At 41.3% G+C, this 119,929-nt stretch overlaps 9 protein-coding genes and 9 long non-coding RNA genes across 38 annotated transcripts; 6 read left to right on the top strand and 12 right to left on the bottom strand.

The window, feature by feature from the left end:
* Positions 1-3,475: 3,475 nt before the first annotated feature.
* LOC135347838 (uncharacterized) lies at positions 3,476-19,418 on the bottom strand. 3 transcript variants are annotated; one of them, XM_064545932.1, is made up of 16 exons: positions 19,267-19,418; positions 18,729-19,042; positions 18,280-18,381; positions 17,466-17,567; positions 17,115-17,219; positions 14,633-14,701; positions 11,262-11,347; positions 10,894-11,005; positions 10,702-10,793; positions 10,317-10,443; positions 9,812-9,973; positions 5,157-7,426; positions 4,638-4,875; positions 4,349-4,396; positions 3,903-4,238; positions 3,476-3,644 (listed from the first exon to the last, which is right to left on the bottom strand). In XM_064545932.1, the coding sequence occupies exons 1-16, from the start codon at positions 19,284-19,286 to the stop codon at positions 3,628-3,630; spliced, it is 4,200 nt and encodes a 1,399-aa protein (XP_064402002.1). In that variant the 5' UTR covers positions 19,287-19,418; the 3' UTR covers positions 3,476-3,627. The 3 variants fall into 3 exon arrangements, with proteins under 3 accessions (XP_064402002.1, XP_064402010.1, XP_064402018.1); XM_064545940.1 differs by lacking the exon at positions 14,633-14,701; XM_064545948.1 differs by lacking the exons at positions 14,633-14,701; positions 17,115-17,219; positions 17,466-17,567; ... (1 more) ...; positions 18,729-19,042; positions 19,267-19,418 and adding an exon at positions 11,950-11,971.
* Positions 19,419-21,763: 2,345 nt separating this feature from the next.
* LOC135350501 (uncharacterized) lies at positions 21,764-23,268 on the bottom strand. The gene is made up of 4 exons (XR_010399171.1): positions 23,145-23,268; positions 22,919-23,094; positions 22,528-22,676; positions 21,764-22,074 (listed from the first exon to the last, which is right to left on the bottom strand). It is a non-coding gene; the product is annotated as an uncharacterized LOC135350501 (long non-coding RNA).
* A 62-nt stretch (positions 23,269-23,330) lies between these two features.
* LOC135350633 (uncharacterized) lies at positions 23,331-98,542 on the top strand. Its single transcript, XR_010399216.1, has 8 exons — positions 23,331-23,473; positions 23,651-23,794; positions 24,194-24,283; positions 42,326-42,904; positions 43,734-44,058; positions 47,981-48,155; positions 48,272-48,376; positions 98,471-98,542. It is a non-coding gene; the product is annotated as an uncharacterized LOC135350633 (long non-coding RNA).
* Positions 46,434-47,259, bottom strand: LOC135350799 (uncharacterized). The gene is made up of 3 exons (XR_010399275.1): positions 46,957-47,259; positions 46,620-46,898; positions 46,434-46,573 (listed from the first exon to the last, which is right to left on the bottom strand). It is a non-coding gene; the product is annotated as an uncharacterized LOC135350799 (long non-coding RNA).
* Positions 48,860-50,865, top strand: LOC135348074 (uncharacterized). Its single transcript, XM_064546231.1, has one exon. The coding sequence runs from the start codon at positions 48,887-48,889 to the stop codon at positions 50,855-50,857; it is 1,971 nt and encodes a 656-aa protein (XP_064402301.1). The 5' UTR covers positions 48,860-48,886; the 3' UTR covers positions 50,858-50,865.
* On the top strand, positions 50,995-55,742 carry LOC135342968 (uncharacterized). The gene is made up of 2 exons (XM_064539866.1): positions 50,995-55,590; positions 55,710-55,742. The coding sequence occupies exons 1-2, from the start codon at positions 50,995-50,997 to the stop codon at positions 55,740-55,742; spliced, it is 4,629 nt and encodes a 1,542-aa protein (XP_064395936.1).
* LOC135350811 (uncharacterized) lies at positions 61,992-64,067 on the top strand. Of its 2 annotated transcripts, none has more exons than XR_010399280.1 (3): positions 61,992-62,103; positions 62,248-62,542; positions 62,593-64,067. It is a non-coding gene; the product is annotated as an uncharacterized LOC135350811 (long non-coding RNA). The 2 variants fall into 2 exon arrangements; XR_010399278.1 differs by having other exon boundaries at positions 62,240-62,542; positions 62,593-64,066.
* On the bottom strand, positions 64,415-65,545 carry LOC135342959 (uncharacterized). The gene is made up of 4 exons (XM_064539855.1): positions 65,338-65,545; positions 64,957-65,271; positions 64,710-64,913; positions 64,415-64,648 (listed from the first exon to the last, which is right to left on the bottom strand). The coding sequence occupies exons 1-4, from the start codon at positions 65,543-65,545 to the stop codon at positions 64,425-64,427; spliced, it is 951 nt and encodes a 316-aa protein (XP_064395925.1). The 3' UTR covers positions 64,415-64,424.
* LOC135350343 (uncharacterized) lies at positions 66,097-86,988 on the top strand. Of its 16 annotated transcripts, none has more exons than XR_010399134.1 (14): positions 66,097-66,428; positions 66,486-66,700; positions 66,850-66,885; positions 68,148-71,049; positions 72,754-72,930; positions 73,184-73,245; positions 73,494-73,578; positions 73,717-73,819; positions 76,474-76,514; positions 77,469-77,584; positions 85,285-85,437; positions 85,762-85,943; positions 86,324-86,590; positions 86,837-86,988. It is a non-coding gene; the product is annotated as an uncharacterized LOC135350343 (long non-coding RNA). The 16 variants fall into 16 exon arrangements; XR_010399137.1 differs by having other exon boundaries at positions 66,104-66,428; positions 68,978-71,049; XR_010399117.1 differs by lacking the exon at positions 68,148-71,049 and adding an exon at positions 85,644-85,685 and having other exon boundaries at positions 66,147-66,428.
* LOC135349121 (uncharacterized) lies at positions 67,812-71,234 on the bottom strand. The gene is made up of 5 exons (XM_064547614.1): positions 71,088-71,234; positions 70,727-71,026; positions 70,384-70,662; positions 70,133-70,342; positions 67,812-68,230 (listed from the first exon to the last, which is right to left on the bottom strand). Exons 1-5 carry the CDS (start codon positions 71,149-71,151, stop codon positions 67,947-67,949), a joined length of 1,137 nt encoding a protein of 378 aa, XP_064403684.1. The 5' UTR covers positions 71,152-71,234; the 3' UTR covers positions 67,812-67,946.
* LOC135349127 (uncharacterized) lies at positions 74,354-76,414 on the bottom strand. Its single transcript, XM_064547621.1, has 5 exons — positions 75,884-76,414; positions 75,535-75,825; positions 75,203-75,481; positions 74,941-75,144; positions 74,354-74,843 (listed from the first exon to the last, which is right to left on the bottom strand). Exons 1-5 carry the CDS (start codon positions 75,951-75,953, stop codon positions 74,557-74,559), a joined length of 1,131 nt encoding a protein of 376 aa, XP_064403691.1. The 5' UTR covers positions 75,954-76,414; the 3' UTR covers positions 74,354-74,556.
* LOC135348499 (complement receptor type 1-like) lies at positions 78,627-81,556 on the bottom strand. Its single transcript, XM_064546729.1, has 7 exons — positions 81,448-81,556; positions 81,087-81,392; positions 80,756-81,034; positions 80,494-80,682; positions 80,235-80,438; positions 79,925-80,113; positions 78,627-79,026 (listed from the first exon to the last, which is right to left on the bottom strand). The coding sequence occupies exons 1-7, from the start codon at positions 81,515-81,517 to the stop codon at positions 78,713-78,715; spliced, it is 1,551 nt and encodes a 516-aa protein (XP_064402799.1). The 5' UTR covers positions 81,518-81,556; the 3' UTR covers positions 78,627-78,712.
* On the bottom strand, positions 82,961-84,479 carry LOC135350817 (uncharacterized). Of its 2 annotated transcripts, XR_010399286.1 has the most exons (5): positions 84,345-84,479; positions 83,983-84,285; positions 83,648-83,927; positions 83,403-83,572; positions 82,961-83,354 (listed from the first exon to the last, which is right to left on the bottom strand). It is a non-coding gene; the product is annotated as an uncharacterized LOC135350817 (long non-coding RNA). The 2 variants fall into 2 exon arrangements; XR_010399285.1 differs by having other exon boundaries at positions 83,648-84,285.
* Positions 88,770-90,023, bottom strand: LOC135350967 (uncharacterized). The gene is made up of 3 exons (XR_010399346.1): positions 89,951-90,023; positions 89,531-89,871; positions 88,770-89,033 (listed from the first exon to the last, which is right to left on the bottom strand). It is a non-coding gene; the product is annotated as an uncharacterized LOC135350967 (long non-coding RNA).
* On the bottom strand, positions 93,333-95,495 carry LOC135349007 (uncharacterized). The gene is made up of 6 exons (XM_064547452.1): positions 95,113-95,495; positions 94,769-95,062; positions 94,441-94,719; positions 94,170-94,364; positions 93,894-94,094; positions 93,333-93,834 (listed from the first exon to the last, which is right to left on the bottom strand). The coding sequence occupies exons 1-6, from the start codon at positions 95,162-95,164 to the stop codon at positions 93,560-93,562; spliced, it is 1,296 nt and encodes a 431-aa protein (XP_064403522.1). The 5' UTR covers positions 95,165-95,495; the 3' UTR covers positions 93,333-93,559.
* Positions 98,543-101,193: 2,651 nt separating the features above from the next.
* Positions 101,194-102,200, bottom strand: LOC135350465 (uncharacterized). Its single transcript, XR_010399157.1, has 2 exons — positions 101,469-102,200; positions 101,194-101,388 (listed from the first exon to the last, which is right to left on the bottom strand). It is a non-coding gene; the product is annotated as an uncharacterized LOC135350465 (long non-coding RNA).
* Positions 102,201-102,780: 580 nt separating this feature from the next.
* LOC135350590 (uncharacterized) lies at positions 102,781-105,097 on the bottom strand. 2 transcript variants are annotated; one of them, XR_010399200.1, is made up of 4 exons: positions 104,977-105,097; positions 104,525-104,918; positions 103,527-103,887; positions 102,781-103,209 (listed from the first exon to the last, which is right to left on the bottom strand). It is a non-coding gene; the product is annotated as an uncharacterized LOC135350590 (long non-coding RNA). The 2 variants fall into 2 exon arrangements; XR_010399199.1 differs by having other exon boundaries at positions 102,783-103,209; positions 103,570-103,887.
* Positions 105,098-105,160: 63 nt separating this feature from the next.
* Positions 105,161-113,143, top strand: LOC135350007 (uncharacterized). The gene is made up of 9 exons (XM_064548693.1): positions 105,161-105,484; positions 105,581-105,762; positions 105,815-106,094; positions 106,298-106,362; positions 106,411-106,481; positions 106,546-106,597; positions 106,658-106,701; positions 107,008-107,131; positions 108,049-113,143. Exons 3-8 carry the CDS (start codon positions 105,991-105,993, stop codon positions 107,080-107,082), a joined length of 411 nt encoding a protein of 136 aa, XP_064404763.1. The 5' UTR covers positions 105,161-105,484; positions 105,581-105,762; positions 105,815-105,990; the 3' UTR covers positions 107,083-107,131; positions 108,049-113,143.
* Positions 113,144-119,929: the final 6,786 nt, after the last annotated feature.

Genomic DNA, 119,929 nt, shown 5'->3' with positions numbered 1-119,929 from the left:
CCTGGACGCATCCAGCTCGAGCCCGTCACAGCCCACTAGGAGCCTGATTCTGAAATTTGAGGGGCCATGCATAGAACGATCCAGCTGACAGCATGACCATAGCATCGAAGGGCAACCTAGAAGGGCGGGGAGGGATGAGATAGGGAGATTTGTGCATGTGTCCGTCATCTTGACGTATTGTGTGACTAGTGCAGATTTCTTTGCAGCAGTCTTAAAAGACCCTTTGTTTTTCCCGTTTGAGATCATAGACGAGAGTGAAGGGTAGCAACGAGATAAGACTAGTGTGGACCATGTTTTTAAGAGACCTGATGGAGAGTCGGCGAGAAGTCTTTCTACCATAATCTTTTTCGGGAGATCTTCTGAAGACATGCATCCGATAGAGTTAATAAAACAGAGCTGTCTGCAGTCCACCAATGCCGAGATCTCCAACGAGCCAATAAGGCTGGTGAGGGCGAGTGACGGATATCTTGTAGGCAGGCCTTGAATTGTGCGAAGCAGTTTCCTGTGAGTTCTCTCCAACATGTTGAGATCGCTCTTTGTTAGGGACCAGAGTTCTGATCCATAGAGCATAATTGGAAGGCAGAGTGAGGAATAAAGCTTGTTCACGTGACAGGTACTTCCGCTCTCGACATTAGAACTCCTCAAATCCCTGTATCATAATAAAAATGTATGCTCATTATGCCTCGAGGCGTAGCCCCACTAGGGCCGTAAAGCTGCTGACTGTGTGTTCATAGATAGTAGAGTAGAGGGATTGGAAACACAGTCATTTCACGCGGCCCATGCATGTCGCACCGGAAATAGACAGGAAGTTAATTTAATTGGGGCCAAAAGAGATAGCTAGCTAGCTATCTCTGGCCCATATAGTAGCTACTAGCTACTACATACATAGATGTGAACTAGTTTCTTTGGTTGCTGTACATCAGAATGAGACTTTCCTCTGTTGCATTGAAGAATTACACATCCTATTAAAGACCTTCAAACCTTCAAAGAACAAGACATGCACTCACAAAAAAAGCTATAACACTAGGCACAGCTCATGATCATACAGACTGCATATTTATTTCTTAACATTATGATACACACAATCACAAAGGATGCATGGAGAAATGATGATGTTCACAAACATAAAACATAATTATTTTTTGTAAGTTTGATAACGATTAGGTAGTGGTGTATTTCCGTCATCAGGTCACTACACAGCTTTTGCACGACCAATCGTAATGAATAACAGTGTCCCTTCCCTCTGTCATTGGCATGCCAAACTTTTCTAAAGGGTCTTGGCAGATCCTCAGATGTTCTGAGTACCCTGGGAAAGCAATTTACGGGTAAGTTTGAATTAGCATATTTCCAAAACTATACAGGTTAGCAAGGAAAAACTTTTCTCAAGGCACATCGGGATCATTAGGCAATATGTAGACCTAAACAATAGTGATGTACAATGTATTGTTAATCAGCAACTCCCCCGCAAACAAATGTACTTACAAATTCTTCTTTTCACACTTTTATGTTAATATTCAAAAATAAACAGCATAATTCTCAACTTAGCTATGCCTAAGGCATATTTCAATGCTATGGATAATGTACATACATACTAGCTCTGCCAGTGCTTACTGCAGTTTTCTTCAGTTTCTTCTCTTTTGTCTTTGCATCTGGCTCGCAATCAATCGCAATCAATACTTGCGGAATGCAACATGCATGGTGTCAGAATTCTCTAGGGCAATACATTGGTCACCTGAGATGTTTCCAATCCCTCCCCTCTACTATCTATGGTCTGTTCCAGCTGTAACTGCTCAACGGTTGCAATACGACGAAAGCTAACAGCTTGTATAGGCTTCTAGCCACGTTCTCTTGGATTTTGATTCGTGGATTAGCAAACTAAAGCTTCTTTCTCCAGTTAAGTTATGGCTAGTTCGACTCACATTGAAGGCTGTTGCAGTCTTTTTCATAGCATCATCTGTCCCCACAAACTTTCTATTCAACATGAGTTAGCCTTGCACTAAAGCTCTAGCTTTTTGTTAGCTACAATACTCAGAAAATATATGTTAAAACAGCTAGCTAGCTAGCAGTAGCCATTATTTTTGTGAAATTGATCTCTTTGGACACACCCTTTAATTATTCTTGTGGATGTAATGCGCATGCGCGCTCATTCCCCACATGTGAGAAAATAATATCCAAGATCCAGATCCTCCAGTTTGTCTCGAGATAACAATATGCATGTACACAAGTCTTTTTTCTCAATAGATATTATAATACACTGAACTGATCTTGGAAGAATCAATTTTCTTCTTTCTTGAGGTCCTGAACAACAATAGATGCATGTAAATAAATCTTTTCTTCTCAGTGACTTTATATAGATAAGCTAACTTTAATATAAATTCATTATAGAAACTACTATAACACTAATATTTTTTGAGCAAAAGCATAACATGGCGAAAGGCATTAGCAAGCGCACGCTTGCAACACTCGTTTATTATAGGCTTAACATATTATGCGTAAAGCTGGCTACATTTCACTAGTGGCTACATTTCACTAGGATGTGTGCGTGTGGGTGTGGTCTCACCTCTCAAGTTGTGCAGGTCTTGTGTGTAAGGAGAGTCTTCAGGAATGCTGTACTGAGCACTGACTATGGCTAGAGGGTTGTCACCAAATGGAGTATCCATGAAGCACAGCTTGAACAGTAGTACGCCCAGTGCCTGTGTGTGGGCGTATAGTCGCCTTTAGGGGTAGGCAGTAGAGTGGTCCCAAGCTGGCAGTCCATCCACCAATATCACGTTGATACTGCCCTTGTCATCAGTCACATTGAACACCTCTTCCCCCAGCGTAACATAGAGGCTGTGAGGACCATATAGATGAGAGGAGGGAAGTTAGCTGTATAGGTTAAAGTTGACGGTTAGCAATAAGCATACGCAAGTGGACTATTAGTAGAGAGCAAGTGGTGGTCTTAATTACATTAGAGGGGGCGGTACCTTGACCTTGTATAAGCCCAGGCTATAGTTATTATACACGTACTTGTATTATAGCCGACAATAACACACATGATTATACGTATCTTCACAGCCCAACACTGCGTATACACTCTACGTATATGGAACACATAACGAACATGCAAGCCTCTTATCAAACTTTATATTATTTCTCACAAGTTATGATGCAGGATGATGCTGCCCACCCCCTCACTCAGGGGTACCTGAGTAGGGCTGAGGAATTATGGAGACAATAATTATAGAGTATCTGGGTCCACTCAATAAGACCTGACACTACTCACCCTAGTATTGTCCAGCTCCCTCTGCAGACTAGCCATCATATCCACTAATACTGGACTGCGTGCTCCTCCAGCTCATGCCTGCAGACACTAGCTATTAAACTCTAGCTCTAGCACTCTCTCTGATCATGAGGAGGCCACGTGGTTAACAAGAAGCTGCAACTGAAGTGATCCTGTACCCAACAACAATGATAAGGGTCACTAAACTAGAAAGCTGGAAATGAAATTTTATAAAAATAGAAGGTGGTATAATCAAACACAGAACACAGAGCATTATAATAGTCAGTACTTATAGTCAACACAGAGTTAGTTCTTTACTTGACATTCTTGCATGCTTCTTTACTTGACATCTTTATTCGTCCCTTTCAAGCAACTCCAGTATCTATATGAAAGCATGAGTACATTAGACTAGAGCCTTATAAGCAAAATATTGTGTGCAATGAAAATAGGGATCAGATTTATAATTATTCCAGTAATATTTGTAGGAAAACATGAGTGCATGATACATGATTTAGGAGCCCTCAGGGCTAGTAGAACCCTCAAGTACTTAGAATGCTGTATACTATTATTGCATGGCACTACTGACGAGCAAGCTCACACAGGTATAATGGTCAAAGTGATGATTCACTAGGTAACTCACTGGTATGCTCCACACAGGCCTTGTGAATGATGCGAACTGCCTCTCCATCCTCAATCTCTGAGGCAATCTCCACTAATCGACCGTAAGTAGCTGACGATTTCGATGGATACATTTCAACAATACTTTTACTCTTCCATTTCTTCAGAGCAGTGTAAAATCTCCCTGAGATATTATCAATCATGGAAGGACTCTGATCGATAGCGTATATCTCAGCATCACTGAGGCCCAGCCTGTGCTTGTATTTATGGTAGCCAGCAATCTCGGTAGACAACTGGAGAAGAGCTTCATCCGAGCACTCTTGACTCAACTGAGCTGCAGTCGCTGTCGTCTCATGAGCTGTACAGATGAAACATACATTGTTAAGTGACATCACTTCCTATTAGAACTGTATACAGATGTAATGTTGACCTAATTCACAATACAAACCAATGCACAGTATCTGCTACCTGACTGAGTGGTTGTGTGTGGAGTGGCTAGTGGAGTCACTGCATTACCTGTGAGGAGGATATGACAATATAACAGTCATGCACTAGATAATGATCAAGCTACTCAAATAATAAAAAGCTACACACTAGGTAAATGAAAGGCAGTTGTAAGAGTTCTGTTGTGATTGTGGGGCAGAGGAAGTAAACACTGTGTACACTGGTTATGTAATAAGTAGAAAATCACAGAACTTAATAGTATGTGATAAATGGGATCAAGGACAACGGGGATACTTGAGGTTAGATAACTGACTTGTGTCCTCTTTGTAGAGAGCTGTGTAGAGAGTGAGGAGCACTTTCCCAGCATCCTTCACCTCACACTGGTAGTGACCAAAGTCCTCTTCTCTCACACTCGGGAAGCTCAGAGTGTTGGGCTGATCATCAGTTGTCTTGATCTGACGTCTGGAGCCCTCTTTGCTCCAGTGGAAGGAGAAACCATCCTCAGCAAACTTTAGCACCTCTAGTTCCGTCCTGCTTCCTAGACACACGTGCTGTACATGTATGTATGCATGGGCGAACCAACAATTAATTTAAGCAAATTTCTCCACAGAACACACATGATAATGCATACACAGTACTAGTTTAGTGCTACTATTTTACTTGCACACGAGAGTAAGTACATGTACACATACACACAAATTATCAGCCATTATATTTAAACGGTCTCTTTTCCCCAAATGCTGTCTTGTCTTAGCATATACATGTATCTTCTGAGGCTCAGTGACATAATTATTAGCTTAGACACTAGCCAACATACAGGAGAATAACTCACCTTCCCCAACCACACTTGTTGTGCTTCACTGAGGGTGACGGGACTTCTACCACACAGGAAGTGGATCTGTCGGCCTTGAACAAGGGTGCAAAGGTTGTTGAGGCTCTTGCTTGCTGCGTGTTTGGGACAGGAGCATTGAAATGCAACACTGAGGATCAACTTTGGGAACAGGATCTTGAGAGAATACAGGATTGCTGACAGAGCGTGGGAGCAAAGATCGTGAAGAGGGAAATCCATCTGTTCTGCATTGCGTTCAACTCGTATCTCGTAGCTTCTGTCGTGAGAGAGCAGTGTCACTTTATGTACGTAGTCAACATAAAAGGAGACGCAGTTTCGTTTGACGCCATTTTCCACCAATTCCCACCTCAATCCGAGAATTCCATGAGGGCCTTGGGAAACTAGTCGAGTGATGAGCCCACAGAAGACTCCTGTTGGTACGTAACCAAAGCTGAATGTGATGTGGAGTGGTTCTGGGTTGTTGGTGTCTGGTTGAGGTGGGTTGGTCAGCTCCTTTTGTGAAGCACACTTCAAGATAGCCGGCATGAGGTACGTGATTCGTTCACCATCTTTGTGTGTGATCTCAGAGAGAAGGTTGAGGTACTTGAGAAGTTTCACAAGCGGTCCAGACGGTATCAGTAAATTGTTTTTCAGTTTTTTGGAAACTTCAACATCTAATTTGCAATGTCTCTCGATGGCCTCTAGTGAGAACTGACCTTTCCTGATCAATTCTGCTCTCACAAATTCAGTGTCGAGGCCTCCATCATGAACAACCTGCATAGAAACGATTATCAGTTGGCTTATGCTATCGAAGATCACTTGAGGTAAGCAGATGACGTGACCTTTGAGGAGCCAGCGTGGATCATCATCATCGGGAACCTCCGTATAGTACAGGATCGATCCTATACTATGAAGGTAGAGGAGGCAGATTGTGGTTTCTTCTTCATCCATCTCCAACCTTTTGCCTATTTCGATACAATCTGCTACTGTGGCAATTTGATATTCCTTTCGGAGAATAATTCCTAGTACAAGCCAATTTTTGGGTATTGGAAGAGAGGTCTTGCCGAAGCGAGAGTAAAATAGTTTATTCATTAAGCCACGTAATGGAGAAATTTCAGCATTCTCTGTGCCTTTATCGTTATCGAGGGCAAAAAAGGACATCCTGCCAGAAGAGCACTTTGCATCTTTATCAGATGTGTCATCAGAAACCTCATTTTCTTGCTTAGGAAAAACTAAAATGTTCTCGAAAGTTTTGGTGATGGGCTTCAATGCTGCGTTTATCTCCATCATTTTGTCTCTGGTCAATCGTTCTTTTTCTGGACCATCTGTTGAGTCTCCACCAAGCTTATCTTTGTGGGTGCCTATTAGGGCTGCCACTGGAGGGACAGTGAGAAACGCTTCAAATTTTTCTTTCAACTGAGGACTTTTTAAGAGAGGCTTTGAAATTTCCGACATGTGACGCACACTAGCAATGGATGAGAGGATTTGAGAGACTGCGGTTTTCACTGTGTGCATTGATTTATAAGGAGTGATGACTGTGTTGTCACGATTGAAGGGAATATCGTAGGGCTTGTCAAGTTCCTTGCTCAGATCCAAGAACACTAGATACATGGCAGGACCATTGCTCAGGGCTGGTAGCATTTCTAGGAATTCTGGTTGGCCTCCGACATCGTTGATGTTTAGCAAGGTGTTCCCAAGACATTTGGCCACTTTGGAGTAGTTTCCGCTCTTTATCAGTTTTTGTAGTCGAAGAATTACTTGTGCTAGTTTGTTTTGGTGGGCTACAGCAGCTTTATCCTCAGAGTCAGTAGGTGTGGCATCTTGTACGGTTTGTGTGTTGACTTCTGTTTCTTCACTCCGGCTGATGATGGGGGCGGTGTGTTCATCACTAGAATGTGCTACCAATCTTTGACCACTTCCTGCTTTTGTCGTTTCCTCCTTGGGTATATCTAATTCATCAAGAGTTAAATTGCCACATAGATAACCAAATATCATCTTGGCTTCTTCATCGACATCCTTGGAAGATATCCACTCATCTTCATTAATCAACGCCATAACCTGGATGCAGTTAGCTAGTAGAGTGCTTGCATATTTCGCCTTGTCTCCAGCTGATTGAATGTTTTCGTACACTTGCAGTAGACGATTGAGTGTGGTTGTTTTCCCAACGTGAGGCGGACCAACGAGACACAGTTTCAGAGTGCATATATCGATTGTTTCTTTTTCGACCATTAGAGTCATGAGTCTATTGAGGTATCGTCGCTGCCATTTGATAACTGCAGGGAAACAGCATTTACTATTTATATAGGTGACACAATTTAAACAGAAAATTAATATGCTGTAAATAATAAAGGCGCCACCTTAGAGACAAACTAAACAGTGTGACTTGGGTTCTTGGTTCTACGAAAAAAATCTCTAAACTACATAATAGCCGTCAGAATGATTTATCTGTTGCGTTTCAAAACAGTCGTTAAACCACTGGCGTAAAAATGGAACAGCAATGCATGGAAGCTCATTTAAAAACGATAAAAAGCATCATTATTCATTATTGTAGTAATTGTATCCCAACGTGCAACATCTCAATGCAAGCACAGTATATGATAATTGTGTATTAAGTCCACAACAATTGTTCTTTAATTAGAATTACAGTAGACTCTCGCTATTCCGACCCTCTGAAGTATGGCCACCTCGATATACCGGCCATTTGGCTTGGCACGGAATACTAGCTATATGTTTTCTGCACAAAACTCACCCTGAAGTACAGCCACTCTCGCTATTCCGTTTACCAGCCAGTGCTGGCTGTCCCAAACTAGGTTTTCAATGTAATTTTATATGTGTATCATGGCCGGATATGACGTTTTGGGTGTGGTTTAGCAAATAAATTACACTTAAATAGAGAACATCATTATCCTTAATTATCCTCGAGACAAGAACCGCAAAATTAGTCATTAGATTCGAGGTAAAGGTAATTTTTAAGCAGCGGCTATTTCCCGAATACAGCCACTTCGATATTCCGGCCAAGCTGCAAGGTCACGAGTGTCTACTGTATCTGTTATAACGTGTAAATATTATTTTAAAGGTGTGGCTTCCGGTAAGCAGTCATTCCACGAACATTGTACAACAAAATGCTTTTAGAGGTGAAAATTTCGCGCTACGCCTTCTGGCAGACACGATATTTCCACATAACGTGTGATACCTATAAAATGATATCATAATTTAATTATGGTATCAACTATTATGTTTGATCAGAGGCCGCGGTAGCCTCGATTCAAGGCCGATTAAAATACGGCCTGGTACCTATATTGCAGGGGTGATAGTGCACATGCGCTTCAAATTACCCAGAATATGGGTAATCGTACTACGAACGTAAACCTTAGTAAATTACACAGGAAATTAGTCCGTTTACTAAAAATATGTTCTGTAATACTTTATCTCTATGACTGAGTTCTGTAAAGCTGTGGCTTATGCCGTCTATTGCGTTGGTCTAAAAGGCTAGTTTTAAGACAGAAGAGGCTCTCATCTACGTCTAGGATGGTCCTATAGCCGGGTTGTCTTCGCAAGTAGCAGTTTGAGGCACCATACACTTCCCATAGCCTATACAGATCCAAGGTAAGACATCCTGACCATACAACCGTCATAGAGGTAGATGAGAGCTAGCCTCTTCTGGCTTCAGACTAGTGTGAAAGCCTTCTGGAACAACGCAATAGAGAGCTAAGCTGATGTACAAAGATAGAAAATAGATGAGAGAAAGAAAAAGGGGATTCCCCAGATTCTGGAGAATAAACTAACGCATGCGCTATCACCCCTGCAATAGGTACCAGGCCGTATTTTAATCGGCCAGGAATCGAGGCTAAGGCCGCGGCTACTAAATGTTTATTTTGCTAGTAGAGCTACAATTCGAGACAGGCCGTTCTTCAAGATAGGCGTTTATTATGTCATCAAAAGTTATTTTCACCTGCATAAACTCGAACCCTGCTGCTGCCATGAGAAAGTTTGTGACAAGCTGCTACCTAGGTACATGTAGCTAGCTGCTAGTATTAATACTTATGGCTGCCACGTGCATGCAGAAATAGAGGTAAAGTTCACTGAGGCTACTATTTGAGAACGGCTACTAAATATGTCATTTTGCTAGCAAAGGAGGAGGCTACTATTTGAGAGAAGATACAAGAGTGGACTCCGATCAAGCATAATTATAATTCGAAATAGCAATTAGCCTCTGCAATAACGTTGAGCGATGGCAGATAATGCTCAACGTTTTGCAGAGCTAAATCGAGGTATGCGTGTTGTACTCTGATACTGTACATGCACACACATGGTCGACAGTGTTCACCTAATACACCACCCAGCAACCTATTAACTACTGCATCCAGATACTGCAACATAATTATTATTGTGGTTATTTGTGGTATCAAATTAGTTATGTCATTACATGTGGTTTTCTAAGGAACACAAAAGAATGACTAGCACGGCTATAAGTCCAGTATGCCCTTGTGTTATTCAACTCTAATTATTAATTAATTTTGATCAACACAAAAGTTATGGCTGTTGGAAGTTCCTCCCTTTCATCTTGAGTGGCTTCATGCAATGCAATATTCAACACAGGTGAGTCAATACAGCAACGCACCTACTACTACCCACAGCTCTTACTAACTACTACCCACCTTTGTCCAGGTTTGCTCTCAGGTTGTCGGCGAGTTCCGCGTGCCCAAGCTCACGGAGGTGGTGGACTACTGTCTTATATGTCCTGTCACCAGTTAAAGAGATGTTGTTGTCTAGGAGCAGCTTTTCTAGAGCATCAGAGTCTTCCTCAGTAAATGGAGTGCCTGCAAACACAACCAGCAATGTTGACAGTTGACACAGCTGACAATAATTAAGAAACATAAAATAAATACATACTGGCATATGTGCCCTCGGAAAAGTTCTGGTGCTCTCAGCTGAGCCCTTTGCATACTCGACCAGTCATACAGCTATGCAATAAATATATTTATTGCGGGGAAGAGCTTACGACCTATCGGAAGCTCCTCTGTGCGCACTATTATTATGAAGGTGAATGACATAAAGTAATCCAATAATATCAGGAGGATATTGACTTGGGCACTACAAATGATACAGAAAACCACTCATAGTACAGTGTGTGTGCGTGTGCGTGCGATGTCAAGTTCTGACCTGGTTCTGGTAGAGGCTCGGCTGGTACTGGGCTGGATTCTATAAAGATACTTGGGAAGACCCCCTCCTTATTGTTGAGCCTCCCTCTAAACCATCCCTCCTCCTCTTCTGCTATCACCTCCACAATCTACACAACAAAGCAGAATACTCATTATATCATCAAATGTACAATTCATTAATTTTTACTTAATAATAAATGTAAAACCTTGGACTTCCTAATAAGATGAGCAGTTACTCTGCCTAACAATTTATGATGGTACAGTGCACATAACAAAGGAAAGCACATGACTCTAGTGTATAAGAGAATAATCTGCATGACAATAGACTGGTTTACACAGTTAATAAACACCAACAGCCCTGCACAAAACAGTACATTTTTAATTACCTGTCCAGCTTCAAGAGAAAGCTCGTCAGGACTTTCTGCAACAAAGCTGTATACCACCTTAGCACGTCGGCTCTTTATAGCTCCTCCACCATCTGAAATCACGCAGACACGCACATGTAACGTTAGCATAGTTTACAAACATCAGGATATTTTCCTTGTAGCTCTAACTAACTAACAAAGTCTGTTAAGTACCTCGCACAACCGGTGGCTGTGATGGTGGTTGTGCTGGTCTCATTTTGACAAAATTGACAGGGAAGAGCCCTCTTTCTCCATTCAGAGTTCCTTCACACCAGCCTTCATCAACCTGTGTATGTAAGTGGGTGGGCTTGTATTGATCCTGTAATGTTAATTTATGGGTGAAAACAGAAAAACGAAAGTCTAGGTGCACAGAGCTCCCTCTGAAACTAGAACCAACACCCTTTCAGAGGAGGTTATTGCTCCAAATACAGACACCCCCACACAGGGAGATACCAGCCTGACCACTACATACAAAACTAAACACTGTCACAATAGAGAAAAAGCCTGGATCCCTAAATAGTGAAGCAACACACATAACTCACTGTCACAACATCTTGAATGATATCCCCTACCATCAAAGACAGCTCACCATCTTGAGTTTTCGGAAACGCAAAAAGAACTTCTGCCGCTGTTTGGAAAAACAACACTTAATGTGTATCAGGAAGAACAACATAATTATACAACACAAACAAATTCAATGATTTTCTGATTTTTTTGAGAGGCTTATAGAAGGAGCTCTTTCAGATCGCTTGCTCAAATCTCAAATTTAAAACGGGCCATAATTTCTCTTTCAGAAAAATACCATGGGCTACTGTATAGCGGGTATATTTCGAGGGTATAAATGTTCGCAGTTTTCGCCTGTACCGGGAAATTTTATACCCATGAAAATTTATGAATAGTACTATTAGTAGGCGTGTTCAGTATTATTGACCACACCTATCGACAGTAAGAGGAAAGAAAAAAGGAATCAAGAGACAAGGACGCCGGTATAGGCCTGATTGTTTTGTACTGGTGCATGCATGCATGGTATCCCCTGATCATGGCCTGCACAGCAAACGTTCTGCTAGAGGTGGGAGACATAGTGCCTCACCGATTCTATTATTTTATACAGGCATATGAGGCTACAGTAGACTCTCGCTATTCCGGCTCTCTGAAGTACGGCCACCTCAATATACCGGCCATTTGGCTTGGCACGGAATGCTAGCTATATGTTTACTGCACAAAACTCACCATGAAGTATGGCCACTCGCTATTCCGTTTACCGGCCAGTGCTGGCTGTCCCAAACTAGGTTTTCAATGTAATTTTATATGTGTATTACGGCCGGATATGACGTTTTGGGTGTGGTTTAGCAAATAAATAAAATTGGATTACACTTAAATAGAGAACAGAATGATTCATTATCCTACATTATCCTTGAGACAAGAACCGCAAAAGTAGTCATTAGATTCGAGGTAAGGTCGTTTTTGAGCCGCGGCTATTTCCTGAGCTGCAGCCACCTCGCTATTCCGGCCAAGCTGCATAGTCCCAAGGGTGACCGGATTAACGAGAGTCTACTGTATTACCGCTAAGGGTGTGGAGGTACAGCTGCATGTTGATGTGCGCAAGCGCCAGAAGGCTGGAACTCAGACCACGAAAATAAAATGCGCGAAATCCTTCGTAGAGGTCCACCCGCGAAAATTTATATCCTCGAAATAATACCTGCTATACGGTACATAGCTTTGAAAAAAAACGTTTGCTACTGCCTAATGAAAGGCAGTAGGGCTGCTACCTAATGAAAGGCAGTATAGGGCAGGGATGGAGGAGATGCTCAAGTGATACTGGGATATACTCAGAGGAATGCAAGCAGGTACTAGGTGAGGGATGGAGGAGATACTCAAGTGATACTAGGAGACCCAGAGGAGAGCATGACTGCAAGCAGGTACTAGGTGAGGGGTGGAGGAGATGCTGAAGTGATACTGGGAGACCCAGAGGAGAGCATGACTGCAAGCAGGTACTATAGGTGAGGGGTGGAGGAGATGCTCAAGTGATACTGGGAGACTGCCACCATCACAATAGGAGAGAGGAAGAGATCGCACATGCACTGGATACTTTTCAATAATAATTATAATTATTTCCATTTCACTTGTTATAATACATGATGATATCAAGTGATGAATGAAATGGTTCACAGTCAATAAAGTGATCATGTGCTGTAATACTCAATTTCTTGATTTAGCCTGACAATGACATGATATTAAAATGAAATTAAGAATAACGAAGTGAGCATTCCATGATAGTAATAAACTATCTGCATATGATACTACAATGACAAGGTTAGCTGCCAAGTTGCTTCATTCTCAGATTCTTTGTGTCCAGTTAATTGTTGCTGACTCATCAACACTTTCACCCGTTTTAAAATTGTACAACAATCGTAATCACGGTGCGTATACGAATAAAACATGTGCGTTCAATTCCAGTTGACAAGACATTTTCTGTTTGCGTAAAAACGACAACGTGACGTGCCATGCAAATGGTACAGGAACTTTATTCTGACGGCTACTGTATGTTATTACTCATGCACGAGGGATGTACTGCTAATACAACTAGAGCACGAGAGCAAGAGTTGTATTAGCAGTACATCACAAGGGCATCACCTTATAATCAACTTAATGCTGATAGTGCGTAATAGTCTTGCATGCGTCATAATTATACTGGGTTCCTAGTAGCAACCAATGACATTTGAGCATCTATGCGGCATAACAGGCTGCCACGAAGCAACAAATTCACAACAGAGGCAGCACTAACCCTCAGGAATTCATACCACAAAATACCACAAATAAGTCAAATGTGAGAGCAATGCCATCAATAGGGAGGTGGGTGGTGCTTTAAAGTTACGCTAAAATACCACTACTTACTACCCGACAGCACTGCTATTCACAACGGAGGCAGCACTAACTCACAAAACAGGTAAAAGTAAATTCATGCAATGCAATCAATAGGGAGGTGGGTGGTGCTTTAGCTATCCTCGTCCCCACGTCCACTTCACCTCCAAGGAAGAGGGTATGGTATTAGTATAATGGACTGAAAAGCTGACACTAGCCTCCATCGATGGACGGACCACGCCCATATAACACTAACGTAGGCTCTATTAAGAGAGCTGTGAAGAGCAGCTGTAACAAACCTAACCTCTGTCTCAAGCTAGCTAGCTATATAATTATAGCGTATAAAGAGAAGTGGGCTATATGTACTGGGCAACATCTAAACAAGAGGCCGTATCAAATAAATTGCTATGGCCTCGGGGTAGGAAATGATTGACTTGCTAAAAGGATTCTAAAAGTTCAAAGTTAAAAACAACAACACGTGGTAGACAGACGTGGTAGACAGTACATTTGATGCAATTGTTGCTGGTGGCAGCTCTTTTATCACCCTGGCTACTAAAAATATCTTCGCTCTATTGCAGGGACACTATTGCGTCTAAACTGAGACTAAAGATTCTACTCCAAGGAGGCAAAAAAACTAGCCATAAACTCGAATATTTGCACTAGTTAAAATCTAATTAACAAAAAGTGGTTAAGAGCCATAGTAAGCATCGAGGCATGAAGAATAAGCACAATAAAATAATGTATTCGTAAACCCTAACTCCATATATGGGCGTACATGCAGTAAACCCTTTCAATCACAGGGTCATGAGTATTATTATAGTGTTTACGTGTTTTCAGCATTACACAAAGCGTGTGTGTATAAAGAGAAGAGAGCATGCAACTCACTATGTATACTAGGGAACGTTTAAAAGTGTGAGGCTGTATCAATTTACACATGAACGGCAGCTCTAAAAAATAGCTACAGTATGATTTTGACTGAGTCTGAGCAGCACGCCCACTTCTCTTCATTTAAATGTACCACTGATTGATACTTCATAATATTATTACTCACTTGATGAGGTTAGGTTAGGATCATCCTTTGAAGTAGTGGAAGGAAGTTGTTCGGAACCATTTGGAGTATCTGAGGTGTACAGTAATAATGAAAGCACAGCGGGTGCTGATGCCTCGGTGGAGGTGTCAAACAACATAACAAATAAAGCTACTAGCAATAGCTTATACACACATTTATCATTTTTGCAATTTTACTGCAGGCAGAATATAGGGAAGCTCAAAGAGTGGGTAATGATCGACCATGATTGTTGTTAAAAACGATCGATGCTATATAAAATTATAGTGGCAGCATCAGCAGAGCCTTGCAGCTCTCTTCTCACTCTTGCAGCTGCTAGCGTTCTAGTGCAGAGCTAACTACTAAGTAGAGTAGCAACACTCCATGGACAAATTTGGCTACATGCTCTTCTGAAAAGGCATTCCAAGTAAGGCATAACTCGAGAACCAAGCATTATTTTTAAAATCCACGAATTAAAATCCAAGTAAACATGACTAGAAGCCTATAGAAACTCTTACTTGCACTTCATTGATCCTAGAGCAGCTGTAGCGGTCTACACACACACACACACACACACACACACACACACACCCACAAACACACACACCCACAAACACACACCCACACACCCACAAACAAACACACCCACACACACACACACCCACCCACCCACACACACACCCACACACACACACACACACACACACACACACACACCCACAAACACACACACCCACAAACACACACCCACACACCCACACACACCCACAAACACACACACCCACACACCCACAAACACACCCACAAACACACACACACACACATACACACACACACACACACCCACACACACCCACACACACACACACACTACTATCTATTTATTTTGACTAATACCTTGTGCTAATTTCTAAGAACCAAAATTAGAGGTTAATGATTGTTTTGTGCTTGCCACCTATAGAAAAACCACATAGACCCATCCCCATTATCAGTTACTACCACCACAAAACCTGGCCCAGACAATACAGGCCTGTTCCTAGGCCTTATAAATTAAGCCTCCCTCAAGGTCAGATTTAGCTGACACAAGCCATGCACAAGCTAAGTTGAAGTATTACAGCAGCCAATATCAAGTCTAAGACAAGTTCTATACTTTATGTCAGCCTTATACCTAAAATGTGAATATAGCTTACAATCAGCATGGCCCCAAGTCAATATTACAATAATTATTCAGTATACTAGTTGTTCTGAATGCAACAGATGAATGGGGAGGGTTGGTGCACCGTTAAAGACTCTTTAACCCATCATTCTCGACTCTCAAGGTCGGGCATCTGTTTGCTTTTTCTATCTGTATGCATAGTTTTGTGCTGTTTGCTCTTTTGTTCTCTTTTCCTTTTTTTGTTTTTGCTTTTTGCTTGCCTAACTATAGATAGGATAATACAAGGTCTCAAAGATCCACCACTAACTTTACTATACCTAAATATTAGGACATCAGATGCCAACCTTTTTAAAGATTAATTTAAGTGAGCATTCCGTTTGAATACCCTCAAACACAAACACACACACACACACTCACACACACTCACACACACACACACACACACACACACACACACACACACACACCCCACACACACACACACACACACACACACACACACACACACACACACACACACACACACACACACACACACACACAGAGGATGTGGTTTTTGCTAACAGTTTACACAGCTTGGTTGGTCTATTCCACATTCTACCACAGGTATTATTGGGGTCTACAAAACGTGTAATTGTACCACAACCATTTGTCTTACGAAAACATTGAAGGTATCAATGGAACCGGCATAGCTTGCTCTATTGATGTGCAAAATTTGACCTTGATACACCATATGAACTCGAATATATGCACTAGCAAACAAGTTTGGCTACGTGCTCTTCTGAAAAGGCATTCCAAGTAAGCAAAACTAGGCATAACTCGAGAACCAAGCATTATTTTGCAAATTCACAGATTAAAATCCAAGAAAACATGACTAGACGCCTATAGAAACTCTTACTTGCACACCTAGAGCAGCTGTAGCGATCCACACACACACACACACACACACACACACACACTACCGCATACCTCGCTTGCGCATGCGCACCGAGGCATAATAATTATGTCATGTAACACATAAAGTACATTATAATATATTGCAATAGTGATTCAGAAAACTCTCCGATTTATATAACAGTAGACGCACCCACACAAGTGCTAGTGATCGATGTATTTATAGGCCAAGAAGGAATGGAATGTGCGTGGGAGCTACTAACATTCCAGGTATTATTGGGGTCTACAAAACGTGTAATTGTACCACAACCAATTGTCCCACAAAAACATTGAAGGTATCAATGGAACCGGCATGGCTTGCTCTATTGGTGTGCCAAGTTTGAACTTGCTATACCAATATTTGTGGAAATTAGGTATGGGATTTCTAGTGACACATACCTGGTTCAGGAGTGGAGACTACAGACTTGAGATAGTCAGCAACTTCAGTGCGACCATACCATACTGCCTTGTCAAGAGGAGTCTTGCCTATAACATCAGTCACATCTAGACAGGTGAGGGATAGAGATCTTGTAGTAGTACTGACAGCATTGACCATTACCATTACCATGCAGGATGACTACATTATTTTATTATCATGTACCAACAGTGTATTGTATCACAGTTGCCATGACGATACAACGGCAGGTACACTGATTGTTTCATTACATGCACATTGAACCACATTAATATATTCACGGGTTGTCTATCAGAGGATCTAATGAAACAGTACCCACTACGGAAATCACTCACCAACATCCCACTTTAGTTCCTCAACTAGGTATTTCACTAGTTGTATATGTCCCATCCCACAAGGCATGTGCAGTGGTGTTTGGCCCCACTTGTCCCTCACATCTGTGTGTGGTGACACCTCAATATACTCAATAATTAAGTGAGATATGTTATTATAGACTATAGACTCAAAATTGCGGAAAAATAAAACAAGCCTATACAAATAGAAATAGTTGGTCTTATTAATAATTATTGGTATACAAAGTTTGAACGTGATACACGACTGTGTGCGGAAGTTAGGTATGGGATTTCTAGTGACGAGTTTAACTTCAGCCATGTACGTAAGTGTATAGTGGTCAAGATGGACCAAACATGTCATTGTACCACAACCGCTTGTCGTACAGAGAAAGTAAAGGTAGCATAGGAAAGGGCATGCCTTGTTCTATTGGTGCGCCAAATTTAAGCTTGATATACCACTGTTTGTGGAAATTAGGTATGGGATTTCTAAAGAGCATACAGAAATGCCCGGCTTAATTAAGTATCATACAGTGTTAGTCATGCTGGTCCATTATCCCTGGGTATGTTGTTATTAGTGTACACAGTTATAGACATTGTCACTGTCTAGGATTGGGGGAAATGAGAAGCCAATGACAATATACGTAGAGTGGTTTGCAGTATTCCATATGAAGCCTACCATTCGACAATATAGAAACAAGCATCTTAAATGGTCAGTAATTACACCAGCTGGGTGAGATAATTATGTTAGTAGACTCTTTGTTTTAGAGAAGCATGGGAACGAAATACAGAGATATCCAAAGATCACACTAAATCTCACCAATATCCATCTTCAGCTCCTCCACCAGATACTGTACCAGGTCTTTACTTCCTCCAAAACAAGCATAGTGAAGAGGAGTCCTGTTATCATTATCCCTCACATCTGTTGTGGAACAAAGTTCAACTATCACATACATTTTTAACAGATATTACTATGGCAACCGTATAGCAAATGTTTATGTATTTCAAACAAGTGTACGTACATTGCAAATAATTATTCGAAATTGAAATGTAACAATATTAAACTTTCCGCTGTATGCATGGTATGAAAACTTCACATACACAACGACTACTTACCAGTGCTACGACTACTACATCGCAAATAATTATTATACTACGCGAAATTACTGACACAATTGATATTGCTACACAGTACATGTATATAATTCAGATACCATAATGATATGGAGAAACAATTACAATACACAAATAATTATAATGACTACTTACCAGTGCTACACCCGACCTCCTCGATCAAGTACTGCACCACCTCTTTATGACCTCCCAGGCATGCCCAGTGAAGTGGAGTCATGTTTTCACTCCCACCACCTTTATAAGTACGAGCTCCATGAGTAACAAGTGTCTTCACAATCTCAAGGTAGCCCTTATAGCAAGCCCTGTGTAATGGAGGCAGCGTATCCGCCCACTCACTCCAGTAGAGCTGGTGGTTGGGGTCTGCCCCCTGTCCCAACAGGGACCTAACTTTGGTGACGTCATTATTGTCTACAGCCTGCCATAAGTCCTTGGCTAGCTTCTTTTGAGCACTGTACAAAATAGATGGTTGGGGGGTCAGTCATACAGAGAATTACTTGATATGTGTATATAGTTTATACAAGTGACACCATGCACATATCCAGCTGTCACTTTGCTGTACAGTGTTCCACCTCTGATCATAGCCTGCTCTGACTCTACTAATGGAATGAGCCTCCCTCCATGCAATCACAAGGTGCTACCATGAGTAGTAATTATAGTCTACATGTTCACTCACCCTGAATCTTGTTCAGCCATTAGTGAAGCTTTGTTCAAACTCTGTCAAATTCACCCCTTGTTTCTCGAACTGACACACAACGTATTGCTCAACCCTCTGGCTCTGTCACTAATTTCGCCCCTTGCCTATAAACATAATCATTGCTCAGATCCTCCCCTTTTTCAGAGGTGTCACATTCCGGCCTCCCCTTTCTCAGTAAACAAAGCAAAGCTAATTAATCAAATCCATTTATTTTTGATCTACAACATATTGCAATTGCACATGAAGTAAAAGCACTGAACATAAAAATCCATTTATAATAATTATATGCACACAGTCAATAGTCGAGTCATGTGATCCTACTACACACAAAACACACGGAAAAATTAATATTAAAATTCAGCTAAAAGGAACTGCTCCAAATTGATCTACAGTTGTCATTGTCGTCGCAACCTTTGAACCCTCTCCAAAGGGAGGTGCTCCAAACAAATCTCGTTTTGCATTGTCAGCAGTATTATGAGTGGGTGGGGTAGAGGAAAGTCCGTCAAATAAAGTGCTACCAAAGTCATCCGTAGGAAATGGACTGCCAGTCTGTGAGGTGTACGTGTGTTTGTGTGTGTGTGTGTGTGTGTGTGTGTGTGTGTGTGGGGGGGCAGGTTGTGATGTGTGTGTGTCTGTGTGTGTGTGTGGTGTGTGTGTGTGTGTGAGGGTGTGGGTGTGTGAGGGGTGGGAGGTTGAATAAGCAGTATATAGAGTGGAGTCTGTCTATTGTGGTCACCCTCTATAATACAGCCAGATTTAATAAGGGACCCAGAGTCAGCCTCTGCTCAGCCTAGGGGCAAGTATCGTATTACTAGAATATTTGCTATTGGTGAAAAACCTTTGCAAAGGAACAGAAAATTAATTTATCTTTTACGATCTAACTATTGCGTGGCAAGGATCGTGTGTTTTTACTAGCAATAATTTTAGGTTTTGTAATTTTTATTGTAGCAAATTGATCAACCATCACAAAACAGAATATCATAGCACCTGTAGCTAGTGTGTGTTCTCAAAGTTAGCTCTGAAAACAGGTTCATTTCACAAACTCACTATCAATAGTCTTTATAATTATAGGCTTAAAGTTAACATAATTATGCGTAAAGCTGGCTACATTTCACTAGGGTGTGTGCGTGTGGGCGTGGTCTCACCTCTCAAGTTGTGCAGGTCTTGTGTGTAGGGAGAATCTTCAGGAATGCTGTACTGAGCACTGACTATGGCTAGAGGGTTGTCACCAAATGGAGTATCCATGAAGCACAGCTTGAACAGTAGTACGCCCAGTGACTGTGTGTGGGCGGGTGTGGGTTGTGTGAGGGTGTGATGATATGGGTATTATTAGATTCGTCTCATTGAGAGCTTAAGCCTACCACCATTCATCCCCCACATTCCACAGTCTTGATGACTAGACAGCCCACATTCACTTCAATTAAAATGCAAACCTTATTAGAGAAAACATAATTCAACCACTAGCTACAGTGTACACAGTGGGACCACACATAAAGAGGAAATTCGCCCCTTTCAGCCTTGTTTTTCAGTAAACATAATCATTGCTCAGATCCTCCCCCTTTTCAGAGAGGTGTCACATTCCACCCCTTTCACACTAAACAAAGCAATTTGGTAGAATGTCATTGAAAGGTCATAATTAGTGAAAGGTCACCTCCAATAGTACTGCCACATGTCCATACATGCATGGATAAACAATTACACCATACTGTAGTTTAAAATACCATGACAAATGAAATCTCTGAGCCCATGCCAACTCAGCTAGCGTATGGTTGCTCAATATTGACCTCCATCCACCAATAAGGTCTAACACATGGGCAGCAATACTATCGGGAAATATGAACAAAACAATGAACCTCGTGATTATTATCTGTAGCCTACAACAGGTGCCGTCTCTACAAAGCATCTCCCCTCACCTCCATCCTTTCATGCAATCATCCATTCTTATCCTATAGCACAGCCACTGGACTGGCACATACTGGCAGCAGATCACATTCACGCTGAGTAGGTAATGGCATATGCTAGGCCTCGTCATAGATAGTGGTATGGCCTCATCAACCTCATCTTCAGTGCGGCCTGAGATCGAGGCTAAAAGATCCAACGTTTGTGACTTGTTGCAGTTCACCCACGTAGCGTGTCGTGCACAGAGTCATGGAGTATGTTCTCAATCTGAATCAAAATCAGTGGAAATAATTATAATCATGTGAGCTTAAATGCTTGGTAATATTGAATAACCGTGATTTCAATGGATTGTACAGGCCTTGAAATACAAAAATACGCTCGCAAAAGTAGCATTAATTTATTTCTAGCTCTACGGTATCATCAACTATTGGATAGAGCTATTGGATGATACTTTATACTCTAAAATAGGATGCTTTGTACAATAAAGTATGTAACTAGTGAAATGCTTCCTCACAACACACACACACACACACACACACACACACACACACACACACACACACAACACACAAACACACACACACACACACACACACACACACACACACACACACACAGAGCTATATAGTGGAGCCACTCTTAATGACCTCATCTGAAGAAAGGTCAACTGATATAAAGACCAGGTCCTAAATGAACAGTTTGTGTACAGTCAAGATATTGCTCCCCTAATGTGTATGTTATAGAGAGATTCCACTGTACTGACCTTGAGGTCACGATGTATGGTGGGTTTTGTCACGATGTATGGTCCGATGGTGTAGCCTAGCAACGGCCTTAGGATGTTGTCTCAGTCGAGTGATCACTGAGTCAGCAACTCCATCACCACACTACCTAATTAAACAGGAACAAAGAATAATAATTACAAGGAAAAAATTGGTTGCCATTTGGCAGGTATTACATGCAAAATAGCCGATTTGGCATTTTTTTATTTGGCGTCTTAGGCGTAATCTCGTGGACCAGCCGATATATCATATTTCAGGGTCAGGGTCCGCATCTTAGGCGTGGCTACTATACAGCAAAGATACCATACCGCCATTTTTAAAAATACTCGCCAAAATAATTATTATTAAGTACAGTGTTGCCTAAGTTATTGACCATCAAAGATATTATAGCACCTCCACACACACACACACACACACACACACACGCACACGCACACGCACACACACACACACACCCACACACACGCACACGCACACACACGCACACGCACACACCCACCCACACACACGCACACGCACACACACACACACACACGCGCACACACCCTCCACACACACTCACTTTAGGCACACAACAGAAGGTGATCTTTATCTCATCACAAACAAGAGATGAGAATGGAAGTCAGTGAGGCGGTCCTCATCCGTGGGAAACTTTTGTTCCCTTGTGAAGACATTATTCTGACACAGCTCCTCTACACGTGTGTGTTGAAACTGTGTGTGGGGGAGCATGTTTATAAGATGCTCAACAATGGGAGATATTAATATTGAGTTGAATCAAAAGCTTGTAATAAGCATTCTGTAGCTATTGGAGAGGACTATATATCACACGCCTGACAACCACACCATCACTATAATTATTATAGCATCATACTGTAAAGCAATCCCTAATTTGATAGGCTTTCAAGGAGCTACAAAATGGACAATCTCTACTGTGATTATTATTTATAATGCACCTATCAATGTGATGCCCCCCAGGAGGGGTCGGGCTAACATGAGGGAGTTGACCATACCCCAGGTCAAGCTTCCCCATGGTGGGGGAGGATTCTGTCTTCAAATCCCCCATTCCCCCAGTCAACACTGGCCAGGGTTTGAGCCTCAAGCAGTTGCATACACAATCTCCTATACAGTTCTTAATAAGTCATCAATTATTATTGTCTATAGTAATAAGGTAGCGCTCACCTTTCCCCTGAGTCAGAGTGTTGGTCCATTGTGTCCAGTGCACCGTGCTAGCTAGTAGGACCACTCCAATGGATGTGCTCTCAGAGTATTAGAATGAAGCACATGAACAGTGGCTAAAGGATCATCACACTATTAGACAAAATATGTTTCATTTTGTAGATTTGATGACAACACGCTCACACACAAGATGGAGACTGTTGGGGAGGAAAAGCGTTCACCTGTCCTTCCCTCTAGGAACTTCCACAAGGCTGGATATCTGGTGAATACTCCTCCAAAAGACCAGCAGCATGCAATGGATCACAAGGCAAAGAGCAGAGCAGCGAGTACAAGTGAGTGGCTAGTCATGATCAAAAGTGGACCACCTAGTATAGTGTATAGGCTGCTTTAGATGACTGGCATTCAATATCTGCTAATAGATATCATTACTAGTGATCAAACTATACAGCCTCTGTGTCAAATGCATCCATTGCTACACATTTGTTGACCCGTTACTTCATTGCGTACAGTGATGGAGAGCACGAGTGGGGCGGAGTCAGTGACAAGTTACTATGACAACACATGATGGAGGAGTTACAAGGTGACACTGTGGAGTTTGCGGACGACCCATTGGACGTCTTGCACTGCAAATAAAGGAACACAATTAAGAAATAGTGAGTACTGCCGCGTGCAGAGTGTGACTCTTTCCCCCACCAGAACTGTGATCTGAGCATGTCATGTGATAGGCCTTGTCTAGAGCTACAGAATGCATCTCTTAGTTTTGATATTGATTGCTTTTTAGTGAAGTTCTGATCTCCTGAAAGTTGCTTAAATTATACATTTTATGGGGAAAGCGTTGTGTTAATTAAATCAGACCTAAGTTTGAGAGCCCCATAACTTGTGTCAGTCTCCAAGATAATGTGTGTATTTAGTAGTGCTACAAGACTGTACATACACTATCAATTATTGCAGCTCAAGTTGATTTGAAGAAATAAAAATGTTTAAGATAATAATTGTTATGGTGGAATTATCTACTAGTGATTGAGTGGTCTGATTGTTCTCTCACTTGTTAGATTCGTGAGGGTCAGTTGTTCACTCTGTTGGATGCTGATGATGATCCACCCATTGGACGTCAGATAAAAATACAATCGACCTAAGAAACAGTGAGTACTGCCACGTGCAGAGTGTGACTCTTTCCCTGACCAAACTTTGATCTCTCTTTCCCTGACCAAACTTTGATCTGAGCATATTCATGTGATAGGCCTTATCTAACAGTGCTTGGAATAGTTATTCGCTGTACTCCCCCCTAGTGTTTACGTTCCCGTGGGTGGGTTCAATTCACTAGCAATAGTTTTGCGTTCCCGTGAGTGGGTTCAATTCACTAGCAATAGTTTTGCGTTCCCGTGAGTGGGTTCAATTCACTAGCAATAGTTTTGCGTTCCTGTGGGTGGGTTCAATTCACTAGCAATAGTTTTGCGTTCCCGTGGGTGGGTTTAATTCACCAGCAATAGTTTTGCGTTCCCGTGGGTGGGTTCAATTCACTAGCAATAGTTTTGCGTTCCCGTGGGTGGGTTCAATTCACTAGCAATAGTTTTAAGTTCCCGTGAGTGGTCACTAGCAATAGTTTTGCGTTCCCGTGGGTGGGTTCAATTCACTAGCAATAGTTTTGCGTTCTCGTAAGTGGGTTCAATTCACTAGCAATAGTTTTGCATTCCCTTGAGTGGGTTCAATTCACTAGCAATAGTTTTACGTTCCCGTGAGTGGGTTCAATTCACTACCAATAGTTTTGCGTTCCCGTGAGTGGGTTCAATTCACTAGCAATAGTTTTGTGTTCCCGTGAGTGGGTTCAATTCACTAGCAATAGTTTTGCGTTCCCGTGGGTGGGTTCAATTCACTAGCAATAGTTTTGCATTCCCGTGGGTGGGTTCAATTCACTAGCAATAGTTTTGCGTTCCCGTGAGTGGGTTCAATTCACTAGCAATAGTTTTGCGTTCCCGTGAGTGGGTTCAATTCACTAGCAATAGTTTTGCGTTCCCGTGAGTGGGTTCAATTCACTAGCAATAGTTTTGCGTTCTCGTGAGTGGGTTCAATTCACTAGCAATAGTTTTGCATTCCCTTGAGTGGGTTCAATTCACTAGCAATAGTTTTACGTTCCTGTGAGTGGGTTCAATTCACTAGCAATAGTTTTAAGTTCCCGTGAGTGGGTTCAATTCACTAGCAATAGTTTTGCGTTCCCGTGAGTGGGTTCAATTCACTAGCAATAGTTTTGCGTTCCCGTGAGTGGGTTCAATTCACTAGCAATAGTTTTGCATTCCCTTGAGTGGGTTCAATTCACTAGCAATAGTTTTACGTTCCTGTGAGTGGGTTCAATTCACTAGCAATAGTTTTAAGTTCCCGTGAGTGGGTTCAATTCACTAGCTATAGTTTTGCGTCCCCGTGGGTGGGTTCAATTCACTAGCAATAGTTTTGCGTTCCCGTGGGTGGGTTCAATTCACTAGCAATAGTTTTGCGTTCCCGTGGGTGGGTTCAATTCACTAGCAATAGTTTTGCGTTCCCGTGGGTGGGTTCAATTCACCAGCAATAGTTTTACGTTCCCGTGGGTGGGTTCAATTCACTAGCAATAGTTTTGCGTTCCCGTGGGTGGGTTCAATTCACCAGCAATAGTTTTGCGTTCTCGTGGGTGGGTTCAATTCACTAGCAATAGTTTTAAGTTCCCGTGAGTGGTCACTAGCAATAGTTTTGCGTTCCCGTGAGTGGGTTCAATTCACTAGCAATAGTTTTGCGTTCCCGTGAGTGGGTTCAATTCACTAGCAATAGTTTTGCGTTCCCGTGGGTGGGTTCAATTCACTAGCAATAGTTTAAGTTCCCGTGAGTGGTCACTAGCAATAGTTTTGCGTTCCCGTGGGTGGGTTCAATTCACTAGCAATAGTTTTGCGTTCTCGTAAGTGGGTTCAATTCACTAGCAATAGTTTTGCATTCCCTTGAGTGGGTTCAATTCACTACCAATAGTTTTGCGTTCCCGTGAGTGGGTTCAATTCACTAGCAATAGTTTTGCGTTCCCGTGAGTGGGTTCAATTCACTAGCAATAGTTTTGCGTTCCCGTGAGTGGGTTCAATTCACTAGCAATAGTTTTGCGTTCCCGTGAGTGGTCACTAGCAATAGTTTTGCGTTCCCGTGAGTGGGTTCAATTAATTCACTAGCAATAGTTTTACGTTCCCGTGAGTGGGTTCAATTCACTAGCAATAGTTTTGCGTTCCCGTGAGTGGGTTCAATTCACCAGCAATAGTTTTGCGTTCCCGTGGGTGGGTTCAATTCACTAGCAATAGTTTTGCGTTCCCGTGGGTGGGTTCAATTCACTAGCAATAGTTTTGCGTTCCCGTGGGTGGGTTCAATTCACTAGCAATAGTTTTAAGTTCCCGTGAGTGGTCACTAGCAATAGTTTTGCGTTCCCGTGGGTGGGTTCAATTCACTAGCAATAGTTTTGCGTTCTCGTAAGTGGGTTCAATTCACTAGCAATAGTTTTGCATTCCCTTGAGTGGGTTCAATTCACTAGCAATAGTTTTACGTTCCCGTGAGTGGGTTCAATTCACTACCAATAGTTTTGCGTTCCCGTGAGTGGGTTCAATTCACTAGCAATAGTTTTGTGTTCCCGTGAGTGGGTTCAATTCACTAGCAATAGTTTTGCGTTCCCGTGGGTGGGTTCAATTCACTAGCAATAGTTTTTCATTCCCGTGGGTGGGTTCAATTCACTAGCAATAGTTTTGCGTTCCCGTGAGTGGGTTCAATTCACTAGCAATAGTTTTGCGTTCCCGTGAGTGGGTTCAATTCACTAGCAATAGTTTTGCGTTCCCGTGAGTGGGTTCAATTCACTAGCAATAGTTTTGCGTTCCCGTGGGTGGGTTCAATTCACTAGCAATAGTTTTGCGTTCCCGTGGGTGGGTTCAATTCACTAGCAATAGTTTTAAGTTCCCGTGAGTGGTCACTAACAATAGTTTTGCGTTCCCGTGGGTGGGTTCAATTCACTAGCAATAGTTTTGCGTTCTCGTGAGTGGGTTCAATTCACTAGCAATAGTTTTGCATTCCCTTGAGTGGGTTCAATTCACTAGCAATAGTTTTACGTTCCCGTGAGTGGGTTCAATTCACTAGCAATAGTTTTAAGTTCCCGTGAGTGGGTTCAATTCACTAGCAATAGTTTTGCGTTCCCGTGAGTGGGTTCAATTCACTAGCAATAGTTTTGCGTTCCCGTGAGTGGGTTCAATTCACTAGCTATAGTTTTGCGTCCCCGTGGGTGGGTTCAATTCACTAGCAATAGTTTTGCGTTCCCGTGGGTGGGTTCAATTCACTAGCAATAGTTTTGCGTTCCCGTGGGTGGGTTCAATTCACTAGCAATAGTTTTGCGTTCCCGTGGGTGGGTTCAATTCACCAGCAATAGTTTTGCGTTCTCGTGGGTGGGTTCAACTCACCAGCAATAGTTTTGCGTTCCCGTGGGTGGGTTCAATTCACCAGCAATAGTTTTGCGTTCCCGTGAGTGGGTTCAATTCACTAGCAATAGTTTTGCGTTCCCGTGAGTGGGTTCAATTCACTAGCAATAGTTTTGCGTTCCCGTGAGTGGGTTCAATTCACTAGCAATAGTTTTGCGTTCCCGTGAGTGGGTTCAATTCACTAGCAATAGTTTTGCGTTCCCGTGGGTGGGTTCAATTCACTAGCAATAGTTTTAAGTTCCCGTGAGTGGTCACTAGCAATAGTTTTGCATTCCCTTGAGTGGGTTCAATTCACTACCAATAGTTTTGCGTTCCCGTGAGTGGGTTCAATTCACTAGCAATAGTTTTGCGTTCCCGTGAGTGGGTTCAATTCACTAGCAATAGTTTTGCGTTCCCGTGAGTGGGTTCAATTCACTAGCAATAGTTTTGCGTTCCCGTGAGTGGTCACTAGCAATAGTTTTGCGTTCCCGTGAGTGGGTTCAATTAATTCACTAGCAATAGTTTTACGTTCCCGTGAGTGGGTTCAATTCACTAGCAATAGTTTTGCGTTCCCGTGAGTGGGTTCAATTCACCAGCAATAGTTTTGCGTTCCCGTGGGTGGGTTCAATTCACTAGCAATAGTTTTGCGTTCCCGTGGGTGGGTTCAATTCACTAGCAATAGTTTTACGTTCCTGTGAGTGGGTTCAATTCACTAGCAATAGTTTTAAGTTCCCGTGAGTGGGTTCAATTCACTAGCAATAGTTTTGCGTTCCCGTGAGTGGGTTCAATTCACTAGCAATAGTTTTGCGTTCCCGTGAGTGGGTTCAATTCACTAGCAATAGTTTTGCATTCCCTTGAGTGGGTTCAATTCACTAGCAATAGTTTTACGTTCCTGTGAGTGGGTTCAATTCACTAGCAATAGTTTTAAGTTCCCGTGAGTGGGTTCAATTCACTAGCTATAGTTTTGCGTCCCCGTGGGTGGGTTCAATTCACTAGCAATAGTTTTGCGTTCCCGTGGGTGGGTTCAATTCACTAGCAATAGTTTTGCGTTCCCGTGGGTGGGTTCAATTCACTAGCAATAGTTTTGCGTTCCCGTGGGTGGGTTCAATTCACCAGCAATAGTTTTACGTTCCCGTGGGTGGGTTCAATTCACTAGCAATAGTTTTGCGTTCCCGTGGGTGGGTTCAATTCACCAGCAATAGTTTTGCGTTCTCGTGGGTGGGTTCAATTCACTAGCAATAGTTTTAAGTTCCCGTGAGTGGTCACTAGCAATAGTTTTGCGTTCCCGTGAGTGGGTTCAATTCACTAGCAATAGTTTTGCGTTCCCGTGAGTGGGTTCAATTCACTAGCAATAGTTTTGCGTTCCCGTGGGTGGGTTCAATTCACTAGCAATAGTTTAAGTTCCCGTGAGTGGTCACTAGCAATAGTTTTGCGTTCCCGTGGGTGGGTTCAATTCACTAGCAATAGTTTTGCGTTCTCGTAAGTGGGTTCAATTCACTAGCAATAGTTTTGCATTCCCTTGAGTGGGTTCAATTCACTACCAATAGTTTTGCGTTCCCGTGAGTGGGTTCAATTCACTAGCAATAGTTTTGCGTTCCCGTGAGTGGGTTCAATTCACTAGCAATAGTTTTGCGTTCCCGTGAGTGGGTTCAATTCACTAGCAATAGTTTTGCGTTCCCGTGAGTGGTCACTAGCAATAGTTTTGCGTTCCCGTGAGTGGGTTCAATTAATTCACTAGCAATAGTTTTACGTTCCCGTGAGTGGGTTCAATTCACTAGCAATAGTTTTGCGTTCCCGTGAGTGGGTTCAATTCACCAGCAATAGTTTTGCGTTCCCGTGGGTGGGTTCAATTCACTAGCAATAGTTTTGCGTTCCCGTGGGTGGGTTCAATTCACTAGCAATAGTTTTGCGTTCCCGTGGGTGGGTTCAATTCACTAGCAATAGTTTTAAGTTCCCGTGAGTGGTCACTAGCAATAGTTTTGCGTTCCCGTGGGTGGGTTCAATTCACTAGCAATAGTTTTGCGTTCTCGTAAGTGGGTTCAATTCACTAGCAATAGTTTTGCATTCCCTTGAGTGGGTTCAATTCACTAGCAATAGTTTTACGTTCCCGTGAGTGGGTTCAATTCACTACCAATAGTTTTGCGTTCCCGTGAGTGGGTTCAATTCACTAGCAATAGTTTTGTGTTCCCGTGAGTGGGTTCAATTCACTAGCAATAGTTTTGCGTTCCCGTGGGTGGGTTCAATTCACTAGCAATAGTTTTGCATTCCCGTGGGTGGGTTCAATTCACTAGCAATAGTTTTGCGTTCCCGTGAGTGGGTTCAATTCACTAGCAATAGTTTTGCGTTCCCGTGAGTGGGTTCAATTCACTAGCAATAGTTTTGCGTTCCCGTGAGTGGGTTCAATTCACTAGCAATAGTTTTGCGTTCCCGTGGGTGGGTTCAATTCACTAGCAATAGTTTTGCGTTCCCGTGGGTGGGTTCAATTCACTAGCAATAGTTTTAAGTTCCCGTGAGTGGTCACTAACAATAGTTTTGCGTTCCCGTGGGTGGGTTCAATTCACTAGCAATAGTTTTGCGTTCTCGTGAGTGGGTTCAATTCACTAGCAATAGTTTTGCATTCCCTTGAGTGGGTTCAATTCACTAGCAATAGTTTTACGTTCCCGTGAGTGGGTTCAATTCACTAGCAATAGTTTTAAGTTCCCGTGAGTGGGTTCAATTCACTAGCAATAGTTTTGCGTTCCCGTGAGTGGGTTCAATTCACTAGCTATAGTTTTGCGTCCCCGTGGGTGGGTTCAATTCACTAGCAATAGTTTTGCGTTCCCGTGGGTGGGTTCAATTCACTAGCAATAGTTTTGCGTTCCCGTGGGTGGGTTCAATTCACTAGCAATAGTTTTGCGTTCCCGTGGGTGGGTTCAATTCACCAGCAATAGTTTTGCGTTCTCGTGGGTGGGTTCAACTCACCAGCAATAGTTTTGCGTTCCCGTGGGTGGGTTCAATTCACCAGCAATAGTTTTGCGTTCCCGTGAGTGGGTTCAATTCACTAGCAATAGTTTTGCGTTCCCGTGAGTGGGTTCAATTCACTAGCAATAGTTTTGCGTTCCCGTGAGTGGGTTCAATTCACTAGCAATAGTTTTGCGTTCCCGTGAGTGGGTTCAATTCACTAGCAATAGTTTTGCGTTCCCGTGGGTGGGTTCAATTCACTAGCAATAGTTTTAAGTTCCCGTGAGTGGTCACTAGCAATAGTTTTGCATTCCCTTGAGTGGGTTCAATTCACTACCAATAGTTTTGCGTTCCCGTGAGTGGGTTCAATTCACTAGCAATAGTTTTGCGTTCCCGTGAGTGGGTTCAATTCACTAGCAATAGTTTTGCGTTCCCGTGAGTGGGTTCAATTCACTAGCAATAGTTTTGCGTTCCCGTGAGTGGTCACTAGCAATAGTTTTGCGTTCCCGTGAGTGGGTTCAATTAATTCACTAGCAATAGTTTTACGTTCCCGTGAGTGGGTTCAATTCACTAGCAATAGTTTTGCGTTCCCGTGAGTGGGTTCAATTCACCAGCAATAGTTTTGCGTTCCCGTGGGTGGGTTCAATTCACTAGCAATAGTTTTGCGTTCCCGTGGGTGGGTTCAATTCACTAGCAATAGTTTTGCGTTCCCGTGGGTGGGTTCAATTCACTAGCAATAGTTTTGCGTTCTCGTAAGTGGGTTCAATTCACTAGCAATAGTTTTGCATTCCCTTGAGTGGGTTCAATTCACTAGCAATAGTTTTACGTTCCCGTGAGTGGGTTCAATTCACTACCAATAGTTTTGCGTTCCCGTGAGTGGGTTCAATTCACTAGCAATAGTTTTGTGTTCCCGTGAGTGGGTTCAATTCACTAGCAATAGTTTTGCGTTCCCGTGGGTGGGTTCAATTCACTAGCAATAGTTTTGCATTCCCGTGGGTGGGTTCAATTCACTAGCAATAGTTTTGCGTTCCCGTGAGTGGGTTCAATTCACTAGCAATAGTTTTGCGTTCCCGTGAGTGGGTTCAATTCACTAGCAATAGTTTTGCGTTCCCGTGAGTGGGTTCAATTCACTAGCAATAGTTTTGCGTTCCCGTGGGTGGGTTCAATTCACTAGCAATAGTTTTGCGTTCCCGTGGGTGGGTTCAATTCACTAGCAATAGTTTTAAGTTCCCGTGAGTGGTCACTAACAATAGTTTTGCGTTCCCGTGGGTGGGTTCAATTCACTAGCAATAGTTTTGCGTTCTCGTGAGTGGGTTCAATTCACTAGCAATAATTTTGCATTCCCTTGAGTGGGTTCAATTCACTAGCAATAGTTTTACGTTCCCGTGAGTGGGTTCAATTCACTAGCAATAGTTTTAAGTTCCCGTGAGTGGGTTCAATTCACTAGCAATAGTTTTGCGTTCCCGTGAGTGGGTTCAATTCACTAGCAATAGTTTTGCGTTCCCGTGAGTGGGTTCAATTCACTAGCTATAGTTTTGCGTCCCCGTGGGTGGGTTCAATTCACTAGCAATAGTTTTGCGTTCCCGTGGGTGGGTTCAATTCACTAGCAATAGTTTTGCGTTCCCGTGGGTGGGTTCAATTCACTAGCAATAGTTTTGCGTTCCCGTGGGTGGGTTCAATTCACCAGCAATAGTTTTGCGTTCTCGTGGGTGGGTTCAACTCACCAGCAATAGTTTTGCGTTCCCGTGGGTGGGTTCAATTCACCAGCAATAGTTTTGCGTTCCCGTGAGTGGGTTCAATTCACTAGCAATAGTTTTGCGTTCCCGTGAGTGGGTTCAATTCACTAGCAATAGTTTTGCGTTCCCGTGAGTGGGTTCAATTCACTAGCAATAGTTTTGCGTTCCCGTGGGTGGGTTCAATTCACTAGCAATAGTTTTAAGTTCCCGTGAGTGGTCACTAGCAATAGTTTTGCGTTCCCGTGAGTGGGTTCAATTCACTAGCAATAGTTTTGCGTTCCCGTGAGTGGGTTCAATTCACTAGCAATAGTTTTGCGTTCCCGTGGGTGGGTTCAATTCACTAGCAATAGTTTTAAGTTCCCGTGAGTGGTCACTAGCAATAGTTTTGCGTTCCCGTGGGTGGGTTCAATTCACTAGCAATAGTTTTGCGTTCTCGTAAGTGGGTTCAATTCACTAGCAATAGTTTTGCATTCCCTTGAGTGGGTTCAATTCACTACCAATAGTTTTGCGTTCCCGTGAGTGGGTTCAATTCACTAGCAATAGTTTTGCGTTCCCGTGAGTGGGTTCAATTCACTAGCAATAGTTTTGCGTTCCCGTGAGTGGGTTCAATTCACTAGCAATAGTTTTGCGTTCCCGTGAGTGGGTTCAATTAATTCACTAGCAATAGTTTTACGTTCCCGTGAGTGGGTTCAATTCACTAGCAATAGTTTTGCGTTCCCGTGAGTGGGTTCAATTCACCAGCAATAGTTTTGCGTTCCCGTGGGTGGGTTCAATTCACTAGCAATAGTTTTGCGTTTCCGTGGGTGGGTTCAATTCACTAGCAATAGTTTTGCGTTCCCGTGAGTGGGTTCAATTCACCAGCAATAGTTTTGCGTTTCCGTGAGTGGGTTCAATTCACTAGCAATAGTTTTGCGTTCCCGTGAGTGGGTTCAATTCACTAGCAATAGTTTTGCGTTCCCGTGAGTGGGTTCAATTCACTAGCAATAGTTTTGTGTTCCCGTGAGTGGGTTCAATTCACCAGCAATAGTTTTGCGTTCCCGTGGGTGGGTTCAATTCACTAGCAATAGTTTTGCGTTCCCGTGAGTGGGTTCAATTCACCAGCAATAGTTTTGCGTTCCCGTGGGTGGGTTCAATTCACCAGCAATAGTTTTGCGTTCCCGTGGGTGGGTTCAATTCACCAGCAATAGTTTTACGTTCCCGTGAGTGGGTTCAATTCACTAGCAATAGTTTTAAGTTCTCGTGAGTGGTCACTAGCAATAGTTTTGCGTTCCCGTGAGTGGGTTCAATTCACTAGCAATAGTTTTGCGTTCCCGTGAGTGGGTTCAATTCACTAGCAATAGTTTTGCGTTCCCGTGGGTGGGTTCAATTCACTAGCAATAGTTTTGCGTTTCCGTGGGTGGGTTCAATTCACTAGCAATAGTTTTGCGTTCTCGTAAGTGGGTTCAATTCACTAGCAATAGTTTTGCATTCCCTTGAGTGGGTTCAATTCACTAGCAATAGTTTTGCGTTCCCGTGAGTGGGTTCAATTCACTACCAATAGTTTTGCGTTCCCGTGAGTGGGTTCAATTCACTAGCAATAGTTTTGCGTTCCCGTGAGTGGGTTCAATTCACTAGCAATAGTTTTGCGTTCCCGTGAGTGGGTTCAATTCACTAGCAATAGTTTTGCGTTCCCGTGAGTGGGTTCAATTCACTAGCAATAGTTTTGCGTTCCCGTGAGTGGGTTCAATTCACTAGCAATAGTTTTGCGTTCCCGTGGGTGGGTTCAATTCACTAGCAATAGTTTTAAGTTCCCGTGAGTGGTCACTAGCAATAGTTTTGCGTTCCCGTGAGTGGGTTCAATTCACTAGCAATAGTTTTGCGTTCCCGTGAGTGGGTTCAATTCACTAGCAATAGTTTTGCGTTCCCGTGGGTGGGTTCAATTCACTAGCAATAGTTTTAAGTTCCCGTGAGTGGTCACTAGCAATAGTTTTGCGTTCCCGTGGGTGGGTTCAATTCACTAGCAATAGTTTTGCGTTCTCGTAAGTGGGTTCAATTCACTAGCAATAGTTTTGCATTCCCTTGAGTGGGTTCAATTCACTACCAATAGTTTTGCGTTCCCGTGAGTGGGTTCAATTCACTAGCAATAGTTTTGCGTTCCCGTGAGTGGGTTCAATTCACTAGCAATAGTTTTGCGTTCCCGTGAGTGGGTTCAATTCACTAGCAATAGTTTTGCGTTCCCGTGAGTGGGTTCAATTAATTCACTAGCAATAGTTTTACGTTCCCGTGAGTGGGTTCAATTCACTAGCAATAGTTTTGCGTTCCCGTGAGTGGGTTCAATTCACCAGCAATAGTTTTGCGTTCCCGTGGGTGGGTTCAATTCACTAGCAATAGTTTTGCGTTTCCGTGGGTGGGTTCAATTCACTAGCAATAGTTTTGCGTTCCCGTGAGTGGGTTCAATTCACCAGCAATAGTTTTGCGTTTCCGTGAGTGGGTTCAATTCACTAGCAATAGTTTTGCGTTCCCGTGAGTGGGTTCAATTCACTAGCAATAGTTTTGCGTTCCCGTGAGTGGGTTCAATTCACTAGCAATAGTTTTGCGTTCCCGTGAGTGGGTTCAATTCACCAGCAATAGTTTTGCGTTCCCGTGGGTGGGTTCAATTCACTAGCAATAGTTTTGCGTTCCCGTGAGTGGGTTCAATTCACCAGCAATAGTTTTGCGTTCCCGTGGGTGGGTTCAATTCACCAGCAATAGTTTTGCGTTCCCGTGGGTGGGTTCAATTCACCAGCAATAGTTTTACGTTCCCGTGAGTGGGTTCAATTCACTAGCAATAGTTTTAAGTTCTCGTGAGTGGTCACTAGCAATAGTTTTGCGTTCCCGTGAGTGGGTTCAATTCACTAGCAATAGTTTTGCGTTCCCGTGAGTGGGTTCAATTCACTAGCAATAGTTTTGCGTTCCCGTGGGTGGGTTCAATTCACTAGCAATAGTTTTGCGTTTCCGTGGGTGGGTTCAATTCACTAGCAATAGTTTTGCGTTCTCGTAAGTGGGTTCAATTCACTAGCAATAGTTTTGCATTCCCTTGAGTGGGTTCAATTCACTAGCAATAGTTTTGCGTTCCCGTGAGTGGGTTCAATTCACTACCAATAGTTTTGCGTTCCCGTGAGTGGGTTCAATTCACTAGCAATAGTTTTGCGTTCCCGTGAGTGGGTTTAATTCACTAGCAATAGTTTTGCGTTCCTGTGGGTGGGTTCAATTCACTAGCAATAGTTTTGCGTTCCCGTGGGTGGGTTCAATTCACCAGCAATAGTTTTGCGTTCCCGTGGGTGGGTTCAATTCACTAGCAATAGTTTTGCGTTCCCGTGGGTGGGTTCAATTCACTAGCAATAGTTTTAAGTTCCCGTGAGTGGTCACTAGCAATAGTTTTGCGTTCCCGTGGGTGGGTTCAATTCACTAGCAATAGTTTTAAGTTCCCGTGAGTGGTCACTAACAATAGTTTTGCGTTCCCGTGGGTGGGTTCAATTCACTAGCAATAGTTTTGCGTTCTCGTGAGTGGGTTCAATTCACTAGCAATAGTTTTGCATTCCCTTGAGTGGGTTCAATTCACTAGCAATAGTTTTACGTTCCTGTGAGTGGGTTCAATTCACTAGCAATAGTTTTAAGTTCCCGTGAGTGGGTTCAATTCACTAGCAATAGTTTTGCGTTCCCGTGAGTGGGTTCAATTCACTACCAATAGTTTTGCGTTCCCGTGAGTGGGTTCAATTCACTAGCAATAGTTTTGCGTTCCCGTGAGTGGGTTCAATTCACTAGCAATAGTTTTGCGTTCCTGTGGGTGGGTTCAATTCACTAGCAATAGTTTTGCGTTCCCGTGGGTGGGTTCAATTCACCAGCAATAGTTTTGCGTTCCCGTGGGTGGGTTCAATTCACCAGCAATAGTTTTACGTTCCCGTGGGTGGGTTCAATTCACTAGCAATAGTTTTGCGTTCCCGTGGGTGGGTTCAATTCACCAGCAATAGTTTTGCATTCTCGTGGGTGGGTTCAACTCACCAGCAATAGTTTTGCGTTCCCGTGGGTGGGTTCAATTCACCAGCAATAGTTTTGCGTTCCCGTGAGTGGGTTCAATTCACTAGCAATAGTTTTGCGTTCCCGTGAGTGGGTTCAATTCACTAGCAATAGTTTTGCGTTCCCGTGGGTGGGTTCAATTCACTAGCAATAGTTTTAAGTTCCCGTGAGTGGTCACTAGCAATAGTTTTGCGTTCCCGTGAGTGGGTTCAATTCACTAGCAATAGTTTTGCGTTCCCGTGAGTGGGTTCAATTCACTAGCAATAGTTTTGCGTTCCCGTGGGTGGGTTCAATTCACTAGCAATAGTTTTAAGTTCCCGTGAGTGGTCACTAGCAATAGTTTTGCGTTCCCGTGGGTGGGTTCAATTCACTAGCAATAGTTTTGCGTTCTCGTAAGTGGGTTCAATTCACTAGCAATAGTTTTGCATTCCCTTGAGTGGGTTCAATTCACTACCAATAGTTTTGCGTTCCCGTGAGTGGGTTCAATTCACTAGCAATAGTTTTGCGTTCCCGTGAGTGGGTTCAATTCACTAGCAATAGTTTTGCGTTCCCGTGAGTGGGTTCAATTCACTAGCAATAGTTTTGCGTTTCCGTGAGTGGTCACTAGCAATAGTTTTGCGTTCCCGTGAGTGGGTTCAATTAATTCACTAGCAATAGTTTTACGTTCCCGTGAGTGGGTTCAATTCACTAGCAATAGTTTTGCGTTCCCGTGAGTGGGTTCAATTCACCAGCAATAGTTTTGCGTTCCCGTGGGTGGGTTCAATTCACTAGCAATAGTTTTGCGTTTCCGTGGGTGGGTTCAATTCACTAGCAATAGTTTTGCGTTCCCGTGAGTGGGTTCAATTCACCAGCAATAGTTTTGCGTTTCCGTGAGTGGGTTCAATTCACTAGCAATAGTTTTGCGTTCCCGTGAGTGGGTTCAATTCACTAGCAATAGTTTTGCGTTCCCGTGAGTGGGTTCAATTCACTAGCAATAGTTTTGCGTTCCCGTGAGTGGGTTCAATTCACCAGCAATAGTTTTGCGTTCCCGTGGGTGGGTTCAATTCACTAGCAATAGTTTTGCGTTCCCGTGAGTGGGTTCAATTCACCAGCAATAGTTTTGCGTTCCCGTGGGTGGGTTCAATTCACCAGCAATAGTTTTGCGTTCCCGTGGGTGGGTTCAATTCACCAGCAATAGTTTTACGTTCCCGTGAGTGGGTTCAATTCACTAGCAATAGTTTTAAGTTCTCGTGAGTGGTCACTAGCAATAGTTTTGCGTTCCCGTGAGTGGGTTCAATTCACTAGCAATAGTTTTGCGTTCCCGTGAGTGGGTTCAATTCACTAGCAATAGTTTTGCGTTCCCGTGGGTGGGTTCAATTCACTAGCAATAGTTTTGCGTTTCCGTGGGTGGGTTCAATTCACTAGCAATAGTTTTGCGTTCTCGTAAGTGGGTTCAATTCACTAGCAATAGTTTTGCATTCCCTTGAGTGGGTTCAATTCACTAGCAATAGTTTTACGTTCCCGTGAGTGGGTTCAATTCACTACCAATAATTTTGCGTTCCCGTGAGTGGGTTCAATTCACTAGCAATAGTTTTGCGTTCCCGTGAGTGGGTTCAATTCACTAGCAATAGTTTTGCGTTCCTGTGGGTGGGTTCAATTCACTAGCAATAGTTTTGCGTTCCCGTGGGTGGGTTCAATTCACCAGCAATAGTTTTGCGTTCCCGTGGGTGGGTTCAATTCACTAGCAATAGTTTTGCGTTCCCGTGGGTGGGTTCAATTCACTAGCAATAGTTTTAAGTTCCCGTGAGTGGTCACTAGCAATAGTTTTGCGTTCCCGTGGGTGGGTTCAATTCACTAGCAATAGTTTTGCGTTCTCGTAAGTGGGTTCAATTCACTAGCAATAGTTTTGCATTCCCTTGAGTGGGTTCAATTCACTAGCAATAGTTTTACGTTCCCGTGAGTGGGTTCAATTCACTACCAATAGTTTTGCGTTCCCGTGAGTGGGTTCAATTCACTAGCAATAGTTTTGCGTTCCCTTGAGTGGGTTCAATTCACTAGCAATAGTTTTGCGTTCCCGTGGGTGGGTTCAATTCACTAGCAATAGTTTTGCATTCCCGTGGGTGGGTTCAATTCACTAGCAATAGTTTTGCGTTCCCGTGAGTGGGTTCAATTCACTAGCAATAGTTTTGCGTTCCCGTGAGTGGGTTCAATTCACTAGCAATAGTTTTGCGTTCCCGTGAGTGGGTTCAATTCACTAGCAATAGTTTTGCGTTCCCGTGGGTGGGTTCAATTCACTAGCAATAGTTTTGCGTTCCCGTGGGTGGGTTCAATTCACTAGCAATAGTTTTAAGTTCCCGTGAGTGGTCACTAACAATAGTTTTGCGTTCCCGTGGGTGGGTTCAATTCACTAGCAATAGTTTTGCGTTCTCGTGAGTGGGTTCAATTCACTAGCAATAGTTTTGCATTCCCTTGAGTGGGTTCAATTCACTAGCAATAGTTTTAAGTTCCCGTGAGTGGGTTCAATTCACTAGCAATAGTTTTGCGTTCTCGTGAGTGGGTTCAATTCACTAGCAATAGTTTTAAGTTCCCGTGGGTGGGTTCAATTCACTAGCAATAGTTTTGCGTTCTCGTGAGTGGGTTCAATTCACTAGCAATAGTTTTGCATTCCCTTGAGTGGGTTCAATTCACTAGCAATAGTTTTAAGTTCCCGTGAGTGGGTTCAATTCACTAGCAATAGTTTTGCGTTCCCGTGGGTGGGTTCAATTCACTAGCAATAGTTTTGCGTTCCCGTGGGTGGTTTCAATTCACTAGCAATAGTTTTGCGTTCCCGTGGGTGGGTTCAATTCACCAGCAATAGTTTTACGTTCCCGTGGGTGGGTTCAATTCACTAGCAATAGTTTTGCGTTCCCGTGGGTGGGTTCAATTCACCAGCAATAGTTTTGCGTTCTCGTGGGTGGGTTCAACTCACCAGCAATAGTTTTGCGTTCCCGTGGGTGGGTTCAATTCACCAGCAATAGTTTTGCGTTCCCGTGAGTGGGTTCAATTCACTAGCAATAGTTTTGCGTTCCCGTGGGTGGGTTCAATTCACCAACAATAGTTTTACGTTCCCGTGGGTGGGTTCAATTCACTAGCAATAGTTTTGCGTTCCCGTGGGTGGGTTCAATTCATCAGTAATAGTTTTGCGTTCTCGTGGGTGGGTTCAACTCACCAGCAATAGTTTTGCGTTCTCGTGGGTGGGTTCAATTCACCAGCAATAGTTTTGCGTTCCCGTGGGTGGGTTCAATTCACTAGCAATAGTTTTGCGTTCCCGTGAGTGGTCACTAGCAATAGTTTTGCGTTCCCGTGGGTGGGTTCAATTCACTAGCAATAGTTTTAAGTTCCCGTGAGTGGTCACTAGCAATAGTTTTGCGTTCCCGTGGGTGGGTTCAATTCACTAGCAATAGTTTTGCGTTCTCGTAAGTGGGTTCAATTCACTACCAATAGTTTTGCGTTCCCGTGAGTGGGTTCAGTTCACTAGCAATAGTTTTGCGTTCCCGTGAGTGGGTTCAATTCACTAGCAATAGTTTTGCGTTCCCGTGAGTGGGTTCAATTCACTAGCAATAGTTTTGCATTCCCGTGGGTGGGTTCAATTCACCAGCAATAGTTTTGCGTTCCCGTGGGTGGGTTCAATTCACCAGCAATAGTTTTACGTTCCCGTGAGTGGGTTCAATTCACTAGCAATAGTTTTAAGTTCTCGTGAGTGGTCACTAGCAATAGTTTTGCGTTCCCGTGGGTAGGTTCAATTCATTAGCAATAGTTTTGCGTTCCCGTGGGTGGGTTCAATTCACTAGCAATAGTTTTAAGTTCCCGTGAGTGGTCACTAGCAATAGTTTTGCGTTCCCGTGGGTGGGTTCAATTCACTAGCAATAGTTTTGCGTTCTCGTGAGTGGGTTCAATTCACTAGCAATAGTTTTGCATTCCCTTGAGTGGGTTCAATTCACTAGCAATAGTTTTACGTTCCTGTGAGTCGGTTCAATTCACTAGCAATAGTTTTAAGTTCCCGTGAGTGGGTTCAATTCACTAGCAATAGTTTTGCGTTCCCGTGAGTGGGTTCAATTCATTAGCAATAGTTTTGCGTTCCCGTGAGTGGGTTCAATTCACTAGCAATAGTTTTGCGTTCCCGTGGGTGGGTTCAATTCACCAGCAATAGTTTTGCGTTCCCGTGGGTGGGTTCAATTCACTAGCAATAGTTTTGCGTTCCCGTGGGTGGGTTCAATTCACCAGCAATAGTTTTACGTTCCGTGAGTGGGTTCAATTCACTAGCAATAGTTTTAAGTTCTCGTGAGTGGTCACTAGCAATAGTTTTGCGTTCCCGTGGGTGGGTTCATCACTAGCAATAGTTTTAAATTCCCGTGAGTGGTCACTAGCAATAGTTTTGCGTTCCCGTGGGTGGGTTCAATTCACTAGCAATAGTTTTGCGTTCTCGTGAGTGGGTTCAATTCACTAGCAATAGTTTTGCATTCCCTTGAGTGGGTTCAATTCACTAGCAATAGTTTTACGTTCCCGTGGGTGGATTCAATTCACTAGCAATAGTTTCAAGTTTCCGTGAGTGGGTTAAATTCACTAGCAATAGTTTTACGTTCCCGTGAGTGGGTTCAATTTACTAGCAATAATTTTGCGTTCCCGTCAGTGGGTTCAATTCACTAGCAATAGTTTTGCGTTCCCGTGATTGGGTTCAATTCACTAGCAATAGTTTTAAGTTCCCGTGAGTGGTCACTAGCAATAGTTTTGCGTTCCCATGAGTGGGTTCAATTCACTAGCAATAGTTTTACGTTCCCGTGAGTGGGTTCAATTCACTAGCAATAGTTTTACCTGTTTTGTAGTTTGTGCTTTTTGCGCTGTACTCCCCCCTTGCATGTGTGACTGTGTTTTGTAGTTTGTGCTTTTTGCGCTGTACTCCCCCCTTGCATGTGTGACTGTGTTTTGTAGTTTGTGCTTTTTGCGCTGTACTCCCCCCTTGCATGTGTGACTGTGTTTTGTAGTTTGTGTGCTTTTTGCGCTGTACTCCCCCCTTGCATGTGTGACTGTGTTTAGTCACTAGCAATAGATTTACGTTCCCATGAGTGGAGGTTCAATAATTATTCACAACAGCTGCATTGTACCTCCTTGTTTTGTGTTTTTTATGCAAGTGCACTGAATGCGCCAGCGAAAGCTTAGGTTTTCTGAATGCTTAGAAACAGACCTTTCAAATGATACCATATTTATTTGATATTTGCCAATTTAGTCCCCATGGTCCGAGGTCTAAAATAACAAATTCAGGTCCCGGATGAAATATTGGATTGAAACACATCATTTGAAATGTATTTTTCTAAGCTTTCGGAATAATTTATTATAAAATTTTTGACATGGATCAACTGTTATGGCTGTTGAAAGACCCACCTTCCGTTTAATTTGTGAATCTTTCGGCTGTCATAACTTAAATTCTGTGGATCGAAAGTCAAAAATGTTATGGTTTTCTGAATGCTTAGAAACAGACCTTTTAAACGGTACAGGTGGGTTAGGGTTAGGCTCCCGTGAGTGGACTGAATGCGCCAGCAAAAGTCTTAGGCTCCCGCGAGTTGGCTGAATGCGCCACGAAAATAACCCCACGAAAATTACCCGCTATATATACGATAGTTGGATGTTTTTTATGCGCTGTACTCCCCCCTTGTGTTGTATTTTTTATGTGAGTGCGCTAAATGCGCCAGCGAAAGTCTTAGGCTCTCGCGAGTTGGCTGAATGCACCAGCAAAAGTCTTAGGCTCTCGCAAGTTGGGCTGAATGCGCTAGCGAACGTCTTAGGCTCTCGCGAGAGGGCTGAATGCACCACGAAAATGACCCGCTATACGATAGTTGGAATAGTTAGTATTTTTTATGCACTGTACTCCCCCCTTGCATGTGTGACGGTGTTTTGGGTTAGTTAGTGTTCACTTCTCTATAATTACATACATGTATTAATTTGGGTGACAATTTGTGGGACATTATGATCATTGACGTGTGCAATAAATGATGTATATATATACTGTGTGTGTGTGCAGGACTGAACACCAGCCCCTGGCATGTATCATGAGGGACGCTGTACAGAGATGTTAGGGCAAGTTCCTTTAATTAGATCGAGATATTGTAATTATTTCCTTCTTCCAGGTTGTCGGTCGCTAAATGTGCTTATAGTTGCCATGGAGATGGAGATGGTAATTGATGACTGAAGTCATGTACCTACCTCTCGATAGAAGGAAACAAGGATTTGTCAATAATTATAGTACTGTGATATACTATTATACCAGGGGGCATGTGATTCATATATACGGATGGTCCCAGAGCCACTTTGTAGACTTCATTGTAAAACATCACGTGAATCACTTCCGTTTCCAATCCTTCTTCCTCTTCTATCGTATATAATTATAGAATGACCACCACATTACCATCATATTATTTATCTACCACACATTCAAGCTTTATCCCATACCCCACTGCACCATAAACTTTTACACATCACATGCATACCATAATTATTAAACTATTAACTTAAGTTGCAAAATTAATGTTCATCAGTTACAATCTTTACTTTTGACATGAGGAAAACTCCAGATTGGAACTTTACAACAACTCTATACACGGTAAACACAACAAGCACAATGTTATACCGTATTATAGTGCGAACTTTTCGAGGCACTTATATTTCGTGGAATGGCCTCTAAAAGCATTTCGTTGCACAATGTTCGTGGAAGAACTGCTTACCGGAAGCCATGCCTTTAATGTTTGCAACGTTATAGCGCAGATAATTCAGAAAAGTGTTCGTGGCTAACTCACGAAATCCGCGAAAATTATAAGCCCCTCGAAAATTTCGCGCTATACGATATGCTATATGATTGAGGGTGTAGTGGGGTATGGGATAAAGGTATGTTGATGTTGTGTAGATTAGGTGTACTGATCATGTACATAGATGTGTGTATACTTTCGTACATGTGCATGCATGTGGTATAAATGTGGTGGTCACTAGTGACACACAAGGATCCAAGTGTCCAAGTGTTGAGTACAGCTTGTGAATGTGTTGTGTGATGTAAATTGAGGCAATTAAAGCATAATCAAGAGAGAGAGAGAGAGTATCGAACGTAGGTATACTGTGCATCAGATGTATGCGGAGAGTAACGTGACTACTTCCTGTATCTTTCATGCACACTGACCAATCCAAGTGTGGGTGATGATATTAAAGTAGCTCTTCAGTTGCTTTAGTGATAGTGTATGGGTTGACATTTATAAGACACTAGTGCTTCACTGAAACAGACTAATGTCCTCAAAAGCTGACACTGTAAGAAACTTTCAAAGTGGATTCCATAGAACATTACAAAATAATTATTTTGTGTTGTACTGTGACTACGGTATCTTGAGTGCAAGTGTTCGATGTTGCTCTAATATTTTCTCTCTCTCTCTGTCCACATTTTCCAGTGTTTACCAAGTTGTTGGGTAAGAGAGTGTTCAAGAGATACCTCTAGCTGTTCTTGGACTCCCCATATTTCATGGACTGGTGGGTTAATTATTATGACTCTAGAAGCCATTATTTACAATATCATACAAGTTTGCTCCAAAACACTTTCTGTTTGTGTACTTTGTTGCAATTTCAACATTGATAATGTACTCCAGTTATTTACATGTACACACATGCATGCACATGCACACAAATGTCTGGTGCAATATGCTGGAGTCTCACCTCACTATGTCAGCTGCTGGGGAGAATGATCCTCAGAGGGAGAATAAAACAACACAATCCAATGTGAGTAATTAAATAATATCTACATGACTTAGGCCAACAACTCAAAGCCTAGGAGGACGACTGCATGTACCCATGTCAAATCGCATATTGTGTCATTACATGTTAGATAGTTTATATGATCTATACGTGTGAGAAGTGCCTCAGAGGTGGTAATAATTATCGTTTACTGCATAAAAAAAGTGCATGGGGAGATGCATGCAAAATTAATACAGTAGACCCTCGCTAATCGGTATAGAGCGAGACCAGACTCCATCCAAATATATGAAATTTCCGGATTAACAGATGTCATTAATCGATTATGAAAAGACACTTGCACGTGTACATGTATTATGAATATACGCGTGGCCTTTAATCAAGGTGCGTATTTTCAGCTGAAGTGATCCTTTACCAGGAGCAATGGAACAGGGTCCCTAAAGTAGAAAGCTAGAATTGTAGTTTGTTGCTTCTTTAGCTCCAGAGCATATCAGGAGCCACAAGACTCCAGGCTTCTTTGCTGACTTTGATGTGATTCTAGTCCACAGTGCATGTCTCATGCACCACTAAAACGCATTTCTCAAAAGTTTCAGCATGCCTTTAATTTTATTGCTCTTGTTACTTGTGCTGTTTACTAGCCAGCTTTTATGCTCATACATACATCTGCATTTATTGTGTAACATGCTTTAGGTTTGTATAGATTCATGTCAGTAGCCGAGGGTTAGCACTTCATGCTCTAGTTCACCAAGCCATCAGATAGACTTCTGTTTCCCTCTTCTATAATGACTGTGTAGTTCATTGTCAACAATTACAACAGTACCGCGGGTGCTTTTTTTTTTTTTTTTTTTATGAAAGATTTAGCAATTAATTGCAAGGATACACAAATAGCTACAAAGCTAGGGTGAAGTGAGTCCTATAACATACGTTTTAATAGTTACAACATGTCAACTAGATGTGAATACAGATGAGACTTAAATGAACTTATACTAGTACAGTCTACTAAAGTAAAGTCCTTGTGGCTAACCAGCCTATTCCATATTGTGATTGCATGCGGAAAAAATGAGAATTTGTAAAAGGATGTTCTACATTGGTAGGGGACCAGAGTAAAACAGTTAACAGTTATACTACTGTACGTCATATTTCTCTTGGTTGCTGGGTTGTTTGGGAAGTCAGTTAGATTGTGTAGTATTTTGAAAAGGTGGCAAAGCACCGCAGCAAGGCGCCTCAGCTGCAGAGAAGGAAGCCTGGTCAAGGTGAGTAATTCTTCACTTTTCAAATTCCATTTCTTCAGACAGACTCTCATAGCAAATCTCTGGACTTTTTCTAAATTGTTTATTTCACACTTGTGAAATGGGTTCCATACAGAGGATGCGTATTCCAGATGTGGTCTCACGAACGATGTATACAACTTTAACAGTGTTGTTGGAGAAGAATTCTCAGAGAACCTGCGATGTAGGAGACCTATCAACTTCCTTGTTTTATTACAAATCGTATTGATGTGAGTGTGCCAGCTCAAGTCAGCCGATATGGTAATTCCTAAATACTTGTAGTTAGAAACCTGCTGCAGTACATAACCATTTAGAAGTAGAGTTGGAGCCTTCAATGAGCGCGATGTTTTCTTAGAAACGGACATAAACTTACACTTGCCAAGATTAAATTCTAATAATTTAGTGTTCAAAAAATTTGAGACTTTAGAAATGTCCTTTTGAAGATTCATGTAGTCATTAGTAGATGTGATAACTCTGTATAAGGCCATGTCATCAGCAAACATATTTAGCTTACTGTCTTGAGAAATAACATCTGTGACTTGGTTTATGTACGTAATGAACAATAGTGGACCCAAAACCGAACCTTGGGGCACACCTGAGAGAACATGTAAGCTGTCTGAGTTACTGCCATCAATACCCACAAACTGTTTCCTCTCCAGTAAGTAGCTATGCACCCAGTTTAGTAAATATTTGTTAAAATTAAGTGACTGTAGATGTTTCAGAAGATTGACATGGGGGACAGTATCGAATGCCTTTTTGATATCAAAGAAAACTACGCATACTTCTTGACCTTGATCCAGGGTGCTGATGCTGTGTCAATATAAAGCTACTAGCTAATATTGCTAATACGTACACACATGATATGATATGATTTATCATGATGAGCATTTTAGCAGAGCTACATGTAACTACTATAAGTAGAGTAGCAACACTCCATGGACAAATTGTGCTACGCATTCTTCTGAAAAGGCTTCAATGGCATTCCCAGTAATAAAACTAGGCATAACTCGAGAACGAAGTATTACTAAATCCACGAATCAGGATCCAAGAAAATGTTACCAGAAGCCTATAGAAACTCTTACTTGCACTCCATTGATCCTGTTGTGGCTACCAATTGTGCTGGGAACAGTACAACTGCTGACTATTACATGTCACCATCGTAACAGCAGATACATACCCATCGCCACACTGGATAGTTACTGTGGATCCTGGTAATCTGCTGGCGACTGGTCCAAAGGCTCCATTCATGGGGTTGGTCAACACAGGACAGCTGCCTGAGAGGATCAGTTGAAACTGTGTGTACAAAACGATAATACTTACCAATCCTAAAGCTGTACTCGGCAGTCGTACTGTTCCCAGCACAGTTGGTAGCCACAACACTGACAGTGTAGTCCACATTGTATTGAGCAGTCACTGTGACAGAGGTGGATGTGAGGACAGTAGTAGAGAGCTGGGCCAGAGGTGATATGGTCACTGTGTAGGTGAGGTCATCTCTACCACCATTCTCAGTAGGAGGGTTCCACTGTACAGATACACTGACTTCATTGGCTGAGGTGTTTAAAGTGGAGTGTCTTATTATGGAAGGTGGTCCTGGTGGATCTATAAGAAATCGAATATGATGGTACAATGGCCTAGACAGAAAAAAAACATTACTCACTAGCTAAACGGATTATTGAAGATCCTATCAGGGCCGCAGTAGGCTCAGGATCTACACAGGACACAGTGATCCCATTCTCTGCTGTTCTTGACAGAGTATAGATGTTAATGTAGTGTCATTGGCTGCAATCAGTGTCACAGTGTAGCCAAATAACGTCATTGGTGCATTGAGATCAGAGCGGACAAGAATACGAGTCACATCTGATGGTTCCCATCTTAAGGAATCTCCAGCAGCAGTGCAGGTGAAAGTGACTGTTTCCATTGGACATGGTCTCTCCATACTCACTGAATATTGGGCTTTATGAAACATGCAGCAATGTAAGGAAATCTATAATTGAATAGTCAGTCTTACCAGTGCTGAAGCCAGCCAGAAAGCAAATCAGAAGAACTCTAATGAGCTTTATTATCTCTATTAGTGTCATCTCTAATTATTTCTTGACAGTGAGAATATTTACACAACCTCCTTGTTTACTTCCTTTATGATAATTATGCCTCGAGGCGTAGCCGCACGAGGGATACGGTAAAGCTGACTGTGTGTGTGTGTGTGTGTGTGTGTGTCTGTGTGTCTGTGTGTCTGTGTGTCTGTTCCAGCTGTAAATGCTCAACGGTTGCAATAAGACGAAAACTAGCAGCTTCTATAGGCTTCTAGCCACCTTCTCTTGGATTTTGATTCGTAGATTAGCAAACTAAAGCTTCTTTCTCTAGTTATGGCTAGTTTGACTCACATTGAAGGCTGTTGCTGTCTCTTCAGAATCTTTCGTAGCATCACCTGTCCGCACAAAGTTTCTATGCAACTTATAAGTTAGCCTTGCACTAAAGCGCTAGGTTTTTGTTAGCTACAAAAGTCAGAAAAGAGCTGCAACGCTAGCTAGCTACGGTAGCTAGATCTAGCTACACTGCACTGCTTCGTAATCTGGCCACGCCCTCAAAAACACTTCTATGTTTTATTTGCAGCCATTGTATTTGCGCATGCGTACTAAACTCCACATGGATTATTGTCACTTCTGACTCAAGTTCACTCCTAGATCCTGATCCTGACAACAGAATATTGATTTCTAAATCTTGATTCAAGTTCACTGTCTGATCCAAGTTCACTTCTGACAGCAGCATCAAGTTTCTCCCACATTTAGATTATTTCACTGACAGCAGAATACTGATTTCCTCAACTCTCATTTCTCAACTCTCATTTCTCAAATCCTGGTAAGCACTAACTTACAAATATCATATAACAGTCTTTACATGCAAAACTTTACTAACTTACAACTAACTTACAACAAATATCATATAGCAGTCTTTACATGCAACTTTACTTACAGGCTATGCCTTTGACGAAGGTTTGCTCCCACTGTTTGGCTGTAGGTCATGTAAGACGGTCCATTTGCACTGACTGTGGAAACCCATTCTTAGTGAAGCGATCAAAGGTGAGTAAAAAATTGGTTGTGAGGGAAGCTGAGACTTGTGAGCAGAGCGTATTGCGTAAAGCTAAGGATAGGGAACGTAAATATCTAGCTAGAGCTAGTGAAACTAAGGGTCAGGCTGTTGTGCGTAAATGTTACAATACCCGATCCATGTCTCGAGTTAGGGCTAATGAGACGGAGCCTCAGACTGATGTACGTAGAACTAAGGACGCTGCACACACGTCTCAAGCTAGAGCTAAGGAGACAGAGCCTCATACTCTTGTACGTAGAACTAAGAACACTGCACACACGTCTCAAGCTAGAGCTATGGAGACAGAGCCTCAGACTGATGTACGTAGAACTAAGGACGCTGCACACACGTCTCAAGCTAGAGCTATGGAGACAAAGCCTCAGACTCTTGTACGTAGAACTAAGAACACTGCACACACGTCTCAAGCTAGAGCTATGGAGACAGAGCCTCAGACTGATGTACGTAGAACCAAGGACGCTGCACACACGTCTCAAGCTAGAGCTATGGAGACAGAGCCTCAGACTCTTGTACGTAGAACTAAGAACACTGCACACACGTCTCAAGCTAGAGCTATGGAGACAGAGCCTCAGACTGATGTACGTAGAACCAAGGACGCTGCACACACGTCTCAAGCTAGAGCTATGGAGACAGAGCCTCAGACTCTTGTACGTAGAACTAAGAACACTGCACACACGTCTCAAGCTAGAGCTATGGAGACAGAGCCTCAGACTCTTGTACGTAGAACTAAGAACACTGCACACACGTCTCAAGCTAGAGCTATGGAGACAGAGCCTCAGACTCTTGTACGTAGAACTAAGAACACTGCACACACGTCTCAAGCTAGAGCTATGGAGACAGAGCCTCAGACTCTTGTACGTAGAACTAAGAACACTGCACACACGTCTCAAGCTAGAGCTATGGAGGCAGAGCCTCAGACTCTTGTACGTAAAAATGCTAATAAGCAATCTACATCTCGTAAGAGGAGTAACGAAACTCAGCAAGAAATTGTTGAGCGGAAAACAAAAAATAGACGTACAATGTCTACTATCAGACATTGTACAAAAACAATTGATGTTGTAATTGATAAGTTTCTCACAAAGGTGAGAACTGGTCCTGATTTTGTCTGTACTAGCTGCCACAGAATGTTGTATAGGCATACTGTAGTGCGTTTCAAGCCTTGTAAGTACACTAAAGCTGACCCCGACCTACTCGAAAAGCTTTCTAAGCATGCACACTTCAGTAAAATCGATGGGAACCAGTGGGTGTGTAAAACATGTGATGGTTCAATTACCAGAGGTGTCATGCCTGCTCAAGCTACAATCAATGGTATGGAACTAGACAGTGAGCCTCATGAGTTGAAGTGTTTGAATGCACTAGAGCGTAGGTTAATTGCATTGCGTGTACCGTTTATGAAGATGGTAGCACTCCCAACTGGAAAGCAAAAGTGTATACATGGCCCAGCTGTAAATGTACCATCAAAAGTAGACACTGTGTGCGATATCCTTCCAAGGTTACCTTCAGAGTGTCAGCTAGTTCCACTAAAACTAAAGCGTAAATTGTCCTACAAAGGACATTATCTGTACGACTATGTATCCCCAGAAAGATTAAGTAATGCTCTGATATGGCTGAAAGCTAACAATTCATTGTATGCACACATCAACATTTGTGATGATTGGGTGACAAATGCAATAGCAGATGACCAGGAGCTGGTAATGAGCATGCTAGAGCAAGACGAGCCTATGCATGATAGTCACACCAATGAGCCTGAGCCCACCAAACTTGATGCCAATAGTAGTATTGCTTTAGACGTTCCTACCACTAGCGCTGACATTTCCCATACGGCTAGCAGCGGGGATTCCATATCAGTGCATTCTCAGCTATTAGGTCAATTTGTAGGTGAACACGGCTTAGTGATACACGATGTGCCAGGTGATGGCAACTGCATGTTCAGCTCAGTTTCATATCAGCTTCAACATCTCGGGCATGACGTCAACGCCAGTACCCTTAGAGAAATGTCTGTAGATTATTTGACCGACAACGGTGACCGATATAGCCATTTTGTACATCAGTCAGTAGACAGCAATGATGGTTACAATGCTGACAACGAACCCTTAGACGAGGAAGACTCACACATTGCCTCACTTGCAGACCCAGAGGAGCAGCGACTCTTGCGCTGGGGTAAATATCTGCGCAGATTGAGTGACGGTGCTTGGGGTGATCACATTGCTTTGACGGCAATTGCCAATCTATTTAGTTTGAAAATTAACACGTTCACTCTCAATCGAAGTGGTACAAATGTTGTCACTGTAAATCCTTGCGGTGAACATGAGGTCAACATAGGGCTTATCATGCAGTATCATTTCGTCGGTTTAGATGCACCTGTTACCACCCCAACATTGACCAACTCTAGTCTTGCCTGTGCAAGTATTAGGCATGACAGTGAAGTAGATCACATGACTGACCCCCTATGGTAGTCGATGGCAATCAATGTACTAACGTCCATTTTGGTACTAACAGTAATGATCCTGTGTCAGTATGTGCTGAAGTGTTAGAAGAATTGGTGCAACAACATGGTCTAACAGTGCATGATGTTCCTAGGGATGGTAACTGTATGTTCAATTCTTTTGCATATCAGCTTAAATCTTTGGTTCAGAATTTAAATGGCAGTACCCTAAGGAAAATGTGTGTACGTTATTTGGACGAACATGGTGCTGACCATGGCCACAGCCAGTTTGTACCCCAGTCGAATGAACCTTTTGATCAGGAGGATGCATACATTGAGTCAGTTGCAGACCCTGTAGTACAGCACGACTTACGTTGGCAACAGTATTTGACAAGGTTAAGTGAAGGTGCTTGGGGTGACCCCATTACATTAGCAGCTGTGTGCCAGCTATTTAATCTTAAACTTACAGTGTTTCATTCATATCCAGATGGTACACGTGTCGCTACTTTACATGAATTTGGTGAACATGAAATTAAACTTGGTCTACTTATGAAAAACATTTTCGTGGCCCTGGACGAGCTAACCGTACCTACACTATCTGTTAGCACTCCCACACTTCCAACCACTGTTAGTCGTACCTGTGCCACTGATTCCAGTACAAACGACTGTAATGGAGACATAGAGATTGATGATTTAACAATAGCAGAAGGCGATCAACATACATTAGAAATTACCGGTGGCACACATGCTAGCATTCTATCACTTGAGAACCCTGAACAGATAGTGAGTGTAGCACCAGCTGAAGGCCAGAAACCACTGTTTATTATGTCTGACCCACAGTTTGAGTTAATGTGTAACCCTGACAAGTTTTGCTTTGGTACTGGTGGTTTTAGCAAGCAAAGGCCTAGAAAACTAACGTACAGAAAGTATTTCAATGCACGGTTGTTAGACATTGACGGGAGATTTTCTCGAGATTTAGACTACTTGTTTGTAGCCCAATACATTGTTGAGTGTAAACAGGTGCTGGATGATGGCAACAATTTTGCATGGAGACAGAAACCAGCTAGATCGTTTACAGCCTCACAGGTGCGAGACTCAGCATTCCTAAGTCTACACGTACGTACCGACAAAGCATACAGATTTCTCAAAAATGTTAGAGGTTCGCCCCCGTATTACCAGCGGACATTTTATGATTTGCTAGCAATGATAAGACAGCTGGGTACTCCCACGTGGTTCTTTACATTGTCGGCAGCAGACATGAAATGGCCAGACATTATTCAGATTATCGGTAGGCAGTATGGTCACCACTTTACAGATGCACAAATTGAAGCAATGTCATTCGAGGACAAAAGCAAATGGTTGAGGTGCAATCCTGTAACAGCAGCTAGGCATTTCCATTACAGATTGACGACATTCTTTCAAGATGTTATTAAAAGTAAAGCTAAGCCCCTCGGTGAAATAGTTGATCATGCTATTAGAATTGAGTTTCAATCTAGGGGTTCACCACATGCTCATTGTGTGCTTTGGGTTAAAGATGCTCCCCTGTATGGTGTCGCCAGTAACACTGACATATGTGCATTTATTGATCAGTACGTTACTTGTGCAATCCCAGGAGACGAGTGTAGTAAACTGAAACAACAAGTTCTGGCAGTACAGCAACACAGACATTCTAGCTACTGTAAGCGACACAAGTCGTGTAGATTTCGCTTCCCACACCCTCCCAGTGCTAACACAGTTATTGCAGAGAGCTCCCCTGATCTAGAGCACGTTAAACAAGCTCAAACGGTATTAACTAAAGTACGTAAAGTGTTACCAAATTGTGCTGCTAATGCAACACTTGACGATGTGCTTAGTCAGGCTAACGTTGTAAAAGACGAGTATTTACAAGCGTTGGAAGTTACAAACAGTGGTACAGTTGTGCTGTTGAAGCGTACACCCAGCGAGCAGAATGTCAACAACTACAACCCCTCTGTAATGTTGGCTTGGCAAGCCAATATGGACATTCAGTATGTGCTCAATGCCTATGCTTGTGTAATGTACGTAGCATCATACATTATGAAGACAGAGAAATCTATGGGAGCCTTACTTAAGCAAGTTGCAGCTGAAGCTAGAACAGATGAGCTTAAATTGCAATTGCGTAAAATTGGGTCTGCCTTTTTAACCAATAGGGAAGTCAGTGCACAGGAAACAGTGTACAGGTTGTTGTCCATACCATTGAAGCAGCTAAGTAGGGCCGTTATATTTGTTGACACGAATATCAAAAAAGACAGAATAGCTGTGCTTAAGGGCCCTGATGATCTTAGTAAGTTGCATGGAGAAGATACTAATGTGTTTCAGAAGAGCCTGATTGACAGATATGAGCATAGACCTGCCCAGTTGAGTGACATGTGTTTAGCTGAGTTTGCTGCTACCTACTCTACCGACTATAGGCCTCAGGCTGACGATGTTAACAATGATGCATTAGATGTAGAAAGTGAGACAAACACCAACAAAATACGTCTTACGGGTGGTTTTGGGTTCATGCGTGAGCGGAGGAGACCAGCTACCATAAGATTCAGACGGTATAACATACATTCCGATCCTAGCAATTGGTATAGGGCAAAGCTCATGTTGTATTATCCGTGGTACAACGAAGAAGTTGACTTGCTTGCTGGACACTCCACCTATGCTGAGCATTACAACGCTGTCCGAACATTTGTTGCTTCAAATGAGTCTAAGTATACAATTGAAAATATAGACAATATTGATGTTGATGAAAATAGTAGACCAGAGCATGCGTGGTGTCAGATAGCCCCATCAACCGAGCATAGCAACACTAATGCAGCCCAGCAAGGTAGTGAAACAATCACAGACATTTCACCAGACGATCTAGTAGACAATGATAGGCTGTTGCAATCCAATCCCACTAGTGGGAGCGCACCTACGTTAAGTGCTAGGTTTGAAAGTGCAGCTAATCACAAGGTTATTCCACCAACGGAGTATCGAACGTTGATGAGAAGCCTTAATACTAAGCAAAAACAAATTGTTGTGTACCATCGTAATTGGTGTAAACGTGCGGTGATAGACTTAAAGGATGGTAAGCGCATTGAACCGTACTATATTTTCTTGAGCGGTCCTGGCGGTGTCGGTAAATCACATGTCATTAAGTTAATTCAGTCAGACACTTTGAAATTGATCAGACTCTCAGGAACAACTGAACCAGATGATGTGTTGGTACTTTTAACAGCCCCTACGGGTGTAGCAGCGTTCAATATACATGGCATGACACTACACTCAGCATTTTTGTTAGGCAGAAGTAGATCCAGTGGGTTTCAGCCACTCAGTAATGAAAGAGTGAATACACTGCGTTCTAAACTCTCTAAGCTAGTTTTGCTAATCATTGATGAAGTGAGCATGGTTGGTGCAAATATGTTGCTTGAGATACACAAAAGGTTGCAACAAATTAAAGCTGTAGCCCCAGATTTAATGTTTGGTGGAGTAAGTGTACTGGCTGTTGGCGACTTGTACCAATTGCCACCTGTAGGTCAACCCACACTGTTTAGTAGAGTTAGAGACTGTTATGCACAATTGTACGGATCTGGTTCAGTGTGGCAAGATCAATTCAAATTGGTCGAGCTCGATGAGATAATGCGTCAGCAGGGCGACAGCGCTTTTGCCAAACTGTTGTGCAGAGCTAGAACGGCTAGTTGCACTGCAGTCGACATTAGCGTACTAAAGTCCCGGATAGTACACTCAAATTCCGTAGATTATCCTACTCAGGCCTTACATGTGTACAGATTGAATGAAGACGTAGACATTCGCAACAAGTACATGTTGAGTTGTTTACCCGCTAGCGATCCAAGGTATAAAATTAAAGCTACAGATGCTGCAACTGGTCAAACAAAGCACATTGATTTAGGAAGTTTGTCTAGCAAGAGAACAGATACAGGCGGTCTCCATAGTGCACTTGAGATTGTTGTTGGTTCTAGAGTTATGCTCACCACTAATGTGGACGTGTCAGACGGCTTGGTAAATGGTGCCAGGGGTCAAATTGTGCACATTGTAACCGACAGTAGTGGTGAAGTGAGTACAGTCCTGGTAAAGTTTGACAATGAACAAGTAGGTTTAGGGGCCTCTCAGTCTAGTCAATATCGAGTAACCCACCCTAATGCTGTACCACTAAGCAAACTTGAAGTTGTGTTTCTTGCTAAAGGCAAACGTGGTGCTGAAATTACACGCTTACAGTTTCCACTAACGCTAGCATGGGCTACTACCATTCACAAAGTACAGGGGTTGACATTAGATGCTATTGTTGTGGATATGAAAGGCACTCGATTTAATCCTGGCCAAATGTATGTTGCTTTAAGTAGAGTGAAATCGTTGACTGGCCTACACATTGTAAATTACAATCCCAAAGCTATTACCAAGAGCCCACATGTAGATGCAGAAATGGATAGATTAAGGGCACAACTATTGGATAGCACACCACCCTTGCAATTGCTTCCCTGGTCGAGCCACATTACAATAGCACTGCTTAATGTTAGGTCACTTGTTGCTAAGCTAGCAGACATACAAGAAGACTCTGACCTCATGAAAGCATGTGCTTTGTGTTTTTGTGAAACTTGGTTGTCAAGAAGTCAGTCTTCTCCCACAATACACAGTAACCATACAGTAGTAAGATGTGATAGACCCGCAAATGACCACAAGGGAGGAACCTTGATTAGTTTTAATGATAGGTGGCAAGCAAGCAGTACGTCCACATTTACGTCCAATGGTATTGAATGTGTAGTAACAACTTTGCTTTATGATCATTACAAATTACAAGTAGCAGTAGTTTACAGGTCCCCAACTGTACCAATTAGACTATTTCTTCACTTTATGACTGATCTATTTAATCATATTAGTGCAGCAGATACTACAACTCTGGTGCTAGGTGATTTTAATGATAATATATTGTGTCCTACTGGGTCTCAAGTAGAATATTTTATGTTGTCACAAGGCTACAATCAGCTCGTCCAAAGTGCCACCACAGATAACGGAACTTTAATTGATCATGTGTACTTAAATAGACAATGTACAGATGTTTTCATGCATGTACGTGATGTTTACTACAGTGACCACGATGCTGTGTATTGTTCTGTTCCCTTGTACCTATTGCAGTAACCACAATTCCGTTTATGTATTGTTCTGTTCCCTCATGCATAACTATGCCTCATACATGCAGAAATCACCCACCCCCACACATGCACACACACACACACCACTTATGTGAAGACACACGTCTATACACACACTGTACTCATGCGCACACACACACACACCGTGCAGAGGAGGATAGTCAGGGTCAAACGTTTTCTATTAAAATGATTCCGGAGAACTTTACTTGCATTACAATCGTCTGCTCTTTGTTTGTTACCTCCAATTTTAGCTAAAGCAGTTGGAGGTAACAAAAAAAGAGTATAAACACTCAAAGTGCAATTAAAGTCCTCTGAGGCACATTTAAATTTACCATCCTCCTCTGCACACGCACACACACACACACACACACACACACGCACACATACATACTTACAACTATAATTATACACACACACACGCACATACACTATATACACACACACACGCACATACATACTTACAACTATATACACACACACACGCACATACAACTATATACACACACACACGCACATACAACTATATACACACACACACGCACATACAACTATATACACACACACACACACGCACATGCACATTCTTTTATCACACATAATTATTCTGAGTTCAGCATTCAGATGAGCTCAACAAGTCACAAGTATCCTTTGTTATTATTGTATTTATTACAAAATTATTATACCAACTGCACTGTGCTGACGAGGCCCAATCAGGCCGAAACCATCTGACCATGAAGGCAGATGGTCCACAGTTGTTTAGTTACATGATTGGCATCCTATTGTCACTAATCATAATAAATATTATTGCCATTGTGGGAATAATTGTAATCAATGATTAAATATTAATTTTGTTCAACACACTACATAATTGTTCCGCTTGAAACAATAGTCCACTTTATTTCTTGCTAGCTGTATCACTCGCCGACCTCTTTTTTATGGCCTCCAGCTTTTTTATTGCAACCTCCGCTGCATCGCATTGTGTCGGTTTGCCAGCATCTGTCTCTTCTCCCCATTCTGTAATAATAATACAAAACATTATAAGTCAATCTTTGAAGAGGTCATTACTCCTGAATGTTTTAAAGCTATCCACAACAGACTATACTGGTTACCTGAAATGTGTGTGCATATTAGGTATCTTATAATGTCATCATGCATGCTGTGGTTTTCTTATTCACCACAACAGTACCACACACATGGTCTATAACTAAACACACATTTCACTCTTACCACTAAACAGTTCCTCAACCATTTCAGGTGTTATATCCTCTTGGAAACAGTCTAGATCTTTCTCTGCCATTATAATACTCTGTTTCTCAGCCATACACAGATTTCACCTGTTAGATACCAACTTTTGCACAGGCACATGGAGCACATGTCCCAAAAATTCACACCTTGCACACACATGTTTGTTGGTCAGAAGGCATGAACACCCCCCCCTACTCCACCCACTACATATCTGTTTTAGCCACACTTTTCCTCTTTATAACTAGCCAGCCAGGTTCACAATGTAATCAATGTTGTAGTGTTCTCTTTGTCTAACGCTTACAAACTTTATTAGGCCTCCAGCTTATTATGTCCTCATGCAGCTTTCACCTTGACCCAGGCTATATAAGTATACCCTTTCCTCTCCTATATGCAGACATTATGATGGTGTTTGGTTTTTTGAAAGTAATTGTCAACTATAATTATTATATGTCACCATTAATTTGTATAGTATATAGGTATAGCATTGAGTCATACTTTGGTGCTGTCAGTAATGTGCTATATATACTGCATGGCTTATACACTTATGGCTATCTTTTAGCATATACCCTTTCCTCTCCTATATAATTATATGCAGACATTATGATGGTGTTTGGTTTTTTGAAAGTAATTGTCAACTATAGGTCACCATTTGTATAGTATATAGGTATAGCATTGAGTCATACTTTGGTGCCCAAACAATGTCAGTAATGTGCTACTGCATGGCTTATACACTTATGGTTATCTTTTAGCATAGGAAGGGGAACATTATAATGTACAAACCCTATATGATTATAGTGAGCACACAGTCCTGCACTGTATAACATTTATTTAGCTACAATGTCCTCACTAATATATAAGGCTGTATAGATGGGTAGATTATATGCATACTTCTGAGGTACATTCATGTGTGAAGAAGTACATTATTTGGGTACAGGATGTTGGAAATAAAAGTCAGCACATCAGTATAGTCTCCATTACTACAAGAATATTATAGTTGTCTTTCTCGAATATGCAGATAGAGTTTGGAGCTATACTATAGCATCCCAATCTGTTAGTTACAAGTGTTTTACAATAATAATTTATGCTTGACCTTAATATACTTGAATTGTCTGATCCGAACGTTATGCTGGAATTCTTCCCACTATTCTATCACTATCCTTGTTTCCCAAGCTACGATTCACACCTACAACACTACAACTACATGCACACAGTCACATGGACACAAACACAAAATTAACACGTATCGCCCATAAGTAAAACTGCGATTTTCCACGCAAAAACAATCTAAGTGCAATATTTGACCCCATTATTGCTAACTATCCCCGTTTCCATCTGGAGCACCTCAATACATCATCTTTACATCATTTTTCCAGTTGTAGCACCTCATTACATCATGACTTCCACTCGCCTATATAAAAGGCCACTGGAATAAATGCTTCAGTCCACTGAAAAAGCAAATGCAGAATGTCTGATCCAGAGGATGAGCTTCTAGGAATTAGAGACTTAAACATCCAGGAAGAACGAATTGATGAAGACAGTATGGAGGAAGAAAATGCTTTGCTACACATTTCACCCGCTCCCAACCCACCAGCCACAGCTCTCACCACAATCACTGGCACTGGCTCTACTACAACTACAACTACAACAAACAGCAGCCCACATCTCACTGGCACTGGCTCTACTACAACTACAACTACAACTACAACTACAGCAAGAAGCCCACATTCAATTACTGGCACTGGCAACAGCTATTCTCCACCACGGGCACCCTTCAGAGGCCTTCCACTCCTACAACATCCACCTCCATTCTTCCCTCCATATCCTCCATTCTTCCCTCCATATCCATACCCTCCTCAATTTAACCACGGCACTCTCCCTCACCTCCCCTACGTACCCCCGCCCCCACCTTTCCACGGACATGAAGATCGACAGTACATGCCACGGCATAGAGAGAGGACCAGATCCCGAAGAAACACCCCTTACAATAGAACAAGGCCTCTGCTGGGTACGCCCGCACCATCTCAATCCACCCTCGTACTCAACTTAAGGCACGTTCAACAACTAACAATAATTCAAAAGAAGGACTGAACCAGCTATAACTCTACTGAACACGGACCTATACCTTGAACTGATTTGTGCACGTATTTATTTATAATTATTGTTCACGTTGTTAATCTTATTGAAGTGTTGTTTTTTATAATTATTGTTCACGTTGTTGATCTTATTGAAGTGTTGTTTATCTCCTTACACATGTTCAGAGGTAGTTGGGCGTGGCCCCCCCACCCCAGACGCTCAGCCAGAGTTCTAGATGGGCGTGGCCCGCCTCCAAAAGGGGAAACGGGTTGCAGCCCTATCTAGCATTGGTTCTTGCTGCAGAAAAACATGCAGCACACCAATCAGATTGCAGACTGCCTACATTACGTACTAAGCAGTTTGCATAGGAATGCATATGCACCAATCAGATTGTTATAACCCTTACGTAATGCATTTTTGTTGGCTTCCCACCCCTCCCCTCTCTGCTTTCAGTGTAGAAAAGTTAAATTGGTTTTGTGCGCATGCACAGTCTAAATCGATACCATGTGCTCCAACTTTACTAACCTGAACATACCTAGTTCCTGCCAGCCTTCCAGCTAGTTCCTGACAGCAACCTCGCTCGGAAAGGAGATAAGTGCCCACTCACCACATAGTATACCTTGTGTATCTAGCTACTCTCCGATTCCCTACATCTATCATTATTATTACAACAGTATAGTCCCCATTCATACCTTTACAATGGCTACACTGTCCAATCTACCTCTACTCATACACATCATTATCGCACGCTATCTACCTCTAAAACACCAAATAATATACGCAAAACTTTCACAGGTAATGCATGATGCTGTGGAGTACGTTTTCTCGCATGTGAATACACTTGATTTTACCTCTATTCTAGGACCACTACCAATGAACCCTGAACGACCAAGAATAATGCCCCTCGATTGTTCGATGTTCCTAGACATTATGGCGAAGCATGTTCGTGCCAAGACGATCGTCAGCTTCCAACTTCCACTGGAATTTCCATATAATGATACTAAAGTGATCAATCTTCTGGCACGCATGTGGAAGGAAAATGTCAAGCATGGAGTAGGACATCCCAATGGTCAATTGGAAAATATCTTTTTTGCCCACTCCTCATATTGCGGAACATCTGATAAATTGGAGTCATTATGGCTTAGAGAACTGTTACAATCCTACCTGTACGAAACACCCGACGGAACGTACGCATGTGACTACAATCCATCAGCTGACGACTTCAACAAAGTGCCCGGATGGTCAACAGTTGATATCAAGACACCAAAGGAATCACGTATCAAGCCCTGGTATGTGTACGCCCCAGATATTCCTGATTTCGAATTTGATGAAGGCATCATTGGATTTTACCTCTGTGAAAATTGCCAAGACGGAGATAACTTTCATACTTGCCCTTACTCTGCACCAAAGAGATTAAGGCTTGATCTTAGCATTGATCCCGACAATGAACAGTAGCTTTTTCACACACAGTGTTTCTCTCTGGTCATAGTCCACACACACATACACACATTTACTTACCATGCACACATGTATGTAATTATACCACATATACACACACGCACACACACAACATTTACTTACCATGCACACATGCATGTAATTATACCACATATACACACACACACGTACACACATTTACTTACCATGCACACATGCATGTAATTATACCACATATACACACACGCACGTACACACATTTACTTACCATGAACACATGCATGTAATTATACCACATATACACACACGCACATACACACACACACATACCTAAACATGCGAGCAATGTGCTCTATTATCACATTATTTTCATTTTATTACTGTGTTTAATGTTCATTCAATTTGCTAACACTTATTTTTTCAATTTGAAATCATAATTATTAACCTTTCTAATACTTTTGAGCGAAAGCAAAAACATGGCGAGAGGCATTAGCACAGCGCCAGCTTGAACACTAGTTTATTCATAGCTTCTTTTAATTACACTTCCAGTTTTTGTAGACAAATAATTAACAAGATGCTCATAGAGCATTCACCCCGTGCGTTGAACTTCATTGCACGCACACAGAGGCAAAACAGATACAATAACTTTTTACTGTAATGACTAATCTATAATATAATATATATAGTTCAGAATGTGTGTGTGTGTGTGCGTGTGCGTATGCGTGTGCGTGCGTGTGCGAAGACCTTGTACAACCTCATGGAGACACTGCTCAAACTGGTGAGATGGGTGAATAAAGGATACTTACAGTATGACCCCAGAGAAGGTCTGACATGCGTGCACGAATCACTATAAGTTCAGTGCATTGATGTCATTGTGTGATCCAAAAAATACATTAGCACTTGTAATTATTCATGCACGCATGTCGGACGTCCTCTGGTGACCCTATACTCTCTAAGTCTATAAAGTTACTTTAGTGATGTTTGTTGTATACTATCGATAGCGTGGGTTGATATTTCTTAGCCAGCTAGATCACCTAAATTTCCTCAAAAGCTGACACTGCAAGAAATTTTCTAAGTAGATTCCACATAACATTTTCTTGTATTTGTGTAATTGTACTGTGACTACATGCATCCAACTACTTTGAGTGTTCAATGTTGCTCTGTCCTTGTTTCCTACATTTAAGCTATTTCAATAAATAACGAGATCTGTATATACTCCACTTAATTACATGTATCCCCCTCACCCACCCCCAGAGCAATATGACAATGCCCTGGTGCAGTCTGCTGGAGTGGACTGTCTCACTTCACTCTGTCAGCTGCTGGGGATAATGATCCTCAGAGGGAGAATAGAACAACACGATCCAATGTGAGTCTTTGACTATATTACGTAGCTACATGACTTACGCCATTGTTCTAAGTTGTTGATAATGAACAGATGCAGTACATGCATGCTCTATAAATTATGTTACATGCACATTAGCAAAGTACCAGAAGTTTCACAGTCCTACAGGTCCATACGCCTGGTTATGGTATTCAGTTCAATCTCCTCTCTGCATGGGTGACACCTCCTCATAAACAGGACCAGTTGGTGCAGTGGGTCCTATACATTATCTTGCTCTTTAGCTGACGGGGAGTACACATTCTTCTTATGCATGAACAAATACATTATCAAGAGTCCCATCAACAATTCAATGACGGTGAATAGAATGCCATGACAACCACGCTGATGGAGACAGCTCCATCAAATCGACTCCCATCAGATAGGCTGGCGCAATTGTAAGAAACAGCTGTATAAGTGGTTCAAGGTATATAGAAGCATAATTACTTTAAGTAATGACTACACTTGCCACTGCAGAGGATCTCTACTGGGTTTTGGTCCCACTCTCCTGTAGCTGGACAGGTGGCAGTCATTATGCCCTCAGCCTCAGGGAAGAGTCCATCATCACACTGGAATGTCACTTGCATGTTTACCGGAAAGAGCAGGTACTGAATGATCACTGATGGTGCCACTCTGTGGTGAGGATAGTGGAGCCGTGCAGTTCATTGGAGGAGCTGTGTAAATAACATACTGTTGGGAAGTATTAATTTTCATAACAATGCTCAGTAGAGCATTCACACTGTGCGTTGAGCTTCATCGCACAGCAGCAAAACGGATACAATAACTTTTTACCGTAACGAGTTTATCATTATGGGGAATATAATTATGATCGTGAATTTATAAAGCAACGATTAAATCAATTGGTTTGTCGCCTTCGAAGATCGCCTAAAAGTTTCAAGTACAGCAGTTAAAGCAGCCTATGAAAGTGTCTAGTTCGTTCAAACAGCTCATTTTGTGTCCATGCATGTACACACATATACACATTATACATCTGCATTTATTGTGTAACACGCTTCAAGTTTGTATAGATTCATGTCGACAGCTGAGGGTTAGCACTTTTAAATTAGTGCTCTAGTTTACCAAGCCATCAGATAATAGATTTCTGTTGCCATTAAGCTCCTCTTCTATTGACTGTGTGTGGATTCATTGTCAACAATTGCAAACAATAATGAAAACACCGCGGGTGCTGATGCCTCGGTGGATGTGCCAACATAAAGCTACTAGCTGATATTGCTAATACACACATGATATGATTATCATGATGAATATTTTTGCATCTAGAGTGGGATCGAAATGATCGATCATGATTGTTGCTAAAGAGGATGCTAAAAGGACAAAGTTTATGGCTGCTGCATCAGTGTATAGAGCCTTGCAGCTCTCTTCTCACTCTTGCAGCTACCAATAGCTAGCGTTCTAGTACAGAGCTAACTACTGAGTAGCAACACTCCATGGACAACTTTTGCTACATATGCACTCTTCTGAAAGGCTGCAATGGCATTCCAAAATTAGGCATAATTCGAGAACGAAGCATTATTTTGGAAATCCACGAATCAGAATCCATGAAAACATTACTAGAACCCTATAGAAACTCTTACTTGCAGCTTATTGATCTTTGAGCAGCTGTAGCAGTCTACATACACACATGCACACATACAAACACACACTGCCGTATACCTTGCTTGCACATACACACCGAGGCATAATAATAACTTAACAGTATCCAAAGCATACAAATACCTCTTCTATATAATCGTATTATAATTATGATCATAGAAGAGGTATTAGTATACTTTGTATTTGAGTGTTATATGACATAATTATAACACTCTAATACCTTAATTGAGCGAAGCTAAACATGGCGAGAGGCATTAGCACAGCGCACCATTCGTTTAATATAGCTTCTTTTTTAATACAAAAGATGTAGTGGCTTTTAATGAACAGATGTTGCTGTTTACAGTTGTTAAAATCGTTCACGAGCATGCACATTAACAGAAGTTTCACTGTCCTACTGGTCCATACGCCTGGTTAGTATTCAGTTCAATCTCTTCTTTGAGTGACACCTCCTCATAAACAGGACCAGCTGATGCAGTGGGTCCTACATTAGCTTGTCCTTTAGCTGCTGGGGAGTACACTGCCTTCTTACGCATGAGCAAATACATAATCAAGAGTCCTATCAACAATCCAATGATTGTGAACGCAACTGCTGTGACAACAACGCCGATGGAGACAGCTGCATCAAATCGACTCCCATCAGATAGGCTGGCACAACTAAAAGGAGCAGCTGTAGGTTGTTCAAGAGATAAGTATTATTACAAGCAAGTGTATTCATTGTAATGAATACACTTGCCTCTGCAGATGATCTCCTCGTCCCACTTTCCTGTAGCTAGACAGGTAGCAGCCATTATTCCCTCAGGGAACAGTTCATCGTCACACTGGAGGGTAACTTGTGTACCGGGAATAGCTGGTACTGAATGATCACTGATAATGCCATTCCTTGGTGAGGGTAGTGAAGCTGTGCAGTTTATTGGAGGAGCTGTGTAATGATTAACATAGATATTTTGTATTAATTTCCTACAACCAAAAGCTTAACTCACGAGTTGTGGGAGTAGGTGTGGTTAGTAATGTACACTCAATAGCCTCCGGGTCTGGACTCCACATCAGTGTACTCTCACATGTCACCATTGTAACAGCAGATACATACCCAGCGTCACACTGGATGGTTACTGTGGATCCTGATAATCTGCTAAAGACTGGTCCGAAGGCTCCATTCATGGGGTTGGTCAACACAGGACAGTTACCTGAGAAGGAGTTGACAATTTGTGTCAAATTAATAATACTCACCAATCCTAAAGTTGTAGTCAGCTGTCGTACTGTTCCCAGCACAATTGGTAGCCACAACACCGACAGTGTAGTTCACATTGTATTGAGCAGTCACGGTGACAGAGGTAGATGTGAGGACAGTAGCAGAGAGCTGGGCCGGAGGTGATACGGTCACTGTGTAGGTGAGGTCATCTCTACCACCAGTCTCAGTAGGTGGGTCCCACTGTACAGATACACTGAATTCATTGGCTGAGCTGCTCTGAGTGGAGTGTTTTATGGTGGAAGGTGATCCTGGTAGATCTATATGTAACTTATTGTGAGATAACGGACGAGGCACTTATTGCAACTCACCAACCAATTGGATCATTGAAGATCCTATAGTTGTTGTAGGCAGGTCCACACAGGACACAGTGATCCCATTCTCTGCTGTTCTTGACAGAGTAGATGTTAATGTAGTGTCGTTGAATGCAATTAGTGTCACGGTGTAACCTGATTGCATTACTGGAACATTGAGGCCCAAGGTGGAGAGGATATCGATGGGAGTAACATCTGACAGTACCCATCTCAAAGAATCTCCAGGAGCAGTGCAGGTGAAAGTGACTGTTTCCATTGGACATGGTCTCTCAACACTCACTGAATATTGGGCTTTACGAAACATGCAGCAATGTAAGGAAATCTATAATTGAATGGTCAGTCTTACCAGTGCTGAAGCCAGCCAGAAAGCAAATCAGGAGAACTCTAATGAGCTTTATTATCTCTATTAGTGTCATCTCTAATTATTTCTTGACAGTGAGAAGGTTTCAATGTGATTGCTGACTACACAACCACCTTGTTTACTTCCTTTATGGTAATTTATTCATAGCTTTTTTAATTACACTTCCAGTTTTCGTAGACAATATAATTATAACAATATGATAGAGCATTCACCTAGTGCGTTGAGCTTCGTTGCACACACAGCGGCAAAACGGAGACAATAATTTTTTACTGTAATGACTTAATTATTATAACATCAATATGGGGAATGATCGTGAATCATTAGAAACAGTAGTTTTTGTTGCCTTCGAAAATCGCCTACAAGTTTCAACCTATTATTTTTCAACCTCCGTCTCATTAGCTGTTAAAGCAGTCCATGAAAGTGTCTAAACAGCTCATTGTTGTGTACACACCAACATCACTATATAGGTGTCTTACATGACTTTTGTGTAATAAATATATAACCAAATCTACCCACCCTATATATTAGTACAAAACGTATAATTATTGGTTGAATGATTTTGTACTGTCTATTGTTTATTGATATTTACGACACGGAAGCATATTACAGTGTGTCCCTTTTCTCTAAAGGTTCTTTGTTCATTGTTCCACTGTATTTCACTATCTCTCCCTCCCCCTCAGGTACTGAGAGTGTGAGGCTATACTCTCAGAAGACCTGGAGGGTGGTCACACAGACCAGGGGACTGCAGCTGGTACTAGAGCAGCATATCCACAAAGTAGTGAGTGGGGTGATGGGATTTTTGCATGCAGTGAAATCTTTGGCCATTAAAGTGTAGATTTTGACTGAATGTGCTATCATTACTTTGAGTGCCTCATGGATCGTGTGGTTAGAATCCGGAATGAACTACCTCAAGATGCATTCACATATCGGGCGTGTTGTTATCCGAAGCAGCTCAATCTTATTGTGATGTTCATGTGATGTGTGCGGTTGGACTTCTACATATCCCATAGCCAGGCAGCCTGCATCTGTACTGCAGAGCTAGGCACTAAGGTGAGTGGGTGGTCATGTGATAATGGTGCCTGTGTAATCTATATCCTCTAAAGTTCGATATCATGTGTTCAGTAGCACACATAATTATGTTTACACATTACAGCTCAACAATTCAACCCACCCCCACATCCACCCACACACACACACAGGTGAAGGATTGTCTGAGACCGCACGTAGGACGACTGGTGAGTGTACTGTTGTAGTGTTTCCATGACGATGTGTGGAGCTTTATGGTGTAGTGGGGTATGGGATAAAGGTATGCTAGCTTATAATTATGTACATGTACAAGGTGTTCGTGATAAGGGTGCGTGTTTTTATAGACGTTGTGGTAGATAAATGCTGTTTTAATGTTGCATGTTGAGATTGTGTGGAGTGTCTTTAGTTTGACATAGCATTCACAGCTTTTACTTTATGCTTGCTTTTATCATGGTTTATATAAAAGCCTCCAGTCTCCTGAGTTGCTGTGCTAGATAGCCCAGTCATACATCACTACATGTACATGCACTGCATAATTTTTATTTGGTTTCTTTATAATCATGTCACCAGCCGAGGGTTTAACCAGTTATATAACTTCATACAAAACATGTGTAGTGGCTTTTTAATGAATAACGTTATTGTTTACATTGTTCTTAAGTATACATAGACACCTCCAAAACAGTGTCTAACTTTTATATGTGTGAAGTACTTCAGAGGTGGTAACCGTGTACTACATATAGAGAGTGGGAGTGGCAGTTTTAAAAGTTGCATGTTGAGATTGTGTGGAGTTTCTTTGAAGGTTTGACATACCGTTCACAGCTTTTACTTTATGCTTGCTTTTATCACAGTTTCTATAGAAGCCATGTAGAGAGATTGCGCACGCATACTAGTATCTAAATGAGTTTGACACACTTTTGTTGGTGTCCATAGGAAACACCCCAGGCACTTGTAATTGTACCACCCTTACTGCACTCAGGCAGTGCCTTTAGGATTCTGAGGCTTCTAAAACCCCATCGTAGACACTAAACAGTGTCTGTTATAACAGCTGCCTAATTGTTTTAACTTTATGCCACATGCTTTTATCATTTACATAATTATTGGCTGCAGGTATATAAATTATATTAAACTGCATAGTTTCATAATTATTATAGTTTCTTTGAATTTATTTCTTTGATATAAAACATGTAGTGGCTTTTTAATGAACAGATGTTATTGTTTACATTGTTCTTAAGTTGTTGATATTAACTGTTGATGAAAATTACCAGAAGTTTCACAGTCCTACTGGTCCATACGCCTGGTTAGTGTTCAGTTCAATCTTCTCTTTGGGTGACACCTCCTCATAAACGGGACCAGCTGGTACAGTGGGTCCTACGTTAGCTTGCTCTTTAGCTGACGGGGAGTACACATTCTTCTTACGCATGAACAAATACATTATCAAGAGTCCCATCAACAATCCAATAATTGTGAATAGAACTGCCGTGACAACCACACTGATGGAGACAGCTGCATCAAATCGACTCCCATCAGATAGGCTGGCGCAATTGTGCAGAACAGCTGTATAAGTGGTTCAAGGTGTGTATATAGAAGCATGATTACTTCAAATAATGAATACACTTGTGGAGCCGTGCAGTTCATTGGAGCTGTGTAAATAACATACTGTTAAAGTATTAATTTCCATAACAAGATGCTCTGTAGAGCATTCACCCTATGCAATGAGCTTCATCGCACAGCAGCAAAACAGATACAATAACTTTTACCATAACCACCTTAACATTATGGGGAATGATCGTGAATCAGGAATGATCGTGAATCTATAAAGCATCGATTAGAAAACAGTGTTTTTTTCTCATCTTCGAAGATCGCCTAAAATTAATTAGCCTATTATTTTTCAACCACTGTCTCATTAGCATAAAGCAGTCTATGAAAGTGTCTAGTTCGCTCAAACAGCTTATTTTTCACAAACCGACATACACCAATCACTCTACCCTGCATGCTGCTTGCTGCGCATGCACACACAAGGTAAATCCGACTAGAAAAACATTTGCAATGTGAAAAATTGCTAGGATTGGCCAGGGGAACCACAAAAAAGCGTGGGAACAAGAAATCAGACGAGAGCATAACTCCAATCCGTTACAACGTCAATCACATGTATACTGGTAGTTTTCCCATGTTTTCCCAGCCAATATGCCACGCAATTTTTACTGGTGGAGTGATGACCAATCCCTATATATATTTATTATAAGAATGTGGGGCACATTATCATGATGATTTGTGATGAATTGATGTTCCTAATACATGCAGTGTTGAGCACAGGTACACACAGTCCATCCATGCGTAGTAACATGCACGGACCGTACTGGTGACTGCATGGAATGATGTGGTGGATGGAAGCTGATAGGTGGATCTGGAACACAGTCTATTATTTAATATACTATGTATTGTACATGTTCATGACGTTGTAACGGATTGGAGTTATGCTCTCGTCTGATTTCTTGTTCCCACGCTTTTTTGTGGTTCCCCTGGCCAATCCTAGCAATTTTTCACATTGCAAATGTTTTTCTAGTCGGATTCCCTTTCTTTTTCAGTACAGTTTACGTATCATGACATGCATAAGTGGAACGTCAAGAGGCAGTACAAGAAGAGAAGACAGGACTAATCAGATATCTTCTCGAATATCTCTGGACTAATAATTATAGTATAATGAGTAATAATTTATTGCTTGATAATTATGTTGAATTTGCGAATCAGTATTAAATGACAGCCATTTTAAGAGCATGATATCTAGCCAGTGCATATAGCATGCCTGTCAGAGAAAGGGAGCTAGAGCTGAACAGTGTGAAGAAAAGGAACACCTCAGGCTCTGGAAAAGCACTGCTGCACTGATTTTAGGCACACGGTTTTTTAGCCACGCCTATCTATTATTATTGGCCACAACGTAATTGCTGAGTCATTAAAGATGGCGGAATTGTCTAGGTAAGAGAAATAGAGACTGAGAGGTCATCTGCCTTGTGGAAGCAATCGCAAATCTGAAGAAGCGCTTTGTAATCCAGGTTGTAGTCGTTTGGAAACCCTGTGCAGAATGTCCTGGAGATGGCTGTACTTGGAGTAAATGCTGGGCAAGAAACTTACTTACTTACTTACTCACTTACTTACTTACTTACTTACTTAGTCAGTCAGACAAAGAGCGGTGAAACGTCGAAATAGTGCAATTTTTAAAATGAAAATATTCATTCATTAAAATGTTTATGGATTATGAAATGAGAGATACAAAGAGAGAAAAGGCTAAATAAACTATCTGTTCAGCCAGTTTCTTGATGTGGCCTTTCCCTGCAGAGATAGAACAGTTTGAACATGAGTCAAAATAATTGAAATATTGCTAAACACAGGCAAACCCACTGCCAATCCTATGTAAAACCTACTGGTTTTACTAATATATAGCCAAGAGCTTAAACTCACGAGTTGTGGGAGTAGGTGTGGTTATAATTAGTGATGTACACTCAATAGCCTCAGGGTCTGGACTCCACATCAGTGTACCCTCACATGTCACCATCGTAACAGCAGACACATATCCAGCGTCACACTGGATGGTTGCTGTGGATCCTGGCAATCTGCCTGAGACAGGTCCGAAGGCTCCATTCATGGGGTTGGTCAACACAGGACAGTTGCCTGAGAAGGATTTGACACTTTGTGTAAAAAAATATACTTACCAATCCTAAAACTGTACTCAGCGGTCGTACTGTTCCCAGCACAGTTGGTAGCCACAACACTGATAGTGTAGTCCACATTATATTGCGCAGTTACAGTGACAGAGGTGGATGTGAGGACAGTAGCAGATAGGTGGGCCGGAGGTGAGATGGATACTGTGTAGGTGAGGTCATCTCTACCACCAGTTTCAGTAGGAGGGTCCCAACCAATAGTCACACTGACTTCATTGGCTAAGATACTCGAAGTGAAGTGTCTGATGGTGGAAGGTGGTCCTGGTGGTTCTATAATTTTGTAACCATTAAATTTTGACAATTATGGACGAAACACTAATTCACTGCAACTCACCAACCAATTGCACTGTTGAAGACCTTATAGTACTTACAGGCACAAACTCCACACAGGACACAGTGATCCCATTCTCTGCTGTTCTTGATAGAGTAGAGGTTAAACTAGTGTCATTGAATGCAGTTAGTTTCACAGTGTAACCTGATTGCATTAGCGGTACATTGAGATCAATGGTGTTGCGAACGGTGATGGGAGCTGAGGTATCTGATGGTATCCATCTCAAGGAATCTCCAGCAGCAGTGCAAGTGAAAGTGACTGTTTCCATTGGACATGGTCTCTCCACACTCACTGAATATTGTGCTTTACAAAACGCAGTGTTCAATGTAAGCAAATCCAGCTATAATTGAATAGTCAGTCTTACCAGTGCTGAAGCCAGGCAGAAAGCAAATTAGAAGAACTCTAATGAGTTTTAATATTTCTAACATAATCTGAATTATTTCTTGACAGTTTAATAGAAGGTTGCATTTCAATGTTATTGCTGACTAGACAACCTCCTTGTTTAGTCTGTTTACTTCCTTTAGAAAATGCTTGTAGTAATACTGCAATCTGATAGGTCACTGAGAGGTCCATTATTTCACTTATGGACCTGAGGTCTTCTAAGTAGGTCTATTATACTGATTATGCCTACAGGCAAGATGATGTCAAGATTAACTTGTATGGAACATGGCAACATCACACAGTTTATGTTGAAGTCATAGTAACGATGATACAGTGCATCATTAAAAATTAATTTTTTTTAAAGTTTTGCGTTCTGCAGTGCCGCTTTGCAGCTTTTATCTCTCTCTTGCAGCTACAATAGCTAGTGCTCTAGTGCAGAGCTAACTACTATGACAATAGCAACTTTTTATTTGCAATGCGTGATTCTCAAGAAACAGAAACTGCCTTCATCGTGAGTTTTTTTATGTAGACTAGCCAGAGCAAAGCTTTAACGTTGCTTGAGGCTTGTAGAAACTCTTGGTTTCAGAGTCTTCTTTGTGTTAATATAGCCTAGCTTGCTTAGCACTATTCTAAACCAGTTATAGGCCTCGTCAATGGTCACTATGGAGTTTTGAGACCCTCAGGCCCTTAGTAGCACCCTCGCTACGCTCGAGATGCTACAGCCCCGGGCCTTCAGGTCTCAAAACCCCATAGAGACCTTGGACTCAGTCTATAACTATTATTTATATTCCCTGTGGCATATAGGTTCTTTTAATTACACTTTCTGTTTTCGTATAATTATTTTTATTGATACAGCCAGAGTTTTATCTAGGAATAATTATTTGAGGGAAAGCTCCCCCTCCCCCACTGGATAGAACCAACCCTGACACCACATCTGGTGGCCCGCCTTCTTTATAGGCTTTGCTAAAAATGTTGCCTTTTCTATTCTTTTTATGCGTCCTCATGGTTTTGCCTATTCTTTCAGCATGCCTGCTAATTATGCTGTGTAAATGTGTTCATGAAATACTCAACCTTGAATTATAAAAAAATTATATAATGATCGGTTAAAAAACTCTTTCTGATGCAGCTGACGGTGATATAGGAGATCTTAAATACATTGGCCTAATTAGGGTGTTTTTCATAAAGTAATTTTATAGATAAAGACCACAGTTCTAACTAAAATGCACCTTAGGCCTGTTATTCTAGCATCCAATTCTGTTCCTGTACCCCGGCCCCGTTACACGACGCCTCTGGGTCTAATCTGAATTGAATCTGGGTCAGATTTTTCTGAGTAGTGGGTATAAAAATGACCACTATACATGTAATTGCACTAGCGCAAACATTGGCTAATATAGGAAGCTACTCTAGGAACACCCACAGACGTGTACAACACCTTCAGAATTAGCCTTTTGTGTTTACTCACAACTAATCCGCTTCTGACACAATATGAACCACCTCCAGAGGTGGGTTGCATGGCTAATCCGGATTAGGCCGGTTTACACGAACCGGTTAGGTTTAATCCGGAATGTGTTCACTCTTTGTGTCTTCTAATCTCTACCTGCTCTTTTAGTGCACTTCTATAACTAAAACAACTGCTCCCCCTTCCTCAGCTTCTAGTCCGACAATGATGGAGCGGCTGTATTAGGGTGGTGCATCATATCTATGATGACTCAGCCCACACAGATCGGCAGATGTACTCGTGTGGTTCCTTGGCCCCCAAAATGAGGAGAGGAGGATGTATGGACCATACTATCACAAGCCGGGACAGCCGCAGGAGAAGAGTGAGGGTGTGTGATGTGTGTGGATATGCTATGTGATTGAGGGTGTAGTGGTGTATAGGATAAAGTTATGGTAAAGTTGTGTAGATTATAGGTGTACTGATCATGTACCTTTATGTGTGTGATAATTAAGAGTACTTTTTATAGATGTGCATGGTGGTGGTCACTATAGTGATATACTTGAGTACAGCTTGTGAATGTGTTGCGTTGTGTATAAATTGAGGCAGAGTATATTATATTGTACCTTCCCCCTCCTGTCCAGTTCCCTTCTCCTGCTTGGAGACCTGCACATCCTCCTCTTGGAGACACTGCTCAAATTAACTGGTGAGATGCGGAGTACAGTAAGATATGAAAGTAACTCTCCAGTAGCTTTCATATCTTAGTGATAGTGTTGGGTTGATATTTCTTAGACAGTAGTGCTTCGCTGAAGCAGGGTACTTAAAAGCTGACACTGTAAAGAAACTTTCAAAATGGATTCCACGCAACATTTAATTTCTTGTATTTGCTATGACTGCACTATCTTGAATGCATGTGTTCAATGTTGCTCTCTCTTTCCCCCTCTGTGTCCACAGTTTCCAGTGTTTGCCAAGTTGCTGGGTGTGAGAGTGTTCAGAGATACCTAGAGCTGTTCCTGGACTCCTATATATGGACTGCATGGTGAGTTATTATGACTGTAGAAGCCACAATATCATACAAGTTTACTCTTTCTGTTTGTGTAATTTGTTGCAATTTCAATAATGTACTCCATTTAAATGTATCTCCCCCCCACACACACACATGCACACACACCCACAGAGCAGTCCTTGATGCAGTCTGCTGGTGTGGACTGTCTCACCTCACTCTGTCAGCTGCTGGGAAGAATGATCTTCAGATGGAGAACAGAACAACACAATCCAATGTGAGTCTTTGAATAATATCTACATGACTTAGGCCAACAATTTAAAGCCTAGGACGACTGCATGTACCTGTGTCAAATCATATATTGTGTCGTTACATGTTAGACATTAGTTTACTGTATATATATAGTGGGTATTATTTTAAGGTTATAAACTTTCGCGGAATGACCGTTAGAAAGGTTTTGGTGGATTTAATTTTCGCAGAATAGCAACTATTCTGCAGCATGCATGCATGCAACATTAACTTTGTGGGTATAAAATGTTTGCGGTACATGCTTGATCAGCGAAAACTGCGAACGTGAGAAGTGCTTTAGAGGTGGCAATATAATATCGTTTACTGCATAATTATAGAGAGTGCATGGGGAGGCGCACAAGCTGTTTTTAAATTAATACAGTAGACCCTCGCTAATCGGAATTGAGCGGGACCAGACTCTATATCCAAATGTATGAAATTTCCGGATTAACAGATGTCATTAATCGATCATGAATACAAAGACACTTTTACATGTACATGTATTATGAATATACACGTGGCCTTTAATCGAGGTGCGTATTTTCAGCTGAAGCAATCCTTTCAGACCAGGAAAAATGAAACAGCTACGTAGCTACATGACTTATGCCAACAACTCTGTTTACATTGTTCTTAAGTTGTTGATAATGAACAGTTGCAGTACGTGCTACATTAATTGTGTTAATTGTTTACATGTACATTAACTGTTGATGAAAATTACCAAAAGTTTCACAGTCCTACTGGTCCATACGCCTGGTTAGTATTTAGTTCAATCTCCTCCTTGGGTGACACCTCCTCATAAACAGGACCAGCTGATACAGTGGGTCCTACGTTAGCTCGCTCTTTAGCTGACGGGGAGTACACATTCTTCTTATGCATGAACAAATACATTATCAAGAGTCCCACAAATAATCCTATTATCGTGAATAGAATTGCTGTGACAACCACGCTGATGGAGACAGCTGCATCAAATCGACTCCCATCAGATAGGCTGGCACAATTACTACAAGGAGCAGCTGTAGGTGGTTCAAGTGGTGGGGATAGTGGTTTATTGGAGGGGCTGTGTAATACAATTCATGTATCCATAACTATACAGCCAAGAGCTTAACTCACGAGTTGTGAGAGTAGGTGTGGTTAGTGATGTACACTCAATAGCCTCAGGGTCTGGACTCCACATCAGTGTACCCTCACATGTCACCATTGTAACAGTAGGCACATACCCAGCATCACACTGGATGGTTACTGTTGATCCAGGCAATCTGCTGAAGACTGGTCCAAATGCTCCATTCGTGAGGTTGGTCAACGCAGAACAGCCACCTGCACAAGAGGGAGTCAGTATATATATATAGTTGCTGTTTTAACGATGTCGACTCACCGATCCTAAAGTTGTAGTCAGCAGTTGTACTGTTCCCAGCACAGTTGGTAGCCACAACACTGACAGTGTAGTCCACATTGTATGGAGCAGTCACAGTGACAGAGGTGGATGTGAGGACAGTTGCAAAGAGCTGGGCCGGAGGTGAGATGGTCACCGTGTAAGTGGGGTCATCTCTACCACCAGTCTCAGTAGGAGGGTTCCACTGTACAGATACACTGACTTCATTGGCTGAGCTGCTCAAAATAAAATGTCTTACAGCGGAAGGTGGTCCTGGTGGATCTATATATACATTTTTTACACATACAGACAATGGACAATGGACAAGACCTCACCAGCCAAACGGATTGTTGAAGATCCTATAGTGGTTAGAGTAGACACAATCTCCAAACAGGACACAGTGATCCCATTCTCTGCTGTTCTTGATAGAGTAGAAGTTAATGTATCGTTATCAAGTGCAATCAGTGTCACAGTGTAGCCTGACTGCATTACTAGTGGATCAGAGGTGGTGAGGACAGTGATACGATTTCCAGGCAGGTCCCATATCAAGATATCTCCATTAGCAGTGCAGGTAAAAGTGACTGTTTCCATTGGACATGGTCTATCCACACTCACTGAATATTGGGCTTTATGAAACATGCAGTGTCAATGTAAGGAAATCAATAATTGAATAGTCAGTCTTACCAATGCTGAAGCCAGCCAGAAAGCAAATCAGAAGAACTCTAATGAGCTTTATTATCTCTATTAGTGTCATCTCTATTGACAGTTAGAAGATGCTGACTAGACAACCTCCTTTGCAATTGTTTACTTCTTTTATATTCATATTAATACACTTCCTGTTTTCGCATATAGACAGATTATAGAACATAAGACTAATCAAGGGTATAATTGTTCTCTCGCTGATTAAGCAAACATTTATATATGCCCACAAATTTAATATCGCATGCATGCATGCTGTAAAAGGCTGCTATTCCACGGACATTAAATCCGCGAAAACCGGTCATTCCGCAAAAGCTTATACCCTCGAAATATACTTGCTCACAATCTTCACAATAATTACGTAATACGTGTATCGACTCTCCCAGAGCCATGCATGCAATGCTCTAGATCAAGTGGCTTGCACATTCTCTAAACCCTCTTTTTTTAGGTCTCATGTCGTGTTTGTTTTTTTAGTAGTGCTCATGCATGCATGCATGTCTACACATTACAGCTCAGCAACCCCCCTCCCCCCCCCCCCACACACATGCACACACAACATGACACACATATATAAGGTGAACAAGGATTGTCAGAGACTGTATACATGGGACGAACGGTGAGAGTAACTTCTAATTCCCGATAAGAAACACTACGACACTCATTCCCTTTGTTTGTATGTATTGTATTTCATTGAGCTCTGGTATTTCATTATAGAGTAGTGACTGAGTGACTTCAATGAAATTCGGTAGTCACTCTACTATCGCTTATAACATGACGACAGTTAGTCAGCTGATCAAACTCCCAGCATAAATAGAGCTAAGAAAGAGCTACATTTTGATAGGCAAAAGAGTGTGTAGTTGTCCTTAACAACGCTGGTAGCAGTGATCGATTATACGTGGTCGCTAATTTTTGTCTCACTAAAATTAATGTTAACTCACTTAATGTTTTTAGTGTAGTGGGTCTTTATCGTTTGTTTTGGATCAGAGTGATAGTTGCTTATCCATTCTGAAGTCTTTACCAAATCTACCCACCCTAGTACAGATTATGTTTATTGGTTGACTGATGCTTACCATTTTCAAACCCTTTGTACTACCATTATGTTTATTGATATTTACGGATATGATAGAGAGATTTTCCTTTTGTTCGGAGGTTATAATTATAGTTTGAGTAGGACATTGAGCAGATTCGTTACTGCCAACTTTCTCATCTTCTTCCAGCCTTGCATATATTGAGTTAATTCTGCAGTCTCCCCGTTGCTTTTTATGTACCCATGTGCCCCTGGACACACACTAGTAAAGTTACTAGCTAGCTACATACAGAATAATATTGCTACCTCAGCGATTTCTCCATAGAACAATAATTATACGTAATTACGCTGCATTTATGAATAATACGCTACCGTTCAGTTTGCGTTTTTCTGGCTCCATAAAAACGTGCAGCGCAAACGTAACAGGAACTTTTAGTTGAGGGCATAAAATTGTTTAATTTTGTGCTCCGATCAATTGTACTGTACTTCATTATAGAGCTAGTACTGACTGACTGGCTGTTGGTGTTCCCCCACTCTCCTCAGATTGTGGCTGCATGGCATGGATGAACTGTTCTCATTTTGCTAACCTTGAGGACAGCATACCCTCAGTTAGACAAGGGGCAGCTGCTGCTCTCACCAGCGTCACCAAGGCTTATATGGTGAGACACTGTACAGACTATAGACTGTGCTGATAATTATTTTGAGGTGTGCTGTCAAGATTGTAAATTTTTTGGCTCAGCTCAATACCGTACAGTGGGAAATTTTCATGAGGTGCAAAATTTCACTTTTTCGAGGGCAGACAGAAGTCACAAAATTATAAAACTGCTGCACCATTGTAGTTTTGCACATAGATCAAACGAAAAAGTATGCTAGGATCTACAACTGTAGTAACCAAGACCGTGCTCTATTATTCTGTGGTTGGCATTTTTGGAACGGTTTGGTAGTTAGAGCACGGCTGGGGTAGGCTGGGTTAGAGCACGGTTGGTGGTCAAAATAATTCATTTAAGCCATAGAGTTTTATAATAGATACAACTGTTGCAATGCTCATGCAAGTACAGCTAAGTGATTCTATATAAGCTTCTAGCAATGCTATCTTGCAAACAAAGGTTTTTGTTCTCGAGTAAAGGCTAGTTTTGCTTACCAGCTACTACATTGAAGGCCATTGCAGTCTCTCCAGAATCAGGAATAGTAAAATCTGTTCTTAGAAGGCTGCTATTCTACTTAGTACGGTGGAACCTCTGTTAACAACCACCTCCGAATAAAGGCCAGTTGCTCCAGGTCCTAAATGAACAGTTTGTGTACAAAATAACCTCTCAACAAAGGCCACCTCTGTATAAAGGCCCAAATATTGTTCCCCAAAGGTGTCCGTTATAGAGGGGTGCCACTGTAGTTACCTCTGTATACTAGAGCGATAGCTGCATGTATTAGTAGCTGCAAGAAGCTGCAAACTACAAACCAGTTAATGCACCGTTTTTACGCTCGTGCTCTATGGATATATTATTGGCCTCGAGAACACGACGGCCTATAGTTTGCTCATTCAGCAATAGAGCGCGTATATGCGCAGTAGTCTATTCTACTGACAGGTCTTTTTCAGTCTATCATTTTCTCCGGATTTTTGAGAATTTTATTTATGACATCATTAATTTTCGGGGGGGGGGGTTGGCTGCATGGGGGTGGGAAATCCCAGGGCGCCCCCCCCCCCCGCGGCCTTTTGTATGAAACCCTGATAATGATATGGTACATTGTAATACTTACTGGCTAGATATAAATGTTAGTAGCACAAAGTTTCACAGTCCTAATGGTCCATACGCCTGGTTAGTATGTAGTTCAATATCCTCTTTGGGTGGTCCTACTGGTCCATACGCCTGGTTAGTGTTCAGTTCAATATCCTTTTTGGGTAACACCTCCTCATAAACAGGACCAACTGGTTTAGTGGGTTCTACAACAGATAATGCTATTTTTCTTGTGAAGTACACTGCCTTCTTACGCATAAACAAGTACATCACTAGGAGTCCAGCGAGAAATAGAGTAGACACAATGAAAGTAGTAGTAACACCGATGGCAACAGTTACAACAGTTGATAGGGTGGTAGCAGTCAGAGCTGTGAAGGATTGGCAATAATTCTTAGGACAACAAATAGAGCACTAATTGATAATTATAGGCAATTATCACAATCAGAGTACTGTGTTGTATGAGGTATTTATGTCAGTTTTGTATGAACATGTTAATTTTCAAGAGTCAAATTTAATTTTCGTCAATTTTTCTGAGAAGTCAGTGTTTTTTTTCCGACTCTGAAGTTTACTACTCACTAATATAACCTCCGAACAAAAGATTAACCTCTCTATCATATCAATTTAATATTAAGTGCCGTAAATATCAAAAATCGTAAATGCTATGCAGTAGACTCTCGTTAATCCGGTCACCCTTGGGACAGTGCAGATTGGCCGGAATAGCGAGGTGGCTGTATTTCAGAAAATAGCTGCGGCTTAAAAACAACCTTACCTCGAATCTAATGACTAATTTTGCGGGTCTGTCTCGAGGATAATGAAGATAGTGAATCATTCTGCTCTTATATTTAAGTGTAATCCAATTTTATCTGCCAAACCACACCCAAAACATCATATCCGGCCGTAATAAACGTACATTAAAACCTAGTGAGGGGCAGCCAGTATACGGAATATAGCGAGTGGCCGCGTTTCAGGGTGAGTTTTGTGCAATCTGTGCCAAACTAAATGGCCGGTATATCGAGGTGACCGTACTTCAGAGAGCCAGAATAGCGAGAGTCTATACTGTATATAAATGTACTTTGAGCTATACAGTACAGTGCCAAATTTCAAGGGGCTTAATTTTTGCTAATTTATTTGCTATAACGTGCAAAGATTGAAGGCCTGGCCTGGGAGTGTTTCTGGTATATTTGTAAGTGCATGCCTTGAAATTTTCGCGCATTTACGGTATATCGTTGTACCAGCTAGTTTATGACTACTCATATGCGTACGTACAACACTCCAACAGAGCCAGGTCAGGATCCCAGAGACCAGAGTTGTTACAAGTGGCAGTCGTTGCACCCACCAGTGAGAACCCAGGATCACATTGGAAGGTAATAACTGAGCCCTCCATTAGGTTAGTATTCTGAGACGTGGTGTTGAGTAAAGCTCCATTGAGTGGAGGGGCAGGCAGGACACATGAAACTGAGTACAAGGAATATGATTGATGTAAAAATGAAATATTTATACGCTCATTTGAATTTTTAGTAATTCGACTTTGAGCTCAATAAATTGAGTACACTAAACCATAAATCAGGAAACTTACTAGACTCATTTCTGCAGACGATCTCCCCTGGGATCTTGTCCCACTCTCCTGTAGCTAGACAAGTGACATTCATTATGGCCTCAGGGAATAGTCCATTGTCACACTGGAAGGTCACTTGTGTACCGGGAATAGCTGGTATGGAATGATCACTGATGGTGCCATTCCTTGGTAGGGATAGTGGAGCTGTGCAGTTCATCGGAGGGACTATAGAAGATCAAAAATTAAATTTCATCTACATGTACATGCAAACAAAACTTACACGGTATAGGAGAAGGTGTGGTTTGCAATGTACACTCAATATCGGGGTCTGGACTCCACATCAGTGTATCCTCACATGTCACCATTGTAACAGCAGATACATACCCAGCGTCACACTGGATGGTTACTGTAGATCCTGGCAATCTGCTGGTGGTTGGTCCAAACGCTCCATTCAACACAGGACAGCCACCTGCACAAGAGGGAGTCAGTGTTTTTTAATAGTATGCTGTTTAAAGACTATATATACATCCGACTCGACTAACCGATTCTAAAATTGTAGGCAGCTGCTGTACTGTTCCCAGCACAGTTGGTAGCCACAACACTGACAGTGTAGTCCACATTGTATTGAGCAGTCACAGTGACAGAGGTGGATGTGAGGACAATAGCGGAGAGCTGGGCCGGAGGTGAGATGGTCACTGTGTAGGTGAGGTCATCTCTACCACCAGTCTCAGTAGGAGGGTTCCACTGTACAGATACACTGACTGCATTGGCTGAGATCCTCAGAATCGAGTGTCTTTTGCTGGAAGGTGGTCCTGGTGGATCTATAATTACGTAACATTTACAATTATGGCCGAGACACTAACTGCAACTCACCAACTAATTGGATTGTTGCAGATCCTATAGTATTTAAAGTAGGATCAAACCCCACACAGGACACTGTGATCCCATTCTCTGCTATTCTTGACAGAGTAGATGTTAATGTAGTGCTACTGGATGCAATCAGTGTCAAAGTGTAACCTGGCTGCGTTTCTTGTGGTACATTGAGATCAGCAGTAGAGAGGATAGTGATTGGAGCAGAAACATCTGATGGTACCCATCTCAAGAAATCTCCAGGAGCAGTGCAGGTGAAAATGACTGTTTCCATTGGACATGGTCTCTCCACACTCACTGAATATTGAGCTTTATAAAACATACAGCAATGTAAGGAAATCTATAATTGAATAGTCAGTCTTACCAGTGCTGAAGCCAGCCAGAAAGCAAATCAGAAGAACTCTAATGAGCTTTATTATCTCTATTAGTGTCATCTCAAATTATTTCTTGACATGCAGTGAGAAGGTTTCAATGTGACTGCTGATTACACAACCTCTTTGTTTACTTCCTTTATTCATAGCTTCTTTTAATTACACTCCCAGTTTTCGTAGAAAATGCAAGATTCTGATAGAGCATTCACCCCGTGCATTGAGCTTCATTGGACGCGTACGCGCATAGCGGCAAAATGGATACAATAACTTTTTACCGTAATGACTTCATTATAACATCATTGTAAGGAATGATTGTGAATCTATAAAGCAACAATAATATCGATTAGAAAATAGTGTTTTTTGTCGCCTTCGAAGATCGCCTACAAGTTTTAACCTGTTATTTTTCAACCATCGTCTCATTAGCAGTTAAAGCAATCCATGAAAGTGTCTAGTTTGCTTAAACAGCTCATTTTTGTGTACACACACCAACATCACTGTACCGCAGTGTACACACACCAATATCACCATACAGTGTACACACACCAACATCACCCACCATACTGTGTACACACACCAACATCACCACATACAGTGTACACACACCAACATCACCATATACAGTGTACACACACCAACATCACCATACAGTGTACACACACCAACATCACCATACAGAGTATATACACCAACATCACCATACAATGTACACACACCAACATCACCATACAGTGTACACACACCAACATCACTACAGTGTACACACCGACATCACCATACTACTATATTATTAGGTGGTAATCGTGTACTACATATGAAGAGAGTGGGAGGGGCTGGTTCATTGTGCATGTTAAGATTGTGTGGGGAGTTTCTTTGAAGGTTTGACATAGCGTTTACAGCTTTTACTTATGCTTGCTTTTATCACGGTTTCTATAGAAGCCATGTAGAGAGATTGCGCATGCATATATACTAGTATCTAAATGAGTTAGACACACTTTTTTGGGTGTCTATGGGATTTAAAACACCCCAGGCACTTGTTGTGCCACCCTTACTGCACTAAGGATACTATATACAGCAGTGCCTTTACGATTCTAAGGCTTCTAAAACCCCATCGTACGCGTAGATACTATTATATACAGCTGCCTAATTGTTTTAACTTTATGCCACATGCTATTATCATTTTCATTATATTGAACTGCATATTATTATTATTATAGCTTCTTTGAATTACTTATTTTGATACAATACATGTATAGTGGCATGGCTTTTTAATGAACAATGTTATTGTTTACAATGTTCTTAGCTAGGTTGTTGATAATGAACGTATGTATATAGTGCTATGTACATCTACATTAATTAACTGTTGATGAAATTGCTAATGGTCCATAAGCCTGGTTAGTGTTCAGTTCAATCTCCTCTTTGGGTAACACCTCTTCATAAACAGGACCAGCTGGTACAGTGGGTCCTACATTAGCTTGACCTTCAGCTGACGGGGAGTACACTGCCTTCTTACGCATGAGCAAATACATGATCAAGAGTCCCATCAATAATCCAATGATGGTGAACACAACTGCCGTGACAACCACGCTGATGGAGACAGCTGCATCAAATCGACTCCCATCAGATAGGCTGGCGTAATTACAAAGAACAGCTGTAGGTGGTTCAGGAGAGAAGTATGATTACAAGTGTATTCGAATACACTTGCCTCTGCAGACAATCTCCCCCGTGTTCCTGTCCCACTCTCCTGTAGCTAGACAGGTGACAGTCATTATGCCCTCAGGGAGCAGTGCATCGTCACACTGGAAGGTCACTTGTGTACCGGGAATAGCTGGTACTGAATGATCACTGATGGTGCCATTCCGTGGTGGGGGTAGTGAAGCTGTGCACCTCATTTGAGGGGGGACTGTGTTATCACAGAATAAATATTGCATACAGCAAGAGCTTAACTCACGAGTTGTAGGAGTAGGTGTAGTTAGTGATGTGCACTCAATAGCCTCAGGGTCTGGACTCCACATCAGTGTACCCTCACATGTCACCATTGTAACAGCAGACACATATCCAGCATCACACTGGATGGTTACTGTGGATCCTGGCAAACTGCTGGTGGTTGGTCCAAATGCTCTATTCATGGGGTTGGTCAACATAGGACAGTTGCCTGAGGAGGAGTTGACACTGTGTGTCAAAAATAAAACTCACCGATCCTAAAGTTGTACTCAGCAGTCGTACTGTTCCCAGCACAGTTGGTAGCCATAACACTGACATTATAGTCTACATATAGTATTGAGCAGTCACAGTAACAGAGGTAGATGTGAGGACAGTACAGAGAGCTGGGCCGGAGGTGAGACGGTTACTGTGTAGGTGAGGTCATTTCTACCACCAGTCTCAGTAGGAGAGTCCCACTGTACAGATACACTAACTTCATTGGCTGAATTGCTCAGAATGAAGTATCTGATGGTGGACGGTGGTCCTGATAGATCTATGTAACTAGTGTATACACACAATAGACGAGACACTAACTGCAACTCACTAACCAGTCGAATCATTGAAGATCCTATAGTGAGTGGTCAGAGTAGGCACAGTAGCTAAACAGGGCACAGTGATCCCATTATCTGCTGCTCTTGACAGAGTAGACGTTAAAGTAGTGTCATTGAATGCAATCAGTGTCACAGTGTAACCTGACACAGCATGGGGTACATTGAGACCAGAGGGAGAAGAGAGGATAGTGATGGGAGTTGCATCTGATAGTACCCATCTCAAGGAATCTCCAGGAGCAGTGCAGATGAAAGTGACTGTTTCCATTGGACATGGTCTCTCCACACTCACTGAATATTGGGCTTTATGAAACATGCAGTGTTAAATGTAAGGAAATCTATAATTGAATTGTCAGTCTCACCAGTGCTGAAGCGAGCCAGAAAGCAAATCAGGAGAACTCTAATGAGCTTTATTATTTCTATTATTGTCATCTTGAATTATTTTCTTGACAGTGAGAAGGCTTCAATGTGATTGCTGATTTACACAACCGCCTTGTTTACTTCCTTTATGATAATTTATTCATAGCTTCTTTTAATTACACTTCCAGTTTTCGTAGACAATATAATCATAACAAGATGCTCATAGAGCATTCACCCAGTGCGTTGAGCTTCATTGCACGCGCACATGCAGCGGCAAAACGGATACAATAACTTTTTACCGTAATGACTTTTAACATCGTTATGGGGAATGATCGTGAATCTATAAAGCACCGATTATATCGATTAGAAAACAGTTGTTTTTGTCGCCTTCGAAGATCGCCTACAAGTTTATTTTTCAACCACTGTCCTATTAGCGGTTAAAGCAGTCCATGAAAGTGTTTAGTTTGCTTAAACAGCTCATTTTTGTGTCCACACACACACACACACACACCAATCACTCTACCCTACTGCGCTCTATATGCATGTAATTATGATGATTGATTTTTGTTGATACAACACTATAGCCTCGAATCCAGGCGGATTAAAATACGCCTGGATTCGAGGCTAATACAACACATCTGCGTGGTGGTTTGCCTTCTTTAGGCTTTGCTAAAAGATTGTATGCATGCTAGCCTCGATCCCAGGCCGAGTTTTCGCTTTTATAACGGTTTGTTCGCCTAACCGTTATAAAAGCGAAAACTCGGCCTGGAATCGAGGCTATATGCATGCATGCTCATGGTTTTGCCCAGAGGGTGTTGCGAGATTATTATGCAGATCCGCCCATGCACTTCTGATCATTATGCTGTGCCCAGAAATATCAGTATAAGCATTGAATCATATAATTATTGGAATTTTCTTTCAAACAACATTCTTGTCTATCAGAAAGAGAATTGGCTAAAAAGGGAAAAACTCTTCAGTCTGATGCAACTGATGTTTGGGAGGTGATTGTAAGCTGCTGCTAGGCAATCAATATATTGCACATTGAGTGCTTGAAGCTTCCTGAACATCTGTCTGAAAGATTGTGTTTACCTTAAGGTGACATATTTTCACATGTAGATTTGTTTGCGTTTTCACTGTTTAGCTCATTTGCTGGTTTAAATTCTGCTAATTCCTGCTCAAGTTGTGAAATTAATGTTATTCATAGCGTTTATATGTACTCGCAAGTAGTTTTTTAATGAGTTCATTGCATTTTCCAATTATCTGTGAGTAAACATTTTTGCGATTTTAACTCTCATTCGCAGAAATAGCAGAAATTAATACTTGCGAAAATATGTCATCTTAAGGTAACTTAATAGTATAGATGATTGTGTTTTAAGAAGCAATTATTTTACTACTGTTCATCCTCCCCCATTTCCTCAGCTCCTCTGATATTAATCCTGGAACGGCTGTATTTGTGGAGATTCATCATATCCATTATGATCCAGCCCACATAGACTAGCAGATGTACTCTTGTGGTTCACTGGTCCCCAGCATGAGGAGAGGATGATGTATGGACTAGCTCACACTATCACAAGCCAGGAGAGCCATGGAGAAGAGTGAGGGTGTGTGATGTGTGTGGATATGCTATGTGATTGAGGGTGTAGTGGGGTATGGGATAAAGGTATGTTGATGTTATGTAGATTAGGTGTACTGATCATGTACAGTGATGTGTGTGATAAGGGCACTTTTATGTGCATGTGGTACCCGGTGGTCACTATAGTGATACACAAGGATCCAAGTGTTCAGTACAGCTTGTGAATGTGTTGTGTGATGTAAATTGAGGCCAGAGTATAAATAATTATAAGTGTTGTACCCCTCCCCCCCCCTCCCCCCTCCCCTCCCCTTTCAGTTCCCTTCTCCAGCTTGAAATTCTCTCTCTCACTTCTTTTTGAGTATGTTCAATGTTTGCTCTAATATTTTCTCTCCCTTTCTCTGTCCATAGTTGCCAAGTTACTGGGTGAGAGAGTGTTCACAAGAGACACCTAGCTCGAGCTGCATCTTCTATGGACTCAATATATAGCATAGAAACACTTTGTGTCCTTGTTTCCTATTGTAGATCTACATACTCCACATGTACCCCCCCCCCCTCCCTCCTCTCCCCCCAGAGCAGTGACAATGCCTGGTGCAGTCTGCTGGAGTGGACTGTCTCACCTCACTCTGTCAGCTGCTGGGGAGAATGATCCTCAGAAAATAGAACAACACAATCAATGTGAGTCTTTGCGTAATGTCTATGGTTTACTATATATTAACATTAACTTAAAGCCCTGCTCATTAAGCTTAATTAGGCTTAGGACGACTTTACCTATGTACGTACATTCGATCCCTTCAGCCACTCTCTCCTCCTTTCTACCCCACAATCCCACCCCATAATGGCATTATTATTGCTTAATTAATATCCTAACTTTATGCCAGATACTTCAAGTTATGTACTGATGTATTTCCGTATTTGCTGCAGGAATCTGGAAAAGTCTGACAGAACAGTATACAATAATTATGTAACTTGTTTTTTTCCTGCAATATAATTATGTGTACGTTTACTCTTTGCCAGTTCATCAGTTTAAATATAATTATGAACAGATGCAGCTATATTGTTTGCATTGTTCTCAATTATACATATCCGATGCTGAATATAAACAATGCCATCATTAATTTATGAAAGTTGCAAAGAATAAATTTATAATTATACTGAAAGCTATAGGGTAGAATGCACATAAATAATTATTATTTAATACCGCACACCGTGGCATAATTAATAACTGCAGAGCTTGATCGATCACTTTGTTCATGAAGAAGAAAACACGTGTACTCAATTTTCTGATTGAGACGAAAAACCACATAACTAATAATTATTTAGGTTTTACAGCAAACAATTAATCATAGGGATACATAATTGTCTATAATTATTATATAACCTATAAATTATATCTATAAAATAAAAAACACTGAGTCTATATAAACAAACAAAATACCAGAATGATAAAATTATTGCAATTAACTTGTTGAATGCTAATAAACATTAAAATAAAGAGTGAACGAGTTTCACAGTCCTAATGGTCCATACGCCTGGTTAGTGTTGAGTTCAATCTCCTCTTTGGGTGACACCTCCTCATAAACAGGACCAACTGGTACAGTGGGTCTTACGTTAGCTTGCTCTTCAGCTGATGGGGAGTACACTGCCTTCTTACGAGAGCAAAGGTGCATCACTAGGAGTCCAGTGAGGAATCCAATGACTAGAGTCACAATGAAAGTGATAACCACACTGATAGCGACTGTTGCAGAAGTGGAGAACAAAGGAGCGGCAGTAGAAACTGTGAGATGGGATAGTATATATATAGATAGCAAACAATTACAAAGCTCATCACCTTCAGTCATAAGTACACACTTGATTTCCTCTGGCTCAGTGCTCCAGACTCCAGTATTAGTGCAAGTGATGGTGTTGGGTCCAGTCAGTGAGAGTCCATTGTCACACTGGTAAGTCAGCAGTGTTTCCTCCAACACTGTCTCATTCAACCTCTCATAGTCCACTATAGCACCATTGCACGGCTCAGCAGGTACGGTGCAGTTGACTATATGGACGGTCAGAAAATGACTATGAGTACATGTTTGTATCTCAATCAGCTCAACACGAGCATCCAATAACCTACTGGTGTCCGTATTAAGCTAATACAATATATTGTACATCGCAGAAATTATAGAATGACCTTTTTAAAGAAAATATTGCAAGGCCAAGCCAACTTAATTACATGCTTCACGGATGCAAGCGGGTCTTTTGTGAAACTCTAAAAAAACCACAACCACCCACTCTAGAGGCTTATTTGTTATCACACTTACCAGTGTGGTTTGGGAAGCCTAAACATTTTCCCAACTAACATTTCACCTGGCCTCTCCCTGCACACCAAGCTCCCAGGATTCTTCACCCACTCTCCCCTACCCTCCACATCAGTGCATGTGCTGGTCCTCACATCAGGGGGGAACAGTCCCTCGTCACAGCGATAGATGACCTGTAAACCCAGTGAGAAGGGTGGTGTCCCACTAATGATGTCCACACTACCTCTGGACGGTGCGGCAGGAGAACCACAAGCGACTTGGGGATCTAATGAGGTCAGCCATAATAATATTATAGATAATACAATTAACACACTTGTAATCAGACTGCTGCAGTCAAAGGTCTCAGGGTCAGGAGACCACCCACTACTGCCACAGGTTGAGGTTCTCACTTCATTGTCTCCACTACATGTGAAGGTGAGCATGGATCCACCAATAGTGACAGGAGGTGTGTTGGTGATGGTCACCATAGCAGCAGTAGACGGTGTGGGACACACCACTGTGCGAGAAGGAGTTCTGTGTGCTCTATGTACAACCACGAAATAGCTTACTCAGATCCTCAATTGAAGCTTCTTGACTCATTCCAGCACAGTTGACAGCTCTGATTGTCACATTGTAGAGAGTGTTGTAGGAGACAATGATATGTGCAGAGGTGGTTTCCATGGTGACTGGTAACCCGGAGAGAGGTATTGGGGAGATAGTGACGACATAGCTGACAGACACACCACCAGTAGATGAAGGGGAGTCCCACTCCAAAGTGATATTAGAAGAACTGGGTTGGCTTTGAGTGGAGGTCACACTTGGGTTCAGTAGAAGTGAAGATGGATCTGTTTTTGAGAAATACCCCCCCCCCCCGTTAGCATTAGTTTTGTTCTGACAATTTTGTATTCAGCCTGTGTTAGTTACAAATGTGTTTCTGGTCAGCCTCCCGCATACTCATTTAGTGCCCGCTTAAAATGACCATTATTGCTGATGTCAGCCATTATTTAATGACGTCATCAAAAAACTCCACCCAAAAAGGAAGCAATTAGCAATCTACTGATTTTGGATCTCAGTTCATGGCTAGCTAGTATGAGTATCCGTCATCAACTTTACAGTGTTCTGCAACACTATAAAGCAAAGTCTTCTTCCTTGAAAGATAACTAGTGTCCATCCACAGTCTCTAACATTTGATTTTTAGCAACAGGAATTTGTATTTTATGACATCATCAATAATGGAATATAATGGAAATGAGAACCTCCCTCCCTCATACTATTGATAAGTTTTTGACCAGAAACACGTTTTTACAACTAACACAGGCCTTAATCAAGATTATTTACTCACCAGCCACGCTGATGGGTATTTGATCTTCCCCTACTCCTCCTATTACTCTACAGTCTACCATAGCTCCAGCCAGCGCTGTCACCATGGTGAGAGTGGTAAGGGTAGATGTTACCATGCCTCCATTGAATATCCAGAGTAATCAGCCCGGAACAGGAACCCATCAGAGCCAATGATATTCATTACCAAACTGTTACTAACTGCTCCAGATGCACTGGCCACATTTAGTCCTGTTGGTGGAGTTACTGTCCAGCCAATGGTTACACCCATAGTACCAGGCAGAGTACAGGTGAAGGCAACAGTGTCATCAGGACAGGCCACAGTGGGGGTGGATGTCAAAGTGGCTGAACAAATAATAATGATTGATCTATCTTTTAGGCTATAAATATTTCTAGTGAAGGTTCCAGTGAACACCTTACTTACCTGCAGCAAGAGTAAACAACTGAATGATGATAATAACTGCTTGTATTTTCATTGCTGGAGGATTTTTCTCAAACAAAGGTCATTCCATACAGGAAGTCAGAAAAAACCACATGCATGCATGTATGTCACTGGTGTAGTATAGATAGACACTCAGCTATAATTATCATGCATGTAAGTGCTTTTGCACTTCATGTTGTTGATTTTGAATTTTGAATTGTAAGTGATCTTATTAGATCTATCTACAAGTAATTAGAGTTCCCTGCAAGCAATACCAGTTCATGTATTATCTATATACAAAATGCTATATCACTCTGCATGCGCATAATGTGATTGATTTTTCACATAAGTCTATTAGGGTAAATATGATAATGATTTGCTATAATAATAATATGCGGCAGAAAAAGGCCTATTGACTATGGCTAAGAAATAACAATTTGTAATGTGTTTTTAGCAGCTGCTATAATAATACATACTCAATGGTGAAAGCAAGGCGTTACAACATAGAGATGAATACTTGAATAAACAAGAAGTTCAGTTCAATCAAGCTGCTATCAACATGCATGTGTATTTCTCTATAAGCCTAGCTGGTTCATTGTTTTGCTTTGCTGTGTATAGGATAAATTGTTATACAGATCTCTCGATCACTTGTCCATACGCTTCATTAGACTCCACTTGAATATACGAGGAATTCCATGTGGTGAATGAGATTGTACAAGTAAAATCACTGATAGTGCCATTCTGCGGTGGGGATATAATAATTATAGTGGTCCAGGAGTTGTACAGTGCTCATGCACTGTCCTTTATCTATAGTACTCTATATTCACAAAAGTCCCATGCACTATTTCTCCTCCTCCCTCAGGTTCTATGTGGCTGAGAGTGTGAGGCTCTACTCTCAGGAGACCTGAAGGATGCATGGTCACACAGACCAGAGGAGTGCAGCTGGTCGAGCAGTAAGCCAACAAAGTGGTGAGTTGGTGGGTGATTTAATTTTTGGATTATGAGAGATAAAGCTATTAATAAAGTGTATGGCAGGTCCTGCATGTGCTTGTATTGTTGAGTCCTACGTTAGCTTGTCCTTCAGTTGCTGGAGAGTATACTGCCTTCTTACGAGAGCACAAGTGCATCACTAGGAGTCCAGTGAGGAATCCAAGAATGGCAGCAACAATGAAAGTTATGACAACACTTATAGCGATAGCTTCATCAGTAGATAGGATATAGCGACTGTAGAACCTGTGAAATAGATAGTATAATTATGCATTATGGAATAAATAACTCCTTGTACCTTCAATCCTAAGTACACACTTGATTGCCTCAGGCTCAGTGCTCCAGACTCCAGCATTAGTGCAAGTAATGGTGTTGGGTCCAGTCAGTGAGAGTCCATTGTCACACTGGTAAGTCAGCAATGTTCCCTCCACCACTGTCTCGTTCAACCTATCATAGTCCACTATAGCACCATTGCACAGCTCAGGAGGAAGAGAGCAGTGCACTATAATATATGGAAGGCCATGCAGGAAGTACCATATCAATCAGCTGCACATGCACGAGCATTTACTAATCGGCTACTGAATACTTAGGAATCATGGAAGGGGAGGACTAGTGATGTTGTGATATAGTGATATTACATGCACATTACCTGAGGGACAGTCATATGTGGTGGGGTCATGTGACCATCGTTGTCTGAGAGTTAATCATAAATGCTATTAACAGAAGATACTTGATCTGAATTGAATTGTGTAGAATTGAATTGTGTAAAAAGAAAATGGACATCAGTGTCTCTCAGCATTGCTTTCTCCTTTGTCACCAAGAAGTTCACCATTTTTTTTATAAAGCGCAAAAGCAAAATGTGATGTCTTGTGTAAATCTAGCAGCAGTTAGATCATGTTTGCCATAAATACTGCAATCTGATTGGCTAAAGGAAGTGTTCTATCCAATTTAGAAAATCATGTACTTACTTAGAAAATCATGTACTTCACTTAGAAAATCATGTAGCAAAGATTAGATAAGAACATTCAAACTGATTGGCTAGATACTTACGGTTGCTATGATCTATAATGCTTAGACACTGTTTAGAAAGTTTCACATGATTTAGAAACCCTCAGGGCTAGTAGAACCCTCACTACGTTTGGGATACTACAACCAGCCCTTTGGGCTTCTAAATCATGTAGAAATTTCCTAAACAGTGTCTAACTATTATATAGAGCTAATCATGAGCTAATGGACTAGCATACCAATTAGGACAGTGGGTTTATTATTGCCTTATATAGTCTCGTGATACCAGCCGGTTCGCATTAGTAGCGCGGTAGGAAGCTAGTGCATGTAAATATCATTAATGAAACAGTTGCTAAATTGCTACATTGAGTGCATGTGGCAAGGAGAACACTAATGGAAGTGGAAGCATGCCTGGAAATGAAATGTGCTTGGAAACACACACTTGATCATTGTCTTGTCTTTTAATGAGTGTTGGTGTTTGTTTAGCCAGCTGCTGTGATCATAAGAAATTGAAAGCGATGAATACAATCCTATAACCATTATGAAGAGAAAATAAACACTTCAGTGTAAGCGAGTATAATTTATAGCTGCTGATGTATTTGATTCTCAAAAGCCAGTTTCGACTGCAACTCAATGTTTGTTTTGGTCTCTAGGGTATGATAGTCATGACACAATCTCAATCAATCACCTTCATTTTCACGGTTATCCATAGCCTCGAGACCAGGCCGATTATAATCGGCCTGGATTCGAGGCTAGGTTATCCATGGCCAATTATATTGTACAGTCGCTCACTTTTTTGTGTGTGTGATAAATAGCTACTAGCAAAAACTATGAACTCTATGACATCAGTGTCACCACAAACAGGCTGCCAACAAAAGTTCCAGCTATAGGTCCAAAAGTAGCAGCACCTGCCACCTATACACTATACAATAGATAAAGTGAATAAGGTCAGAGGGGGGAGTACTCACTACTACTACTTAATTCATGTCTCCACTGCAAGTGAAAGTGACCTTGGATCCATTAGTAGATATAGCATCGTACAGGAGTAATGTATGGAGATGGTAACATCGGCAGTAGATGGTGTGAGGCACACAACAGCATTATAAAGAAGAGGAGTGCAATGCACGACTGTATGTTGTAAAAATAGACAACTCAAGAGTGGTGTGTGTAGCAACTTGGGTGGGGTCCATCACATACTTGGCATATAAATTATTGACATTAAAATATTTAGTGGAGACCATGCAATTAATGGCTAGCTTACTCATATCCAAAATTGCTTCATCATTCCAACACCGTTGTAAGCTCTGATATATAGTCATACTCTAGAGAGTGTTGTAACTAGGAGATGGTTATCTGTGCCGACTGCCGAGGTATAGTCTCCACAGGGACTGCATGGTGACTTGGAGAGAGGTGTTGGGGACGGATAGTAACTAAAGACATAGCTAGCTGACAGGCACACCGCCAGACTGAGCATATAGAGTGTTGAAGTCAACCAAAACAAGTAGAGGTTATAATTATATGCACGCAAAGTCTAGCTATAGGTCAAAAAGAAAAAGGAAAGGCCTGATAATGTAATGATTTCACTTGTGGGATGCTGGATACCAAAAGAGTAAATAAGTTTTACAGTCCTACTGGTCCATACGCCTGGTTAATGTTTAGTTCAATCTCCTCTTTGGGTGACACCTCTTCATAAACAGGACCAACTGGTGTAGTGGGTCTTACGTTAGTTTTTCCTTCTGCTACCGGGGAGAACACTGTCTTCTTACGACAGCGAAGGTACATCACTAGGAGTCCAATGAGGAATCCAATGATCGTGAACAGAGCTGCTGTGACAATCACGCTAACGGAAACAGCAATACCAATATCAGCACCAGTGAATAGAGTTGGGGATTGAGCTGTATATAGGTGGTTCCAAGTATAATTACAGTACAGGTATAAATATGAATACACTTGCCTGTACAGACGATCTCTCCCGGGTTTTTATCCCACTCTCCTGTAGCCAGACAGGTGGCAGTCATTATCCTCTCAGGGAACAGTCCATTATCACACTGAAAGGTGACTTGTGTACCGGGAATAGCTGGTACTGAATGATTACTGATGATGGTACCGTTCTGTGGTGGGTACAGTTGTGCTGTGCATCTCGGCATTAGAAGAGCTGTACGTATTAGTTACATATTCCGTGAAAAAAGCATGTGTATACATAATTATACTAGCAGATTCTTAAACTCACAAGTTGTTGGAATATGTTGGGTTAGTTGACCACACAGAATAGTTTCAGAGTTCGGACTCCACAATAGTGTACCGTCACATGTCACCATCGTTACATACCCAGCATCACACTGGATGGTTACTATAGATCCTGGCAATCTGCTGGAAACTGGTCCAAATGTTCCATTTGTGGGGTTTGTCAACACAGGACAGCCACCTGAGAGAGAATTGGAAATATGACTGTGAGTGCATGTGTGTTGATTCTCAATAATTATGATGCTGTCAAAACTCACCAATCCTAAAACTGTACTCAGCAGTCGTACTGTTCCCAGCACAGTTGGTAGCCACAACACTGACAGTGGAGTCTACATTGTATTGAGCAGTCACAGTGACAGAGGTGGATGTGAGGATGGTAGCAGAGAGCTGGATCGGAGGTGAGACGGTCACTGTGTAGGTGAGGTCATCTCTACCACCAGTTTCAGTAGGTGGGTCCCACTGTACAGATACATTGACTTTATTGGCTGAGCTGCTCAGAGTGGAGTGTCTTATGGTGGAAGGTGATCCTGGCATATCTATGTAACTTATTGCGAGATAACGGACGAGGCACTTATTGCAACTCACCAACCAATTGGATCATTGAAGATCCTATAGTTGTTGTAGGCGGGTCCACACAGGACACAGTGATCCCATTCTCTGCTGTTCTTGACAGAGTAGATGTTAATGTGGTGTCATTGGCTGCAATCAGTGTCACAGTGTAACCTGATCGCATTTGTGGTACATTGAGATCCAAGGTGGAGAGGATATCGATGTCAGTAACATCTGACAGTACCCATCTCAAAGAATCTCCAACAGCAGTGCAGGTAAAAGTGACTGTTTCTATTGGACATGGTCTCTCAACACTCACTAAATATTGGGCTTTATGAAAAGTGTTAATGTATGGAAACCTATAATAACATTTTTCTTACCAGTGCTGAAGCCAGCCAGAAAGCAAGTCAGGATAACTTTAAAGAGCTTCATTGACAGTTAATATTAAGGTTGCTGACTAGACAACTCACTGCATGTACATGTGACCATAAAACTATATAATGTTAATTGAGTGGTCAATTGTATCGTATCATCATATTATATATAACCGTGGCAAAAGACAAATGTTTTTAAGCAATTATATTTTTATTGCTTCCATCCAGTCTGATTGACTCTACAGTCCATAATAATTATACATAAGATGGAGTCCAGGAACAGCTCGAGGTGTCTCTTGAACAGAGAGAAAGTATTTAGAGCATGCTTATAGATATTGAAAAATGTCTTACACTGTAAGTTACAGTGTCATGGTTTTGAGGCCATTAAGTTTATCTCAAACAACCTCTCACCAACTGAAGACCTTTACCAACACTCAAACCTCATGCCCTTACAAACTCATCTCACTTATAAAATCATATAGTTCTATATAATAACTGTATCTGTGTCGTAGCGTCTCAGCACAAATCACTGTTAAGTAAAAGTTCTAACATAATAATGATTATACATGTATAATTATGCTTCAATAACTAGTGTTCAAGCTGGCGCTGTGCTAATGCCTCTCGCCATGTTTTTGCTTTCGCTCAAAAGTATTAGAGTGTTATCTATAATGAATTTTATATTAAAGTTAGCTTATCTATATAAAGTCACTGAGAAGAAAAGACTTATTTACATGCATCTATTGTAAGTTGTTATTTATTGTATTATGTGGCTTACCAGGACATCAAGAAAGAAGAAAATTGATTCTTCCAGGATCTGTAGTTCAGTGTATATAATATCTAAGAAGAAAAGACCTGTGTACATGCATATTGTTATCTATATTGTTATATGGTAGTGTTTTGTGGCTTACCAGGCCCTCAAGACAAAGATGATTCTGCCAGGAGGATCTGGATCTGGATCTTGGATATTATTTTCTCACACATGGGGAATGAGCGCGCATGCGCATTACATCCACAGGAATAATTAAAGGGTGTGTCCAAAGAGATCAATTTCACAAATGGCTACTGCTAGCTAGCTGTTTTAACAGATATTTTCTGAGTATTGTAGCTAACAAAAAGCTAGCGCTTTAGTGCAAGGCTAACTCATATGTTGAATAGAAAGTTTGTGAGGACAGATGATGCTATGAAAGATTCTGAAGAGACTGCAACAGCCTTCAATGTGAGTCAAACTAGCCATAACTCGAGAAAGAAGCTTTAGTTTGCTAATCCACGAATCAAAATCCAAGAGAACGTGGCTAGAAGCCTATAGAAGCTGTTAGTTTTCGTCGCATTGTAACCGTTGAGCAGTTATAGCTGGAATACACACACACACACACAGACAGACACACACACAGTCAGCTTTACCGTATCCCTCGTGCGGCTACGCCTCGAGGCATAATCATAAAACTAAAGTTGTGAGTGCAGTATAGCTAGTTCATGATTACTCTTTGCCTGCCATTGACGCTTCAAGGCGTCATAAATGCATGGGTGCCCTCAGGCTTGCTCTATCAGAAATATCACAGGGAGCACACAAAGTTTCCAAATCGAGGCATGTCGTAAACGTAAGTTTTTGCCGCGGCAACTGGCCCGGTAAATATTTTTGCTGCGGCAAATGCTCAGTAAAAATTCTGGAGAGTGGTATTTACCCATCCACAACATTTTCGCAGAAATGCAGGTTTTCACGGATTTAATTTTCGTGGGAATATCGCCTTTTTGCAGCCTACATGCATGCATGCAATATTAAATTCGCGGTTATATAAATGTTCACGGTTCATGCTTAATCCGCGAAAACCAAGAACATTTATACCCTCGAAATATACCCGCTATACGGTAGTTGCTAGCAGTTGCTAGCAGTTGCTATAGAGCTGTGATTTATACTTCGTTGCTGTAATTTTACTATCTAAGGTATCTTTAGAAGCAAAACTTCCAATTGGCTTTACAGGAGGTCAGAGGTCATCACTAACTCAGAAGTAAAGCCACCTGGAAGTGATGGAAATTCGAATGAAGTCAATGGAGATTCTGATTTGACCATGATTTTTGTTAAAAACGATCGATGATTTAGGGTAGAAGAAGGTATTATGAGACAATGAGACAGCTGATTAAAACATGGGAGTGCTTCAGCTATATATTCTGTCTGGATTTAATTATAGTAATAGTACTACCACTCTAGTGAAATAAATGTAGCACTTAGATACATAATAACCAAGTCAAGCAATGTCCTTTGCTGTTTTGACTTCACAGAAGGGACAGAGAAAAGTTGACATAGAGTAATTCAAGCTAAACTAAAAAAAAAATTGGAAACAGAGTAAAGACAACGGACTTAGAGCTTGTCAGTGGTATAAGCTTACTTCTCTCGAGTATCTCCCAGGCCCTGAGTGATCTCTAGTGGATAGGAGAGCTAGAAACCAGGGATACAAAACCGTAGCGCAGTCCTCCATGTAATTATTTGCGAGCGCAATTAATTACACGGAGTGCTTCACCGGATGTCAGTCCTTTTACATAGGACGTGGGCGGTCGTTTCCAATCCCCTTTCTTTTGTATCCCTGCTACAAGTTCAGTGCGGCCAGGCATCATCACGTGACCGCAAGCCCTGAACTTGTAGTGATTCGTGCACGCATGTCGTACCTCCTCTGCTGTCTGATCATTGATACGCGCTATATACGCGAGTGACTCAGCAGAAAAATGATTGCTGCATGGACATACAAGCGTTTTGCAACTCCAACTTTGGGAGTTTTATTCTTTAGTTATTGTCCTTACATAATTACTATGCGACTCTCAGCATATGCCCCTACAGAAGAAACGGTAGGTTGTGTCTGGTGATTGATTTTTTTGTCTGTTCTTACCGTTTATCAGACACTAGCACATTTTCAGCTCTTGAAGACTAGGTAGTTGATATTTATCAATTCTTTTTTGCATACATTCATAGTAACACATGCTTGATCAGATGGTACACAAGAACATTTTTTATCACTGCTTGTCTCCTTAGAATGAGTGTCTGAACATACATCGTGTCTGAATTTAGATGCCTTACTCTAGCAGTATATAGTAGGTCAAGCATTGTGACGATTTACTGATAATGCCGTTGAAATTGCTAGTTCCCCATGTGGTTTGCAGAAAGTACTAAGCCTAAGTATAGTCCATGTAGCAATTAACAGACAAAATTTTCATTGCTTATCGTTTGCCGAGAGTGCTTTTTATGTTTGCATCCCATAAATGTACCCCATTGTCTCATTGAGCATGGTAGCCGCTTCATATAGATGCCACATTGTGGTAGAATAATCACAAGTGTTAATGAAGAAATGCAATTACCATATACCACTATCTTCAGGTGCGAAGCAGAAGGTCTCGAGGTATCATCATACAGTGTAAAGATCAATCTACCTGCTCAATGATACAACACTCTTCAAGAACAATATCAAAATAAGATTTTTTTCTTTCTGTATGTAAAGTATAGTTAGTACCAGTATTCATTCTTGTATTATTTTTAATATGAAATTGGCACACAAATGTGAAATAATTAGGGTAATTTAATCCTAAATTCCTGCTCCAACAGTATTTTAATAGCTAGGTGATCCAGTTCTGACTTTGTTTCTTGAAGAACAGACTCCACTTTTACGCTGTATTAGATCTTAATGATGCCTCGAGACCTTCTGTTTCGCACCTGAATGTAGATAGTGGTATATGGTCATTGCATTTCTTCATTAACACTTGTGATTATTCTACCGGCAAGCGACAAGCAATGAGCATTTTGTCTGTTAATAATTATTGATACATGGACTACTTAGGCTTAGTACTTTCTGCGAACCACATGAGGAACTAGCAATTTCAACGACATTACCAGTAAATCGTTGACCTACTATATACTGCTACCCATGAAATACTCACCTGTGAGAATCGTTTCTCCAGTTTGGGGTGATCCACACACTACTAGTTATGCCTCGGTGCGCATGTGCAAGCGAGGTATACGGTAGTGTGTTTGTGTGTTTATGCCTCGGTGCGCATGCACAAGCGAGGTACCGTATAGCGGGTATATTTCGAGGGTATAAATGTTCGCGGTTTTCGCGGATTGAGCCTCTACCGCGAAAATTTATACCCACGAAAATTTATATCTTTATTGAATAGTAGGCGTGTTCAGTATTATTGACCACACCTATCGACAATAAGAGGTGCCTCACCGTTATAGGCTAGGCCTGGATTCGAGGCTAACGGTGTGGTGGTAACAGCTGCATGTTGATGTGCGCATGCGCCAAAAGGCTGGAACTCAGACCACGAAAATAAAATCCGCAAAATCCTTTGTAATGGTCCATCCGCAAAAATTTATACCCTCGAAATATACCCGCTATACGGTATACGGTAGTGTGTTTGTGTGTCTGTGTGTCTGTCTGTCTGTGTAGACTGCTACAGCTGCTCAAGGATGAATCAAGTGCAAATAAGAGTTTCTATAGGCTTCTAGTCATGTTTACTTGGATTTTAATTCGTGGATTTGCAAAATAATGCTTTGTTCTCGAGTTATACCTAGTTTTGCTTACTTGGAATGCCATTGCAGCCTTTTCAGAAGAGCACGTAGCCAAACTTGTTTACCGAGTGTTGCTACTCTACTTAGTAGTTAGCTCTGCACTAAAACGCTAGCTATTGGTAGCTGCAAGAGTGAGAAGAGAGCTGCAAGGCTCTGCTAATACAGCCATTAATTTTAGACTTGAACTTTTGGCATCGATCGTTTAACAATAATAATGGTCGATCATTACCCACTCGGTGAGTTTTTGCATGCAGCAAAATTATCAAAGCTATTAGTAGCTTTATGTTATGTAGCTTTGGCATCTTCACCGAGGCATCAGCACCTGCGGTGCTTTCATTAGTATAGTAATGGATGCAAAGCAAAAGGAGAGTCATAGTAAAATTCATCTATTAAAACAGGAGTAACTGTTTTTATAGGCAGAATAATCACTATATTTTAATATCAGAAAGTTCCAGATATGTTAGAGCAGCCAATTAGCGTTAAAATTAATTAATTGCAATGGTGTCACGTAATACTCCCCCCTGTCTCATAATACCCGAACCACTTTGAACGCTAAATGCTAGTATTAGCTGCAAAAAAAGCACTGTCACTAATTTTTTTGCTTACATGCAAAGCCTATTGACCATAATTATAGTAGTTAGTGAACAGGCTATTTAGCTCCCTCAAGATTACTGCAAGACAAGGGGGTCAGAAACATTTAGAGGTCTCATAATACCCCCCCTGTACTCTATATAAAGTAACAGAATCAAGCTTATAATTAGACTATTGCTCCTGTATGTCATTACGTACATCCTCTAATGTTGACCCAGAGAAGGTACGACAACATCACGTGCGTGGACAATGGAATTTCAATCAACAGCAGCAAAAAGTAGATAGGTGTGATCTGCAGGATAATTGCCCCTCCCATCATTAGCATTTTGCTGCATGTTAATTGACATTCCATTGTCCATGCACGTGATGTTGTCGTACCTCCTCTAATGTTGACCTGTGCATAGATGTATAACGCCCACGCGAGCATCCAGCTGTAACGTCAGAGCAATTAAAAGCTGATTAAATTCTTTAGCTCTTGGTCTATTAATAGTATAGCTGGTTATTTACCTTGAAAATTTAGTGCCTCGAAAATACTTTTCCGATATTAAAACCTCTCTACTGTAGGGGTGTGGTCATTTGAACCTCTATCCTCAAAAATAAAATCTGCGAAATGTTTAGTTTGAGCAATCCGTGAAAATTTAGTGCCTCGAAAATAACCCGCTAATTATTATACAGTTGTAACGGACTTATTAATTTGGTAAGCTATAGTTGGATACTTCTAGACTACACTACATGACCTGTGGCTTATTAAGTGTTAAAGTTCAGTAATTTAGTGGTTTGTTAATTACATGTATTGTTATTGTAGTAAGATTGTGCAGAATGCTTCTAGATCTAGTAAGGACTTAGCCTCGACTCCAGCCCCTTGAATAGTGGGCCTGGTATTTACTGTTGGCGCGTGGGTGGACAATTAATTTATTATTTACCGTATTTTATCTCATTGAACGTTAAAACAGTATTAATTTTTATCTTATTGTGATAAAGAACAGAAAAAAGAAAAAGAAGAGGCTACCTCTCTCTGTATATACTGTAGACAGAGACAGCTAAGTAAAACATCAGCTCTGTAGATTTATTCATTAACTTGAGGCTCGGATCGGATACACACTCAGGCGACAGTTAATCTCATAAGAAATTAGTTAAACCTGTGGGTAAAAAATAAATGAATGTGGATAAGTACAGTGGCTGTGACGTAACATAATGTGAGGACTACTTATTGACTTACACAATAGATTTACCATTGAAAGCACTATCCATTAATACACACTCAAGCAACAAGTCCGGATACACACTCAAGCAACAAGTCCCTCGGATCGGATACACACAAGTCCCTCGGATTGTAAACACATTCAGGCCACACAGTTCTCGGATCAGATACCACGTACTTACTCTGTGACCAATTTTCGGCAAATGTCACAACAATACTTCCTTCCAGAGAGAATGGCACTGAACGTCGAACAGACACACCAACACTTTGAAGATGGCTTCACTCAGAGAAACAAGAGGAGAAATCACCATCACAACACTTCTTTCAGAGAGAGGTGCACTGGTCCTGTCAAGCTTCACATCAATCAAGAAAGGGAGTGTCTGGAAAGCAGATGGACTTGCTCTGGGACTTGCCATAGCCGGTCGGTACGGTACCCACATAAACACCAGCGTACAGACACTTCAACGCCTCCAGCTGCTTGTCTTTCAAGACTAGACCTGGTTTTCCAACACAGGATAACGCGTACGCGAGAGCAGAAGAGAAGGTAGCAGCCATTACACAACTTGGACTAGATTTCTTTTTTCAATGACATCATTATAAATGAAACGGATATCAATGTTTTACAAACTAATGCGGAATAAGAATACTGATAAATATACTGCAATTTACGATTACCCAGATTCTTGGTAATTCTGGCGCATGCGTAAACAGTGTATACCAGGCCGTCTTTCTCAGCGGCTTGGAATCGAGGCTAGTAAGGACTTAGAAAGACAATTCCAGAAGTTTCTTTCATTTTTGTGTATAAAAGTAGGACTAGAATTATTTGTGTTGTTGTTGCTTGAAAAGTCATATCAATTGAAACGCTGTTTAAAGTCTACATAGATCCAGGGGTACTTAGCGTAGTTCCCTCACTAACAGGCTAGAGAGGCTAGTGTGTTTACAACAGTACAGTATATAGAACCTCGATTATCCGGCATAATTATTCAGTTATCCAGCCTGCCTCTGGAACCAAGGCGTCCGGATAATCGTATTATGTAGTTAAATTTTTATTGCTTCTAGTCAGTCCTACGCTCATTATAGAATCTTGGACATTGCAGAAAATAAAACATCAGCAACTCAATTAATTCACGATTAATTTGAACGTAACAGTACAATACTGGAATAGATATACACTATAAGTCTTGATAGCATAATTATAAGCTTCGATCCCAGGTCGAGTTTTCGCTTTTATAACGGATAGGCGAACATCACACCTATCCGTTATAAAAGCGAAAACTCGGCCTGGGATTGAGGCTAGATAGTATATACCTATTGTTGAGCTCTTTCTTGTATCTAGACTAAGAACTAGACAGGCTAGTTTAGTTTGAGAGTTAGCTATTGTTGGGAGACAGGCTCCTACCTATCCTAGAGTACAAGTTGACTTGACCCTTTGCAACAATTCTTAGTGAGTTTAGACAAATAACAACAACAACTGAGGAAGATAGTGGGTGATGGCAAATACAAAAACAAAGGGGGGCAGGGCCAGAGCAAGGGGCCCTGCGCACAACAAAGAAAATTGAACAAAACAACACATTTACCACAAACTCATTAAACTATGAACCTAGTAAATATTGCATAACATTAAGTAATTAAACACCTAGCTTGTACACATCAACACCTATATACAAGTTTTGACACACAGACATATATACCTAGATTATTGTTAGGACAATTGTTGCAGCTAGAAGGAGTACCCAGAACACGTATGCTGTTTTTATACCTGCATGAATAGAATTGATGGCATGAATTTATAGACAGATGGTTCAACATAGATTGCACCCCGGAAAATTTAGAAGATTATTATTTTGATAAACAAATTAGCTTGACTATAAATTATAGCAATTGAATAGGAAGAGTGAATATTGTTTGCTATAATTATATATAACGCTCCATGTAATGCCATGCATGTGACTGCAATTGTACAAGTTATCTGTTGATTGCTGGGGAAATTTATACATACACCTAAATGAAAAAAAATTATTGGGCTTTAGAGTTAATTGTTGTGAGGGTCTACTTGAGAAACAACTAAATACTTACTAGGAAATAGTGTGAATGGTTTTCATCTACTTTAGCCACTAACTCTTATTTATCTGAATAGTGTCCGTCATAACTCCATTGGTTGTCTGGTTACACTTGGACGTCACTGTTATACGTGCATAGACATTCATGGTCGTACTAACGGGTACAGCAAGTATTGCTTCGTAACTAGTGCTTTCTGCAGAAATAGCGATGGATTTAATTGCAGTGTTAGTGTCACTCTCAAACACCTGGATCGTGAAGTGACTAAGATCATAGCTTCCATTATTATGCATCCAGTTAATTTGCACACCAGCCATGTTAACTTTGTTTGGTGGGAAAAAAAATCCGATCACAGGAGAAATCACATCTAAAGGAGGACCTATAATTATGGTAAACAAAATCAAGGATCATTTAATATAGCTTGGTATATATATTAACCTCGATTCCAGGTCGATTAAAATCGGCCTGGTCTCGAGGCTAGATATATAATTATAATTATACACCACACTTATCAATGTATAGGCCTATACTCCCAGGTAGGCCCTGGCAAATTATGCTCTTTTTTTGCCTATTATGCTTTTGAACACTGCCCCAAATTCAGCCTATTATGCTTGTCGAAAGAACCCATTATGTCCCAAATTGACGTCATAAATAATATAAATATTTTTCAGTAGTAGTATAGTAACAATTATCTCCTGTATTGTACATTGGAACATAACTGAAATTCAACACTAGAATATAAAAAGGCATTTAAAGAGAAAAAACACATTCAGCAGCAGCAAAGGACCGTTGCATTTACACCAAACTAACCAAATTCAAAATTTTAACCCTATTATGCCAGCATAATGACCTAACCTATTATGTCCCAAATTATGCCGGCATAATTTGCCAGGGCCTACTCCCAAGTGAGGTGACGAGAGGATGGTGAGTAATTACCACAAGCACATCACAGAATACTTATACACTTCAACTGCTTTGTTTATTGACTGAGTGTATCATATACCTATAGTATATACCTGAAGGTTTGTGCTGGACTACAGCTTCATCAGAAGGTGAAAGAACAGTGCAACGAACAGAGAACTCCGGCAATGAAGAATTTTGCACTATTAAATCTGCTACCATCGAAGGTGAAATAGTCGAAATAAGATTCGATACAATGGGGCCATCTTCTAGACGTCCTAATCCTGGAGGGTCTCCACGCACATACAACAAAGGAACGCCCAAAGGAATATGTGGTGGTGCTGATAGCCTAATTTGATCTCCAGCTCCACTGCAGACATAGGTAACAATCTCTCCTGGACAAACATACATTCTGTTTGTTGATTGCAGAGAAGATATAATGGTCGTCTGAACAGATACATCTTCAATCAGACATCCTCCTAAAAGTAAAACTAACCAAATCACTGATCCCTAAACCAAACAAAATTATAACTTATTTAATTATACTAGATCTATAGGAACTACTTACCATTGGAATTAGAGCTATGCTCTTTATAGATGAACTGTCAGCTTAGTTTCTAACTCTTCATAGATGAACTTTGACATAATTATCAGTCCAGCTTAGTCTCTGCGCACGCGGACTCTTCATTATTTGGAGGCTACAAAGAAGAAGAAGGACCGGATGCCAATAATTAGAGAGAGAGAAAGTTCGTCTTGTGTCTAGTGTCTGGATCCAGTGCACTGGAGATTGATCTATGCAGCAGTAGTTTTCTGCATCGATGACATACATTGTCCTAGATAGACAGCGGGAATGACTCTACGGTCTCTCAAGTTCTATATCAACCTTACGGCTAGGTATGGTTTCATAGATATACAAGAGCAGCATGGCAGGCAGCATGGAGTGGAAACAAGATCACATGCGCTATCAATCAATCATATACGTAGTAAGCCCCAGTCGCACCATGTACCATTGAGGATTCCGTGTTTTATGACAAGAGAGTGCAAGTGGCAAAGAAGGCTTATTTTTGACTAACAAGGTAAGCTAAGCTGATTTATACCCACACTCCCTCCCACAACTCGTGAGTTCAGTTCTTGGTTGGACAAACACTTAATATTATTTTTTCACCTCACAGCTCCAATTAATGAACTGCTCGGATCCATTATCCCCACCACAAAACGACACCATCACGGTCCATAAGTGACCTTCCATGCAGTGTGACGATTGACTGTTCCCAGAGGGATGACTGCCACCTATCTAGCTACAGGAGAGTGGGACACCAAACTGGGGGAGATTTTCTGCACAAATGAACCTATAGTAATTAAGTGACTTTTATAAAAAATGTCTATACACCATTTCTTGTACCCAGTTTCCTGTGTGCTACCTGCCTCTCCACTCAATGGAGTGCTACTCAATAACTCTAACCTAACTGAGCGCTCAGTCATTATCCTCCAATTTGATCCTGAGTTCTCACTGGTGGGTGCAGTGACTGTCACTTATAACAACTCTGCTCTCTGTGATCCTGACCCGGCTCTGTTGGAGTGTATGTGTCTCAGTGTCATGCCTGCATGCATGTATGCTGCAGAATTACCTATAGATGGGGCATCTGCTATACTGGTGCTACTCTTGCTGGAGGTGAAAGAGAAAAGGTGATTGACATTCAAAGGATCTGAAATTAATGTTTTTAATTGTCATATAGAGTGTGTGGCTCAAATCAAATACTAGTGAAGATTTAAGCTTCGATTGTATTGTCTTGGTTTTGTGTTATGATCCATATACCTTTTATTAACTAAGACACAATGACCCTAAAAAAGGTTGACTTGTTTTTCACTCACTACCTCTTTTAACACAGTACCATGCAGCCTCCAGCAGTGAACAAAGAAGGCTACAACAGAATCACCTATAATGTGGGATGTGGTGAGTATTGGTGTATTGTTAGCATCAGTTTATTGCCACACCTCACAGAATCCTGCTTCACAGAACCCTTCTCCAGTTCACTAACCTATGATGAGGTTATCATCAACGGTGATAATGTGGTATATAGTCATCAACATACACATATTCTTATGCTGCAATGACGACTATTTTTGTACAACACAGAAAATAGTGGTCAACGAAGAGGAATACAGTGTAATGAACACTGCATGGACAGGTATATATGTGAAACTCGTCTTTATACTCAATCATTACTGAAGCTCCACTCTTCGTACAGGGTGCTCAGAGGCTGCCTGCAGCTATGGCCAGCTTGGGAATGTGGTGAGTGTGTTTGTGCGCAGTCGTGAAAGTATTGCGACTAATATAGGTGTCTGTTTTGGTTGGCATTCTATACTGAACTACTATAATTACAAGTTAATCATGTTTGGGTTGGTGTTATTGGATGTGTCATGTATGGTGAATTAGTGTACATTGTTTACCCAATATATTTTTCCTGCTTCACATTGTACAGATCAGTTAGCTTGAAACCTGTATAGGTATATACACTCTGTAAGGGCTAATCTGTTGTTTCCTGACACCCCAGGCTATTACAGTGGTGCCGGTAATCTATGTTTCCCTTACCTCCAGCCAGTCCCACACAAAAGGCAACACAACTGCCACAGTAGACCAACATCAGGTCACCTACGCTACTGTGGATATTGATACCGCCAGGAAATAAGCAGCCAAAGCAGCCACTCTTCCAGCTCAACAGGTGAGTCTGTTTAGTTGATTCTGTTTAGTTGATTGGATTAATGCTTGGATTCATTGTTCAATATAATTATGCGTCAGTGCGTATGCGCACAACAACATACGTATATAATTTTGTTATCTGTACTGTGTTTGTGTGTCTGCATGTCTGTGTTTAGACACTATAGTTGATAAGATCTACACGGGAAATACATGCATGGGAAGTACATGGGAAAAGTGCCTCAGAGCAGGTACACTATGGGACTTAGTATACCTACAACTTACTTAGTATACCTAGTATTCCGTTGTCAAGTAATTGTACTGTAGTCAAGCGGTTTGCGCATGCGCACTAGTATCTAAATGAGTTAGACACTGTTTTGGAGGTGTCTGTGGGATTTAGAAGCCCGAAGGCACTGATTTAGTATCCCGAGCGTAGCGAGGGTACTAAAGTGGCTGAGGGCTAAACAGACTCACCTGTCTAACTATTATATAGACCGCCATGCTGCTCAATAATCAATCAAGTGCAGTGAAAATTAATTATGATAATTATCATTCTAAAGAATGAATAGCTAAACTACACCTAAGTAAGCGCCTTCCTCAAGTTTTCTTGGATTTCAATTTGTACGTAGATTTGCTTTGTTCTTGAGTATAATGCCATTGCAGCCTTTTCAGAATACTGCATAGCAAAACTTCTCCATAGATCAAGTGCTGCTACTCTACTTACTATATAGTTAGTTTTGCACTAGAACGCTACATAATAATATATAGCTATTGGTAGCTGCAAGAGTGAGAAAAGAGCTGCAAAAAGCTGCACTGTTTCACGAGAGCAGCAGCCATTAATTATGGACTTTAACATTAATTTAAACTTTGAGGAATCCCACTTAGCAACAATCATGGTCAGACATCAATTCCTACTGCATTAAATGTAATAATTATGTGCAGGTCAAATTGTTGTAAATATTACAACAACAACGGAGCCCATCTTCTAAGCTAGTCTGGCCACGCCCTCCCCAAATTCGTCTTACAAAGAGGCTGGAATTCGAGACTACTTCTAAGCCAAGTCTTCATTGGGGGGGGGAGCGGCGATCAAATCAAGCTAAGTTGGTGGGTTGGGCTGACCACAAATTCAAATTCAAACTAAAGTGATAACCCTTTTCCCCACGGTTGCGATTGAACGGTAAAGGGATATGTAATAACTAGTAGCTTCATGCCATAAAGCTTTAGCACAGACATCAGCACCCACGATGCTTCATGATATAGTTGTACAAAGAGATAATCTATAAATAGCGCACCCGTTCCTATCTACATAGCAATCGAGTCGTAAGTTTTCCCATTCCTCTGATTAAGAAAAAGTGTCAGGCTAAAGTAGGAAGCTTGTATCTTGTCTTTAGAGTAGGTGTATAGTAGCTAGGTCTCTTAGTTGTATCAGGAGTGCACAAGTTAAATAGGTGAAGCCAACCAGAGGGGGTACAACAGGCAGGAGTAATTAGGCTTGATTGAGAGCTGTAATTACATTCCGTTCAGTGGGCCTAGGTTTATTAATACTGAGTAAGCTAATCAAGTCTTATAATTAGACTATTACTCCTGCATGTCATACCTCCTCTGTGAAGCCACCACACTCTGTAGGATTCATAATTAGGCCTTGCCCAAAATTAATGGTCAATTAGTTATGTGCAGAAGCCACACAGTTGCCTATTAGTCTAGTCTCCAAGTCTCATGCATTGTACTTAATTATTACCTATTAGTCTCAATAAAAAATAATTAACAAGAATTATACTGCAACATTCCACGCTTCTATAAAATCTTCTAAGGAACTATATTGATGATAGAAAATAGTCAACTGCATGATCTAGTACATGATGTAGTACTACTAGCACCTTCCATAGTATATACTTGTAGCCACTACTACTAGCCAATCTAGCCACCATGTGGACCATGTGCTCAGAAGTTAAAGATCAACTATTAGCATTACTCATGCTATTGAGGCTTAGTGCTTCTATAAATACAAAATTTGGTAAAATTGCCTATAGGCTAATATTTTTTTACCTATTAGGCTGGCATATGCTTAATGCTCCACCCACCTATTAGTCTCAAAATTATGCCAGCATAATTGGGCAAGGCCTAGTGACTAATCACTGATGTTTTAGTAATTAATCTTTAGTAAATGGCCTTCTGTGGACTATATATTTCCTTAAAAAAATTTGCTCCATATATATACCCCAGAGCTATAGCTAGACTCCTTCACTGGCCTCCCCTGAAGAGAAGAGAAGGCTTGCTACTGACTGCTTGCGCATGCGCACAATTATTGGTCCCGTAAAATTTCCAATTTATCAGAGAAAATAATCCTGACAAAATATTAAAAGTCATACACAGAGCTATAGCTAGCTAGCTAGCTAGAGACAGAGCTGTAGGTTTGTTGTACAGCTATTTTCTTTCTGATCAGAGTCAGTAGCAGTAGTATAGTAGACTTTCACCATTAGTTGTTAAATGGGCGTGTTGCAGGCTGTGAGTCTTTTGTTAACATAGCAGGCTAAGGGTAGCTATCACAATACTGTCAGAGGGGCTAGAAACCTTCAATGGAACTTTCTATCTACTTACTTCAATCCACTTCCGTTCGTTGTGACGTCATTGTTTTACTGAGCATATACGATGTTATCCAAAGCCCCCATGGCAATGCAGATACCAGGGTGAGATTAGCGCACGTACAAGCAGTCGATACCAGGCCCACTTCCCTGATGAAGTGCGGCCTGGGATCGAGGCTAATTTATGGCTTGAGTGTTTTAAACTAAAAGTGTATATAGCATTAATTGCTTCCTCTACAGTGTTACTGAATTGAATGTGTGCTGTTTAGTTGAGGCAGATAATTAATGCGGCAGTTTTTTGGTTCAACTTATAGGCTTTTACAAACACGGTGTTCAAGCTCCTGGACATTGACCCAGGGGCGTAGCCAGGGGGGGCTCATGGTGCTCAAGCACCCCCTTTTTCTATCTGAGATTGTACACAAAGTGTACCTGATTGTCTAGCTGAGCACCCCCTTCTCTTCCAGATCTTGCTGCAGTTAGCTAGCTAGTAGGCAAGCCGGGCAAAACAAATTGGTCTTTCAACTGTGAGCTATTCTGGCTTAGATCTATAGACTAGTTCTCTTTCGTAGCAAAATAGGCAATTAGAAGATTGGATTCAATCCAGATTAGGTGTGGTGTAACCGGGGCTTTAGTAAGCTACTTGAAAACCCCTGGCACCTCCACGCCCTTTTAATCAATACAACAAGCACTAGGTGTGTGGTAGGGTTTTTAGTAGTTAATACAGTGCTTGCAGCCTAGAGAGTAAAATACCACGATAGGGTGAATAGTTGTAATATTTCTAAGAAATTGTGCTGATACCATTTTATAGGTGAATGAATAAGCTACAACATTATTCTAAAATATTTCCCCAAAAGTTGTTGTAGTGGAAAATCATTTTAGGTGAAAATGAGGGTGATCGTAAAGAGATGTGTGTAAAATCAAATATCTCTGGAACTAAAGTATTTCTGGACAAATTATTGTATCAAAAGATAGAAAATTTATTAAAAATTAATGTGCAAAAACAATTAGACCTTAGCCGACAAATTTACTTGACTTCCATCGCTAAGCGAAAAGGCACCCAAAAAACTCGATAATTGAGTAGTAATCAGTTTGTGTACATATGTAAACTTTACGAAACCATGCATATGTTAGATAAACTATTCAGGAATGTTGTACCAGAGTTCCCTTACCTTAGCCGACAACGGTTGGTCTTTTCCATCGCTAAGCGATTGTCCACTATAGATCATTTAGCTCTTATATAAACCACCACATACACACCACCTTTGGTTTCCATGGAAACAATTTTGAGTATATTTTAGAGTATTCCCTTATCTCAGCAAAATTTCTTGAGATATTTACATTTATGTACCAATACCAGCAAATTTGCGTTTTTTTACTCTCTAGGCTGCAAGCTGCACTGTTGTACATGAAATTACTTTAACCTGTATTTGCATGGTATTAGTTTATCCCTGGAGTTCAGTCACGATCACTCAGCTTACATGTTGAACACATCAAGAAAGTTTATTAGTTAGGGCTTGTCCATTAACATTACATCGATCGACGTCTTAAATCACTTTTACTTGATCACTGCATGCTTATCCAAGGAACAGATAGTGTCTGCTGGTGTTAATTGAACATAACTATAGAGCACTGAAGTGAAAACCCTTGGCGTTAATTTGAGGTTTAGTGAGTCTACAGCCTCGAGTCAAAGCCACGTGTACATCTAGGCCAACGTGCAGGCTCGAGCTTTTTAGCTTCTTAGCTTTTGCTCGCTTTTATTCGACAACGAAGCTTTAACATCAAATTTAAAACTACTACCTTGTTATATTGAGGCTATCCATGGTATAAACACAGTGCTATCGTATCCAGGTGAGTAGACTCAGAATACATAGAGAGACAGACAGACGATATAATTTCTTGTATGATTCTTTGCATGGCCAATCCTATTAGTATAAGCGGCTATTTTTTTATCGTCTAGTATAGTTGCATGATTGAGGTTAATGTTGTGCAGAGCTAACTAGAATAGCTAAGTTATTAACAGAACGAAGCATTTTTGCAAATCTGCCATCCAAGAACAGACTAGAAGCCTATAGAAACTTTTACTGCACTTCATTTATCGTTGAGCAGCTGTTACAGTAGCAGTCTACACACACAAACACACAGACTGGATAAACACACAAACACACTATACCATATACCTCGCTTGTACACGTACACAACAAGGCTTTCAGCACATGACAATCAACACACTTGACACAATGCCAGCTGTCTAGATAATGATTGTTCCCTACATTAGGTCCTTATCCAGATTGAGCAATTTATAATAATAAATTGGTACTGTAGCATGTGTCTCTATAGGTGGGCAAATACATGGTTCCTGTTATGAATGCAGTTAGTATATGACATGTTACGTTTGACTATGAAGTGAAGTAGTCTGGTTGTTTATAAATGCATGCATGCATGTGTAACTGTTACTGTACACACACGTTGTTTGCTAGTGCATGATGCCTGTAACAGTTGTTGTTCATTCTCATGGGATAGTTATTATAAGAAGAACGATTGTCTGTTTGTGGTATGTTGGGGTTAGCTTATCTTCAGTGATAAGGTTTCTCTAAGACACTTCAACTATAGGTGTTGTTAGACTCTGCTGTAAACACTTTAAGTGTATTCCTTGGCCTATGAGGCCGAGGGGGAAAGACATTCACGAGAAAAAGTTGATTTATTTCCTCCTTTCTTAATACAAAACAGTATACACTGCATGCACCAGTACATCAGTGAGAACACACACATTACAATACTACATGCATGTACCCATTCAGAGTATGGAGAACTGGGTTTAAATGTTTTCAGGCTATGTTGTAGCTATCATTGGAATATTCCTGTATTTAGCCTAAGGAGGAGTCTGGCCTCGAGACTAATTTAGTGTGCTTTAAATCAGCTGTATACAAATCATTAGTATTGCCTATTCTGGACTATACTGTTCCACTCTGTGGGACCCTTGCTATGAGATCCAGGTCAAACGACTAGAATCTGTGCAAAAATTTGCTGCAAGAGTATAGTATCAAAGAGATGGCCCATGATCAATTGTTGGGATGGGAGCACCTTTCACCCCAGCTAAGGTATACAAACAGTCAACCACTTTTTTGTCCACTGTTCGCGTGGTCAGTGCAGCTAGTATCTTCAAAGGTTTCTTAATGGAGCTTTCATACTTGTAGTGTTGTTTTCACACGTCAGCTAGTGAACAAAGAGCACGACTATTCTCCACATACAATGAATGAGCTGAGCAAACAATTCAATCTTGACAGTACACCTCAAATTATCAGCACAGTTGGGTTGGACAATCATTCTTAAATTGTTAAAACACACATAAGATTTATTAATGCTTCTGAGGTAAGGCCACCTCTTTAAAGAAAACTACTTAATTATGATTAGAAAATATTTGCATATTCAAGCTTTGAAGTGGCCACTGCTAATGAGGTGTCTATCCAACTAAGAAACCTGCTAGCAGGTCACTAAGTATTAGTTAGACCATGTGTAGTAGGTTTCTTAGCTGGATAGTAAACCTGAGGGAGTGTAGTGGCTGAGGCAAGTCACTAATTGACGGAGGCGCAGCCAGGACAATTAGTGGCTTGCAGAAGCCACTAATCACTCCCAGGGTTACTATCCAGCTAAGAAACCTACTACACATGGTCTATCTCACTTAGAAAATGCATTTTTGTGGGTACTAGTTAGAGCCCTGCTAGCAGGTCACTAACTCAGATAGTGACCTGCTTAGCAGGTTTCTTAGTTGGATAGACACCTCATTAGCAGTGGCCACTTCAAAGCTTGAATATGCAAATTTTTTCTAATCTGAGTTAGTGAACTGCTAGCAGGGCTCTAACTAGTACCCACAAAAATGCATTTTCTAAGCGAGATAGACCATGGCTTCTTAGCTGGATAGTAACCCTGGGAGTGATTAGTGGCTTCTGCAAGCCACTAATTGTCCTGGCTGCGCCTCCGTCAATTAGAGGCTTGCCTCAGCCACTACACTCCCTCAGGTTTACTATCCAGCTAAGAAACCTACTACACATGGTCTAACTAATACTCAAAGTGTTTCCAGAGTGTATTCTTGTAGCTTATGTAACAGCTAGGGTTTCACAATGTTGTGTGGCCTCTATAAATCAGATTATGGGATACACATTTAAAAATTTGGTTTGAAACAACTAGTACTGTATAGCGGGTAATTTTCGTGGGTGCAAATTTTTCATACAAACTACCCATTTGTATTCGTACAGGTCAGGATGGTGACGTTGAACATAATTATGAGCAATTTCGCAGTTTTAATTTTGTAACCACTGATACGAACATTTCCACCATGCGAAAATAACCCGCTATTGGCAGAAATTATGCTCTATAAAGCATATACATGTAGGTAATGGTAAAAGAAAAACAACTTATGATCAGAGTGTTTCCAGAGTGTATTCTTGTAGCTTATGTAACAACTAGGGTTTCACAATGTTGTGTGGCCAGATTATGGGATACATGTTAAAATTTGGTTAAAATTTGGTTTGAAACAACTGGTATACTGTATAGCGGATAATTTTTGTTGGTTCAAATGTTCATACAAACTACCATTTGTATTCGTACAGGTCAGGATGGTGACGTTGAACATAATTTCATTTTGTAACCACTGATACGAAAATTTCCACCATACGACAATAGCCTGCTATATACCCACTATAAGGTAATTGGCAGAAATTATGCTCTATGAAGAATGTAGGTGGCCGAGTCACCAACATTTTAGTGAATTTTGCAGGATTCGTAAATAAGAAACCATAATTATGATACATGGGGCTATCACGAGGAGCAACTGGCAAAGGAACTCCTAAGGCTGGTGAGTATGCAGTCACTACATTAGATTGGCATGTGGTAAATCTAGTGGTAATGAGTAAGTGGGACTGTATACAAGCTATTCATTCTAACAACATTTACGTAAACAGGCAAACATGAATCTTCCTTTGTTTCATTTTAATGCATTTATTGACTTATTACTACCCCTCCCCATACACACACATGCATGCAGTTCGACCCTAATTGTTGTCTCACTTAATGTTTTTAGTGTAGTGGGTCTTTACCGTCTGTTTGGATCATGCAGAGTGATTGTTGCTTATTATTCTTAGGCCTTTACCAAATCTACCCACCCTAGTACAGATTGTGTTTATTGATTGACTGATGCTTACCATTTACAAACACCTACAATTATTATCGTTTAGATATGATAGAGAGGTTTTCCTTTTGTTTGGAGGTTATAGTTTGAGTAGAACATTCGTTACTGCCAACTTTCTCTTCTTCCAGCCTTGCATATACAATGTATTGAGTTAATTCTGCAGTCTCCCCATTGCTTTTCATGTGCCCATGTGCCCCTGGACACACACTAGTAAAGTTACTAGCTATAGCTACGTACAGAATAATATTGCTACCTCAGCAATTTCTCCATAGGACAATAATTATACGTAATTACGGTGCATTTATGAATAATACGCTACCGTTCAGTTTGCGTTTTTTTGGCTCCATAAAAACATGCAACGCAAATATAACAGAAACTTTTATTTGAGGGCATAAAATTGTTTGATTTTGTGCTCCGATCAATTGTACTGTACTTCATTATAGAGTACTGACTGCTGGCTGTTGGTGTTCCCCTACTCTCCTCAGATTGTGGCTGGATGAACTGTTCCTACTGTTCTTTGCCAACCTTGAGGACAGCATACCCTCAGTTAGACAAGGGACAGCTGCTGCTCTCACCAGCGTCACCAAGGCCTGTGGTGAGACACTGTACAGACTGTAGACTGTGCTGATAATTTGAAGTGTGTTTTCAAGATTGTAAAATTTGCTCAGCTCATTATTACCTTTTCATTGTATGTGGAGAATAGTCGTGCTCTTTTTTCACTAGCTGACTGTGTGAAAACAACACTACAAGTATAAAGGCCCCTTAAAAAACCTTTGAATATACTGTATTATGGACCTAGCTGGTTGTGGTTGTATTTTGCAAACCTGTTGCAGTTTAGCTAGTATAAAGTGTATCACCTTAATTCCGAATCCTTTGTGTTCTGTAACAGATCATCAAGTTGTGGGTGACCACTAACTACCGTATTATATGCTAGAATGTTTTGCAAGCATGCATCAAACATTTGCGAACTTTGCGATGGTTGATCAATCCGCAACAATAAATCCGCAAAACCTAAATAAATACACACGATCCTTGCCAGAACGCAATAGTTAGGGTCAAATTTTCTGCTGATTTGGCTCATTCGCAAAAGGGTTTTCACCAGCAAAATATTCTAGTAATACGATACCATGCACGGGTGACCACTATACATTATCTCTATCTTTACTTCACTTCTACAGCACTCAAAGTTCTCTATCTCTTTCTCTAACCTTGTAAGCTGCTGCTTCGTAATCAATACTGTTGTACATTGAGCGCTTAAAGCTCTTTCGACTGTTTTACTACCTGAACCAGCTGTTTAAAAGATGTGCAATACACTTTGATAAGAAGCAAATTATATTCGTTCTTCCCCCTCCTTCCTCAGCTCCACTGGTATTGATCCTGGACCGGGTGTATTTAAGGTGGTGCATCGTGTCCATGACAACCCAGACCAGCAGATGTACTCGTGTGGTTCACTGGCCCCCAAAATGAGGAGGGGAGGATGTATGGACTCTCACAAGCCAGGAGAGCCGTGGGAGAGAGTGAGGGTGTGTGATGTGTGTGGATATGCTAATGTGATTGAGGGTGTAGTGGGGTATGGGATAAAGGTATGTTGATGTTGTAGATTAGGTGTACTGATCATGTGTGTGATAAGGGGTCACTTACTTTTGTAGATGTGCATGTGGTATACACAAGGATCCAAGTGTCTAAGTGATTAGTGTCTGTACTGATAATTTACTATATATTTGTTGATGTTGTCAAGATTGTTACTTGTTTGCTCATAATTGTTTTTGTATGTGGAGAAAAGACGTACTCATTATTCTAACGCGAAAACAATTTACACTATACATACCCAGTAAGAAACCGTATTATGGGACCTAACTGGCTGCATGTGGTTTTATTTTGCAATCCTGTTACATTGTGCTGATGTGATTAACTATATATTATACACGTTTAGTTTGCGTTTTTCTGGCTCCATAAAAATCTGCAACGCAAACGTAACAGGAACTTTTATTTGATGGCATAAATTTGTTTAATTTTGTGCTCCGATCAATTGTACTGTACTTCATTATAGAGTACTGACTGACTGGCTGTTGGTGTTCCCCTACTCTCAGACCGTGGCTGGATGAACTGTTCCTACTGTTCTTTGCCAACATTGAGGACAGTATACCCTCAGTTAGACAAGGGACAGCTGCTGCTCTCACCAGTATTACCAAGGCCTATGGTGAGACACTGTACAGACTGACTGTGCTGATAATTTGAGGTGTGTTTTCAAGATTGTAAAATTTGCTCAGCTCATTATTACCTTTTCATTGTATGTGGATGAAAATATTCTAGTAATACGGTACCATGCATGGGTGACCACTACATTATCTCTATCTTTACTTCACTTCTACAGCACTCAAAGTTCTCTATCTCTTTCTCTAACCTTGTAAGCTGCTGCTTCGTAATCAATACTGTTGTACATTGAGCGCTTAAAGCTCTTTCGACTGTTTTACTACCTGAACCAGCTGTTTAAAAGATGTGCAATACACTTTGATAAGAAGCAAATTATATTCGTTCTTCCCCCTCCTTCCTCAGCTCCACTGGTATTGATCCTGGACCGGGTGTATTTAAGGTGGTGCATCGTGTCCATGACAACCCAGACCAGCAGATGTACTCTTGTGATTCACTGGCCCCCAAAATGAGGAGGGGAGGATGTATAGACTCACACTATCACAAGCTGGGAGAGCTGTGGGAGAAGAGTGAAGGGTGAGGGTGTGTGATGTGTGTGGATGTGCTATGTGATTGAGGGTGTAGTGGGGTATGGGATAAAGGTATGTTGTGTAGATTAGGTGTACTGATCATGTACAAAGATGTGTGTGATAAGGGACTTTTGTAGATGTGCATGTGGTATAAATGTGGTGGTCACTAGTGATACACAAGGATCCAAGTGTCCAAAGTGTTGAGTACAGCGTATGATGTAAATTGAGGCTAACGTATATCCTACTGGAGTGGACTGTCTCACTTCACTCTGTCAGCTGCTGGGGAGAATAATCCTCAGAGGGAGAATAGAACTAATGTGAGTCTTTGCGTAATAATAATTATGATCGATAGCACTGTATGGCATGACATAGGCTCAAGTCTAACTTTCCTTATACAGGACGATTGTTACTGTACCCACGTATGTTTATTGTGTCATTCAGTGTCACCCTCAACTCACATGCAGCCAAATTAACCCATACACTCAGCTTGACTAAAAATCCATTGTATACCATGTACATTGTGTGAATTTGTGTCACTTAAAGTACTTACTTTGTTTATGGGACATTCCTCAATTAACTTTAGTCAACACAAAAAATGAGCACCCCCTCAGATTTCTAACGAAACATACATACTAACACCTTAGCCCCATGGCCATGTATCATAATTATGGCTTTTTATTTACGAGTCCTTCAAAATTCACTAAAATGTTGGTGACTCCACCTACATATGCTTCATAGAGCATAACTTCTGCCATGATTACCGTATATAGTGAGTATATAGCGGTTTTCGTATCAGTGGACGAAAATTTTATGTTCAATGTCACCATCCTGACCTGTACGAATACAAATGGGTAGTTTGTATAATATTGTTTTAAACCAAATTTTTAACCAAACTTTAACGTGTATCCCATAATCTGATTAATAGAGGCCACACAACATTGTGAAACCCTAGTTGTTACATAAGCTACAAGAATACACTGACCTCCACGAAATTTTTCCCCTTGCGTGGCTTACCGGAACGCATGTAATGCAGTGCAAGCAGTGAAGTCAAACGAAATTTTTACTAATAAACATCACCGTTTTTGAGTTGAACGACATTTTTACCTCACGAAAATCACCCGCTATAGTAGAACCTCGCTAATCTGAATAGAGCGGGACCAGACCCCATCTAAATACATGAAATTTCCGGATTAACAGATGTCATTAATTGATTATGAATATCATTAACGAAGACACTTTTGTACATGTAATATTAATGTGGCCAGAAGGGAAGCTAGCTGCTAGCTAGAATAACAAAACACTAGTACTATTACGAGAGACCGTGCTAACGAAACTATAAGGAGCTAAGAACCGAAAAGTTGAGAAAGGAAACTATAATAAGAACAGTAAGTTCTATCTACGATAAACACACTTTGTCTTGACCACTATATAAATCAATAATGCATTGTGCATAATGTGGACTTTGTCCAGATTGGAATCTCTGCATGGAAGTTAGCTTATTCACGGTCCCCATTTTCATACAGCCAGATTGACCAGCCCAAAGCCTCACCTCTTTATTACAGTCACTGACGTTCTCTAGCCTCGATTCCAGGCCGCAATACACCAATACAAAAGACCTGAGTTGAGGCTAGAGGTTCCCTGTATTACTTCTCTACTGGTCAAAATTGTTGTAAATTGTACAACAACAAGTATCAATGTTGATATTGGATTCTGTGGTAGCGGATATATATAGTGTCATGAATGCGCATGCTTTGAAGTTTTTCTGAGCTATATTCATTTAGGACACTTCAAAAACCAGCTATACAGCCTGTATAGGACTCATTGGTAGACTTTCCTGACTAGAATAAAGACGAAGCAGCAAGCCATTTGTGTACACGGGCACTTCACAAGTCGACATGCTTGCTAAGCAGCTCAGTTGACCGAGTGCAGCTTTTAAAGGCTACACATGCTTCCGTCGAGGCAGCAGTAAGGCATAAAATCAACTGGTTAGTGTGCACAACCATTGACCCGCGCCCATCTCTAAGCCATGGCCACTTCATTGGGGCGGCGATAATTTGGTGAGTTGGGCTGACCTTTTCAACCACAAATGCAAACTAAAGTGACAGAACTTTTCCAGGTTCGCTGGGAAAGGATTATTACTATTATTTGAGCTTTACAGCAGTTATGCACAGTGTGATACATGCAGTTTCACATGACATTGTGGAAAAGTTTACTGCTGACAGACTAAATCATTGAAGGAGTTGTTGACCTAGATGTACATACTAATTATTCCACAGGGGCATACTAAATGGTATGAGCAAGTTTCACCAGCTAGGGTCAAGTGTTACCACAAAGTA

The sequence above is a fragment of the Halichondria panicea genome, chromosome 1 (assembly GCF_963675165.1).
Source record: "Halichondria panicea chromosome 1, odHalPani1.1, whole genome shotgun sequence".
Classification (NCBI taxonomy): Eukaryota; Metazoa; Porifera; class Demospongiae; order Suberitida; family Halichondriidae; genus Halichondria; species Halichondria panicea.
The sequence above is the reverse complement of the archived record's forward strand: the minus strand, read 5'-3'. Positions and strand labels throughout refer to the sequence as shown.

Excerpts from the sequence above, each read along its gene's own strand:
- LOC135348074 (XM_064546231.1), top strand. The coding sequence starts at position 48,887 with ATGGAGACAGAGCCTCAGACTCTTGTACGTAGAACTAAGAACACTGCA.
- LOC135347838 (XM_064545932.1), bottom strand. The coding sequence starts at position 19,286 with ATGGCTGAACAAGATTCAGG. Across the intron at positions 17,220-17,465 it reads GGAACTAAAGTGGGATGTTG|ATGTGACTGATGTTATAGGC; the intron begins GTGAGTGATTTC and ends TCACCTGTCTAG. Across the intron at positions 4,397-4,637 it reads TCTCTACAAAGAGGACACAA|GTAATGCAGTGACTCCACTA; the intron begins GTCAGTTATCTA and ends TCCTCCTCACAG.
- LOC135348499 (XM_064546729.1), bottom strand. The coding sequence starts at position 81,517 with ATGACACTAATAGAGATAATAAAGCTCATTAGAGTTCTTCTGATTTGC. Across the intron at positions 80,683-80,755 it reads TGCCTACAATTTTAGAATCG|GTGGCTGTCCTGTGTTGAAT; the intron begins GTTAGTCGAGTC and ends CCTCTTGTGCAG. Across the intron at positions 79,027-79,924 it reads CCTGGCTCTGTTGGAGTGTT|CTCTGACTGCTACCACCCTA; the intron begins GTACGTACGCAT and ends AATCCTTCACAG.
- LOC135350007 (XM_064548693.1), top strand. The coding sequence starts at position 105,991 with ATGTGTCTCAGTGTCATGCCTGCATGCATGTATGCTGCAGAATTACCT. Across the intron at positions 106,095-106,297 it reads CTGGAGGTGAAAGAGAAAAG|TACCATGCAGCCTCCAGCAG; the intron begins GTGATTGACATT and ends CTTTTAACACAG. Across the intron at positions 106,363-106,410 it reads CACCTATAATGTGGGATGTG|AATCCTGCTTCACAGAACCC; the intron begins GTGAGTATTGGT and ends CACACCTCACAG.
- LOC135349127 (XM_064547621.1), bottom strand. The coding sequence starts at position 75,953 with ATGACACTAATAGAGATAATAAAGCTCATTAGAGTTCTTCTGATTTGC. Across the intron at positions 75,826-75,883 it reads TCTGGCTGGCTTCAGCATTG|CCCAATATTCAGTGAGTGTG; the intron begins GTAAGACTGACT and ends TGTTTCATAAAG. Across the intron at positions 75,482-75,534 it reads TTCAACAATCCGTTTGGCTG|ATCCACCAGGACCACCTTCC; the intron begins GTGAGGTCTTGT and ends ATGTATATATAG.
- LOC135349121 (XM_064547614.1), bottom strand. The coding sequence starts at position 71,151 with ATGTTAGAAATATTAAAACTCATTAGAGTTCTTCTAATTTGCTTTCTG. Across the intron at positions 70,663-70,726 it reads TTCAACAGTGCAATTGGTTG|AACCACCAGGACCACCTTCC; the intron begins GTGAGTTGCAGT and ends ACAAAATTATAG. Across the intron at positions 68,231-70,132 it reads CACACCTACTCCCACAACTC|CTGTTCTGCACAATTGCGCC; the intron begins GTGAGTTTAAGC and ends CCACTTATACAG.
- LOC135342959 (XM_064539855.1), bottom strand. The coding sequence starts at position 65,545 with ATGGAAACAGTCACTTTCACCTGCACTGCTCCTGGAGATTCTTTGAGA. Across the intron at positions 65,272-65,337 it reads GAATGGGATCACTGTGTCCT|TGCCTCGTCCGTTATCTCAC; the intron begins GTGTGGACCTGC and ends AGTTGCAATAAG. Across the intron at positions 64,914-64,956 it reads TGACTACAACTTTAGGATTG|GTAACTGTCCTGTGTTGACC; the intron begins GTGAGTATTATT and ends ACTCCTTCTCAG.
- LOC135349007 (XM_064547452.1), bottom strand. The coding sequence starts at position 95,164 with ATGAAGCTCTTTAAAGTTATCCTGACTTGCTTTCTGGCTGGCTTCAGC. Across the intron at positions 95,063-95,112 it reads TCTGGCTGGCTTCAGCACTG|CCCAATATTTAGTGAGTGTT; the intron begins GTAAGAAAAATG and ends CTTTTCATAAAG. Across the intron at positions 94,720-94,768 it reads TTCAATGATCCAATTGGTTG|ATATGCCAGGATCACCTTCC; the intron begins GTGAGTTGCAAT and ends TAAGTTACATAG.
- LOC135342968 (XM_064539866.1), top strand. The coding sequence starts at position 50,995 with ATGTTCAATTCTTTTGCATATCAGCTTAAATCTTTGGTTCAGAATTTA. Across the intron at positions 55,591-55,709 it reads CGTCCAATGGTATTGAATGT|TGCAGCAGATACTACAACTC; the intron begins GTAGTAACAACT and ends TAATCATATTAG.